Source organism: Scyliorhinus canicula, chromosome 9, assembly GCF_902713615.1.
Source record: "Scyliorhinus canicula chromosome 9, sScyCan1.1, whole genome shotgun sequence".
NCBI classification, from domain to species: Eukaryota; Metazoa; Chordata; class Chondrichthyes; order Carcharhiniformes; family Scyliorhinidae; genus Scyliorhinus; species Scyliorhinus canicula.
In genome coordinates, this window is record NC_052154.1 from 158,164,569 (window position 1) to 158,308,747 (window position 144,179).

Genomic DNA, 144,179 nt, shown 5'->3' on the forward strand with positions numbered 1-144,179 from the left:
GCTCTAGAGGGAGGCAGTGGTAATGGAAATTGTTTGGGTGAGGGACAGGGCAGGGAAGTTGGCGATGGCTCAGCATCTGATTAACAAGGTCTTTGAGGAATTTTATGAGAGGTTGTACAGGTCAGACCCACCTGGGGGAGACAGGGAGATGCAGGAATTTCTAGATGGGTTGGACTACCCAAGGTGATGGGAGGGGTACAGGGCTACATTAGAACGAGCGATAGTGGAGCAGGAGATAAAAGATGCAAATAAGAGGAAGCAATCGGGGAAGGTGGCAGGGCCAGATGGGTTTCAGGTGGAATATTATAAAAAATTCAAGAATAAGCTGGCACCCCTGATAGTGGGGATGTTTGAAGAGGCGATAGGGAAAGGGGTGTTGCCACAAACTTTGGGGCAGGCATTGATTTCCCTGTTGCTAAAAAAAGATAATGACCCGACGGAGTGTGGGTCATATATGCCCGTATAATTTTTGAATGTGGACGCAAAAGTATTGGCGAAGGTACTGGCGGGTAGGCTGGAGGAGTGCCTCCCGAAAGTGATAGGTGAAGATCAGACGGTGTTCGTGAGAAGGAGGCAGGCAGCTCTTTTCAAACACTAGGAGGGTATTGAACGTGGTTATGGCACTGGCGGAGAGGAAGGAAACAGAGGGGGTTGTGGCATTGGATGGTGAGAAAGCATTTGACCGGGTAGAATGGGGGTACTCGATGGCAGTTCTGGAGCGGTTTGGGATTGGACCAAGATTTGTGCACTGGGTAAAGCTACTATATAAGGAGCCGAGGGCGAGTGTCCGCACAAACAACATCAGCTTGAGATACCGTGGGACTAGGCAGAGATGCCCTATGTCCCCCCAGCTCTTTACACTCGAGATTGAGCCGTTGGCCATCGCAGTAAGAAGTTCGGGGGTATGGAAAGGAATAGTGCGGGGGGAATAGAGCATAGGGTGTCCTTATATGCCGATGACTTGCTTTTATACGTGTTGGAACCGAGTGTGTCGATAGGGGAATATTGGAGCTGCTTCGTGTTTGGGTCTTTCTTGGGGTACAAACTAAATCCAGACAAAAGTGAGTATTTTGTGGTGTCTCGGCAGGGGGTGGGGACAGGGGTGGAGGGGCTGCCATTCCATAGGGCAGGGACTCACTTTAGGTACCTGGGGGTGCAGGTTGCCCGGGAGTGGGGGGTGGGGGGGGGGGGGGGGGGGGGGCTCCGCAGGTACAATATTTCTAGTTTGGTGCGGAGAGTGAAAGCTGATCTGGCAAGGTGGGATGATCTCCCTCTGTCGCTGGCGGGTCGGGTACAGGCGGTTAAAATGAACGTGTTGCCGCGATTTCTGTTTATTTTCCAATGCCTGCAGATTTTCCGGCCAAAGACTTTTTTCAGAGAGATTGAGGGAATGATTACTTCGTTCATATGGGGAAGGAAAGTGGCCAGAGTTGGAAAGATGCTGCCACAGAGGGGAAGGCAGGCAGGGAGTTTGGTCTACCGAACCTGATGTATTACTACTGGGCGGCGAATGTGGAGAAGGTGCGGAGCTGGGTCAGAGGAGTTGATTTCCAGCGGGTCAGAATGGAGGAGAGTTTGTGTGTGGGGTCGGGATTGAAAGCACTGGCAACAGCGCCGCCCCCGATGGCCCCAGGGAAATACTCAGGGAGTCCGGTAATAATAGCTTCATTGAAGCCCGGGGGTGGCAAAGGGGGACCAGAAGGACTCTATCTGGCAGGTCAGGTTTCCGCGCGTCTGGTACCATGTTGTACGGCGCTACTGCTGCAGGTTGTTGCCGGGCGCATACGTGGCTACGGACCCAGCAATTCTCCGGCCATTTATTTCGTGAAGGCCGTGTGTTTTATGTGGCGTGGCTGCTACCCCCTGTTGTCAATTCGCACTGAAGACGCCAATAATGTTACTCTTTTAATAAGTGAAATACTCATTAATACTCATGTGGGGTCTGTTGAATTCCACGAGAAAGGGCTCGGAGTGCATATATCGGGGAGCGGGAGGCTCTCCTTTGCCATTTTCGAAGTCTAAGTGTCTGAACGACACCGCAGAGTATTGCAATTACCAATAGGGCTTCTACCGTGTATGAGAGGGAATACCATTTTGTGATGATTTCACACCATGTGGCGCTTTCAGTGTTTATTTTCCTGTGAGGTGTGGTGTCCGGGCTAGGGGTCTCATATTGTATGGTTATGTTTGGGGCCAGTGTGGTGTGGGTTACAAGGGTTGTCGATGCGTGCAACTGTAGTGATCCAACAATGATCATAATGGAGGTCATCAGTTCTGGCTTCATCTTGTCTTTTGATCTCAGTAGCAGAGCAGTCGCAGGCAGGCACTGTTCTAGTCGATTAAAGCCACAGTTTACTTCTACTCCTTGTTTTGCGTGAATTGATGGTCGCATCAAGTGGCTGCACTGGGTTCCATTAGGATACATTATTTTATATACCGAGGGGCTTACTTTATCTGAAATCGAGTAGGGTCCTGCAAATTTAGGGGAGAGGAATGAACTGGGATTATATAGGGAAACCATCACCTGCTAACCGACTGCATACTCTACGGGGTGTAATGTTTTATTAAAGCAGGCCTTACTCTGCTTTTTCCTAGCGCCTAGTCAGACAGCTGCAGCAAGCTGGGCTGCCTTAATATTTTCCATTACCTGTTGGACTGCTTTTCCGTGGGTTAGGGTGGTGATTGTGGGGCTGGCCAAATCAAGTCCTAATAAATATTCAGTTCCTTTCATGGGTCGTCCGGTCATAAGGGTGTGGGGGGTGAATCCTGTGGAACTTGATACTGGGTGTTCCAAATAAACATAAGTGCAAATGGGGGAACTGTGTCCCATGTAGTGTTGTGCTGTTGTATTATTTTCCTGATAGTCGCTTTTAGGGTTCTGTTCATATGTCCCACAATGCCGCTGGAGTGTGAGTGATAGGCAATATGGCATTTTTGTTTTATCCCAAAAATTGTCAAAACATTCTGCATCACACTTCCTGTAAAATACGACTCTTGGTCCGATTCAATGCTGCGGGGGAGTCCCCAGCGTGTAAATATTTGCTGTGTTAAAATCTTAGCTGTTGCCTCAGCCGTGTTTGGCCATTTTGTGAAGGTGTCGATCACTACCAACACATATTTAAAACAATTTATGTGTGGGGGGGGGGGGGGGAAGGGGACCAATATAATCTAGTTGTAAATTTGTCCATGAGCCATTAACAGGGCGGGTGTGTTTTAACTGACCCTTCCTGGAGTATCTTTCTGGATTATTTTGAGCGCACATTAAACAATTTTCAATATAATGTGTGACGTCTGCTTTTAAATCGGGCCACCAGCACATAGGTCTTAAGTGGGCAATGGTGGTTTCTATCCCCTGATGTCCGTGTCCGTCATGAAATTGACAAATAATCCGGTTCCTGTCCTGGGTGGGTCCACATAAATTCCATTCTTTAAACTTATTCCGTCCTGTACCATCAGTGTGTCCTTGAATTTGTCGAAGGGGACTGGGAAGTTACCGTTTAGAATTTGCTGAAGAGTGTCGTCTGCTTTTTGGGCCTGTGCTAAATCGCCGATATTCGTCTGTGAGACCTGGACTGTGTGTACTGGGGCACTCTCTGGGGGTTGCCAAAAGTGACCGTGTGGTGATCCTGCCTTTGCTAGAGCATCTGCTTTTACGTTACCGGGTGGAGACGAACATGGTGGCTTCTGACTTTTATTATGCCATATGTGCGGTCTTTAGCTGTTTCCATAAGACCATAAGACCATAAGACATAGGAGTGGAAGTAAGGCCATTCGGCCCATCGAGTCCACTCCGCCATTCAATCATGGCTGATGGGCATTTCAACTCCACCTACCAGCATTCTCCCCGTAGCCCTTAATTCCTCGCGACATCAAGAATTTATCTATCTCTGCCTTGAAGCCATTTAGCGTCCCGGCCTCCACTGCACTCCGCGGCAATGAATTCCACAGGCCCACCACTCTCTGGCTGAAGTAATGTCTCCGCATTTCTGTTCTGAATTTACCCCCTCTAATTCTAAGGCTGTGACCACGGGTCCTCGTCTCCTCGCCTAACGGAAACAGTTTCTTTGCGTCCACCCTTTCTAAGCCATGTATTATCTTGTAAGTTTCTATTAGATCTCCCCTTAACCTTCTAAACTCCAATGAATACAATCCCAGGATCCTCAGCCGTTCATCATATGTTGGACCCGCCATTCCAGGGATCATCCGTGTGAATCTCCGCTGGACACGCTCCAGTGCCAGTATGTCCTTCCTGAGATGTGGGGCCCAAAACTGGACACAGTACTCCAAATGGGGCCTAACCAGAGCCTTATAAAGGCTCAGTAGCACATCGCTGCTTTTATATTCCAACCCTCTTGAGATAAATGACAACATTGCATTTGCTTTCTTAATCACAGATTCAACCTGCATGTTTACCTTTAGGGAATCCTCGACTAGCACTCCCAGATCCCTTTGTACTTTGGCATTATGAATTTTCTCACCGTTTAGAAAGTAGTCTATGCTTGGATTCTTTTGTGCTTCGAATGTGCTTCAGTAATGGCGCTGAGGGTAGGGGTTTACCGTCGGCGGATTTGAATCCTCTAGATTCCCACAGGGGCAGGAATTCTGTCAAACTATTACAGACATAAACTGAATATATATATTCGAATTTTATATCTAATAAAATACCGAATATATGTCTGCGGGGGTCGGGAAAGAATCTAGGTGCTGCATTATATATGCAATTGCTGCTAAGTCGGCTGCCTGTGATCCTAAGTGACCTGGTAATTTTAGCAATATCTCCTCTAAAGCGCGTCCCTGCGCGTCTTCCACATATATACCACATCTTGTAATCCTTTTTCCATTATCAATGGTGGAGGAACCATCTACATAGATTTTTAAAGAGTTATCCGTGGTCTGGGTATTCTGTGCTTTACTACCTACACTTGGGTGTGGCAATTTTGGAATAAAGGGTCCTGTGTGGTGCCTGGCTGCAATGATTTGGCACTCATGTGGGGTTCCTTCATAGTGCAAGTTATCTGCTAAAAATGTGTGTGTCTTTGTCATTTTTACTGTGATGTCCCTTCCTTGTAAGAGTGGGGTCCAGCCCGCTGCTGTAATCTGGCTAACTGAACCGTCCTTTAACCTGCCATCTAATAGTAGTTACGTTGGGGTGTGCTCTGTTAAAATCATTACGTGGTTGAGGCCTGTGATGTATGCGAAGTACTGAACAGCCCAAAAAACTGTGAGCAAGTGCCTTTCACAGTCTGAAAATCCTTGCTGCACTGGGTCCAAAACTCATGAGGCATAGGCTACGGGTCCTAAACGATCGTGCCTTTCCTGGAGTAGTACGGCCGATAGGGTTTAGTCGGTGGTCGCTACTTCTATGGCGTATGGGGAGTGTGGGGCTGCCTTGATGGTGAAAACGTCTATATGGTTCCTACAGTAACCAACCAGTAATAAAAATGACCGGAGTGCAGAGACATTGTGGGGCAAGGGCAAATTAACAATCAAATCAATCCGTTTTTGCTCTCTCTCTTTTTCCGTGTGTGATGACTGTGCCTAAATAAAAGACCTTTTAAGAGTTGGCCCTTTTTCGGATTAACTTTACATCCAATTGAGTGTTGGAGACCTAATAATTCGGAAAGAAGCGTAATGTGCTCTTCCTTGATATCAGTTTGTAGGAGCAAGTCGTCCACATTCTAAATTAGGCATTCGGGTCGGGAAAATTTGGATAATCCATTTGCCAATTGTCGGTGAAAAATGGAGGGGTAGTTGTGGAAACCTTGCGGAAGGCATGTCCACGTATATTGCTGTCCTTGGAACGTGAAGGCGAATTTGTATTGGCAATTCTTATCTAATGGAATGGACCAGAAGCCATTGCTAATGTCCAGTACCGTAAAATACCGTGACTGCAGTACCTGCTTTAGCATCGTCTCGGGACTCGTGGCAACGGTCGGGGCTAATGGAGTTACTTTATTGAGTTCTCTGTAATCGATGGTCAGTCTCCATGAACTGCCTGGTTTCCTTTCGAGCCAAATTGGGGCATTGTTTGTTGAGGCTACGGGCCGAATTACACCTTGGTTTAGCAAACTTTGAATTACTTTTGCAATTTCTCCCTCGGCTTGCTGTGGGAAGCCGTATTGTTTCTGGGGCTTGAGATCGGGAACTGTAATGGTGACTGTTCCCAGAATTTTTCCACAATCGTGCTTGTGCTGGGCAAAGGATGCGTTGTGTTTTCTTAGGACCTCTCTAATCATCTTATCTGTACTAATGGCCTGTGGATCAAACCAATAGTCGCCTACTGAGCAGATTCTATGTTCGTAGTCTCCTACTGTGAGTGTGGCGGGGGCTCTCGCTGTTCTAGTCATTTTCCAAACACACTTATCCACGGGGTCAAAGGAAAGGTTGTGTGAACTCATGAAGTGGATCCCTAAAATGTGTTCAGCTGTTCGGGGCAAATCTACTAAAACAATGGGGTGCTTGGTATTAACGTTACCGATTTGAATATCTATGGGGGCCGTACTATATCCCTGCTGGATATGTCCTGTAAATCCGCTCAGAGTGATAATGTCTGTAGTGGGCCATTTATCTCACTGAAACATTGTGGAGGAGTTTAAAGTGGTGCGTGACCCTCCTGTGTCCCAAAGGAACTCTACGGGATGTCCCCGGACTGTGCCTGTGACTACTGGTCTACCTGACTTGTCCCAGAGTGTGTCGCAGACCCAAGTTGGGGAGTCCGAACACCATCAATCTGTGCTATTTATGGCAGAATTGTCTGGGCGGTCGCTAACACTGTGTATTGTTCCTATGTGGGGCGTTCGCTTGCTGATTCCTTGCTGGTTCAGGGAGGCATTGCATTCGTGGGCGTAATGTCCTTTTTGTCCACAATTATAGCATCCCTGTGCTCTGTGGTGCTGTCCGTCATGTCTACCGTTGTTTACCCATACGGGGTCCTGATGTGTCCTTACTGGATTCATATTTGCCTTCTCCTGCTCTGCCTTTTTATGTAGGGATTGTTCCCAAGCTCTAGAAAGTCTCTTCAGAACCCACACTTCATTATGTGTGGCGTCTGAGGGGTCATAATTCGCACGGGCTTTTTGACCTGTCTCTGTGGCATGGGAGACTAAAATACGGGTCCATTTGGTTGTGTTTTCGACATTTAAGTGTGCGCGGACTAAATCTCCAAATACCGCTTTAAAGTGTATCCAAAGGCGTCCTGCGAATGCAGTCGGATGCTCTCCCTTCTTTTGTCTGCAGCTATTTAGACCTTCTACAGGATCTCCTCTGTTATAACCAATTGCATCTAAAATAGCTGCCTTCATGTCCTGGAGGCTTCCTCCTCCTACATTCTGTGGATCGGGTAGTGCTGAACTAACGGATGGGTTAAGGCGCATTACTATAAGCTTCACTTCCTCCGGTTCGTCCAGACCGTACATAACTGTCTGTCGTCTTATTCGCTCAAAGAAATGATGCGGGTCTTCTGTGGGTTGGAATGGTTCAATTTTGGCGCAGGCATCTCTCTGTTGTGTGATGGTTAGTAGGGTGGTGTACACAAAATCGGGTTCGTCGTCAATCGGTGACTTGCGCTGCGTGGTGACTGGATTCATGGGGTTGTGTGCTGCCTGTGCAGTCGGTGGTGTGGGTGCTTTCCTTTTTTCGGGGACTGGGGGGCTCTATTCTGATTCTTAGTATCTTCTACATATCTATAGGCAATTTCATTGAGTTCATGCCAATCAGGGCCATTTTCCTGGTCTAAATTTGGTCCAAAGGTGTCTCTGAAACCATTTTACACTGAAAGCAGTGACTAACCTTGAAATTTGCTGTTTGCATGTGACGTGGTCCACTGAACTCTGCCTTTGTTCCATTGTGGAACTGTGGAGTGCTCGTGTAGCTGCCTTCAAATCTGTGCATTGCTTCTTTCACTGTTCTACCTGGTGTTCCGTCTCTTCTCTTACCAAGACTGCACGTTGTGTATCTTGGTAGGCCTTATTGTATTGTGTCTGAAAGCTGCTGAGGTGCACTAAACAAGATTGGTGTGCCCGTTTGACATCAGCTATCTCCTTGTCTTTAGCTGCTAGCTGCTCTCGGAGTTGCTCATTAACTTTTTCACACTTGCTAATGTTTCCCTCACCCTTCTCCTCCTTCTCTACAAGCTGTCTGTGGAGTGTCCTCATGACCTCCTCTGTGCCGCGCAATTGTGCCAGACAGGACACGATTGCCATCGGCTTATGAAGTTTTCCTAAATTCTTCTTGTGTATCTTGGTTAGGTTGTCCCACCAAGTTTGTCCTATACTACCAGGACCTGACTCTTCATTTGAACAAAACTCAGACCAAAGGGGTCATCCTTTCCCCTTTAAATATTTCCTTAGTTCCTCTTAGTTCCAATATGGGACACTGCTCTGCTCTACTGGTCGCTGCGACCTCGGGTTCCTGCAGGTTCATAAGGCGCTCCATTGCCTTTGCTGCCATTTCTACTAGTATCTCTTTTTTGTATCCTAAATTTGGGACGGGGGGAATAGGTTGGCGATGCAAACAGCGGGTATGGCCGAAGCTATTTTCCGGTTCACAAAACTCCCGATAGTTTTACGCAGCAAAATCAAACGAGTTTCCTTATATCCCTGTTAGTAGGCATGCAAATTACTACACACTTCCGAATCTTGGAGGTTTGACCGATACGGGTCTTACACTTGTGGTTTCTTTCACTTTTCCAATTGGGTTTCTAATTCAACATTTTGTGGGTTCTCTCGAAGTGACAAAATCACTTCTTGGTCGAATCCCACCAGAGTCGCCAATAATGTTGCCAATTCGCACTGGAGATGCCAATAATGTTGCTCTTTTAATGAGTGGAATACTATCCCACCAGTGTCACCAATAATGTTGCCAAGTCTGGGGAATCTACTTTAGTCAGATATTAGTCTGACCGTTATTAATGAAGATATGCTTTCAAAGTCGCCAGGTATCAAAAAAGGGCAGCACGGTAGCATGGTGGTTAGCATAAATGCTTCACAGCTCCAGGGTCCCAGGTTCGGTTCCCGGCTGGGTCACTGTCTGTGCGGAGTCTGCACGTCCTCCCCGTGTGTGTGTGGGTTTCCTCCGGGCGCTCCGGTTTCCTCCCACAGTCCAAAGATGTGCAGGTTAGGTGGATTGGCCATGCTAAATTGCCCGTAGTGTCCTTAAAAGTAAGGTTAAGGCGGGGGGGGGGTTGTTGGGTTACGGGTATAGGGTGGATACGTAGGTTTGAGTAGGGTGATCATTGCTCGGCACAACATCGAGGGCCGAAGGGCCTGTTCTGTGCTGTACTGTTCTATGTTCTATGACACCACCACAAGGTTCAGCCAGATATCGGTCAAAGACCCAACAACTGGTCAGTTAGTTCAAGTTCAATAATAGTTTATTTGTACACAAGATTAACTCACACATGCAACATAAAAACACTACAAGCTAAATTATACCTAACACGACAACAACCTGTACTTAACTTCAGGCACCCGGCTTTGGCAGAGGAACAAGGCCTTTGTCCGGATCTGGAGTGGCTGGGTCTGGAGAAATAACTTTGGTTCTACTGGGCTCATTCGTCTGGTAGCGATTGTTGATCTTGAACTTGCTTCTGGTCGTGATGCTGCAGTTGGCTTCAGGTGTAGGCCGGGCCGAAGAGTGCCGGTGTGCCAGGGCCAAAGAGATTGAACACATGGCAGTGTCCTTTGGGGGTTTTGCACTCTTTTGGGCGGGCCTTAGCTTTGGACCCAATAATTTGGCAGGCTTCGATTACTGCCTTCGATTTGAGCCAATAAAGGGGCGGGTGCCTTGATGACTGGGCGTGTCCTGAGCGGTCATTGACCTTGGCTGTTTGGGCTTCTTGGGTGAAGGGAGTGGCATCGATGTGTCTGGAATTGTATCTGATATCTGAGTACCAGTCCTTTGTCTTGGGGAAATGGGCCATTAGAATGCAAATCGGCTAGGGGTTTCGATACTGTCTGGTTCTCGGTTAGCAAATATACATTTAGGCTGAGTTTGCCTGAATCCTGTATTGCCCATATTTCCCTTGAGTCTTTGCAAGTGTCCATGTTTCCTTTGTAAGTGGCCATCCCAGATGGCTACACCCCTCACCAGTCAGAGGGTCGGTGCTCGAGCCTCGCCGATTTTTTCATAGTATAACTCGACACTTCCTCCGGACTTAGCCTCAAATCGGTGAATCCAGCCCACAATCTTTGAACGCAGAGGTGAAAGTGCTACCTACTGAGCTGAAGAACACTCCTTCAGTGAAGCAAGAACAGTTAATGGTGACAAGCAAAAGCCTTTATTGAAAACGTAGATTTAGTAATTTCACTGTAGTGTTACAAATCCCCAGTCCCAGAATAAATTACACCCATGAAGATGATTCACATTCAAATATTGCCACAGCTCTAAAATACCAATTAAGCCCCAAACATCTGCTGTCCCCGTTTATTGACGTGCTGGAAGTTACCTCCTGCGAGCCACCCCAAGTGTGGGCTCAGGCTAGAGGGCATCTCACTCCAAAACTTCACTCACCTCATGCAGACATTCTCACAAGGGATAACTGAGAACAATGAAGATTCCTTTGTTTCTCCCTGGTGTCTTGCGTAGCAGAATATTTTAATGTATGAACCACCTTAATCCCTACAAGTTAAAATAATATCACCACCTAATTTAAATTGCAACATTGAACTTTGAGCTGAAATGCAAACTGTGTAATCCTGAAGCGTTGTGCGTGTCCTGAACCCACTCTTGCCGATTGGCGCCATGCAGCTTCCAGAACCGAGTGCTCAGGGGTCGATTGTGCGATTGGTTGGGAGCAGGTCGACTCCAAGCTCCTTTGCAACAGAGTTCTAAATAAAAGAATGTTAGTACCAGGAAAAGAAGGGGATTAAAACAACGGAACCACAATACTGGACTTTGAAGGATGAAGTTGCGACAAACATCAATTGCACCAAAACTCAACAAGATAGTCTCTGATCTGTTGCAGTTAGTGCGACCCTGTCACATGCAGGCTCTGTCAATACAGACTCTGTCACACACAGGTTCTGTTATACACAGGCCCTGTCATATAAAGCCCGGTCACATGTGGGTCCTGTTACACGCAGGTCCTGTCACATGTGGGCCCTGTTCATAAAAAAAGAAAGAATAGAAAGAAAATTGCATATTGTCACAAGTAGGCTTCAAATGAAGTGACTGTGAAAAGCCCCTAGTCGCCACATTCCGGCGCCTGTTCGGGAGGCTGGTACGGGAATTGAACCGTGCTGCTGGCCTGTCTTGGTCTGCTTCAAAAGCCAGCGATTTAGCCCAGTGTGCTAAACCAGCCCCTTGACATACATGGTTTCTGTCACACACTAACACCATCAAACACTGTTCCCATCACACGCAGGCCCATGTTTAAAGGGCCTGTGGATGGTGTGTGATGGGGACCCTGTCACACATGGGTTCTGTCACATCAAGGAAGATCATACAAAGCCCTGTCACACATGGTTCATATCATATATGGGCAATGCACATGTGGACCCTGTCACAAACCTTCCTTGTCACACACTATCCCCATCACATGTGTGTTTGAACCAAACCTGTCCTGTCATAATTGGACCCTCTTACACATGTGTTCAGTCACACGTAGGCTTCATCACATGCGGGTGCTGTCACAAGGAAGCTCTATCATACATATGCCCCATTGCACATCTTTCCAATCACACACAGGCCCCATCACATACGGACCGTGTCACACCCAGTGCCCTGTCATAAACTTGTTCTTTTTCATGCAGATCATATCACACGGAGGGTCTCTCACAGGTGGGCCCTGTCACATGCTAACTTAGGTGGGCACTGTCACATGCTAATTTAGGTGGGCCCTGTCAAATGCTAACTTCGGTGGGCCCTGTCACATGCTAACTTAGGTGGGCCCTGTCACATGTTAACTTAGGTAGGCCCTGTCATATGCTAACTTAGGTAGGCCCTGTCACATGCTAACTTTGGTAGGCCCTGTCACATGCTAACTTACTCTATTATACCTGTAATTTCCTTCTTCAGCATTAGTTCTCTTGATTTATCCATGGCATTCTGGAACCTGCAGCTCGCACTTATTTTTACATTCATTGCTACAACTCAGCAATCTCTTTATTTTAGAGCCTCTCTTTGTTATTCCATAGTCCTGAGCCAATGTTCCTCCCCACCACCCTCCAGCCTCCCCCCCCCCCCCCCCAAAACACCCCTTGTCTTTCTAAATCCGGCGCTCCAGCTATTTACTGACTGAGCAACAGAGCGTCAGAATTGTGGCTGGACTCTCACCATGTGATCGACGACATTGACGTGATAGGGGATGGCACCGTGATGGTCACATTCTGCTTTATGAAGGGCCTCTGGGTCTCCAGGGATCAGCACAGGAAGGCTAGGGTCACTCTGTGTGGATTGAAGCACATTGTACTGGTGAGTTTTGTGGTAAATGTATAAATACTGTTAATTCACCAGTATACTGTGTTGCATTATACCATGCTATTAACCCTGTGGGCTCCATCTATGGGCCACTGTGTGGCTTCACACACGGGGAGATGTGGAACATGTACGGGCTCCGCCCATGGCTCCGCCCCTCATAGGAAGTATAAGAGCAGCAGACCTGCGGGACCGCCTTCAGTATTGTACTGGTCGCAGGCAGGCAAAGTTGTAAGCTGATTAAAACCACTGTTTACTCCGACTCGAGTCTCCGAGTGAATTGATGGTCGCATCAAGTTTAATGTAAACGGAAACATAATCACCAAAGTTCATACTCAACACACCACAGATCAGCTGGCTGGGACAGAGGCTGGGATCAATCAGCGAAATGATCAGGGTACACCAGCTGCTATCCCTCTGCCAGTAGACAGCCAAACTTTGACAAGAATATTACACTGGTAGATTTTGCTTCATCTGACAACATGATTGTAATGTTTTAATGTATCATTCCGTTGTTATTTCCTAGTTTATTGTAAATCCAGTAGCGACTAAGACAGAGTTTTACACAGATTGATTAACTGTAGTAGGAATAAAAAGGCTGCAATCCACCCTCAGGGCTGGTGAATGAGCATTTAAACATTCACATTCTGATAGAGTTAGCATGGACTGACATACGGCTGGCTATATCTGATTCATCTTGTTGAAGTCACTTTAATAAAGACATGGGAAATTGACACCAAATAAAATATAGAACTTTGATTTACTTAGAATTACGGGATGTACACTTCCGACCGGGTCTCTGGTCGGTGCCTTACTGGCCGATCTTTTATACGTTGCAAAATGGAATTCCCCCGCCCTTCAGCGGGGGAGCTCGTACTCCGCAAGAACCACAGAGAAGATAATCAATCCCGTCCCATCTGGGATATTATATTCCTCCCACCCTCCCCCAACCAAATTGCAAAGATCCCCTCGACGACTGATGAGAAGGAGAAGGAGCAGCAGGTAGTGGACGTCAGACTCGCTTTGGTTCCGGTAAATCGTCATGAACATTATGCGCTGGATCAGTCAGTGTATATCTGGCAGGGTAGCATCACCTGTGGCAGGAACACCATGGTGGACGGTCGGCAGGAGGCGGCTGAACTGTGGATTCAGCATCCGAGACTTCAGACGTCTCCACCTCCATTTCTGAATTCTAAGATACAACACTGGGCATGTCGGCGCTGACACAGACTGGAGGCTTCACAGCAAGTTGGCTCGGCAATGGAGTTGGAGGATCCAGGACAGGTTTCTTCTGAGGAACCTCACGAGGGACCAACCTCCATGAGCAAATGTGATACAAATGCCGTCGGATCAGTTGCTCCCAGACCTGAACTTGGTAAGAGAGTGGTCCCATTTGATGGACGCCAATCCCAGAGAGCCAGTGAACACCGTCGCTGAAGTTATGACCAAACACCGCAGTGTCAGGTGAGAAGCATAGGAGAGGTCGAGGTCGAACCGGGCAACGCCCTCGCAAATGCTGATTATGGCGCACTTTCGGCTGATGTCTGGGAGAATCAAACAAAGTCAGATACGAAGCTTACGACCCATGAGCATCTCAGCGGGGGCCATCCCAGTTACTGCGGTCCTGTACAAGAACATAAAACTTGCCAGCCTGGTGTCCATCACCACGTTACCGCCTGCGCGTCTGTTTCTGCCAAACCATTTTATGCCGGATGGTATGAGGTAGTGCGGACGCGCTGAATCACATTGCCTTTCATGGAAGTGCCAAGTTCTTCACTCGTGAAAGAGGCCCCATTACGAGCACCTCTGGGAATCCATGGGTGGAAATAGACAAGCTCTTTCAACGTGACATCTTGTTCCTTCGCCGAGACAACAACCCTCGTGCCCCACAGGAGGATACCGTCTTCTACAGTCAGTCCCTCAAACGTCGAGAAGTCTTCAACTTCCCTAGGTAGCCGTCGATGGCGGCCACCGAATAGCACCAGATGCTGCAACTTGGCAAGGACGGGGTCGGTTTGCGTCCAGCCACGAATACACAAGGGGCACTGCCAAACAGTTCAGCTACATCTCAGCCTCATGATAGCTGTGCCACTGTGGCATCTTCGGAACTCTCCTCCAAGGTTTTCTCCTTGGAGTCAGGAGAGGGGGCCATCCGGGATGGGCCAACTCCATCGGCTGGAAAACCTGCGGGAGAATGGACATGTGGTCAGTGGGAGGGATGGGTCAGTCAGTAAGGCAATCATTATTCACGCTTGACAGGTCCTCCGGGTGGAGCCCCGTTGTTCCTCACCTCTGCGGCATCCACCAGCATCCGCGTCGCTGACCATTCTGTCCTTGGCCACCCCCGTCACCTCCAGGGCACGGCCCTTGAAGGAGGTGAAGATTCTGATGTCCGGCACCCCTCCGCCAGTCTGGGCCCTCTCCCGCCGATTGTGGGAGAGTTTTTCCTGAGGAGACACAGAGAGGGCATCATTAACCACACGCGTGGTTCAGTGATGGGAGAGGGAGTGTGAAGACAGGTTTTGGGGGGTAGTGGGGAGGGAGGGCTGTGGGCCACTTGGAGAGATGGGGGGTGAATGCTCCCTTGGGGAGGAGGTGTGGGGGGGCGTTGGTGTCTACTCACTCGTGTTTCCCGGTGTAGGTCATTGATCTTATTCCTGCACTGCTGGTCAATCCTCTTTGCCATACTGTGTGGGACTAACGGCTGCCGCCACCTCATTCTCAGCAGCACTGGCTGCTTTTTGTCTGCATGGGTCTTACCCCCACAACCCAAAGATGTGCAGGTTAGGTGGATTGGCCACGCTGAATTGCCCCTTAATTTAAAAAATAGAATTGGATACTCTAAATTCTCATTTAAAAAAGTTATTAAAGTTATACTCACTGGTTCTAGTGTTCTGTGTATGTTAAGCAAGTCCGACAACCTTTTCTCAAAATCTGGAGCAAAGCAACCTGGATTAATGGCACAGAAACTTTGTCCCTGAAGGATAAGGAGAGTACAGGAGTTTGAGAATTAGTGACAGCAGCCGTTATTGAACACAGCAATAGCCATTCCTATTTTCTTTGCAGATACATAGTAGGGAATTGCATTAATATTTCAAAAAGTGGAAGTGTACTGGGCAGGTGATGGGATTAAAACATGATGTGCAGATGCCGGCGTTGGACTGGGGTGAGCACAGTCAGAAGTCTTACAACACCAGGTTAAAGTCCAACAGGTTTGTTTCAAACACGAGCTTTCGGAGCGCAGCTCCTTCTCCTGAGGAAGGAGCTGCGCTCCGAAAGCTCGTGTTTGAAACAAACCTGTTGGACTTTAACCTGGTGTTGTAAGACTTCTTACTGGGATTAAAACAGAGAGCACCAGGAGCCTCAAGCAGATATGTGCAGACAGACAGACACACACACACAAACATACACAGACATGTCGGCACACACACACACACTTCCTGGAAGAAGCTGATTAATGTTTTCAAAGGGAAACTGTATAGGCACTCGAGGGAAATAAACTTACAGGGTTTGATAGTGTGGGAGAAAGGATCTGACTATTGTTCTACAGAGAGTGAGTCTCGGCTTGTTGGACTGAATGGCCTCTTTGTGCTGTAATGATTCGATGACACACATTCACAGACAGACACAAACACTCACGCACAGATATACCGACGCATGCAGGGAGGTGATGGGGTAGTGGTATTGTTACTGGACTAGTGAACCAGAGGCCCAGGGCAATGGTCCAGGGACCCAGGTACAAATCCCACCATGGCAGATGGTGGAATCTGAATTCAGTAAAAATCTGGATTAATCTCTAATTATGACCATGAAAACATTATTGATTAGTGCAAACCTATTTGGTTCACTGATGTCCTTTAGGGAAGGAAATCTTCTGTCTTTACCTGGCCTGGCCGACATGTCACTCCAGATCCACAGCAATGTGGTTGACTCTCAAAATAGCCGAGCAAGCCACTCAGTTCAAGAGCAATCAGGGATGAGCAATAAATGCTGGCCCACCAGCGATGTCCACATCCCATGAATTAACTTTTAAAAACTCACAGACACAGACATATTTATGCAGAGCAGCCTGGGCTCTAATAGCGAAATGAATTCTGGAGTCAGAAATCTGTCCTGGCCAGTGTCATAATATACATCTATGTTTATAATGGAGTGCAGACAGGCAGTGATTGACACACAGGATGACCAGTAAGCACACAGAACAGAGCAGCCAATCACCAGACAGGACACGACCACTATAAAGCCAGAGGGCACCAGTTTCCCTGCTCTCTCGGGACCAAGCCTCTGAGACAGTCTGAGCCCGTGAGCATAGCCAGTGCAAACACCATGTGGTAGCTAGTAAGTCTGGTCAGGCTAGTATCAGGTCTCCAGTCAAGTCAGCATAGTGTCAACCCACAGTTGAACATGTATATTAGTTGACGTTAAATAAAATCGTGTTGCATCTTATTCAGTGTTAGAGGTCTGTCTCTCGCTACACTGCATCAAGCGCAGTCCACGTCGACCCAGCCTGCCTAACACCTCATAGTATCAGAGAGTGATACTGCAATTTGACGGACCTACCTTGAGTGAATCAGCGTTGACCAGCAAGCAGCCAGCCGGTGATATGGAAAACGTCCACCCTCCTCCGCAGCTCCGCATTGCTGGCAACCTCGGTGCAAATTGGAAGATCTTCAAACAAAAGTTCCTCCTATATATCGAAGCCACCGACCTCGAGGCTGCATGGGATGCCAGAAAGATCGCACTATTCCTCTCCACAGTGGGGGACCACGCCATCCACATCTACAACTCCCTTACATTCGCTGAAGGCGAAGACAAGACAAAATTTAAAACAGTCCTGCTGAAGTTCGACAGCCACTGCGACATTGAGGTGCGACAGCTGATTCCATGATCCGGGATCAGATCATTTTCGGGGTCCACTCCGATTCCCTTTGCCAGCAGCTCCTGAAAGTCAAGCAGCTCACCCTCACCATCGCCATCGAGACGAGCGTTGTCCACGAACATGTTAACAATCGGTACTCCCACATCAGGGCGGCAGAGAATGCAAAGCTAGCCTCCCATGAGGTGGAACGGGTGCAGGCTATTTCACAAATGCAGGGCCTAAGCATTGACGAGAGTGGCCATTTCGCGTGTTTTTCCCGGGCCCCTGCGCATGCGCGCCATGACCGAGGGGATGGCGAGACTGATGACCAGACTGCGCAGGTTCGACCGCACTGTGCATGCGCGATGGCGCACGGAACGTGCTGACGTTGGCGTCATGACGTGTCCGAATTGTGGCTCCACCCATTTAAAGTGGCAGTGTCCGGCAAAGGCACAACAGTGTCTACAGTGTGGCAAGCTTGGCCACTACGCAGCCCTTTGCAGATCTGCTCCACTGCCCAGCAGCCAGCGATCCCAGCCACGGCACAGAAGTGTCCATTCAATACAGCAAGGCATGCCAGACTCCGACCCCAACAGCCCAACAAATCCTGATGCTGAGTGCCTCAAATCCCCATACCAGGTGGGCTTCATTACGAACCATGCGCTGCCTTTCTCCAAGATAGTGAAGCACCTCTTGATCCTCAGCGTGGATCCCGACGACGACTGGTGTGCTGTCCTCACAGTTAAAAAGGCTCGCATCTGGTTCAAACTGGACACCGGCGCATCGGCAAACCTCATCTCGAAATCTGATCTCAACACCATCCGCGTCAGACCAAGTATTCTTCCACCGGCCTGCCAGCTCCTTGATTACAATGGCAATGCCATAGCTGCCAGTGGCTTGTGCCAACTCGGAGTGTCCAATAAGTCAATAAAAGCGACGCTGCGGTTTGAGATCGTCGGACCTGACAGAGCATCCCTGCTCGGTGCTCGGGCCTGCAAGCTCCTGAACCTGGTTCAGCGAGTCCACACCATGGCATCCTCACAGGCGACGGCCTCACCTGATGATAACTTCCAGGCTGATATTGATGACATCATCACGCAGTACCACAGCGTGTTTGAGCATCCTGCTCAAACCGAACGCCACCCCTGTAATTTATGTACCACGTCGGGTGCCGGCACCCCTCAAGGATCGCCTCAAGCAGCAATTACAGGACCTCCAGGACCAGGGCATCATATCAAAGGTCACAGAACCCATAGACTGGGTCAGCTCCATGGTCTGTGTCAAGAAGCCGTCTGGGGAGCTTCGGAACTGCATCGACCCCAAGGATCTAAACCGCAACATCATGCGGGAGCATTACCCGATATCAAAACGTGAAGAGTTGACCAGCGAGATGGCTCATGCCAAATTCTTTACGAAGCTGGACGCCTCCAAGGGATTCTGGCAAATACAGCTGGACGCATCCAGTCGCAAGCTGTGCACATTCAATATCCCGTTCGGTCACGACTGCTACACCCGGATGCCCTTTGGCATCATCTCCGCCTCAGAGGTATTTCACCGTATCATGGAACAGATGATGGAGGGTATCGAGGGGGTGCGAGTGTATGTTGACGATGTCATCATCTGGTCCAGCACTCCCCAAGAACACATCGTTTGCCTCAAACAGGTATTCCAGAGAATCCATGAGCATGGTCTCCAACTCAACAGGGCCAAGTGCTCGTTCGGTCAATCAGACATCAAATTCCTTGGTGACCACATCTCGCAGCAAGGCGTGCGGCCAGATGCTGACAAGGTTTCGGCGATCAACGCCATGAAGACCCCAGAGGACAAGAAGACGGTCCTCCGCTTTCTTGGAATGGTCAACTTCCAAGGGAAATTCATTCCCAATGTGGCGTCCCACACCACAGCCCTCCGCCATCTCGTCAAAAAGTCAACGGAATTCCAGTGGCTGCCCGCGCATGAGAAGGAATGGCGTGAGCTGAGGGCGAAGCTCACCACAGCCCCGGTTCTGGCGTTCTTCAACCCAACCAAGGAGACCAAGATACCCACTGACGCAAGCCAGGACGGCATTGGGGCGGTGCTCCTCCAATGGGATGACTCCTCGTCCTGGGCTCCAGTGGCGTATGCCTCCAGAGCCATGACGCCCACTGAGCAACAGTACGCTCAAATTGAGAAGGAATGTCTGGGCCTCCTAACGGGAATCGACAAGTTTCACGTCTATGTCTATAGCCTGCCAAAATTCACGGTAGAGACGGAACACAGGCCACTAGTCCACATCATCCAGAAGGATTTAAATGACATGACGCCTCGGTTACAGTGAATCCTTCTTACGCTATGCCGCTATGACTTTGAACTTGTCTACATGCCAGGCAAAGAGCTCATTGTTGCAGATGCCCTATCCAGGTCCATTACCACACCGTGTGAACAAACTGACTTCATCTGCCACATTGACGCGCAGGTGCAATTGTGTGCCACCAACCTTCTGGCCTCTGATGAGAGGGTGATCTAGATTCGTGAAGAAACGGCCAACGATCCTCTGCTACAGCGTGTGATGCAGCACCTTACAAATGGCTGGCAGAAGGGACAAAGTCCCCAGTTCTACAACGTCAAGGACGACCTGACCGTGGTGGACAGCATCCTCACGAAGCTCGACAAGATCGTGATTCTTCAGAGCATGCGAGCTATGGTGCTCGGCCAACTCCATGGGGATTACCTTGGAGTCGAGAAATACCGACACAGAGCTTGAGAGGCAGTCTATTGGCCGGGCATCAGCCAGGACGTTGCCAATACGGTCCTCAACTGCCCTACATGTCAGAAATTTCAGCCAGCTCAACCCAAAGAAACTTTGCAGCAACATGCGATAGTGACCTCTCCATGGTCCAAAGTCAGTGTCGACCTTTTCCACGCCAAGGGGCGTGACTACGTCCTCCTGGTTGACTACTTCTCCAGTTACCCAGAAGTGGTGAAACTGTCCGACCTCACGTCGAAGGCAGTGATCAAAGCATGCAAAGAAACGTTCGGCAGGCATGGGATACCGCTCACGGTGATGAGTGACAACGGTCCCTGTTTTTACAGCCAGGAACGGTCTGATTTTGCACAGTCCTACAACTTCCATCACGTCACCTCCAGCCCCCACTACCCGCAGTCAAACGGGAAGGCCGAAAAAGGGGTCCATATTGTTAAGAGGTTGCTATGCAAGGCTGCAGACTCAGGCTCCGACTTCAACCTGGCACTGCTGGTATACAGGGCAACCCCGCTGTCCACTGGGTTGTCTCCAGCGCAGATGCTCATGAATCGCACTCTGCGAACCATGGTTCCAGCCATCCATGTTCCAGACCTTGACCACCTCACGGTCATACAAAAGATGCAGCAGTCTCGGGCCCAACAGAAATCCGCATATGATGCTCATGCCACGGATCTACCCGAGCTGGTCCCAACTGATCGTGTTTGTGCACAGTTGCCTGACAGCGGCTGGTCAGCCACAGCTATGGTGGTCAAGCAAGTGGCCCCGAGATCTTTCCTTGTCGGCATGGCTGATGGCTCCGTTCTACGACGCAACAGACGGGCACCTGACCGAAATGCCCCGCCACCCACAATGCTTCCTCTGGACGTGCCCTACTACGAGGCCACCGATCTACCAGCAATCCTGCTGGCCCCTGCGACCACCGCATTGGCAGTGGTCCAGCCCATCAAGTGCAGGCGGCCCCTGATCCATCCCTGCGGCAATCAACAAGAAGTCGTCGCCCGCCACAAAGACTAAATTTATAGACTGAACTTTTGTACATCTTGTTACCTCATCGTTTTGACCTCTGTAAATATCGTTTTATCGTTTCATCTACCCTATATCTGCACTAGCGACACCTTCCTATGTATATAAGTTCATTTTAGCACATTCTGTATATATTCACGCACATATACATATCCACACGCACCTTAATATTTATTATCTAAAAAAAAGGGGGGGAGATGTCGTAATATACATCTATGTATATAATGGAGTGCAGACAGGCAGTGATTGACACACAGGATGACCAGTAAGCACACAGAATAGAGCAGCCAATCACCAGCCAGAACACTACCACTATAAAGCCAGAGGGCACTAGGTTTCCCGCTCTGTCTGGACCCAGCCACTGAGACAGTCAGAGTTCTTGAGCTCGTCAGTGCAAACACCATGCGTTAGCTAGTAAGTCTGGTCAGGCTAGTACTAGGTCTCCAGTCAAGTCAGTATAGTGTCAACCCACAGTTGAACATGTATATTAGTTAAGACGTTAAATAAAATTGTTTTGCATCTTATTCAGTGTTAGAGGTCTGTCTCTCGCTACACTGCATCGAGTGCAGTCCACGTCAACCCAGCCTGCCTAACACATCAGCCAGAAACTTTTGGTACCTCACAAAATTGGCCATTAGGGATAGGATGTTCAGACTATTCCACTTTGTTGGTACCAGCTTATAACAAAAGATTGCCCCAAATTCCTACAGCAGGATCCCTGACATTGGGAACTCTGAGATTTGACCACCATTTTCCATCCTCTCTGGACACTGGTGTGGTGTCGGAGGACTTGAGGACTGCCAATGTAGTACCATTGTTTAAAAGCAGAGGAAGGGAGAGCCCAAGCAGCTGCTGGCCAGTCAGCCTAAACTGGTGGTGGGCAAGTTATTGTAAAGAAATTGTGAGGGACACTTTAAATCATCATTTAGAGAGTCACAGATTAATCAAGGACCGTCAGCATGAAGATGTCTGAGTAACCTGATGATAGTTATTGAGGTAAAAAGGAACGTCGATGAGGGTAGATGTTTGATTTAGTCAACAGGGATTTTAGCAAGGCTTTTGACAAGGTTCCACATGAATGACAGATTGTTCAGTAATTAAATGCTCATGGAATCAAGGGAAAGTCTGAAATTGGATCCAAAATTAGCCCAGTGCCAGGAAACAATGTTTTGGTTCAAGGGTGTTTTTGCTATTGGAAGAGGTTTGGAAAGTGGATTGGTTAATGGACAGGAAGTAGAGGGTAGACATAAAGGCGGCAATTTCAAGTTGGTGAATGGTGGAGTCCTGTCAGGATCAGTGCTGGAACCTGAGCTATTTGCAATCTGTATTAATGACTCAGATGAAGAGACAGAGTAATGTATCTAAGTTTGCTGATGATACACAGTGTAATGACCTCCAATTAGCATTATTGGTTGGCCAATTGGAGTATGAGCTCCCTCAATAATAGCTCATTGAGGGGGCCCATATACGCACCTGTGTAGGCTTTGTGATCCAGTCTTAAGTTGACTGGAATGCTAGCAGCACTGTTTGGAGCTGCTCTTGTCTATAGTTATTGGCAATAAATATTGGAGTGGTGACGGGACTCCTGCCTCCTGTGGATTATTACAGTGGCGACGAGGTAAACAAAGAACTTTGGAGAGACCAGCTGCCGCACCCGGAGGGTAAGCCTTGCTATGCAAAAATGCAATTTTTTGGGAGGTTAGATGCATTCGACCCGACTATTGAGGACTGGTCCCAGTATGTGGAGAGAATGTGTTACTTCTTCCGGGCCAATGATATAACTACGGATGAAAGGAAACTGGTTATCCTGCTGTCAGCGTGCGTACCCTCAGCTTTCGCCATTATATGTAGTCTAACTTATCCCGATGCGCCGAACACGAAACCTTTCCAAGAATTAACGGAATTGGTGAAAGAGCACTACGACCCAAACCCACCCCTCATTTTGCGTAGGTACAGATTCTACACAGCGAAGCAGGAAGACAGGGAGTCAGTCACAAATTTCTTGACCCTGAGAAGGCTGGCGGAAAAATGTGAGTTCGGCCCGACGCTAAATGAAATGCTTCGGGACCGGTTAGTGTGTGGCATAAATGACCTCACAATACAGAAACACCTGTTGGCGGAAATGCAGCTAGACTTGCAGGCAGGCATTACAGCTCGCACTGTCCCTAGAAAAGGCAGCAAGTGGGGCGCAGGAACTACAGGGCACGCCAATGGAGGTAGATACCTGTGAGAGTGACTACCACAATGGGTCCGGCTACCAGATAGCCGCTCTCAGGAAAAGCCTGAGGAATAGAGGGCCAAAGGGAAACCCCAGAACTGCCCCCAAGTCTGCTAGGACTAACTGGAGACAGAGGGAAGTACCGGCTGAGGCTCCCCCAACAGAGAAGGACCGTTTCTGGCACCAGACAGAGTGGGGTAACAGCGACAGAAACCCTAGAAGGAGGTGGCAAAAGAAGAATAGCAGGTGGGGACGCAGGAAAGTACACAACCTAGACGCCCCATCCTCCTCGGAAGGGGAACAATTATATAATATCGCGATGAAGAAAGCAGAACCTATTAAGATTACCCCATGGGTGAACGGTCGGCCGACAATAATGGAAATAGACACGGGGGGACCCCTGGAAGTTCTAGGCATGACTCATGTACCCGTGGAATATGAGAAACAATTGCTCAGATTGCCGTTGACGATAGTAGAGGGCTCCGGACCAAGCTTAATTGGACGGAACTGGCTGAAAGACCTAAAATTAGATTGGATGAAAATTTTCCAGAGTGGAAGCGGGCAGTTGAGTGGAGTACTCCAAAAATACCCGGAGGTCTTCCAATAAGGTTTGGGGGAAATCATAGGCGCCAAAGTAACTTTGCACGTGGACCCAGAAGCCCTTCCGAAATTTTGTAAGGCCAGGGCGGTACCTTTTGCGTTAAGGAAGAAAGTAGAGGTCAAAATAAAAAGGTTAAGGTGCGACGGCATTATCATACCAGTGCAGTTCGCGGAATGGGCAGCGCCGGTGGTACCAATTTTGAAGCCAGACGGCTCGATACGTCTCTGTGGAGATTTCAAACAGACGGTAAACAAATACGCACTGCTGGACAAATACCCGATCCTGAAAATAGACGACCTATATGCCAAATTGGCAGGTGGGCTTTTGTTCACGAAACTGGACATGAGACACACCTACCTGCAGTTAAAACTGGACAAGGACTCCCAGATGTTCGCTACGATCAACACCCTGAAGGGCCTTTTTCGTTATACTAGGCTACCTTTTGGAGTGTCATCAGCCTGCGCTATATTCCAGCGTACGATGGAAAATATTCTGCAGGGACTACCGCAGGTGCCGATTTATTTGGACGATGTCTTAATCACGGGTAGGACAAACAGGGAACACTTAAGGAACCTGGAGGAAGTGCTCGGGCGTTTCGCAAAGGCAGGCGTACGGCTTAAAAGAGAAAAATGTGTTTTTCTGGCCCCACAAGTGACGTACCTGGGATATAAAGTAGACGAGTCGGGCTTACACCCATTGGAAGACAGAGTAAGGGCAATAAAAGAAGCTCCAGCTCCCACCACGGTCCACGAGCTACGATCATTTCTAGGGTTGGTAACCTATTATGGAAAATTTATTGAAAATAGGGCATCCATCCTAGAACCCCTCCACCAGCTACTAAAAAGGGGCAAGAATGGAAATGGTCCACCCACCAAAACCGAGCATTTAGGGACATTAAGGAACAGCTGTCATCCGAAAATGTCCTAGAGCATTATGACCCAAGGAAGGAGTTGGTGGTCACTTGTAACGCATCCCCTTGCGGGGTAGGAGCCGTCTTAGCCCAGAGAGGAAGGAATGGGGAAGAACGGCCAATAGCTTATGCTTCGAGGACCTTGGCGATGGCTGAGAGGAAGTACGCCCAAATCGAGAAGGAAGGACTGACGGTGATATTTGCAGTAAAAAAATTTCACCAGTATCTGTACGGGCGGAAATTCACCATAGTGACGGACCATAAGCCGTTATTAGGGTTATTAAAAGAAGAGAAGACAAGTCAATACCCCTGATCGCATCAACTAGAATCCAATGCTGGGCGTTGCTACCGGCGGCGTATAGATACGTTCTGAAGCACAGACCGGGAACGCGAGTAGCAAATGCAGATGCTTTGAGCAGACTTCCCCTCCCGGACACCCCGCCGCTAATACCGAAAGTAGAGGAGACAGTAATGACTCTAAATTTTTTGGACACCCTACCAGTGGACGCACAACATATTCGGTTGTGGACGCAAAAAGACCCAGTTTTAGCAAAGATGAAGCATTTACTGCTAACAGGGGAACTGGAAAGACCAGGGGAGCCCCAGAAGCACCCATACTGGAGCAGAAGGGACCAAATAACCGTTGAAGACGGTATCCTATTATGGGGAGCCCGGGTAATAGTCCCAGCTCAGGGCCGTCGGGCAATCTTAACCGAGTTACATCACGGACACCCAGGGGTGTCTAAAATGAAGATGCTAGCTTGAAGCTACGTTTGGTGGCCAGGATTGGACACAGACATAGCAGCCTTGGTACGTCGGTGCCAGGAGTGCCAACAGGGGCAAAGAGTGCCACCAGCTGCGCCATTGCACCCGTGGGAATGGCCAGGCAGACTGTAGGCCCCCCTGCATATTGACCATGCCGGCCCTTTCATGGGCTCAATGTTTTTGGTGATAGTGGACGCCCACTCCAAATGGTTGGACGTCCACCGGGTAAACACGGCAAGCACAGCATCGACAATCAAAAAGCTCAGAGCCTCGTTTGCAACACATGGACTTCCGGAGGTATTGGTGTCGGACAATGGAACGGGATTTGGAAAATTCCTAAAAGAAAACTGAGTCCGCCACATCAAAACGACCCCTTACCATCCAACGGCCTGGCAGAGAGAGCGGTCCAGACACTAAAAGCGGGACTCGAGAAGCAGCCGGCAGCGTCAATGGACACAAAGCTCTCCCGCTGGCTGTTTGATTACAGGACCACACCGCATTCCACAACGGGCATACCGCCATCTGAACTCTTAATGGGAAGGCGGCTGCAAACGAGGCTGAGTCTCCTTTTCCCAAATGTAACGGGGAAAGTGGAGAAACAACAGGAGGCCCAATGCAGGGGGCATGATAATAGTTGGCAGCAGAGACATTTCCAGGTGGGGGCACCGGTTTGATCAAGAATTATGGGAATGGACCAACGTGGGTCAAAGGCACGGTAGAGTCCTCCAATTAGCATTATTGGTTGGCCAATTGGAGTATGAGCTCCCTCAATGATAGCTCATTGAGGGGGCCCATATAAGCACCTGTGTAGGCTTTGTGATCCAGTCTTAAGTTGACTGGAATGCTAGCAGCACTGTTGGAGCTGCTCTTGTATATAGTTATTGGCAATAAATATTGGAGTGGTGACGGGACTCCTGCCTCCTGTGGATTATTACACACAGCTATGTGGAAAGGTAAGCTGTGGGGAGGACACAGGGCGGCTGCACGGAGGTATAGGCAGATTAAGCGACTAGACAACAAGATAGCAGATGGAATACAATGAAGGATAGCATGAAGTCATTTACTTTGGTCATAAGGATAGAAAAACAGAAGTATTTATGTTCAAAGAAACTTTGATGTGCATGTACAAAAAGTTAGTATGCAAGTATTGTAAGCAATTATGAAGGCACATGGCATATTGGCATTCATTGTAAGGGGATTGGAATACAGGAATAAATTCTGCTACACTGTATAGGGTTTTGGTGGGACCACATCTGGAAGTTTGGTCTCTACATTTAAGAATGGATATACTTACATTAGAGGCAGCGCAACAAAGATTTGCTCAATTGATCCTTGGGGTGAAGGGGTCGTGCTATGATGAGAGATTGAGTAAATTGGACTTATGTTCTCTGTGATTCATCAGAATGAAAGGCGACCTTATTGACACATACACAATTCTGAAGGGGCTTCATAGGAAGGATGAAGCAAGATTCAGAAAAAGGGGAAAGAGCAAGGGAGTGTGTGAGGGAATGGGAGAAACCAAGGCGGTGTGGAAAAAAAGGGAGGGAAAGACGGCGAAGGAGTAATCCAGGAAGAGGGGAGAGAAAAGGGGGGAGGGAGAAAATGAGGTGGAAGGAAGGCAAGAAAAGGGGGAGAGAGGAAAAAAAGAGTAGGAGAATGGAGGAGGAAGGAAAGTGAGAAAAAGAAATGAGGGAGATGACGATAGAATGGGAAAGTGAGGAAGAGAGAGTGAGAAAAACGGAATATAAAGCGAGTGAGGGAGAAGGAGTACGTGATGGAGAGAGTGAGGAGGAAAGAAATAAAATTAATAATGCTGAAAATAGAAGTGGTTAACTGAATCACATGCAGCTTCCTCCAGGCTCAGATGATGCCTGTCGAGGAAGAAGATTAAGGGAGGGAAGAGAGGGAGGAGAGAGTGAGTGAAGAAGGAGTATAATAGTGTTGATAACCCTCTCATATGATGAGCAGCACTTGGAGGATGGTTTAAGGAACAGAATCTACCCTGGATGGGAATGGCCCAGTAATTTTTTTAAATTCAGCAATGGTAATAAATAGAAACATAGAAAATAGAAGCAGGAGTAGGCCATTCGGCCCTTCATCTAGTTCACTACCCTGATCCCGCCTTACCCCTTGATCCCTTTAGCCCCAAGAGCTTTATCTAATTCCTTCTTGGAATTACACAATGTTTTCGACTCAACTACTTTTTTGTGGACAGTCCATAGATTCACCACTCTCTGCTTGAAGAAATGTCTCCTCACCTCAGTCCTAAAAGGTTTATCCCTGATCCTCAAACTATGACCCCGAGTCCTGGACTCTCCCACCATCGGGAACATTTTTTCTGATTCTATCCAGTCTAATCCTGCTAGAATTTTATAAGTTTCTATGTGATCGCTGCTCACTCTTCTAAACTCCAGTTAATATAATCCTAACTGACTTAGTCTCTCCTTGTATAACAGTCCCGCCATCCTGGGAATCAACCTGGTAAATCTTCGCTGCACTCTCCCCATAGCAAGAACATCCTTCATCAGATAAGGACACCAAAACTGCACACAACACTCCAATATTACTTCAGCCTTACCAATGCTCTATACAATCGCAGTAAAACATCCCTATTCCTATACTCAAATCCTCTCGCTATGAAGGCCAACATAACAGTTGCCTTCTTTACTGCCTGCTCTACCTGCACGCTTACTTTCAGCGACTGATGCTCGAGGACACCAAGGCCTCGCTGAGTATCCACCTCTCTCAATTTACACCCATCCAAATAATAATCTGCCTTCCTATTTTTGCTGCCAAAGTGGATAACCTCACATTTATCCACGTTATATTGTTTCTGCCATGCATGTGCCCATTGATTCAGTCTGCCCAAATCCCACTGAAGCATCTCTGCATCCTCCTCACAGTTCACCCTCCCACCCAACTTTGTATCATCTGCAAATTTGGAAATACTACATTTAGTTCCCTTGTCCAACCCATTAGTATATAATGTGAAGAGTTGGAGTCTGAGCACAGATCCACGCAGTACCCCACTAGTTACTGCCTGCCAATTAAAAAAAAGACCTATTTATTCCAACTTTTTGTTTCCTGTCTGCTAACCAGTTTTCTATCCATCTCAAGACACTACCCACAATCCCATGCACTTTAACTTTACGTAGTAATCTGCTATGTGAGACCTTCATAGAATTTACAGTGCAGAAGGAGGCCATTCGACCCATTGGGTCTGCACCGGCCCTTGGAAAAAGCGCCATATGCCTCCACCCTATTCCCGTAACCCAGCAACTCCCCCTAACCTTTTGGACACTAAGGGGCAATTTAGCACAGCCAATCCACTTAACCTGTGCCTGACCCCTAATATTTGGGTTGTGGGAGGAAACAGGAGCACCCGGAGGAAACCCACGCAGACATGGGCAGAAAGTGCAGACTTCACACAGACAGTCACCCGAGGCCGGAATAGAACCTGAGAACCTGGAGCTGTGAGCCAGCAGTGCTAACCACTGTGCCACTGTCAAAAGCCTTCTGAAATCAAAATTAACCATATCATCAGGTCTCCCTGGTCAACTCTAGTAGTTACACCTTCAAAGAATTCCAGTAGATTTGTCAAGCATAATTTCCCTTTCAGAAATCCATGCTAAGTTTGTCTGATTATACCAATGCTTTCCAAATACTGTGCAAAGAAATCCATGATAATGGACTCGAGCAACTTCCCTACTACTGGCTTTAAGCTTATTGGTCTGTAGTTCCCTGTTTTCTCTCTACCTGTTTGTGAATAGCAGTTATATTAGCGACCCTCCAATCTGTAGGAACCATTCCAGACTCCAAGGAATTTTAGAATATGACTGCAAATGGATCTAATATTTCTGGGGCTACTTCCTTAAGAACTCTGGGATGAAGATTATCAGATCCCTGGAGATTTAAATGTCTTCAACTCCATTAATTTCCCTAAAACTATTTTCCTACTAATTCTAATTTCCTTCAACTCCTCACTCAGAACTTCCAGTACATCATTCATGTCTTCCTTTTGTGAAGACAGAAGCAAATTTAGTTCCTCAGCCATTTCTTTGTTCCCGTTATGAATTTCCCCATTTCTGACTATAAGAGGCCTATATTCGTTTTTATAAATCTTTTTCTCTTTTTTTTTTTAAATTTAGAGTATCCAATTCTTTTTTTCCAATAAAGGGGCAATTTAGCGTGGTCAATCCACCTAGCCAGCACATCTTTTTGGGTTGTGGGGGTGAGACCCATGCAGACACTGGACAATGTGCAAATTTCACACGGATAGTGACCTCGGGCCGGGATCGAACCCGGGTCCACGGCGCTGTGAGGCAGCAGTGCTAACCACTGAGCCACTGTGCTGGCCTAATCTTTTTCTCTTTATATACCGATAAAATCCTTTATGGTCACCTTTTATGTTTCCCGCTGGCTTACTGTCATATTGTATATTCCCCTACTTAATCAATCCCTTGGTCTGCCTTTGCTGAATTTTAAACTGTTCCCAATCCTCTGGTCTATTATTTTTTCTTGCCAACTTGTCTGCCTCTTCTTTCAATCTAATACTATCTCAAACTTCCCTTGTAAGCCATGGTTTGGCCACAGTTCCCTTCCTATTCTTGTGCCAAATAGGAATTAACAACTTTTTGAGTTCACCCATTCATTCATTGAATGCCTGTCATTGCCTGTCCACTGTCCTTCCTTTCAGCAATGTTTCCCAGTCAGTCATAGACAACGTATGCCTCAAACCATTATAATTACCTTTATTAAGATTCAGGGCCCTAGTCTTAGAATCAACTACCTCACTATCCACCATGATAAAGAATTCTATCATATTATGGTCACTCATCCCCAAGGATTCTCTCACAACTAGGTTTCAAACTAAACCTTTCTCATTGCAGAACACCCAGTCCAAGATGGCCTGACCGTCAAAGTATTAATCCAGAAAACCATCCCCGTTTACACTCCAGAAATTTCTCCTTTATTGTACTGTGACTAATTTGACTCACCCAACTATATGCAGACTAAATTCACCCATAATTATCACAATGTTGCTTGAACACATGCATCACTGATTTCCTGTCTAATGCTGTTCCCAACATTACCGCTGCAGTTTGGTGGTCTGTATGCCATCCCTACAAATGTTTTTTGCCCCATGGTGTTTCTTAACTTGACCCATAGATTCCGCATCAGCTGTGCTAATCTGCGGGATTCTCTGTTGATGGGATCCTCCGCCTAGTCGGCAGCGCACCCACGTGCGCATGTTTCCTGGCGCTGTGGGGGCGAGGGGGGGGGGGGGTGGCTACAATAGTAAATCCCATTCCCGGCTGCAGGAATGAGGAACAGAGAATCCCTCCCAATATCTTTCTTCAATGCTGTCTGAATATTTTCTTTAATCAACAATGCAACTCCACCACCTTTTCCTTTTTGTCTGTCCTTCTTAAAAACGGAATACCCGCAATATTAAGTTCTCACCTTGGACCACATCTCCGTAATCCCAACTATATCATACCCCTTTACATCTACATAATGCCATTGCGTGTCAAGGGGCGATGGTTATATCCTCTCTCATAGATGGTCATTGCCTCGTGCGAAAACCTGTATGCCCGAGCCTGAATATTGTCCAGGTCTTGCTTCATTTGGACATGGACTGATGTCAAGGGCAGTCACTCTCACTTCACCTCTGGCATTCAGCTCTTTTGTCCATGTTTGTACCAAAGCTAGAATGAGATCAGGAGCTGAGTGACCCTGGAGAACCCAAACTCATTGTCTGTGAGCAGGTTATTGCTGAGTAAGTGCCACTTGTTAGCAATGTTGATGACTCCTTCCATCACTTTGCTGATGATGGAGAATATACTGATGGGGTGATAATTGGCTGGGTTGGATTTGTCCTGTTTCTTGTGTACGTGACACACCTGGACAATTTTCCACATTCCGGATAGATGAACGGCAACAATGGCTCATGTCCTGAATATTCCAGACTGAGATTACGGCAGGTGGTGGGAGAACAAAGGAAAAGAAGTAACCTTATGGCCACAAACTCATCCATCTATAATAGCTTTAGCAGAAGTGACCAATACACAGTGCTCGTGAAGCCCAAACCTCATCTCTGTCCTGAGTGAGCTGGAGTGGGAGATGGAGCAATGAGTCGAGTTTTGAGCAGGATGAAAGCATATTTGTTGTGCAGTCAGTCAACACAGCAATATTGAGTCCTCACCAGATTGGCCACCTTGTCTGTTTCCTTCCAACGACGGATGTTCTTACTGTAATTAGATCCTGTGAGCATGCCACAAAATACCTCCACCAGCATACTCAGTCCATAGCCCTTATAACCACCTGAAAATACAACAGAACATTCAGCTCAAACATCACTCGGCTTGTCAAAGCGCTCAGCTAATCACAATTTTCAGTTTAGACAACTCCCTTTCTTTTCCTCTGTCCCTCCCATCCTCTGTCCTTCTCTTTCCTCTCTTCTCTACCCACTCCTTTCTATCTTCAGCTTTCCTTCCCTCGCCTCCTTCCTTCCCACCCCTCCTGCTTTCAGCTCCTTGTCTCCTCTCCAATGGATTCGCTTCCTTCCTCATCTTCTTTCCTCTTTTTTTCATCTCCAACTATCCCATTCCTTCCATCCACTCCCTCTTTGGGCGGCACAGTGGTTAGCACTGTTGCTTCACAGCGCCAGGATCCCAGGTTCGATTCTCGGCTTGGGTCACTGTCTGTGCAGAATCTGCACATTCTACCCGTGTCTACGTGGGTTTCCTCCGGGTGCTCCGGTTTCCTCCCACAAGTTTGGAAACACGTGCTGTTATGTAATTTGGACATTCTGAATTCTACTTCATTGCAGTGCTAATGTAAGCCTGCTTGTGACAATAAAAATTATTATTATCACTGAAGTCGGTCACTCCCTCACTAGGGTTACCAGCAGAAGCTCACTCAACCTGTCATTTTTCACAGCCAAACCCTTGTGAATGGGGGTTGATGAATTGCCCGTAGGAGGGAAAATGCCCAATCTACAATAGGTCATTCTAAACAGACCTCAGTATCATGGAATATGGAAGAATAAATCAACCAGGCATCTCAATTTATCCTGCTGCAAGTATTTGTTTTAGATCAGTGGTAAATATTAGTTTGTATGTGCTGAATGACCACCCACATTCACTACCATAGGTATAATCTTCGAGTGATTGGTTACAGCTTGACATAATCGTGGCTCTAGTATCTGAGTGTCGTCCATCTCTGGGTGAGTTTTGCTCCGAGGCTGAGCCCTCTTATGTGAAAAGCTGGCTCTCCGCTATGATGAACAGAACTTGGAGGAAGGGTTAAGGGTTTAAAATCTACCCTGCGTGGGAATGGCTCAGCGATAACAACAACAAACCAAGTCCTGAATGATCCAGACTGAGATTGTGGCAGGTGACAAAAGAACGAACACAAGGAAGTAACCAAAACAGAAAATAGTGGAAGTACTCGGCAGGTCTGGCAGCATTTGTGGAGCGAGAAAATAAAATTCACGTTTCGGGTCTGTATGATTCTTCTGAACCACCTTATCATAAATTTATCTGTCTATGGCGGCTTTAGTAGAAATAAATGAAAATTGCATTGCTCATGAAGACAAAACCTTATCCCAATCCTTAGCACATTCTCCATCCAATAGGACTGACCCAGCTGCTCAAAATTGATTGATTGACTGCTATTTATTGTCACATGTACCGAAGTACAGTGAAAGGTATTTTTCTGCGGCCAAGGGAACGTACACAGTACGTACATAGTAGACAAAAGAATAATCAACAGAGAACAATGACCAATAGTACATCAACAAATAGTGTTTGGTTACAATGCGAAACAAGGGGCCAAACACTAGCAGCATAGGGCATTGTTAATAGTTTTCTTACAGGGAACAGATCAGTCCAAGAGAGAGTCGTTGAGGAGTCTAGTAGCTGTGGGGAAGAAGCTGTTCTTGGGGAAGAATATGCCGGTCTTCAGGCTTCTGTATCTTCTGCCTGATGGAAGGGTCTGGAAGAGGGCAAAGCCTGGGTGGGTCGGGTCTCTGATAATGCTGTCTGCCTTCCTGAGGCAGCGAGAGGTGCAGACAGAATCAATGGGAGGATGGCAAGCTTGTGTGGTGCATTGGGCTGAGTTCACCACACTCTGCAGTTTCTTGCGATCTTGGGCCAAGCAGTTGCCAAACCAAACTGTAATGCAGCCGGACAGGATGCTCTCTATGGCACATCTGTAGAAGTTTGTGAGAGTCGATGCAGGCATGCCAAATTTCTTTAGTTTCCTTCGGAAGTAGAGACCAGTTCTGGTCAGATAGACTTTGAGCATTGTCTCCAGTTCTGGTCAGATGCAACTTGAACATTGTCTCCAGGCCTGTGCAGATGTACCTGGAGCATTGTCTCCTGTTCTGATCAGATGTCCGTCAAGCACTATGTTCTGTTCTGGTCAGATGCACCTTGAGCATTGTCTCCAGTTATGGTCAGATGCAACTTGAGCATTGTCTCCAGTTCTTGTCAGATGCACATTGAACATTGTCCCAGTTCTGGTGAGATGCACCTTGAGCATCGTCTCCAGTTCAGGTGAAATGCACTTTGAGGGCTATGTCCAGTTCTGGCCAGATGCACCTTGAACATTGTATCCAGTTCTGGTCAGATGCATGTTGAGCACTACGTCCAGTTCTGGTCAGATGTACATTTAACACTGTGCTCCATTCTGGTCAGATGCACTTTGGGCACTATGTCCTTGAGTATTGTGTCCAGTTTTTGTCAGATGCATCTTGAGCATCGTGTCCAGTGCTGGTCAGATTCACCTTGAGCATTGTTTCCAGTTCTGGTCAGATGCATATTTTTAAAAATAAATTTAGAGTACCCAATTCATTTGTTCCAATTCAGGGGCAATTTAGTATGCTCAATCTACCGACCTTGCACATCTTTGGGTTGTGGGGGTGAAACCCATGCAAACATGGCTAGAGTGTGCAAGCTCCACATGGACAGTCACCCAGAGCCAGGATCAAACCTCGGACCTCAGCGCCGTGAGGCTGCAGTGTTACCACTGCGCCACCGTGCTGCCCCGTCAGATGTATCTTTGAGCATTGTGTCCAGTTCTGGTCAGATGCACCATGAGCATTGACTCCAGTTCTGGTCAGACGCACTTTGATCACTGTGTCAAGTTCTGGTCAGATGCATCGTGAGCATTGTCTCCACTTCTAGTAACATGTGCCTTGAATATTTTGTCCAGTTCTGCTCCGATAAACTTTGAGCATTGACACCACTTCTGGCAAGTTTCACATTGAACAATGGTTCCAGTTCTAGTAAGATGCACCTTGAACATTCGGTCCAGTTCTAGTCAGATGAACTTTGAGGATTGTCCCCAGTTTTGGTCAGATGCACCTTGAGCATTGTGTCCAATTTTGGTCAGATGCACCTTGAGCATTGTCTCCATTTCTGGTCAGATGCACTTTGAGGGCTATATCCAGTTCTGGTCAGATGCATCTTGAGCACCATGTCCAATTCTGGTGAGGTGCACCTTGTACACTATGTCCAGTTTTGGTCCGATGGAACTTGAGCATTGTCTCCAGTTCTGGTCGATGCACCTTGAGCACTGACTCCAGTTCTAGTAAGATGTGCCTTGAACATTTTGTCCAGTTCTGGTCAGACGCACCTTGAGCATTGACGCCAGTTCTGGTAAGATTCACCTTTAGCTATGGTTCCAGTTCTGGTAAGATGCATCTTGATCACTGTCTCCAGTTCTGGTCAGATGCAACTTGAGCATTGTCTCCAGTTCAGGTCAGATGGACCTTGAGTATTTTCTCCTGTTCTGGTCAGATGTCCCAAAAGCACGGCGTTCTGTTCTGGTCAGATGCAACTTGAGCTTTGTCTCCAGTTCTGGTCAGATGCAACTTGAGCATTGTCTCCAGTTCAGGTCAGATGGATCTTGAGTATTTTCTCATGTTCTGGTCAGATGCACCTAGATCACTGTCTCCAGTTCTGGTCAGATGCACCGTAAACATTGTCTCCAGTTCTGGCCAGAGGCACTTCGAGGGCTATGTCCAGTTGTGGTGAGATGCACCTTGAGCACTGTGCCCAGTTCTGGTCAGCTGCACCTTGAACATTGTGTCCAGTTCTGATCAGATGGAACTGGAGCATGGTCTCCAGTTCAGGTCAGATGGACCTTGAGTATTGTCTCCAGTTCTGGTCAGATGCATCTTTGAGCATTGTGTCCAGTTCTGGTCAGATGCACCTTGAGCATTGTCTCCATTTCTGTTCAGGTGCACATTGAGTATTGTGTCCTGTTCTGGTCAGATGTACATTGAGCATTGTCTCCAGTTCCGTTCAGATGCACCTTGAGCATTGACTCCAGTTCTAGTGAGATGTGCCTTGAACATTTTGTCCAGTTCTGGTCAGACGCACCTTGAGCATTGACACCAGGTCTGGTAAGATTCACCTTTAGCTATGGTTCCAGTTCTGGTAAGATGTACCTTGATCATTGTATCCAGTTCTGGTCAGATGTACCTTGATCACTGTCTCTAGTTTTGGTCAGATGCCCCTTGAGCACCATGCCCAGTTCTGATGAGCTGCACCTTGAACACTATGTCCAGTTCTGGTCAGATGGACATTGAGCATTGTGTCTTGTTCTGGTCCAAAGGAACTTAGAACATTGTCTCCAGTTCTGGTCAGATAGACCTTGAGCATTGTCTCCTGTTCTGGTCAGATGCAACTTGAACATTGTCTCTAGGCCTGTGCAGATGTACCTTGAGCATTGTCTCCTCTTCTGATCAGATGTCCCTCAAGCACTATGTTCTGTTCTGGTCAGATTCACCTTTAACACTGTGCTCAGTTCTTGTCAGATGCACTTTGGGCACTATGTCCTTGAGTATTGTGTCCAGTTTTTGTCAGATGCACCTTGAGCATCGTGTCCAGTGCTGGTCAGATTCACCTTGAGCACTGTCGCCAGTTCTGGTCAGATGCATATTTTAAAAAATAAATTTAGAGTACCCAATTCATTTGTTCCAATTCAGGGGAAATTTAATATGTTCAATCCACATACCTTGCACATCTTTGGGTTGTGGGGGTGAAACCCCTGCAAACAAGGCAAGAATGTGCAAGCTCCACATAGACAGTCACCCAGAGCCAGGATCGAACCTCTGACCTCGGCACCGTGTGGCTGCAGTGTTACCACTGCGTCACCGTGCTGCCCCGTCAGATATATCTTTTTTTTTAAAAATAATTTTTATTCAAATTTTCACAAAATATTAATAACAGAAAATACAACCCCCCCCCCCCCACTGTATACAAAAAAGAAGAAATAAATTAACGCCCGACATGAGCAAAAATCAAATATACACGTCCCTTCAGCCCAAAACAAAGGGACGCCCCCCCTCCCTCCCTCCCCTCCCCTACCCCCGGGTTGCTGTTGCTGCCGGCCTTATTTCTACCATTCTGCCAGGAAATCCAGGAATGGTTGCCACCTCCTGAAGAACCCCTGCACTGATCCCGTTAAGGCAAATTTCACCCTCTCCAGTTTAATAAACCCCGCCATATCGTTGATCCAGGCCTCCACGCTTGGGGGTCTCGCATCCTTCCACAGAAGAAGAATCCTCCGCCGGGCTACTAGGGACGCAAAGGCCAGAATGCCGGCCTCTTTCGCCTCCTGCACTCCCGGCTCCTCTGCAACCCCAAATATTGCGAGCCCCCAGCGGTTTGACCCTTGATCCTACTACCCTCGACACCATCCTTGCTACGCCCTTCCAAAATTCCCCCAGCGCTGCGCATGCCCAGAACATATGGGCATGGTTTGCTGGGCTCCCTGAGCACCTAATACACCTGTCCTCGCTCCCAAAGAACCGGCTCATCCTTGTCCCGGTCATGTGAGCCCGATGCAGCACCTTAAACTGTATGAGGCTAAGCCTCGCAGAAGAAGAGGAGGAGTTCACCCTTCCGAGGACGTCCGCCCACATCCCCTCCTCAATCGTCAGATGTATCTTTGAGCATTGTGTCCAGTTCTAGTCAGATGTACCTTGAGCATTGCCTCCACTTCTAGTAAGATGTGCCTTGAATATTTTGTCCAGTTCTGCTCCGATAAACTTTGAGCATTGACACCACTTCTGGTGAGATTCACCTTGAGCAATGGTTCCAGATCTGGTAAGGGGCACCTTGATCACTGTCTCCAGTTCTGGTAAGATGTACCTTGAGCATTAACTCCTGTTCTGGTCAGATGTCCCAAAAGCACAATGTTCTGTTCTGGTCAGATGCACCTTGAGGTTTGCCTCCAGCTCTGGTCAGATGCACCTTGAGGTTTGCCTCCAGTTATGGTCAGATGCACCTTGAGCATTGTGTCCAGTTATGGTCAGATGCACCTTGAGGTTTGCCTCCAGTTATGGTCAGATGCACCTTGAGCATTGTCTCCAGTTCTCGTCAATACCACCTTGAACATTGTGTCCAGTTCTGACAGCCCACCGAGGTCTGTGAGATCCCAGACAGATCATCATCGGCACCTGGAGGGACCCTGTGGTGTAAAGGTACAGGGCTGCCGGCATCTTGACGGACACCGAGAGAGGGTATCCACCCCATACCCCTGCAGTGCCATGTGTGTCAGATACGCCATTTGGTCCTCCTGTTCAGCAGGAGTCTTTGGCAGCATGCCTGGTCCTCGAAAGACAGGTGCTGCAGGTACACATGAGGCCTCATGTGGCGCCTCTTTATCACCTATTCCTCGGCCTGTTGGATGGCCGGCTCTCCATTCTCACTGGCGGGCTCTTGTTCCTCTGGGGGAGGCTCCATGGCTGCAGGGCCCCCTTGAGCAGCTCTTGCTTCATACACACCTCAGTGCATCTCCCAGGGCTGCGGCGACCAAGATGAGGGCCACTATTCCTGTTTGGATTCTTGTCGTTATACCTGCAGGGGCTGAAAGGCAGACATGTTGGCATGGTGCATACCCGTGCCCAACCAGGTCCAATGGGCTGCACGGTAGCCCGAGCCTGAACTGCAGCCCCTGTCCCCACATGTCCCCATCCCCTTGATCCTTCCCCATCCCCACGCCCACCAAGTGATACTCGCCATCAATAATTCCTCCAGCATCGAGAATGCCCTGGAGAATAATGGGTCTGGCCCGTTAATGATATACCCATGGCATTTACTATATGTCTGGAGTAGATTGCATTGATGCCGCTGTCGAGGCATTCGATGGCCAAGCTTTTCGCCTCGCGTGCAATTCTCCGCCCAATCAAATTTTGCGATTTCTGGCATCGCTACACAGAGAATTCTGCCCAATACTTTAGTGATGGGGTATAGAAGGTACATCTTATATATTCCGTATAGTAGGGCAAGTGGACAAGCAAATTCAGAACCAAAGTAGGAATCCTTCTTCAGACACAGTGGGCGCGATTCTCCGCCCCCCACGACGGGTCGGAGAATAGCGGGAGGGCCTTCCCGACATTTTTCCTGACCTCCCGTATTCTCCCACCCCCCACGGCAGCCCCACGACACGAATTGCTGCTCGCCATTTTTTACGGCGAGCAGCGATTCTCCCCCTAGCTGAGGGGCCGATTTCCAGCCTTTACAGCCTTTTTCACGAACTCCAACACACCTGCTCTCTCAGTTCGGAAAACGGCCCGCAAAGTGGCCGTTCTGGAGAACCATGCCACCGTTGGCACGGCCGCACCACGGCTGTGCCAATGGTGGCATGGGCCCGCGAGCGGCGGCCAGTTTAACGGCAGCCTTCACGACTCTCCGCATTTGCGGAGAATCGCGCCCAGTGACTTTGGACATGGAATGGATCAGGAGCACAGCTGTAGCTTGGGTTACGATGGTTCGGATTTCTCTGGATGTAAAGGAGAAAATGCTGGAAAATATCAGCAGGTCTGGCTGCATTTGTAGGGAGGAAAAGAGCTAACGTTTCGAGTCCAACGATTATTTGTCAAAGCTAACTAGTCAAGAGAATGTGGGGAATATTTATATGTGTGGGAGTGAGAATGAAAGATGAGTCCATAGCCACAGAAACCCAAGGAACGGGGTGCTATAGGCCACATAAAGCAAGGGGAAAAGATGTGCTAATGGCAGCCCCAGAGAGACAAAAGGTGTGAGATGCCAAACAGCAGAGACCTATCAGAGGGTGAACTGTGGGAACAGATGGAGCTCTGTCTGGGTTCATGGATTCAGGGTGGATTGCACAACCTCTGTTGGGGGTTGGAGGTCCTCACATATCCAACTATGGATGTGGAGATGCCGGCGTTGGACTGGGGTGAGCACAGGAAGAAGTCTTACGACACCAGGTTAAAGTCCAGCATGTTTGTTTCAAACACTAGCTTTCGGAGCACTGCTCCTTCCTCAGGTGAAGGAGCAGTGAGGAAGGAGCAGAGCTCCGAAAGCTAGTGTTTGAAACAAACATGCATGTTGGACTTTAACCTGGTGTTGTCAAACTTCTTACTGTCCAACTATGATATGGCTCATAGGCATATCACCACACCTCCCCCATTAATAGTGAAGGGGCAGCACGATAGCCTTGTGGATAGCACAATTGCTTCACAGCTCCAGGGTCCCAGGTTCGATTATGGTTTGGGTCACTGTCTGTGTGGAGTCTGCACATCCTCCCCGTGTGTGCGTGGGTTTCCTCCGGGTGCTCCGGTTTCCTCCCACAGTCCAAAGATGTGCGGGTTAGTTGGATTGGCCATGATAAATTGCCCTTAGTGTCCAAAATTGCCCTTAGTGTTGGGTGGGGTTACTGGGTTATGGGGTTAAGGTGGAGGTGTTGACCTTGGGTAGGGTGCTCTTTCCAAGAGCCGGTGCAGACTCGATGGGCCGAATGACCTCCTTCTGCACTGTAAATTCTATGATATTATGCAAAAGACAGATTGAATAGAATAGAACATTACAGCGCAGTACAGGCCCTTCGGCCCTCAATGTTGCGTCGACCTGTGAAACCAATCTAAAGCCCATCTACAGTATTCCATTATCATCCATATGTTTATTCAATGACCATTTAATGTTGGCGAGTCGACTACTGTTGCAGACAGGGCATTCCACACCCTTACTACTCTCTGAGTAAAGAACCTACCTCTGACATCTGTCCTAGATCTATTCCCCTCAATTTAGAGCTATGTCTCCTCATGCTAGCCAACACCATCAGAGGAAAAAGACTCTCACTGTCCACCCTATCTAATCCTCTGATCATCTTGTATGCCTCTATTAAGTCACCTCTTAACCTTCTTCTCTCTAACGAAAACAGCCTCAAGTCCCTCAGCCTTTCCTCATAAGATCTTCCCTCCATACCAAGCAACATTTTGGTAAATCTCCTCTGCACCCTTTCCAATGCTTCCACATCCTTCCTATAATGTGGCGACCAGAACTGCACGCAATACACCAAATGCGGCCGCAGCAGAGTTTTGTACAACTGCAACATGACCTCATGGCTCCGAGACTCAGTCCCTCTACCAATAAAAGCTAACACACTGTACATCTTCTTAACAACCCTGTCAACCTGGGTGGCAACTTTCAAGGATCTATGTACATGGACACTGAGATCTCTCTGCTCACCCACACCACCAATAATCTTACCACTAGCCCAGTACTCTGTCTTCCTGTTATCCCTTCCAAAATGAATCACCTCACACTTTTCTGCATTAAACTCCATTTGCCACTTCTCAGCCTAGCTCTGCATCTTATCTATGTCCCTCTGTAACCTGCAACATCCTTCCGCACTGTCCACAGTGTCTTTAGTGTCATCCGCAAATTTACTCACCCATCCTTCTACGCCCTCCTCCAGGTCATTTATAAAAATAACAAACAGCATCGGCCCCAAAACAGATCCTTGTGGTACCCCACTAGTACCTGAACTTCAGGCTGAACATTTCCCATCAACCACCACCCTTTGTCTTCTTACAGCGAGCAAATTTCTGATCCAAACTGCTAAATCACCCTGAATCCCATGCCTCCGTATTTGCTGCAATAGCCTACAGTTGGGAACCTTATCAAACACTTTACTGAAATCCATATACAACACATCAACTGCTTTACCCTTGTCCACCTGTTTGGTCGCCTTCTCAAAGAACTCAATAAGGTTTGTGAGGCAAGACCGACCCTTCACAAAACCGTGTTGACTATCCCTAATCAAATTATTCCTTTCTAGATGATTATAAATCCGATCTCTTATAATCCTTTCCAAGACTTTGGCCATAACAGAAGTAAGGCTCACAGGTCTATAATTACCAGGGTTGTCAATACACCCCTTCTTGAACAAGGGGACAACATTTGCTATCCTCCAGTCTTCTGGCACTATTCCTGTAGACAATGACGACATAAAGATCAAAGCCAAAGGCTCAGCAATCTCCTCCCTAGCGTCCCAGACAATCCTAGAATAAATCACATCCATCCCGGGGGATTTATCTATTTTCACACTTTCCAGAATTACTAACAACTCCTCCTTATGAACCTCAATCCCGTCTAGTCTAGTAGCCTGTATCTCAGTATTCTCCTCGACAGCATTGACTTTCCTGTGTGAATACTGGCGAACAATATTCATTTAGTGCCTCTCCAATCCCCTCGGACTCGACGCACAACTTCCCACAACTGTCCTTGACTGGCTCTACTCTTATCCTAGTAATTCTTTTATTCCCGACATACCTATAGAAGGCTTTAGTGTTTTCCTTGATCCTACCTGCCAAGGACTTCTCATGTTCCCTCCTGGCTCTTCTTAGCCCTCTCTTTAGGTCCTTCCTGGCTAACTTGTAACTCTCAAGCGCCCTAACTGAACCTTCACGTCTCATCCTGACATAAGCCTCCTTCTTCCTCTTGACAAGTGATTCAACTACTTCAGTAAACCACGGTTTCCTCGCTCGACCACTTCCTCCCTGCCTGACAGGTACATACTTATCAAGGACACGCAGTAGCTGTTCCTTGAACAAGCTCCACATTTCAATTGTGCACATCCCCTGCAGTTTTCTTCCCCATCCTGTGTATCCTAAGTCTTGCCTAATTGATCAGAATTGCTTTTCCCCCAGCTATAACTCTTGCCCTGCGGTGCATACCTATCCCTCTCCATCGCTCAAGTAAATGTAACCGAATTGTGGTCACTCTCACCAAAGTGCTCATGTACCTCCAAATCTAACACCTGGCCTGGTTCATTACCCAGTACCAAATCCAATGTGGCCTCGCCTCTTGTTGGCCTATCCGCATACTGTGTCAGGAAACCCTCCTGCACACATTGGAGAAAAAGTGACCCATCTAAAGTACTCGAACTATAGCGTTTCCAGTCAATATTTGGAAAGTTAAGTCCCCCATAACAATTATCCTGTTACTTTTGCTCCTATCCAGAATCATCTTTGCAACCCTTTCCTCCACATCTCTTGAACTTTTCGGAGGCCTATAGAAAACCCCTAACAGGGTGACCTCTCCTTTCCTGTTTCTAACCTCAGCCCATACTACCTCAGTAGACGAGTCCTCATCAAACGTCCTTTCTGCCACTGTAATACTGTCCTTGACTAACAATGCCACACCTCCCCCTCTTTTACCACCTTCCCTGAGCTTACTGAAACATCTAAACCCCGGAACCTGCAACAACCATTCCTGTCCCTGCTCTATCCATGTATCCGAAATGGATACAACATCAAAGTCCCAGGTACCAACCCATGCTGCAAGTTCACCCACCTTATTCCGGATGCTCCTGGCGTTGAAGTAGACACATTTCAAACCACCTCCCTGTCTGCTGGTACACTCCTGCGACCTTGAAACCTTACTCATGACCTCACTACTCTCAACCTCCTGTACCCTGGAGCTACAATTCAGGTTGGTTAAGGGATCACTTACTTGTAGCCTCACTTCCTCCCAGAGGCACTAGTCCTCCACCCGTTAAAATCAGTGTTGGGTTAGTGGTTGCTTTGCCATTGGAATCACACCCCCATCCTTCTGGAACTTCCTCGTTACGTCTTTGCTGTACTTCTATCTAAAAGACGGAGATGACATGGCTCAACAAGCAAGTTACTGCTGACCAAAGGCATGCAACAACATCAATAATTTGCATACATATAACAATTGATGCTTTAGAGCAGCAGAATCAAACAACATTTTACATCAAGCCACATAAAGGATATTAAGGCAGATAAGAAGCTTAGCTAAAGGGAAAGGTTTTAAGGAACATCTTGAAGGAGGAGAGGGAGGCAGGGAAACTTACACAGCTAAAAGCATGGCCACCATTGATGGAATGATTAAAATTGTGGATGTGCGAGAGGTCTGCAATGAAAGGAGTGCAGGGATTTCAGAAGGTTGTGAAGCTGTTAGATATCACAGCGACAGGGAAGGGCGAGGCCATGGGAGGATTTGAAAACAACAATGAGAATTTAAAAATTTAGGCTTTGCCAGACCAGGAGTTAATGTATGTCAGCTAGCACAAAGGTTGATGAACGAACAGGGATTGGTGCGAGTTAGGATACGGGCAGCCAAGTTGAAAATAGTCTGATGTTTCTGGAAGGTGGAAGGACATCCAAATGTGCGCTGGAATAGTCGATGCTGCTGTCAGCACAGGAATGGATCAGGGTTTCAGCAACAAACGAGCCTGAATGAGTAGTTTAATCTCTATCACCTGAACATAAAGAATGAAAAGCTGCTGTACCTTTCCCAGAGCCACCGCTGATGTGGCCATGTCCAGCACAAAGCTATCACCATCCAGGGCTGGAGCAGCAACACTGATAGGATTGGTCCCCAGAGTGCCCTGGAAAACAAGTAAGTAACAGATAAAATGTACAATTTTAAAGAGGATATAGGAGCAGAGACCTGGGACGATTACACACATATCTTTGAAGGTGGCAGAAGAAGCTAAAAAAGGAACATGATCCTGTGCTGAATACAGCCAATAGAGTAATAAAGCAGGGAGGTTGTGGTGAATCTTTGTTGCTCGTTTTAAGTAAGTGTGCTTAACACTCACTTGGCTCTGTTTCTCTCTCTATGCTCTGGCGTCGCCAGGTGCCGTAAAAGACACTGTCACAAGTATCAAGGTCAAGTTCAAAGCAATAAAGCTGTACACCAATTAGTAAGTCCAAAACAATTAGAGTTTATTATAAAACAAACATAATAACACTCATGCACACGCTAAAGACTAACTTATTTCTACCATTAAACGACTAATACTTATCTAAGAAGGAACAGGGAAGGTCAGGGAACAAGGCCTTTGTTCCGTTCTGGTCTGCAACTTCGAGTCACTATTGGTCGGCAAGGGTATAAGTAATGCCTGGGTCAAGTAGCGATCGTTGTTGGCACTTACTTATCGATGGCTGCTGCTCGACGGCTGGTGTAAAAAACAGGATTCTGGAGGTCGGAGGCCGGAGACAGGAGACTGAACCATGTGCGGAACCTCTCTTTTATAGGTCCCAGGGGGTCCGTGCCCCTTGGGGCGGGCTTCCTCACCTGCTGGGGATCGATTGGGCCTTTTCCCAATCAATATGATTTGAACCCCCCTATCCTAGGGCCGTTCCTTGATGGCTGGGGTGGTTCTTAGGACTCATTGTCCTGGCTTCGCTGGCTCCATCATGTCTGCTTCGCTATTGAAAGTATCGATTGATACTTGAGTGTATCTATTGTGCCCGGGACTGTCCCGGTATCACCTCATTAATATGTAAACTGTTTTCCCATTTACAGTGCTGCCTGAACTCTGCAGCTGTCGGGAAACTGGTTTTTGCAAGTGTCTCAATGCTGAAAGCTTCTGCAAGCTGTTTGCTTTTGACTATGTCCGTTTTTCCCTGCATTATTTGCAGTCTTCCATTTTGTGTTCACTGGTGTCCATCTTAGATGGCTACATCTTTATAAATCACTTTAGCCTCGGCTGGAATACTGTGTTCCGTTCTGAGCACCACACTTGACGAAGAATGTCAAGGTTGTCACAATAGGTGGATATTGTATAGTACATACAGGGTTAATGTAATGTTACTACTCCAGTCACTAGAGCAACTATATAAATATCACATGCCTCCTTGACTTCTGGGAGATAGATGGAGAGAGTGGAAGCAAGCAAGATAGAGTAGTTGTGAGATAGGTGAACTAATAGTATACTTAATAGTGAAAAGATTGGTGTGGTGTTGAGAGTGTAGATGCGTCTGTGTAATCTTTACTTCACTAATTTCTTAGCAATATGTTTGAATCTAATTCAGTGTAGTGCAATAAATTAGCTTTGTTTATTAAACACAACTTTCTGTTCTTTGTTAGCACTACAACCTTCACCATCCTGAAATAACTAAAACAAAGAACGTAACTGATAGAACCATCAATTCACCAGACACATGTTTCCGATATGAATATAGGCTTTAATCGACTTACTACAGAGTCAGCTTGTTACCCGTTGATGAACTCTCAGTGAACTGCAGGCTGACTCTGGACAAGGGTATTTATACAGCAGCACTAGGGGGAGGAGTCGTGGGCGGAGCCGAGGGTGGAGCCCTGTACAATCTCCTGAGCATTCCCAGAGCTACTCCCCCTAGTGGTCGGATTACGCTACTGCGCTTACAAAAACATAGTGTGAATTATCATATTACATTCACCACATTCACCCCCTGCAAAAAAAAAATCAAGTCCGGCGGGGGTGGTGGTCTACAACGTCAGTCTGTCCGGTGGTCGAATTGTCCGTTGTGATCTGCGGAGCACCGGGGGTGCAGCCTCTTGCGGTGGCTGGATGGGTGTTGTGTGCTGGGGTACGATGGCGGACTCCAGGGAGGGTTGTATCCGAGCTTCATACTCTCCTGGTTCAACTGGGGGCTGGCCGGCGCGGGTGCGCGGAACTGGTGGAGCACGCTCGCGGGCTCGGGTGCGCGAGGGGGCGGCAGCATGGGGTGTAGGGTGAGAGGTCCTTCTGTGGGGGTAGAGGGGGCGCTGGATCCGGTGGGTGCCAGATCCCGGAGGGATACCGTGTCCTGACGGCCGTCAGAGAACTCGACGAATGCGTACTGGGGGTTGGAGTGGAACAGGCCCACCTTTTCAACAAGGTGGTCGGTTTTATGCGCCCTGACGTGTTTCCTCAGAAGTACGGGGCCCGGTGTCCTCAGCCATTCCGGAACTGAGACCCCCGTGGTAGTGCCCCTGGAAAAAATGAAGAGCCTCTCGTGAGGGGTCTGATTGGTCGCTGTGCACAAAAGGGACCTAATAGCGTGAAGCGCGTCTGGGAGGACTTCCTGCCACTGGGAGACTTGGAGCTTTCTAGACCGGAGGGTCAGTAGGACGGTCTTTCAGACCGTCGCGTTCTCCCTCTCCACCTTTCCGTTCCCCCTGGGGTTGTAGCTGGTAGTCCTGCTCGAGGCAATGCCCTTATCGAGCAGGTACTGACTCAGCTCGTCGCTCATGAAGGACAAACCCCGGTCGCTGTGTACGTAGCTGGGGAAACCAAATAGGGTGAAGATGCTATGCAGGGCCCTAATGACTGTGTGGGAGGTCATGTCGGGGCACGGGATAGCGAATGGGAAACGGGAGAACTCGTCTACGACGTTTAAAAAGTAAACGTTCTTGTTAGTTGAGGGGAGTGGCGCTTTGAAATCAATCGCGAGGCGTTCAAAGGGCCTAGAAGCCTTGACCAGGTGGGCCTGTCTGGTCTATAGAAGTGCGGTTTGCACTCCGCACAGATTGGGCAGTCCCTGGTGACCGCTTTTACCTCCTCGTTGGAGAAAGGCAGGTTTCGGGCCCTGATGTAGTGGGCGAGCCGGGTGACCCCCGGGTGGCAGAGGTCATTGTGGATGACTTTCAATCGGTCAATCTGCGCGCTGGCGCATGTCCCGTGGGATAGGGCATCCGGAGGCTCGTTGAGCTTCCCGGGTCGATACTTAATGTCGTAATTGTAGGTTGAGAGTTCAATCCTCCACCTCAGAATTTTGGCGTTTTTAATTTTGCCCCTTTGCGAGTTGTCGAACATGAAGGCAACCGATCTTTGGTCGGTGATGAGGGTGAACCTCCTACCTGCGAGGTAGTGCCTCCAGTAACTGATAGCCTCCACAATGGCTTGTGCTTCTTTCTCGACTGAGGAGGGTCGGAGTTCTGAAGCGGAGAGGGTACGGGAGAAAAATGCGACAGGTCTCTCTGCCTGATTTAAAGTGGCTGCAAGAGCTACCTCTGAGGCGTCGCTCTCTACCTGAAATGGAGTGGATTCATCCACCGCCCGCATGACCGCTTTGGCTATGTCCTCCTTGATGCCGTCGAAGGCCGTGCCTCGGCTGACAGTGGAAATCATGTGGCCCTAAAGATTTGGTGGGCTTTGTCCACATATTGAGGGACCCACTGGGCGTAGTAGGAAAAGAAACCCAAGCGCCGTTTGAGGGCCTTGGGGCAATGGGGGAGGGGGAGTTCTAAGAGTGCCTCCAGTAACGGACCGCATACAGTCCGGGTCTGGGCCCAGGACTCTGTTTTCCACGACATAGCCGAGGATGGCTAGTCTGGTTGTGCGGAAAACGCATTTCTCCTTGTTATACGTGAGATTCAGTTTCTGTGCCGTCTGGAGAAAATGGTGGAGGTTGGCGTCGTGGTCCTGCTGGTCATAGCCGCAGATGGTGACATTGTCCAAGTACGGAAACGTGGCCCGCAGCCCGTACTGGTCCACCATTCGGTCCATTGCTCGTTGGAACACCGAGACCCCATTAGTGACGCCGAAAGGGACCCGGAGGAAATGGAAGAGGCGGCCATCGGCCTCGAATGCCGTGTAGTGGCGGTCCTCCGGGCGGATTGGGAGCTGCTGGTATGCAGACTTCATATCCACCGTGGAAAAGAGCCGGTACTGGGCAATCTGGTTTACCATGTCTGCAATCCTGGGGAGGGGATATGTGTCGAGGAGCGTAAATCTATTTATGGTCTGACTATAGTCGACAACCATGCGAAATTCTTCCCCGGTCTGACCGACCACCACCTGAGCTCTCCAGGGACTATTACTGGCCTCTATAATCCCCTCACTGAGAAGCCTTCGGACCTCTGCTCTGATAAATACCCTATCCTGCAGGCTATACCGCCTGCTACGAGTGGCTACGGGTTTACAGTCCTTTGTGAGATTGGCGAAGAGAGGAGGAGGTGGGATTCGCAGCATAGCGAGGCTGCAGATAGTGAGTGGGGGCAGGGGCCTGCCGAAGCTGAGAGTGAGGCTTTTGAGGTTACATTGGAAGTCTAGGCCTAATAAGAGTGGCGCGCAGAGTTCGGGCAAAACGTAGGGCGAAATTCTCCCAAAACGGGAGAAATCGTCAAACTGCCGTAAAACCCGGGCGGGTTTTACGGCATCGCGCCCCTTCCCGACGGGGGACCGATTCTGGTCCCCCGTCGGGGCTAGCAGCCCGACGTCGGAGGCTCCGACAAGTCGGGCTTAACGAAAATCGTTAAGCCCGCTTGTCGGACTTAGCGCCGGCTGACGCGTCATATGACGTCAGCCGCGCATGCGCAGGTGGGAAGACTCCACCCGCGCATGCGCGGGTGACGTCATCGCGTTTTTGCGCGAAACCCGCGCATGCGCGGTCCGGGTTGCCCCTCAGCCGCCCCGCGTATTGATACTGCGGGGCGGCGGAAGGACAAATAGTGCGCGGGCATCGATCCCGCTGCCCGCGATCGGTGGGCACCGATCGCGGGCCCATGGCACCCTTGGCACGGCCGTGGTACTGCCGTGCCAATCGGTGCCATGGTTATTTTTTTCCAGGTGGTCACGACGTTTTTACGAACGGCAGGACCAGGTGTGTTTGCCGTTCGTAAAAAGGTCGTAAAGGGCTGGGACTTCGGCCCTTCTAACAGCTGTGAATCGCTGCCGGCCGTAAAAAAACAGCGGCAGCGATTCGTGTCGGGATTTCCGCGGGGGGGGGGAGAATAGCGGGAGGGCGTCAAAAAAGTCGGGAAGGCCCTCCCGCTATTCTCCCACCTGTCGTGGGGGGGGAGAATTTCGCCCGTAGAGTTTGAATTTTGAGTAGCTAGCGCCTCGGATTGTGAGTGTCGCGGCGGTGCGCCCCTGGATTTGGACCGAATGGGAGCCTGAAGCGAGCGAGATAGTTTGCTGCACGGGGAAAACGGGGAGCGAACAGCGTCTTAACAAGTCTGGATGTATGAAGCTCTCAGTGCTCCCGGAGTCGAAGAGGCATGGCGTTTTGTACCCGTTGATTTGGACCTCTGCCATCGAATTTCACAGATGCTTCGGGCATGATTGGTCCAGAGTGACTGCGCTGAGTTGCGGGTAGTCGGCGGCTCGATCAGCTGTGCTGGAGTGGCCCCGTGATGACTGCCCTCTGAGTTCATAGTCGTATTCTTCCGATGAGTTGTCCGAGCGCGGAGATGCAGGTCGGGCCCGTGGATCGCACGTGACGGGCGGCGAGGAAGATGGTGTCCAAGATGGCGGCCCCCATGAGTCGCACGTGGCCGGCCGCGTGGTGGAGGTTTGCCAAGATGGCGTCCCCCATGGATCGCACGTGGCTGGAGGGGGCGGAGTCGGGGCATAGGCCGCAGCGTTTCGGGGCCCGCGGGCGCGGGGAGCGATTACTTCGTGCCGCTGGGGAGTTGGAAGCTGGGGCCCTTTTTGCGAGGCACACTCTTGCGTAATGGCCTTTCCTCCCGCAGGTCACGTTGCGGGCTGGGCATTGCTGCCGCGGGTGCTGGTTCTGGCCGCAGAAATGGCAGGCTGGAGCAGCATAGTGGCTGGCTGGGGCAGCATGGTGGCTGGGAGGCCGCGTAGCACAGGCCTGGGGGAGTCGCTGGTCGGGGGCCCATGATTGGGTCGTAGGGTCCGCGGGGAACGAGTTGAGGCTGCGGAAGGAGACCTCCATCGTGGTAGCAGCTTCCACAGTCGTTTCTAAGTCTTGGGCCCCCTTTTCCAGCAATCGTTGGCGCACATAATTAGACCCGAGGCCCGCTACAAAAACATTGCGTACAGCAAGTTCCCTGTGTTCAGCCGCAGTAACCGCTTGATAATTACAGTCATTGGACAAATTATTGAGTTCCCTTAGAAATTCGGCGACTGATTCTGTAGGCCGCTGGCGGCGAGTCGTGAACACATGGCGTGCGTAAACTTTGTTAATGGGCCTCACATATATCTTATCGAGTACTGCTAGCGCCGCAGTATATGAACCGGCCGAGTTTAGTTGTGTCGAGATTCTGTGGCTCACCCTCACGTGCAGTAGACTCAACTTCTGTCCCTCTGTCGTTTCGGCTGTGCTCGCTTCTGCCAGGTAGGCCTTGAAGCACCGCAGCCAGTGGGAGAAGATTTCTTTAGCCACTGCATCCTGCGGGTCGAGTTCCATGCGTCCAGGCTTGAGGGCTGATTCCATGATCGATCTTGCTGTTCTTAAGTCGATTAAATTGATGGAACCATCAATTCACCAGACACGTGTTTCCGATATGAATATAGGCTTTAATCGACTTAATACAGAGCCAGCCTGTTACCAGCGGAGCCAAGGGTGGAGCCCTGTACAATCTCCTGAGCATTCCCAGAGCTACTCCCCCTAGTGGTCGGATAACGCTGCTGCGCTTACAAAGACATCGTGTGAATTATCATATTACATTCACCACAGTAACGGAGGTTTTGAAGAAAGTGCAGAAGAGATTCATTAGAATGGCACCAGGGATGAGGAGCTTCAATTATGCAAACGATGAAGCTGGAATTGTTCTCTTTAAAGCAGAGGAAGTTATGTGAAGATTTTATTGAGGTATGTAAAAGAATAAAGAGCTTTGATAAAGTAAATAAGAAGAAACCGCTTTCACTCGTAGGAAGGTTGGTAACCAGATGACACAGGTTTAAGATAGTTAGCAAAATAAATAGAATGGGAGGTGAAGAGAATGTATTTACACAACTGGTGGATATGACTTGAAATGTTCTTGTGCTAAGGGAGTGGAAACAAATTCAACAATAACTTTCAAGAGAATTGGATAAATACAGTACTTGAAAAGGCAAAAATATGCAGGGCTATCGGGAAAGAGTGGGGAGTGGGACTTATTGTAAAAGAGCTAGCACAGGCAGGATGGGCTGAATGGCTGCCTTTTAAGCTGTAAGATTCTATGAACTGACCAGGACATGCCCAGTGCTGAAGTGACCAGGACATAGTTAAATACACAGTGTCAGCAAAAGCTCCAGATGTCTAGACTTGTATGTTGCTCTCTCCTGGTACTGACTCTTCCATACTGGCTGCCCTCCAGTTCCTGCCCAAGGGCATTTTTCAAGGGTGAATGAGGGTCAACATGGAAATACCCAGGCTGGTGGATGAGATTCTGTGGGTGGATAGGAGGTACTCGGAGGCCCCAGAGGCAGGGTTGTTGAAGAAGCGGCAGAAGCTCCAGTTGGAGTTCGGGTTAGTGTCTATGGAGGAGGCAATGGGGCAGTTACGGAGGGCCGGGGGGGGGGCAGTGTATGAATATGGGGAGAAGGTGAGTAGGATGCTGGCTCACCAACACAGGAAGGCAGGAGGTGGCGAAGGAGATCGAAAAAGTGAAGGATGGGAGAGAAAGAGTGGTTTTGGACCCGGTGGGGGTGAAGAGGGTTTGTAAGGAATTCTATCAGCGGTTATATGAATCGGAGCCCCCGCCGGGAGGAGGGAATACAGCGATTTTTGGATGGAAGAGGACCTGGTAGAGAGGCTGGGGGCACCCATTGGACTGGTGGGGGTGATGGTGGGTATGGGGGTGATACAAGCAAGGATGGCCCGGTACCAGATGGGTTCTCAGTAGAATTTTATAAAATGTTTTCGGGGGATCTGGGGCCTCTGCTGATAAGGGCATAAAATGAGGCAAGGGAGAAGGGGGGAGCATCCCCCGATGTTAATGTCGGCCCCAATTTCCTTAATTTTGAAGAAAGATAAGGACCTGGAGCAGCGTGGGTCCTATCGCCTGATATTGATACTAAATGTGGATCCAAACTCATGGATTGAGGACTGTGTGCCGGGGATGATAGGGGAGGACCAGACGGGGTTTGTTAAAGGGAGGCATCTGTTGGCTAATGTTCGGCGTCTATTGAATGTGATAATGATGCCCTCGGAGGGACACAATGTGGAGGTACTGGTTGCTATGGACATGGAGAAGGCCTTTGATCGGGTAGAATGGGAATATCTGTGGGAAGTATTGGCACGACTCGGGTTCGGGCAGGGGATTGTGGATTGGGATCGGTTGCTGTATCGGGGCGGCAGTGGCAAGTGTAAGGACGCATTGGGTGAATTTGCGGTATTTTGGACTACATCGTGGGACAAGGCAAGGCTGACCACTCTCCTCATTGCTTTTTGCCGTGGCGATAGAGCCACTGGCTATGGCGCTTCGAGCGTCAAGGAGCTGGAAAGGTATAGTGCGGGGATGGGGGGGGGGGGGGGGGGGTTGCTGGTGGAGTTCAGTGTCTCGCTATATGTAGACGAACTATTGCTTTATAATCAGATCCACTCGGAAGTAATTGGGGGGATCATGAACATTTTATAGGATTTCGACCAGTTTTCCGGATACAAGTTGAGCATGGGGAAGAGGGAGGTCTTTCTGATCCAGACAAGGGGACAGAGAGGAGGTTCGTGAGTTTCCATTTAAAGGCAGTGGTGGGCGAGCATTAGGTATTTGGGCATCCAGGTGGCGCGGAGATCGGAGCAACTACACAAATTGAATTTGGCACAGTTGGTGGAGTAGACGAAGGGAGATTTTAAGAGGTGGGATGTGCTCCCGTTATCACTAGTGGGGCAGGCCGTGAAAATGACAGTACGCCTGAGGTTTTATTTGTCTTCCAGAACATTCCGATTTTTATTCCAAGACCTTTTTCAGGCAGGAAAATTAATGCTTTGATTTTGGTGTTTGTCTGGGCGGGAAAATCCCCACGTGTAAAGAAGGTGCTGCTAGAATTGGGACGAGGGGATGGGGAGGGGGGCTGTCCTTGCCAAATATAATGAACTATTACTGGGTAGCATATATAGCCATGGTTAGGAAGTGGGAGGGGTTGGTGTGGGAGGGGTTGGCTGGAGGCAGCCTCTTGTAATGGCACAAGCTCAAGGGCACTGTTGACGGCGCCTCTGCTGTTCCTGCAGGCCAAGTACTCCATGAGCCCTGTGGTGATGATGGCCCTGAGATTGTGGGGATAGTGGCATCAGCATCTGAGGTTGGAGGGTGCCTCGGTTTGGGCACTGATCTGTGGGAATCCGAGATTTGCACCGGGGGGATTGGACACAGGGTTTTGGGGGTGCCCGTGGGCAGGGATCAAATGATTTGTGGGAATCAGTTTCCCAAGTCCAGAGGAATTGGTGGAGGAGTATGAGCTGTCCAGTGGGAATGGGCTCCGGTACTTACAGGTGCGGGTTTATGTTAGGAAGCATGTGCCTTTCCTGACCTACCACAGCCCCCCCCCTCCGCCCCACCCCCCCCCCCCCCTCCGCCCCCAGGCAGAAGACCAAGGTGGTGTTGTAATGACTTAGACCAGGGCTTTGAGATTGGCCAATTGGAGTACAGGTTCCCTGATTTGTGGGCAAAGCAGGGAACCTCTTCTTTGTACAGATCCTCTGCACTCCCAGTGTAAACAGCAAGCTGAATGCACCTGGTCGTACTGCTGTTGATTTTGTTAATAAAAGGAATTCTGGGGAAGGGACTTCTGGATCCGTGGACTTACTTCAGGTGTCGCAAGCAGGAGTTGGCAAAGATAGGGCGTCAGAGATTTATTAGGAGTTAATGGACTGGGAGGGAGCCCCAATTGAAGAAGTCCAGCGGAAGTGGGAGGAGGAGCTGGGCAGGGAAATGGAGGCTGGGCTGTGGGAGGAGGCTATGAGGAGAGTGAATCCTCTTTGTATGTTATGCTTAGCCTTATTCAATTCAATATAATCTATAGGGCGCATAAGATGGTGGCCAGGATGAGCAGGTTCTTTGAGGGGGTGGAGGACAGGAGTGGGCTTGGCATGGGAAGGGGCCTGTGAACCATGTCCACATGTTTCGGGCATGTCCGAAGTTGAAGGGTATTCCGGTAGGGTTTCACAGACGTAATGTCCGAGGTGCTGAAGGTGAAAGTTGCCCCGAGTCCAGAAGTGGCGATATTCAGAGAGTCGGAAGACCCGGGAGTCCAGGGGGTGAGAGAGACTGAAATTGTGGCCTTTGCCTCTCTGGTAGCCTGGAGATGGATTCTGTTGGAGTGGAGGGACTCGCGGCCGCCGAAGCCAGGGGTATGGGTATAAATCAAGTTGGCCTTGAGTGGGTCAGTGGAGGGGTTTGCCCGGAAATGGAAACCGTTTATCAACTTCTTCAAGGACAGTTAAGATGCCAGCAGTGGGGGGAAGGACAGCGGACACACATATGATTTAAAAATGGGGCAAGTAGGGTGGGTGGAGGAGAACAGCAGGGAGGGTGGGTGGTGGGGTGTTCTTTCTTTGTTATAAGATTTCCTGTTTGTTCCCGTTTTGGTTGTGTTTAATGTATACATAAAATGCCTCAATAAAAATCTATTTAAATCATGGAAAACCCCTGCCAATGGGACCTTCTGCTGCTGGAATCACTGGATATTCCATGCATGTGAGGCTTTGGCTGGTTTGTGGGTTAAACTAGCCAGAGTGTAACTAATTTTAGTTACTACAATTGAGGCAGACCAACTCCTCAGTGAGATCATACTTGGGACATCCTTGGTCTCTGAGATTCAGTGCTTATGCGGCGTCTGAATGTTGATGGTAGCACAGTGGTTAGCACAATTGCTTCACAGCGACAGGGACCCGCGTTCAATTCCCGGCTTGGGTCACTGTCTGTGCGGAGACTGCATGTTCTCCTCATGTCTGCGTGGGTTTTCTGCAGGCGCTCCAGTTTCCTCCCACAAGTCCCGAAAGACTTGCTTGTTAGGTAAATTGGACAGTCTAATTCTCTCTCAGTGTATCTGAACAGGCGCCGAAGTGTGGCGACTAGGGAATTTTCACAGTAACTTCATTGCAGTGTTAATGTAAGCCTCCTTGTTAGACTAATAAAGATTACTATTATTACATGAACCTTTCAGGGAGAGATGCTGCTACATCTACCCATGCTAGGCATTTGATTCCAGCCCCATGCTGAATGGTTGGCCCACAATGCTCACTGAATTGTCCAAATCAGCCTTTCTTGGTCAATAAGAGCAGCCTACCCAGTGACTGACCCCTACACCCAGACAATAAAAAGACAGGCTGATGCTTTCTCAAAATGAGACAGCAAACTGACTTTACTACTGTATAAAGCTGAACCAATTGTTTGTAACTAGAGCGTCCCATTATAACCAATTCTCTGTAACTTGAGCCTCCATCAGCAGATACTCTACCTCCTTTGCTCTGGTTGCCACTACGAGTGGGGAGGTGTTTGTGCAAGACATTCCCTGTTGAAAGTAAATGCAAAGATTGTAATAAACTGCTGGTCCAACGAGTGAAATTTCCAAATCATTTTGTCATGTAAAGATTATTCTACTTACAATGAAACCACTTTTTAGAGCTTGCATGGAATAAAATCCTGCAATACCGTAGTGATTAGACCCTGCAATTGCAATGAGACATAATAAAGAACAGCACAGTGTGAGGGATATTCCCAACTCTTTCTGTCATCCCAATAAACAAAGTTATCAGGCAATTTGCACACAAGATTCCACAGTTATGAGAAAGTAATTAGATATTTGTTTCAGTGATGTTGGTTGAAGGATAAATATTTGTCACAGGACACTGGAAGAACTCTCCTTCTATCAGGTCAAGGATCTTGCATGTTCAGGTAAGAAGGGCAGTAGGGCTTTAGTTTAAACATTCATTCAAAATATGGCATTTCTGACAGTGCTGCACTCCCAGTTATTAACCCCACCAGCATTTCAGCGCTCCCTCAGTACTGACACTTCAACAATGCAGTTCTCCCTCATTCCTGAACATCTAACAATGCAACATTCCCAGTATTGACCTCTGACAATACAATGCTCTTTTAGTAATGCCCACCCAATAATGCATTGCTACCTCAATAATGAACATGCAATAGTGCAGCAATCTCTCAGTATTGGATTTCTTACATTGCAGTGCTCCGTCAGTACTACCCCTCCAATGATTCAACGCTCCCTACTGTACTGATCCGAGTGCTTCTCAAAGTGTGGTACGCGTACCGGTGCCGGTACGCGAGCCGTCGTCTGCCGGTACGTGGAGTACTCCCAGAAAAGAAACACTTTCACACTTGGGCTGGGGCTGGGAGCTGGAGCTGGGGGGGCTGGGGGCTGGAGCTGGGCGCTGGAGCTGGGGGGGCTGTGGGAGCTGGGAGCTGGGAGCTGGGGGCTGGGGGGTGGAGCTGGAGCTGTTCCAAGGTTCCTTCCTCGTGCCGAGCGGGGGGCGGGTTGTGTCCTCGGGCCGTGCTGGGGGGGGGGGGGGTTTGCGTCCTCGGGCTGTGCGTCCTTGGGCCGTGCTGGGGGTGGGGGTTGCGTCCTCGGGCCGTGCTTGGGGGGGGGATTGTGTCTTCGGGCCGTGCTGGGGGGGGGGGGGGGGGTGGGGGTTAATGATACCTATTCTTTGTTTACAAAATCAATATAAAATAAAAACATATGTCAACTTACTTTTATTATATATCCCTTATATTTGCTCTAATATAATGTAATATAATTGCCGCTGCAATAAGATATATCTCAAAAAAAATTCTGGGGATTCACATCCCCACCCCCCGAACCCCCAGCTGGATTGGCTTGTTTCGCTCACCGGTCCCTGGCACATTGAAAACAAAAACTGCCGGTACGCCACATCAGATAGTTTGAGAAGCACTGCTGTAGAGTTCCCTCGGTACTGGTCCTCCGATAGTGCAGCACTCCGAGTACTGGGGCAGGATTCTCCGTTGGCTGACGCCGGAATCGTGAAAGGCGATTGGGTGGAGAATATGTTCCGACACCGAAAGCATGGCGCCGATTTGACACCAAACCACAATTCTCCGTTACCTCGACAGCGGCGTCAATGCAGTTCGGAACACACATACAGTAAACACCATTTGCATATCATTAGCAGGCCCGACCCGGTATTCTCTGGGGCCTCTGTGATTCACTGCCTCCGATGGGCCAAATATCCGACGGCGCGGTTCACTTGTGATTTTGAAAATCATGAAACAGGCATCGTGGCTGATGAGGGAGAGAGGAGAGGGAGAGGCAGGACTGTGGGCTGCTGGGCCGGTAACTGGCTGGGGGGGTGGGGGGCCTGCCAGGGCCGGAGGGGATGGTGATTGGGGAAAACTGTTCAGTCCCCCCCCCCCCCACACACACACACATAGGACTGGGCAGTATCCAGATGAGGACCGCCATTGTCGTGGGCAGCAAGCAGCCATCTTGCTGCACATCGTGATCACCCACCTTGGCCTCTGGTTCTCCAGAGTGACATTGGCGATATGGATGTCCCCACCCCTCCACCCTCGCACCCCACCCTCTGGTATACCCCCACCACCCGTCCACCACCCGGGCATCAGGCAGCAATGCCCAAAGTAGTCCCAACAGGAGCACTGGACGGGTGCCGCAGAGCGTACCGCTGGCATGGGAAGTGCCAGCCGGTGGTAACCCTGGCATCAGGGACGTGTCCACCAGATGGGGGGGGCGGGACATGCAGGGGCAGAACCCGCAGTGCCAACCGGGGCCACCATGTAGCCCGGTGGACCTGGTTGAGCACGGGGTATGTACATCCTATCATGTCGGCCTTTCACCCCCAGTAGACAATTGATATTGGAATTCAACCAGCAATGGTGGCCACCCTGCTGGTCGCAGCAGCCCTCGGGATGTCCTGCGGCTGTACGAACTGGACCTGCTCGAGGAGGAGGAAGTTGCAGCAGCGGAGCGTGCCGCAGAAGAACAGGAGGCAGTTGGCCAGGATGGCCAAGGAGGAGAAGGTGCCAAAAAGGGGCCGCATGAGGCCTCGTGTGTGCTGGGAGCGCCTCTCATTCGAGGACCTTCCAGATTGGGCATACCGTCAATGACTCTGGCTGAGCAGGGAGACAGTGCGGCATATCTGCCAGACCATGACACACCTGGCACCGCAGGGTATGGGGGAGGACATCCGCTCCGGGTGGCCATGAAGATGATGGGTGCCCTGAATCTTTACACAATGTGGTCCTTCCAGGTGCCAAGTGGGGAGCTGTCGGGGATCTCACAGACCCTGGTGCACAGATGCATCCGTGTCGTCACGGAAGCCCTATATGCCCAGTCGGCTCAATGCATCCACTCCAATGTGGACCGACCCCATCAGGATGCCCGGGCAGCGGGGTTCACCACCATCAACATGCCCAGGTCCAGGGGGTGATCGATGGATGCATATCTCCCTACGAGCACCTATAGATGACAGGCCGTTCTACACCAACCGAAAGGGATTCCACTTGATGAATGTGCAGCTGATATGTGACCATCAGATGCGCATCATGCACGTCTGCACCCGATACCCGGGCAGTGTGCATGACACCTTCATTGTGGCACACTCAACGATTCCTGACCTGTTTGTAATGCTCCCCTGGCTGGGGTGTTGGCTCCTGGGTGACAGGGGTTATCCGCTGTGGTCGCGGCTGATGACACCTATCCGGAGGCCACAGACTGACTCCGGGAACCGCTACAACAATGCCCATGCCTCAATCACAAGCATGACAGTGCAGTGCTTCGGCCTCCTGAAGGTGTGGTTCAGGTGCCTGGACCACTCTAGAGGGACCTCCAGTATAATAATGTTTATTGTCACAAGCAGGCTTACATTAACACTGCATTGAAGTTACTGTGAAAAGCCCGTAGTTGCCACATTCCGGCGCCCGTTCGGGTACACTGCGGGGAATTCAGAATGTCCAAAGTATCTAACAGCTTGTCTTTCGGGACTTGTGGGAGGAAACCGGAGCACCCGGAGGAAACCCACGGAGACACAGGGAGAACGTGCAGACTCCACACGGACAGAGACCCAAGCCAGGAATCGAACGTGGGACCTGGGGAGGTGAAGCAACAGTGCTATCCACTGTGATACTATGCCACCTACGGCTAGTATGATTCTGAGAGGGTCGCCGGCATCATGGCGGCCTGCTGCATCATCCACAACATCGCTCAGCAGAAGGGCAATGTGCTGGAGGAGGAGCAGGAGTATGAACGGCAGACCTCGTCCTACAAGGAGGATGCATGGGAGAGGAAGCATGGGCAGGACATTGGGCCCAGGCAGGCACAGAAGCCGCATGACAACACTCACAGGACACTCTGATCGCCTCCAGTTTCACCAACTGGGGCAGGGAAACTGACCAGCCACATGAACACCGTGCCCCAACCCCTCTGTCAGCAGTCCCCTCAATGATTCCTACCTGCCTCACTACAGGGTGGGGGCCCTGGTTTTGGCAGTAACACCGGTCCTGGTCCATGGGATGGAGGATGTTGACAAACTGCTCTGCAATGAGCTCTGGTGCTCCGCATCATTTAGCAACACCTGACCCCTGCCCACGGTAGCACTTTCCAATGTCTACCTGGGTGATCACTGCATGCGAACTGGCCATTCCATCACACGGTCCCATTGAATCCCTGGGGTGACGGTGGTGGGGACGGTCAGGGCAGGGAAGGGGACGGTGGGGAGCCCGGACCACCCACATTGCCCGCCCATTTCCCACCCTCTGCACCCCCTCTCTGGCTAGCCCAGTCCAGGGCCCTCTGCTCTGTGACGGCCAAACGCCGCAGGCTGGTGGTCCCATTCCAGTTTTCTCCCACTCCCGGTGGTTATGAGTGCCGACTCCTGGAGTGGATACAGGAAATGACAGTGTTAGACAGCCCGATGCATAGAGCCCAGGAGGTAGTTAACCGGTGGCCTCAGTGGCCAGGGCACCCGGCCATGGAGCCAGCATGGGTGCTGGCATGTAGTGGGTGTTCGGGTACCCTCTGGATGTGGTGTGGGGTTACGGGTGTGTGGGACGTGGGTTAGTGCTAGGGGCACAGTGCTGTCTCACTCACCACGACCCAGGAGGTTGTACAGTTTTTTTCAGCACTGCTGGCCGGTCTGGGCAGTGTTGCTGATGGCGTTCACCCCCAATCCTTCACCCCATCCAGGATGGCCTTCAGCTCGGCATCTGTGAATCTCCGGGTTGCTCTCCTTGCTGCCATCTTGTTGTCTGCAATGGTGTGTGTGGGGAATGCAGTGTGTATAAACAGCGGCAGCCTGTCAGCCTTCTAAGTGTCAATCTTGGAGCCAGCGAATCCTGTACCATTTCAAATTGGAATCAATTGTGTTCCACATGGTGCCGGTGCTAGCCCCTTAACAGTAGCTGAATTGGCCCAGGTGCGGTGCTGGTGCCAACACCTTGGGCTTGATTTTCCGATTTTGCAGCTAAGGGCCGATGCCGGCATGGAAACGGTGGCGTTTTACATCACCAGAATTGACGCCGAACCCTCACCGATTCCGGGAGCAGTGAGAGGCTAACAGCGGCGCCTGATAAAACTCTCGGCTCCCTGATGCGCCATCAATTGTACGAGAGACGAGTTGCTTTACAAAAGTTAGGCTTTAATAAACTAGAACTTTAGCCCTGCGGTCGTCTACAATAAAATGGACGACCGCCGGACGTTTGACTATTTATACCTCGGCAAGGAGGTAACTCAGCCTCTCGACCAATCGGTCGAGAGGCACATGACCGACCAGGGCCAATGGTAAGCCGGTGTTCTGCCCCAATGGCAGACAGGTATGCAAATCATATCACCACACTCCCGTGCCAAAAACGACCGGAGAATGGCTGGGTCGATGGCTGCGCAAGCGCACGACGACCTGCAGCGGTCGCACTGTGCAACACGGCGCCATCAGTGCACGGACCTGACTTGCCAGTTAGTGCCCCCATAAACCCCCCCTCCCGCCACTGCCAGACCACTCCGTACCAGTCCCCCCAGCCCTTGCCTAAGCACCCGCCTGGCCAGCGGCACAGCTCCCCCCTGACTGTGGCGGCGCTGGACATAGTCCACAGCTGCCATGCGAGTGTGACGAAAACTGAGAGCACAAGTGATCCGCGCTGTCGTGAACTTGGTCCATCGAGGGGGGGGGCATCGGGGGAGGGCCTTCAGGTGACGTCGTGTGGTCGTCCCAACAGCATGCGGTTTACTGCCCGATGACGCCGTTTTGGAGGGGGCAGAGCATCCAAAAACAGCGCCGCACCCGATTCGGTTGTAAAAAGGGATTCTCCGCCCAATCACCGACTACAATACTATGTGCTGTACAGCGGAGAATCCCGCTGCTGCTCTTTTGAAAGTACAGCACATGAAATTGGGATAAAATAAAAGGGGATAAAAGGACACTGATAAGTATAGCTGTCTGAAGGGGTACTTTGATGTGCAAATTGGCATACCAGTTTAAAAAAGCAAGTGACTGGGATAAAATAATGACGTAGAAAAGGTGACTTCAAAGTGCAGGGTTAAGGGAATTGGCATTTATATGCTAAAATCTGGGTTCACATGGTGTGTTAAATCAAAGGGAAAGAATTATAGATTCGTAGCATCATAATTGGAGAAAGGGATTTGGTAGAAGCAGCTACTATCATAGTCACCTCCAGCTGTAGAAAGCAGGCTCTCCCAAAAACAAGTTATTGTTCAAAGACTGTGTTTAAAATCCAAAACTCGAACAGAGAAGATTATTCCTTCACTGAAACTGAAGGTGGCTTTCCCAAATGTGGACAAATAATTTGTGGGTGGTAACTATCTGCTGGATTAGCTCATAGAATTGTATAGTATTGGATGTTGTCCAGGAGGTAGCACAACGGCACAGTGGTTAGCACTGCTGTCTCATAGCGCCAAGGTCCCAGGTTCGATCTGAGCTCTGGGTCACTGTCATAATAATAATCTTTATTGTCAAAAGTAGGCTTACATTAACACTGCAATGAAGTTACTGTGAAAAGCCCCCAGTCGCGACATTCCGGCACCTGTTCAGGTACACAGAGGGAGAATTTAGAATGTCCAAATTACCTAACAGCATGTCTTTCGGGACTTGGGAGAGGAAACCGGAGCACCTGGAGGAAACCCACCCAGACACGGGGAGAAAGTGCAAACTCCGCACAGACAGTGACCCAAGCCGGGAATCGAACCTGGGAAGTTCAAGGTGAAACACCACCTACAGTTGCGAGACGCAGTCAACAAATGGAGGAGTTCATCCAAATTCTGTCTGATGTTGCAGCCCCAACATGCAAACGCCTCAAGGTCGACAGGAGAAGGATGGTCTTGGGTACCTTGGTCCAGCAGGTTCTGCCAGATTTGTGCTTGGACCCTCACATCATCTCAACCTCCCTTCAGGTGCCCCTCCTCCTCAAGAAGTCAGGGAGGGCCCCTTGGGCACCCACATGGAGGAGGACCAGAGCTGGATACCCGGGGACCATCCACTCAGTTAACTCTGTGCGTATTCTGACAATCCTAATCTCCTCTGCCTGTGGCCTCTGCAGCTATACCGACCAAGGAGGATGCACCTGCCTCACAGCAGGAGACACAAAGCAGGCCAGCACCCTCTGGATCTCAACTCTTCAGAGGATGCCCGCCAAAGTCATTGAAGAGTGTAGCAGTGAGCAAGCTGTCTCCAACTCTGCTGTGGATGTCGCGGATCCAACAAGATGTAGGGTTAGAAAGATTAAGAAACCTTGATATCACTTTTGGGTTCCAGGTGTTCAACCACTGTATTTATCATGCATCTTCATAAATACATTTGAAACACAAGGTGAAGAAGCTGTAATTCACCAAAAATGTACATATGACTGACGGAATGTTCTGTTACATTTTCTTTATTTATAATGCCAAAGAGAAGAGAGAAGACATTTCACCTCATCTCTGTTTAAAATGAGCAAACCCTTATTTTTAAACAGTGACCTCTAGTTCTAGATTCTCCCACATGAGGAAACATCCTCTCCGCATCCACCCTGTCAAGACCCCTCAGGATCTTATACATGGGGGAGTTCAATAACCTCAGTTGCCTGGACGGCTGGTTCATGATGCAGTGCATCTTAACAGCGTGGGTTTAATTCCTGTAACAGCTGAGGTTATCCATGAAGCCCCACCTTCTCAATCTTGCCCCTCAGGTTAAGCCACTACCAGTCAGCTCTCTCTCAAAAGGGGAGCGCAGCCTAGGATCCTCGGGCACTATGCCGACTTTCGCTTGTTTCAATCAAGTCGCCACCAGAACCCCACATGTATATAGTTGGTGATATCCTTTACTTGCGGTAATCCAGGCAGAGAGGTGAATTTGAATGCTTGCTCATTCTATCCATTGTCATCACCAAGGAAGTTAACATAACTTTCACCCCTGGCAAACAATCCATCAGCCACCGGTATCATGCTTTTGTGGACCGTCAACAGGGAGATCCTGAGTCTATCACCAGTAGGACCCTGAAAGGATCTGGAGGTGAAGCTGTTGAGAGGAACGGTCACTTTAACCTCCACTAGTATGGCCTGGCCTGGCCTCTCGATCTAGCTTGGTCTTCCCCTAGGCGGCTGCAGATGTCTGTCACCACCTGACGTGACAAGCTCAGCCTGTGGAGGCACTGTTCTTCTGCGAGTTCAAGGAAGCTGAGCCCCTGTAAACCCTGTGACATTGAAAGAGCTTCATGAAATCTCGGGCCCTCTCGTGCATAAACGTCTATCTCTTGTGCACCTCTCCCTCATGCACTTCGGCTGAGAACCCTGCAGCATGTCATCGCTACCGTGGATGGTGACAGTCTCCTCTTCTGATGTTCTATCAAACCCATTGCTTCCCAACCTGATCACTTTGGAAACCGCAAGCTAGCAAATAGCTGCATCCACTCAAGCAATCTCTGTCTAATATATTGCTGTGGGAAATGTGGAGCCAAGTTAAATGCAATTTTCCAAGACCTCATTAATGTTACCTGAGAATGTCAATTGTGCAATGAAATACGCTCCCGCCTGAAATAATTAAATCCCTGAAATAGGTGACTAGGTTTCTAACTGATATCCAAACACAGCTTGATTAACCCCGGTAGTGGGCTTGTTGGGATCAGGATCTGCTCCTGCTCGTAAGATCTACATTTCTATCAGCCCTGTCCACTCCCAATGCCCATTTACTTCCAATATCCCATTCACTCCCAATATCCCATTCACTCGCGTGCACCTGTTCCTGGAAGTTAAAGTTCCTCCATAATCCTAACATAGAGACTGAGTTACATTGACCAACTTAATCCAGTGTCATCTAACCCTCAACCATATCCGAAGACTATGCTTGTTGTTGCATTCTATGCTAAATGTTCAGCTGGATGTTAAAATGAATCGATGGATTACGGTTCTAGAGCAGCTCCTTTGACTTTTCTTCCAAACAGTGAAGGTAAACATCTCTCCAATCATATGAAAACTCACAGGACAATGAAAAGTTAGGTACAGAGAAAGAAACTAAAAATGTTAAAATTAATGATCATACCTTGACAGCGAGATATTTCCTGTTTTGCCAATTTCTGATTTATTACATTATTGTACTGGACATCTGTTGGTTTAGTATGACAGTTTCATACAAAAGAAGTACAGATGTAAATATCATCCAGGTTAGGAAGGTGAGTGTGTTCCAGAGGAGGCTGATCACACTGGGTTCCAGTGCTAGGTGGATCTGCAGTGAAGTGTCTCACTTCTAGTTATTACAATGACCTGGGATAGTGGGGGAGGTCAATAACCTCAGTTGCCTGGAGGCTGGTTCATGATGCGGTGCATCTTCAACAGCGTGGGTTCAATTCCTGTAACAGCTGAGGTTATTCATCAAGCCCCCACCTTCTCAACCTTACTCCTCACGCACAGTCAATTCCAGCCCCACGTGACCCGGAATAACAACCCAAGTGAATTAACCAATAATTCTTATATAAATACCCAAAGTCTTTGGTCCTTAGCTGCCCGATAATTACAGTTGCCAGGTTTGTAAATGTAAACATAACTACTGTTTATTTATAACAAGAATGATCAGGAACTATGTAGTAAATACAACTGGTTAACTATCACCTAACCCCATACTCCCTCTTTACCGTCCCCACCATCTACTCATGCATACAAGACAGGCAAACACAGAGGAGGCAAAGGGGTGTAAAATAATAAGACTGAAAGTTAAAAGATAAGAGTATTTACTTCTGATGGTGCCTCTTTAGCACATTTTTTTCACAGCAAGCTTGCTGATTAAAGTCTCTGGTTTACAGCCTGCAATGATCTTCTTTGTAGGTTAATTAATTCAAGGAGGTCTCTGTAGTTTAGAAAATGCAGTACTCACAGACGACAGGCCTTCAGGTAAGACACCTTATTATTGTTCAGTTCGAGGTTTGTATTCAGGTCTCTCTCTTTCAGGAGAGAAAGTTGACCGGTTCTGGTCTCTGCCTGTACATAGGTTCACCCAGGTCTCTGCCAGTTCAGAAACACAGCCCTTCTGGAGAAATACAGACAGGACAGGATAGCAGACCTTTCTCGGGGCTGCCAGGAGACAAGCTGAAACCAAACCCAACCTTGAAGGTCTGAAAAACATTTGAGTAGGAGCAGATCCAATCACCACCTGTTATCAGACAAATCACAGTCTTTTGGGTCAATTCATTGGCCATCAGAAAATCAATCAAATCAATCAAACTGATGCCAGCCAGTCTGCAATCACCAGTTTAAACCAGCGCAGCCTTCCAGATTGTTCTATTTGAATTAAAGGTACAGGCTGTTTCCAGGCTCCTTGCTTTAAAGTCACAGGTCCATTAATCATCCATGGATCAAACGTGTAATGGTAAAAATAAAACAAAGGGAAAATAAGGGAATAAACAGGGAACAAACAGGAAGGAGCCTTACATTCCTACTCCCTAAAAGAATGAAATTTCAGTGCACAGATGTTTCATTATGAGATATGCAAGACATATATCACAAACATCGATCCATCCAAACCATTCCATGATACAAGTTCCCTTCCCAGTCTCTACATTAAACAAAGCATCCGCAATCATATTATCCTTCCCAGAGTATATAGCATGCAAGGAATGTTTGGGGAGCTGTTTCCCAGTACCTTCAGGGCTGTGGCAGGTGGGGGGGGGGGATTCTTTGGGGACTGTGTTCCTCCATTCCTCCGAATTTTGGGGGGGGAGGTTTTGGGGGGGGGGGGGGTGTTTTTTTGTGACTCCAGAGAGGGGGTGGGCAGTGATTGGGGGACCATGGACTGGATTCTCCATTTCAGCGGCTAAGTGCCAGCGCCAGTGGAGCATGTTTGGACTTATACAATCATAAAATTGGCGTGAAACCTTCACTGATTCGGGGACCAGTGAGGGGCTAGCACCGGCGCCAAGTGATATACCTGCGTCCTGTGCTGAAAACGGCTGGAGAATGGGTGGGTCTCGGGCAGCACATGCGCACGGCCAATGACCTGCCGCGATCGCGCCGTACAGCATGGCGCCAGCCGCTCGCGGACCCAACCCTCCATCCGCGGGACCTCATTCTCCGCCCGATCGCCGAACACAATTTTGCCCCCTGTTTCTCTGTTTCTCCAGGGCTGAAGGGGAGTCGCCCAATGTGCCAGGTGGATCTATCACTGTCGACCACTTTCAATGTTCATGTCATGAATGTCTCATGAATTCTGGAAAAGTCACTTTTCTTTTTTATCCCATTTCGCTAGCAACGTGTCTTAAGCAGCACTGAAATGTTTTTGTGAGATTTTGGCGAAATGACTTAACACCCGACAGGCTCAGCGTCTTCAATTCAAAAGTAAAGAGGGATTAACAGGTGGCATTACTCACTCCTCCTGATCCTGGTATTCTAACTCACCGTAAGCTGACACCCATCCGATTCCCACCTCTTTGGCCTTTTGAATAGCTAGATCCATGCAGAAATTGCCGACCACAGGTCCCATCAGGTTATTGCCATTTACCAATGCTGTAGCCACTGTTGACTTTTCAACAACAGGCTCTCCATCCTTGGCACAGATTCCAGATTTCATGTCTTTCAAATATACATCTGCAATATAGACACAGCGATTGTGAAAATAATATTCCTGACAATAACTCCTGACTCACACACGGTCCAAATCCTGATCCTAACTCGCGACCCGACCCAGTGAGAATCATTTCACTGGTCGTAACCTTGACCCTGATCCCTCCCAATGGTAACTCTAACCCCGACCCATAACTCTAAACCCAACGCTGACCCCGACAGGCTTCCAATAATGTGCTTGTGCGACACTTTTGATAAATGATGGTTTCTACATTGGAAATTTTGATTAACTGTTTGCGTTGCAGTGTTTGAAATTAAATTAAATGAAATGAAAATCGCTTATTGTCACAAGTAGGCTTCAAATGAAGTTACTGTGAAAAGCTCCTAGTCGCCACATTCGCCTGTTCGGGGAGGCCGGTACAGGAATTAAACCCGCGCTGCTGGCCTTGTTCTTCATTGCAAGCCAGCTGTGCAACCCACTGTGCTAAACCAGCCCCTCAGTGGGGCCATCACCCATCGCTGACTTCCCGGTTGATGCCACAAGCTGGGGGACGTCAAGCTGCCCTGTTCTTTAAACATTGTTCAGTAAGAAGTCTTACAACACCAGGTTAAAGTCCAACAGGTTTATTTCAAACACGAGCTTTCGGAGCGCAGCTCCTTCCTCATGTGAATGCCAATTAAAAATTGTTGGCAGGGAGAGGTGTGACAGATAAGGATAGAAACTCAAAGCAGCATCAAACCTTCCAACTGCCATTTCTATTTCAGAACAACACTGGCCAAGAAACAGAAGCAACTCTCCCAACACCCATTCTGATCCCCCATATTTCTCTTACTCAGTTGAAAGTAGTTGATTCAATAAGTGTTAATTACTGTAGCAGGAAGCCAAGCTAGTTGGGGATCATTAGAGGCTTTACATAAGCGAAGAGCCTTTTCAAACTGCACAGAATAATGGTGATAGTGTGCAGTTGGGATTTTGGTGCAGAGGGGAAAAAGATGATCCTTTTTCTACCTTTTCCAAACTTTAGTAGCCGTAGAAGGCACAAGTTGCTTCCCAGAAATCAAGGGTAACCTAGATACAGCGGTGTGAGTTTGAAGAGCTGGTGGGGTTGGATTGGATTGGATTTAGATTTTGTTTATTGTCAGGTGGGAGAGACAGGCCGAGTTTATTGAATCAGAGAATTCCAAAGAAAATTGAAGTGTGATCTAGCAGCAAAGAAGGTAAGTGATTAATTGGTTCATGAGCATTTTCTCTTATCTAAACTAAGGAATTTTAATTGTGGTGTATATTAATTGAAATAATAATAATAATAATCTTTATTGTCACAAGTAGGTCTACATTAACATTGCAATGAAAGCCCCTAGTCGTCACCACATTCCGGTGCCTGTTCAGGTACACGAAGGGAGAATTCAGAATGTCCAAATTACCTAACAGCGCATCTTTCGGGACTGGTGGGAGGAAACCAGAGCACCCAGAAGAAACCCACGCAGACACGTGGAGAACATGCAGACTCCGCACAGTGACCTAAGCTGGGAATCAAACCTGCGACCCTGGTGCTGTGAAGCAATGGTGCTAACCACTGTGCTGCCAAGTCACCCATTCGAATCTTCTGAAACTTGGGTTATTTAAGTAAGGTTTTACAATTAGTAACAAGTTTTATGAGTGACATTAACTTTACGAGCTGATTAGCAGCAGTGGGGTTTAATAGTTAGAAATTAACTAAGAAAAATAAATAAACTAACACACAATAAAGACAGTGCTGGTGATGTGTTGTGGATGTAATATCTGCGAGCTTCTGGACATCAGTGTGATCCATGGCAAACACACCTCAAGAGTGTTCTGGTTTGGACATTGCTCAGGGACAGAAGGGATGACTGTGAGTGGGGCAATATTGGGGATGGAGACGGTAGAAATTGAGGAGACTCAGCCCTTGAGTTGGGCAACAGGTTTTGGGGGCAGGAATATCTGTTGACAGACGCTGAAATCGCAAAACGTGATTTGGCAGAGAATTGGTTCCTTCGGCAAAACTGAGGCGGGCACCGATTTGAATCCAAATCGCAATTCTCCATCACCTCCCAGAATGCAGTCCGGAATGCACGTACAGTAAACATTGTTTGCTTGACATTAACGGGCCTGACCCGGTATTCTCCATGATTCGCCGCCTCCGATGGTCCGAGTTCCCGACGGCGCAGTTCACTTGTGCTTTTAAAAATCATGAAACCGGCCTCATGGATAATGAGGGCGGGAAAGGAGGTTGGACACAGAGAGGTATGACTGTGGGCTGCAGGGCCAGTCACTGGCCAGGCTGGCAGGGGTGGGGATGCCCGCCAGGGCGGGGGGAGTGACCCCCCACGGGACTGGGAAGGTGACCAGCCATGGACCACCATTGCTGCAACCTGCAATGCCGCCATCTTGTTGCACACACCATTGACCACCCACCTTGGTCCCTGGATCTGCAGAGTTACACCGGCCGTTTCGGTGCCCCCACCCCCATTCCCCGCATCCTACCCTCTGCCATATACCCCCCTTCAACCCGGCCGCCACCCGTTGGTGGGGCATCAGGCAGCTCACCCAAGGGCAATACCCAATATAGCCCCTCCGGGGATGCCAGGCGGGGGTCGTGTAGCATACCAGTGGCAAGGGCAGTGCCAACCGACGGTTCCGCTGGCAGCAGACACAGGTGCCGGGACCAGAGGCCCCCACCAGGGGGCCAACGATGGGGAGAGGGATGCAGAGTTTGGGGGGGTTGGGGACATGTGGAGGCGGACCCCGCATTGCCAACCGGAGCCACTATGTAGCCCCTTGGACCTGGTTGGGCACAGGGTTACGCACCATGCTAACACGTGGGCCCTTCACCACCTGCAGACAATGGGGGCTGGATTCTCCCAGCCCTGGGCCAGGCCGGAGAATACCCGTGACCGGACCACGCCACCCCGATGCCAGCACGCGATTCTCTGCTCGCCATTGGCGCCGTGCCTTTCGCGGGTCGTTCTACGTGGCCCCTCCGCGATTCTCCGGCCCGGATGGGACGAGCGGCCATAAAAAAATAAGTCCTGCCGGAGCAGTTCTCACCTGCTCTGAGCCGACGGGCCCTCGGCGTTGAAGGGTCGGGTGGCAGCCTGTGGGAGGGGGCCTTCGATGTGGCCTGGCCCGCGATCAGGGCCCACCGATCGGCGGGCCGGCCTCTCTGGCTGGGGGCCTCCTTTCCTACGCACCGGCCCCTGTAGCCCTGCGCCACGTTGTGTCGGGGCCAGCGCATTGAAGGAGGCCACTGCCCATGCGCGCGTTGGCGCCGGTGCCACTGCGTATGCGCGGATCCGGCGGCGCAGTTCCCGCCGGGATCGGCAGCTGGAGCGGTGCGAACCACTCCGGCGCCGTGCTGGCCCGCTGTTGGGGAATGGATTGGCCAGGGGCACGGATATCGCATCCCACCCTCGCACCCCCCCAACACCACCCGGCCATCTGAACCCGCCCTCCCCCACACCGCCTGCAACTCCCTCCGTGATACATACCTGCCGCACTACGGGGTATGGGCCCTAGGTTGACAGTGAAAGTGGGTCTAGTCCATGGGATGGAGGATGATGACAACCCGCACTGCGATGAGCTCTGGTGCTCCGCATCGTCTAACGAGGTAGCACTTTCCACCGTCCACTTGTTTAAATCCTGCATGCGAGCTGGCCATTCCCTAACACAGTTCATTCGGATCCCTGGTGTGAAGGTCGTCCGGATGGTCGGGGGGGGGGGGGCGGGGGCACCCACATCGCCCGCCCATTCCCCAGAAGTGGAGGCGGCCTGCTGTGATTCCCATCCTGCGACCTAGGCCTCTGTTGGCGAGCGTCTTCTGGGTCAACCGAGTCTGGATAGGCTCGCTGCTGCTTGAGCATTCCGGGTGGTGTGGTGCCACCCTGTTGTGCCCGCTGCCCACCGGATGAACCAGGGACTGGAGTGGGGGGCTAGTTCTAGGCGATGTGGTGTTCCGGGACCTCCCCTACGGTAGTCACCGGCACGGGCCCCATCACCTTCTCTTGGAGACCTGCTCTGGTCTCGACCAGGGTCCGCATACTCGCGGCCATCGAACACAACAAGTGGACCATCTCCATCTGGGACTGCGCCACATCACCCATTGACTGTGCCACCACCTACTGGCTCTGTGTCACATCAGCCAGGGATGGCGCCATCTCCCTCTGGGACTAAGCCACCACCCTCTGTGTCTGTGCCACATTGGCCAGCGCCTGGGCAATGCCACCGATGTTTGCAGCCATGGCCCGCTGTGACTGGGCCATGCTCAGGAGCACCGTTGCGATTTCCAGGTGGCTCTGGGACATGGTCGCCTGTCCTGGGCCTCGGCCAGCTCCTGCACAGAATGCCCCATGCCTTGGACATCCTGATCCATAGCCAACGCCCTCGCCCCTAATGCCTCCAACGCAGGAGCCATCCAAACGGTGTTAGCCTGGGTGGCAACCATGGTCCTGCTGCTGCATGCAGTTGAACTCCTCCAACTGCACCTCTTACGTAGTCCCCTCACGTAATGCCTGGCCCTGTGACTACATCTCCACAATCGATGGGCCTGTGCGTTCCAGAAGCCTGAAAACCGTCTGGACTGCAGCTAGTTCCTGGGATCGGCCTGTCCACTCCCTCGGAAATTTCTACCTCCACCTGCTGTGCCACGTCAGCTGTTGGTGAGCACCAGAGAATGTCCCTGGAGCCTCTTCACTAAAGTGCGCAATCGAGGTGAGTGTCTGGGACGGTGGAGGGTGTTGGAGACAGCTGTGACGGGAAGTCAGTGTCATCCTCCAACTCGAGCTCAAGGATCTCCTGAGTCTTGGGAGGAGGGCTGCCATCTGAGCTGCTATCCTTGTCACTGCTCGGTTCATGGGAGCTCTGGCTGGAGGAGGGGGGCACCGGATGCACCCGCCCCATCTCCAGCTGCTCCTGGAAGACAAGGCGCATGATTAGACTGTGGGCTTGGGGTGCTCGGGCTGAGCATGTGTCTGGGGATGGGGGTTGGTGAGGGTGGGGGTGGTGTAGGGGTGAGGGTGGTGTGGGGTGAGGGTGAGGGTAGTGTGGGGGTGAGGATAGTATGAGGGTGCTGTTGGCGGGGGACTGACACACACGTCACGGGGAACCACAACTAAGTGGGGTGTCACTTCTTTTCCTGCGACCGAACTCCAGCCCGGCTACCTTCCTTTCCCCCGTGCCACCAACCAGTCTCAGACCCTCTGCTCCTCCATGGTTAGGGGCCACAGATCCAGTGGTCCCGCTCCTGTCTTCTGCCGTTCCCAGCACTTGAGGGCGGCCTTTTCCTGTGGGGGGCGGGGGGGAGATAATAACAGTGTTAGACTGTCCGACGTATACAGCACATGGGGTGGGTAGCTGGTGGCCTCAATGGCCAGGGCACCTGACCATGGTGGCCGGTATGGGTGCTGACATGTGGTGCGAGGTTGGGGTTTGGCGGCCCTCCAGGTGGGGGGGAGGGGGGTGGGTGATGGGTGTGTGGGACATGGGTTATTGCCAGGGGTACAGTGCTGCCTACTCACAGCTGGCCCGTCCGGACGATGTTGCCCACGGCGCACACAGCATCGCCAAGGCATGGCGAATCGCAGGAGCTGGAAGCCTCCTTCCTAAGCTGGGGTACAGGGTCATCCGCCTCTCCTCCATGGCGTCCAGGTGGGTCTCAAGCTCTGAGTCTGTGAAACAAGGGGCTGCGCATCTTGCTGCCATCTTGTTGGCTGGGATTGTGTGTGTGTGCGGACTGCAGTGTGTATATGCGGCTGCAGCTTCTTTGGATGACAGAGCGGAGACTTTAAGGTGGATGAGCGAAGAGACCATGGCACCTGTGCTACAGGAAGCCATTCAAGTGGGAGGAGTAACTGGAAATATTTTGGCAGCAATGGACAGTGTAGTCAGGAGGATGAACACATTTCCATTGAGAAAGTGAGAGTTCAGAAGTTTGTGTTGCCTGCCTAATGCCAGGGTTTGGGAAATCTGCTCTGGGCTGGACAGGATTTTGTAGCAGAAGGGGTGGATTGAGTTATTATGCTTCATGTGGGTACCAACTATCAGGGAAGGACGTTTTGATTAGGGACTATGAGAAACAAGAGAAACTAAATTAACTCAAAGGTAATAATCTCTTGATTATGACCTGAACGATGAGCAAATTCAGTTAGGATAAATAAGACCAGAGAGATGAACGTGTGGCTCAACACTGCTGTGGGGGAAATGGGTTTTGATTGATTGACGCCAATACATGTGAAAGTGGGAGCTGTACCATTGGAATGGTCTGCACTTGAATCTTGCTGGGACCAGTGTTCCGGCGAGTGTATAACTAGGGTGGTAGGGAGGGTTTTAAACAATGGACGGAAGGCATCGTGTGAGGCGAGATGTGGTAATGGGAAACAACAAGGTAATAGAGATGGGTAATTAACGGTAGTAATGGGCAGTGATTACCAGAATATGGCAGGAAGGGACAGAGTGTACAAGTTTAAGAGCACAGAAGTAAAGAAGGCTAGATATTGCAAAAGATTGGAAAAAGACAGCGTCAACTTGGGTGGTAAAAGCAGTGTGTAGCCTGCTGGCTGCGATGTCGGTTTTTCCCACTGAATTTTTAAACGCTCTGAAAAAAAATCCTGGAGATGGGTTCCGTGACAGCAACCTCAACTCCTGACAGATTTGGGCATGGGAACATGGTTGCAAGGTGACCAAGCCTGGGATTTGAATATTGAAGGTATTTAACATTTTGGAAAGACAGGAAGTTAGGAAAAGATGGTGGGGTAGCTCTGTTGATTAATGATGACATTAGTATAATTGAGAAGTGATGATCTTAGATCAGAAGTGCAGGATGCAGAATAATTTTGAGTGGAGACAAAAATAAGAAAGGTAAGAGGTCACTTTTGGGTGTAGTTCATAGATCATAGAATTTACAGTGTAGAAGGAGGCCATTCGGCCCATCGAGTCTGCACCGGCTCCTGGAAAGAGTACCCTACCCAAGGTTAACACCTCCACCCTATCCCCATAACCCCACCCAACACTAAGGGCAATTTTGGACACTAAGGGCAATTTATCATGGCCAATCCACCTAACTTTGCACATCATTGGACTGTGGGAGGAAACCGGAGCACCCGGAGGAAACCCACGCACACACGGGGAGGATGTGCAGACTCCGCACAGACAGTGACCCAAGCCGGAATCGAACCTGGCACCCTGTCAGCTGTGAAGCGATTGTGCTATCCACAATGCTACCGTGCTGCCCTAATTAGGTTCCCTTACGGTAGTTACGCTGTAAAACAGATTATACAGGGTGTGTATTAAAGGTATCGCAATAATTATGGGTGACATTAATCTACCAATAGATCGGGCAAGTCAGATTGGCAAATGTAACCTGAAAAATTATTTAATTGCGTATTTGGAACAATTTCTTAGAACAGTACGTTATAGTGCCAACAAGGAAGCAGGCTATTCTTGACCTAGTAATGTGCAATGAGACAAGATTAATCAATGAACTCAAAGTAAAGGAGCCTTTAGGTGACAGCAATCATAGCATGATCACATCTCATGTTCAGTGTAGAGGAGTGAATGTAGATCTAAGACTCATGTTTAAACCTTCATAAAGGTAATTCCAAGACAGTAGCCATGCAGTGATAGACTTTTAAGAGGATACTTATTAACTTTCAGCAAAGATATATCCCACTGAGAAAGAAAGATCCTTTGAGAAGGACGCACCATCCACAGCTGAACAAGGAAGCTAAGGATAGTATCAAATTGAAAGAAACACTGTACAATCCCAGATTAGTGGCTGGTTAGAAGATTTCAGAGATTTTAAGAATCAGCAAAGAAAGTTTAAAAATAATAGAGTGATAAATAGAGTTTAGAGTGTAGACAATATGATAGAATTTACCCTGCAGTTTGAGATGGGAGAAGCTACAATCAGATGTAACGGTATTACAATAAGGGTAACTACAAAGACATGAGGGAGGAGCTGGCCAGAGTTGAATGGAAAAAGAGCCTAGCAGGGAAGACAGCGGAACAGCAATGGCAGGGGTTTTTGGGCTTATTAGGGAGGCACAACAGAAATTCATCCCAAGGAGGAGGAAACATGCCAAGGGGAGGACAAGGCATCCATGGCTGACGAGGGATGTCAAGGACAGCATAAAGACTAAAGAAAAAGCAGACAAAGTGGCGAGGATTAGTGGGAAACCAGAGGATTGGGAAGCCTTTAAAAGCGAGTAGAGGATAACTAAAAAAGCAATAAGGGGGGGAGAAGATGAAGTACGAGTGCAAGCTAGCTAGTAATATAAAGGAAAATAGGAAGAGATTTCTTTCAATATATAAAAGGTAAGAGAGAAGCAAAAATAGACATTGGACCACTAGAAAATGTGGCTGGAGAAGTAATAATAGAAAACAAAGAAATGGCAGACAAACTGAATAGTTACTTTGCATCAGTCTTCATGGTGGAAGACACCAGTGGGATGCCAGAGCTCCAGGAGAACCAGGGGGAAGAGGTGAGTGGAGTGACCATTACTAAGGATAAGGTTCTGGGCAAACTGAAAGGTCTGAAGGTGGATAAGTCACCTGGACCGGATGGACTACATCCCAAGGTCTTAAAAGAGATAGCTGAGGAAATTGTGGAGGCATTAGTGATGATTTTTCAGGAATCACTGGAGGCAGGAAGGGCCCCAGAGGACTGGAAGGTGGTTAATGCAACACCACTGTTTAAGAAGGGAGGGAGGCAGAAGACGGGAAATTATAGGCCGGTTAGCCTGACTTTGGTCATTGGTAAGATTTTAGAGTATGTTATTAAAGATGAGATCGCAAAGTACTTGGAAGTGCATGGTAAAACAGGATTGAGTCAGCACGGCTTTGTCAAAGGGAGGTCGTGTCTGACAAATGTGTTAGAGTTCTTTGAGGAGGTAACAAGCAAGTTAGACAAAGGAGAACCAGTGGATGTGATTTATTTAGATTTCCAGAAGGCCTTTGACAAGATGCCGCATAGGAGACTGTTAAATAAGTTGTTTTTTAATAAATTTACAGTACCCAATTCATTTTTTCCCAATTAAGGGGCAATTTAGCGTGGCCAATACACCTAGCCTGCACATCTTTTGGGTTGTGGGAGCGAAACCCACGCAAACACGGGGATAATGTGCAAGCTCCACATGAGACAGGATCGAACCTGAGACCTCAGCGCCGTGAGGCAGCAATGCTAACCACTGAGCCACCGTGCTGCCCGACTGTGAAATAAATTAAGAGCTCATGGTGTTCAGGGTAAGATCCTGGCATGGATAGAGTATTGGCTGGCTGGCAGAAGGCAAAGAGTGGGGATAAAGGGGTCTTTTTCAGGATGGCAGCCGGTGACTAGTGGTGTGCCTCAGGGGTCTGTGCTGGGACCACAACTTTTTACAATATACATTAATGATCTGGAAGAAGGTACTGAAGGCTCTGTTGCTAAGTTTACAGATGATACAAAGATCTGTAGTGGGACAGGTAGTATTGAGGAAGCAAGGGGGCTGCAGAAGGACTTGGACAAGCTAGGAGAGTGGGCAATGAAGTGGCAAATGAAATACAATGTGGAAAAGTGTGAGGTTATGCACTTTGGAAGGAGGAATCTCGGCATAGACTATTTTCTAAATGGGGAAATGCTTCGGAAAGCAGAAGCACACAGGAACTTGGGAGTCCTTGTTCATGATTCTCTTAAGGTTAATGTGCAGATTCAGTCGGCAGTTAAGAAGGCAAATGCAATGTTCGCATTCATGTCAAGAGGGCTAGAATACAAGACCAGGGATGTACTTCTGAGGCTGTATAAGGCTCTGGTCAGACCCCATTTGGAGTATTGTGGGCAGTTTTGATCCCCACATCTAAGGAAGGATGTGTTGGCCTTGGAACGGGTCCAGAGGAGGTTCACAAGAGGAACGTTTGAGACTCTGGGTCTGTACTCGTTGGAGTTCAGAAGGATGAGAGGGGATCTTATTGAAATGTACAAGATACTGCAAGGCCTGGTTAGAGTGGACGTGGAGAAGATGTTTCCACTTGGAGGGAAAACTAGAACCAGAGGACACCATCTCAGATTAAAGGGACGATCCTTTAAAACATAGATGAGGGGGAATTTCTTCAGCCAGAGGGTGGTGAATCTGTGGAACTCTTTGCCGCAGAAGGCTGTGGAGGCCAGTTCACTGAGTGCCTTTAAGACAGAGATAGATAGGTTCTTGATTAATAAGGGGATCAGGGGTTATGGGGAGAAGGCAGGAGAATGGGGATGAGAAAATATCAGCCATGATTGAATGGCGGAGCAGACTCGATGGGCCAAGTGGCCTAATTCTGCTCCTATGTCTGATGGTCTTATAGAATATAGAAATAGAGTATTAGAGAAAGCTAGCTATAAAAATAAAAACAGACAGTAAGAGTTTCTACAAATATTTATAAAGGAAAAGAGTAATTGAAGTGAATGTTGGTCCTCTTGAGAGAGTCTGGGGAATTGACAATGGAAAGCAAGGAAATGGCAGATGGATTGAACAGATATTCTGTGTCTGTTTTCACTGTAGAAAAGTTAGAAGACATTCTAAAAATCCTTGAAAATCGAGAGCTGATAGGCAGGGAGGAATTTAAAACCATCACAAAGGGAATAGATACTGGGGAAACTATTAGACCTAAAGGCTGACAAGGCCCCAGGGCCAGATGGCCTGCATCCTAGGGACTTAAAACAAGCAATAGTGAAGGCATTGGATATAATCTTCCAAAAGTCCTTTAAAATTCTTAATGTACTCAGACAGACTTGACTTGGTTTTGTTAAAGAAAAATCATGATTAATTAATTTATTTGAGTTCTTTGAATTAGTAATAAGCAAATGGATAACGGGGAACCTACAGACATCTTCACCCAAGAGAATGAGGAGGCAGATATGGAACTCGGGTAGAGAGACTGTGAGGTTATTGAGCAAGTTGTCATAGGGTGGGACAAGGTATTGGAGGTGTTGGCAAGCTTAAAGGTGGAGAAATCTCCAGGTTCGGATGAATTATACATAAATGATCTGGAGGAAGGTATAGGTGGTCTGATTAGCAAGTTTGCAGATGACACGAAGATTGGTGGAGTAGCAGATAGTGAAGGGGTCTGTCCGAGAATACAGCAGAATATAGATTGGAGAATTGGGCGGAGAAATGGCAGATGGAGTTCAATCCGGGCAAATGCGAGGTGATGTATTTTGGAAGATCCAATTCAAGAGCGAACTGTACGGTAAATGAAAAAGCCCTGGGGAAAATTGATGTACAGAGAGATCTGGGTGTTCAGGTCCATTGTACCCTGAAGGTGGCTGCACAGGTCGATAGAGTGGTCAAGAAGGCATATCGCATGCTTTCCTTCATCGGAAGGGGTATTGAGTACAAGAGTTGGCAGGTCAGGTTATAGTTGTATAAGACTTTGGTTCGGCCACATTTGGAATACTGCATACAGTTCTGGTCGCCACATTACCAAAAGGATGTGGATGCTTTGGAGAGGGTGCAGAGGAGGTTCAGCAGGATGTTGCCTGGTATGGAGGGCGCTAGCTATGAAGAGAGGTTAGGATTATTTTCATTAGAAAGACGGAGGTTGAGGGGGGACCACATTGATGTCTACAAAATCATGAGAGGTATAGACAGAGTGGATATCAAGAAGCTTTTTCCCAGAGTGGGGGACTCAATTACTAGGGGTCACGAGTTCAAGGTGAGAGGGGAAAATTTTAAGGGAGATATACGTGGAAAGTTCTTTACGCCGAGGGTGGTGGGTGCCTGGTGCTTTGCCGGCGGAGGTGGTAGAGGCGGGCATGATAGCGTAATTTAAGATGTATCTAGACAGATACATGAATGGGCAAGGAGCAGAGGGAAACAGGTCCTTAGAAAATAGGCGACAGTTTTAGATAGAGGATCTGGATCAGTGCAGGCTTGGAGGGCCGAAGGGCCTGTTCCTGTGCTGTAATTTTTCTTTGTTCTTTGAATTGTGGCCCAGGTTGCTGTGGGAGGCGAGGGAGGAGATTGCAGGGGCCCTGATCCAAATTTTTTATTCTTCTCTGGCCACAGGAGAGGTGTCAGAGGACTGGAGAACCGTGAATGTAGTCCCACCATTTCAGAAAGGCTGTAGAACTACAGGCCAGTGAGTCCCACATCAGTGGTGGGGAAACTAATCGGGAAAATTCTGAAAGAGAGAATCTATCTGCACTTGGAGAGGCAAGGTTTGACCAGGAATAGTCAGCATGGCTTTGTCAGAGGGAGGTCATGTCTAACAAATTTGATTGAATTTTTTGAGCAGATGACTAAGTGTGCAGATGAGAGTAGTGCAGGTGACGTAGTTGACATGGATTTCAGCAAAGCATTTGACAAGATCCTACATGGGAGATTTATAAAGAAGTCAAATGCTCATGGGATTACAGGGGAACTTGATAAGGTGGATAACGTGGTTGCGTTGTCAGAAACAGAGGGTGATGACAGATTGCTGCTTTGGTGACTGGAAGCCAGTGTCCAGTGGCATACCACAGCGATCTGTGCTTAGATGACTACGTGGGGGGTAGGATCAATAAGTTTGCGGATGACACAAAGTTAGGCCGGGTGGTTAACAGTGAGGCTGAGAGTTTTTGGTGACAGGAAGATATAGATGGGATGATCAAAATGGGCAGAAAAGTGGCAGATGGAATTTGATCCTGAAAAGTGTGAGGTGTTACACTTTGGACGGGGCAATTTGACAAGGAAATATTGAATGAATGGCACCACACTGGGAAGTCCTTAGGAACAAAGAGACCCTGGCGTGTTTGTAAATAGATCTCTGAAGGCAGAAGGGCAGGTTAATAGGGTGGTGAAAAAGGCATTGGGACACTTACCTTTATAAGTCGTGGCAGAGATTACAAAAGCAAGGAGGTCATGTTGAAGTTGTATAGAACATTGGTAAGGCCACAGCTGGAGTACTGTGTGCAGTTCTGGTCGCCACATTATGGGAAGGATCTAATTGCACTGGAGGGGGTGTGTTTTACCAGGATATTGCCTGGGATGAAACATTTAAATTATGAAGAAAGGTTGGATAGGCTTGGGTTGTTTTCGCTGGATTACAGAAGACTGAGGACCGACCTGATCGAGGTGTACAAGATTATGAGGGGCATGGGCATGGTGGATAGGGAAAAGCTGTTCTCCTTAGTTGAAGGGGCGGTTATGAGAGGACACAAGTTCAAGGTGAAGGGCGATAGGTTCAGGGGGGATTTGAGGAAAACATTTTTACCGAGAAGCTGGTGATGGTCTGGAATGCACTGCCTGGGAGGGTGGTAGAGGTGGGTTGCCTCACACCCGTTAAAAAGTACCTGGATGAGCAATTGGCACATCTTAACATTTGAGGCTATGGGCCAAGTGCTGTCCAATGGAATTAGGATTGGCAGAATTGATATTTTGCTGTGGCACTGCTGCCTCACGGCGCCAGGGACCCGGATTCAATTCTGGCCTTGGGTAACTGTTATGTGAAGTTTGCACATTCACTCCATGTCTGCGTGGTTTCCTCCGAGTGCTCTGGTTTCCTCCCACACTCCAAAGATGTACAGGTTAGATGGGGTTGCAGGATTCCGGGGATAGAGTGGGGGAATGGGCCTAGGCAGGCTGCTCTTTCAGAGGGTTGGTGCAGACTTGATGAGCCGAGTGGTCTCCTTCTGCACTGTAGGAATTCTATAACAGGAAGCAGAGAGTGGGGATAAATGGGTCTTTTTCGGCAACTCAGCAGAGGGCTCAGTGCTGAAGCCTTAACTGTTACAATCTATATCAACGATTGAATCAAGGGACCAAGTATATGGTTGCTAAATTTGCCAATCACACCAAGACAGGTGGAAAATAAGTTGTCAAGAAGAGCTAACAAGTTCACAAAGGGATATGGATAGATTAAGTGAATGGGCCAACATTTGTCAGATGGAGTAGAATGTCTGAAAATGTGAACTTGTCCACTTTGGCAAGAAGAATAGAAAAGCAGTACTAATAAAGTGGAGCGATTGCAGTACACGGTGGTACAGAGAGATCTGGATGTTCTGGTACATAGAACATAGAACATAGAACAGTACAGCACAGAACAGGCCCTTCGGCCCTCGATGTTATGCCGAGCAATGATCACCCTACTCAAACCCACGTATCCACCCGATACCCGTAACCCAACAACCCCCCCTTAACCTTATTTTTTTTAGGACACTACGGGCAATTTAGCATGGCCAATCCACCTAACCCGCACATCTTTGGACTGTGGGAGGAAACCGGAGCACCCGGAGGAAACCCACGCACACACGGGGAGGACGTGCAGACTCCGCACAGACAGTGACCCAGCCGGGAATCGAACCTGGGACCCTGGAGCTGTGAAGCATTTATGCTAACCACCATGCTACCCAAAATGGAATTAGGATTGGCAGAATTGATATTTTGCTGTGGCACTGCTGCCTCACTGTGCCAGGGACCCGGATTCAGGTACAGCAAGTGATTAGGAAGGCAGATGGAATGTTGGTGTTTATTGCAAGCATTCTGGAATATAAAAATAGAAAATTGTTACTTCTGCTGGAAAGGGTCTTGATGAGGCTACATCTGGAGTACTGTGTACAGTTTTGTCTCCTTATTTGAAAAAGGATATAGTGACATTAGAACAGTTCAGAAACGGTTCACTCGACTCATTTCTTGGATGAAGGACTTATCTTATGAAAAAAGGTTGAACAGGTTGGGCCTATACCATTGGAGTTCAGATCATCTTATTGAAACATGTAAGATCCTGATGGGACTTACTGGGGTGGGCACCGGGAAGATGGTTCCTCTTGTGGGAGGCACTCTAACTAGGAGATACAGTTAAAAATAAGGGCTCCCCCATTTAAGACAGAGACGAGGGGGGAAAAATTCTCTCAGAGTATCATTAATCTGTGGAAATTCCATTCTCCAAATAAGAGGTCCCCTCTTGAAGGCAGAGATTAGTGGGGGGGGGGGGGGGGGATTTCTCTCACAGGATCATTAATCTGTGGAAATCCCATTCCCCAGAAAACAGTGGCGGCTGGGCCATTTAATTTATTCATGGCTGAGTTGGATAGTATCAAGGATTATGGTAGTGATGGGGGAGGGGAGGTGCACAATAGGCAGGAAAGTGGAGTTGAGACCACAATCACATCATCCATGATCATATTGAATGGCAGAGACTCAGAGGGCCAAATGGGCTACTCCTATTCCTAAATCCTATCTAGATTCCTATGTGCCAATAATAAAGATTATATTATTAGTTTTATTCCTCATCCTTCAGATTCCTTGTCCTTCAGATTCCTTGTCCTTCAGATCCTTCAATCTGCATACCACTCATTCCCCAAACCCCCATCTCCATCCTCCAGAGCCTTCATTACCAAAACCCCCATTCCCCCAAACTCTCCACCTCCAGATCCTCCATTCCTCATATGCCCCATCCTTGAACACATATCTTTGGGACTCACTGGTCACCTCCTGACCAAGTGTTCAGTGAAGTTGAAACTGCTTCACAACACAAAATGTTTATAAACCTCGCGTTTCTTTGGGAAAGAGCTATTAAATGTTCCAACTCTTGACGCGATCAGAGACCTGAGGAGAGATGGCCTTATTCCCACTGTTCCATCACTGCAGGTGCACCCACCAAGCCTGTTGAGTCCGTGGCTGTAATGTCCTCGATAATCTCCTTCCACCAACACATCAGCCAGTGCCATGGCATGGCTACTGTTGGTTCCCACTGCTTTCATACAGCGCTCAATGAACTGGTGCATCTCCGAGCGACTCACCAAGTACCTGAAACACATATCGCATATTCAAATATTAAAGTGAAAACAACAATCACACACTGACCACATCATCAACTCAATCTGCTCAAAGTAACCAGGGCAGGAAACGGAGAGAGAGATAACCTCCGAGGGGGATAAAGGGACAGCCAAGACTGGGTTTCAGAGGGGTTGAGGGAGAGATTGAAAGGCAGAGACTGAGGGATTGAGGGACAGGGAGACAAACTGAGTGACAAAGGGGCTGAAACTGAGGGGCTCAGCCTGAGGAAGGGCTGACAGTGAGAGTCAGAGAGTGAGGGAGAGGGACTGAGGGAAAGGGACTGAGGGCACACACATGGAGGAACCGAGGAGTGGGGACTGAGGGGCGGGAGGCAGAGACTGAGGGACAAGGGACGGAGTGGCTGGGGACCGGGACAGATTGAAGATCAGTAACTGAGGGACAGCAGGGGCTGAGGGACGGAGGGTTGGGGGTGGGTGGGGGTCTCTCTCCACCTGGCCATGTCCCGCTGGGACCCCTCAACTCTCGGTAACCCCCCGGGTCCCGCGTCCGGTTGCTATGGAGATCCGCGGCCCGTGTGTTCACAGTGACAGCTCCGCCCTCAAGATCAGGTAATAACAATGTACACAATATGTACAACATATATATATAAATATAACATCCACTTTGTGTATGTAATGGTATAAAATGTATGCAATATATACGATATGTAATTAACGCATAGAAACAATGTACTGTATACACAATATATGATGTATGCCTATTGGCGATGCATTGGGCCTAAGATGATTTTTTTTGCAGATGGCGTGGTTTGAAAATGGCTACATGCACAATGTAGATTATAAACTACATATGTGCACACAAAATACATGATATATATTGTATATCTCGTATATAATGTATAAAATATATACAATGTATACAATATATACAATATACATGATACATAGATGTACATGTAAACAATGTACACTATATTTAAAGTATGTACAATATAAGCAATATATGCTATTCACTGTATATGTTGTATAAAATATACAATACACACCATATACAATATATAATGCGCACAGTATATAAAATACATCCATCATTAAGGAAGTAGCAGCTGGACATTAAGACAATCACAATACAATTAAGCAGAGTCAGCATGGTTTTATGAAGGGGAAATCATGGGCTGGGATTCTCCGGAAATGGGGCTATGTCCCCACGCCCGACGGAAAACGGGTGCGAATCACTCCAGAATTTTTTCAAAAAGCGGAGGCTCGAAGAATCCCGGCCATGTTTGACAAATTAACTAGTGTAACTGTAGTATAGTGAGTAGAGTAAATAAACCCAGTTGTTATCCTGCCTACTTGGTGTCATATGAAGTCCTGACCTTCGGTTATCACAGATTGAGATAGTTAAAAATTTGACAGATGGATTATGTGATGTTCACTTTGATGGGAAGAATATAAAGCAGAATATAATTTAAATTGAGAGAGACTACAGAATGCTGTGGTGCAGGGGATTTCGGTTTCCTACATAAATCACAAAAAGCTAGCATGTAGATAGAGCAAGTAATTTGGAAGGTAAATGAAATATTGCCCTCATTACAAAGGGGATGGAGTATAAAAGAAGGGAGGTCTTGCTCCAACTGTATTTGGAATAAACTACTGCGTACAGTTTTGGTTTCTTTATTTGAGAAGGTATACAATTCTATTCGGGACAATTCAGACAAGGTTCACTCAGTTGATTCAAAAGAAGAAGGGGTTGTTCAATGAGGAAATCATTGAACAGGTTGGGCCTACATTCACTGGGGTTCAGCAGAATGAGAGGTGATCTGATTTAAACATATAAGATTCTGAGGCGGGGTAAATTCTGAGGAGATTTGCCCTTGTGGGAATCTGGAAATGGGGAACATGGGTTCAGAATAAGGGACCTCCCATTTAAGATAGAGATAAGGAGGAATTACTTCTCTCAGAGGGCCATTAATCTTTGGAATTCTACCCTACAGAGCATTTGAGCTCGTGTTATTTGATATACCCAAGGCTGAGATCGATCGATGTTTGAACAATGAGATAGTGAAAGATTATGGAAGGCAGGCAGAAAAGTCGAGTTGCAGCCACACTCGGATCAGCCATGATCTTATTGAATGGCAGAGCAGCTCAAGGGGCCAACTGTCTGACGTCTCCTATTTTTTGTGTTATGTCCAATGCATTCCTGTTTTGCCACCCATGTTTTGCCTTCAGTAACCTTAAGTCCAGTTCGCCCATCACTGCCATGTTCATTCTTCTATACTGACCCCGAGTTAGGCAATGTCTTGATTTTAAGATTCTCAAATCTCTTTATTGTCTTTCCCTTCCCAATCTCTATAATCTCCACTCCTATAATCCTCCAAAAATTCTGTGCTCATCTAATTCTGGCCTCTTAGGCATTCCTGATTTTAATTACTATTGGTGGATGTGCCTTCAGCAGCCAAGGTCCAAAGCTGTGTAATTCTTTCACTAAACCTCTCTGCCTATCCTGGATTGTCCTTTAGCATATTCCTGAAAACCTGTTGCTTTGGTCAAACTTTTGGTCATCTTCCCTAATATCTCCTTATGTCGTCCAGTGATCAACTTTTTTTGATAATGCTCCTGTGAAGCGCTTTGGGATGTTTCACAATACCAAAAGTGGTATATAAATATAAGCCATTATTGTTGAGAGTTGAGTAATGAGTGATGAGTGAATTAGAGCAGTGTTTTTCAAACTTTTCTTTCCGGCGACCCATTTTTACAAAATGGCCGCCTCTTGCGATCCGCGCCATGTTCACAATAGGTTATCCATAGTTAGTGAGTTACTGACTGGGGTACTTGTGGATACATATTCCAGCTGGCAATCACTTGATTTTGGGTGGGGGATGCAGGCCTGGAAGAAAAAAGATGGCGAAGCATTGCTGGAAACTAATGTTGTGCAGAAGGAGTTTCTGCAGGAAATAAATTTAAAGATAATTGGTTTTTTTTCTTTGAAACACTTCAGTTGTCAGTGCAGGTGCCCCCCCCCCCCCCCCCCTTCACCAATACCCTGACTCCCTCCCTCCCTCCCCACCACCCTCCTTTCACCTCTCTCCCCACCACCCCACTTCCTTTCACTTCTGTTGGTACAGAGGTGAGGGTATCTGGTCTCTCCAGTGCAAAGTTATGTGCTGGTACCATTTGTCTTTTGTAGAAACGTGTTGTGAACTGTTTTAATAATAGAGTACGCACCCCCCCCCCCTCCCCCCCTCATCGTACATTGGTACTGAGGGGAGGATATCCTGTTTCTCCAACACAAAATGAGTGTTTGAACCGTTTGGCCTTGTATATATTTTTTACTGTTTTAATAACAAAAAAACATGGTCAGTGTAGGTGCTGACTAACCTGGCTGATCAGCTCCTGTAGACTCTGTGCTGAAGGCTGTATTGGTGACTGTGAGATGTGACCCAGGGAGGCAGAAAGACCACGGCACCGACCTCTACATCAGCCTCATGTGGCCACACACTGCACTGTAGCCAGAATTCACCCAGGGAGAAAATGGGGAAAACATGTCAAGCGATCCTCGGGGATCATTTTTGGAGACCTTTTGGCGATCCGTTTTACATCATGGGTCGCGACCCCCACTTTGAAAAACACTGAATTCGGGTATAAGGTACATTTAGAGTGAGAGGGTATGGAGTGAGGTGGTACAGTATTAGGGTGAGGAATATTATGTTGAAGTTATTGGGTGAAGGGTTTGAGGATTTGGAGAATGGGGTGAGAGGGTTGAGGTTTGGGTTGAGGGGGTGGGTAAGGCAAGTGGGATGAGAGGTTTGGGGTATTGAGGGAGCTTCTCTGTGGGATGTAGACTTGCAGAATACATAGCTGAAGGAGGAATGATTGCAAACAAATATGTTCATTGTCGTTTCCTGTTTACAAAAGAAGTCAGAATGTGAAGGTTTGTAATGTCAATAAACAATCATCAGAGGGCAGGAGCCCCCTGAGAATTGATTAACTCATACTAACATACTGTTACAAAGAAAACCAATTGGTATGGGGCAGCAGAGATAGTTTAATAAACGTGTTGAAGTTATCTCCACGTCTGAACCTTCCTTTGTCAAGTGCACCACAAGAAAGCCGCTTATGCTACGCCTATAGCATAACAAGACAGCATGTAGATAGAGCAAATAATTTGGAAGGTAAATGGAATATTACCCTCATTACAAAGGGGATGGAGTATAAAAGAAGGGAAGTCTTGCTACAACTGTATGTGGAGTAAACTACTGTGTACAGTTTTGGTTTCTTTATTTGGATAAAATCGAACATTAGTTGGGGCATGTGGGTGGGAGGGTTGGGGGGAGGGGGGCTGTGTGTGTTAATGATGACTATGGGTGATCCGTAACTCCTTTTTGTCATTTGTTTGTGTGAACATGTGGGCTAATGTTTTGAGTTTGGTGGGAGGATGGGATTGTTGTTATCGATATGGGGATTGACATATTTGTTACTGATTATTGTTTATTGTTGGTGGGTGCAAATTTGGTAGAAAATGTGAAAAAGGAGAATAAAAGTATATATTTTTTTAATTGTTCTATCCTTCTGAATGTGTCTGTCGGTAAGGATATAGCTGGAATGAAGGAATAGTGAATATTTAAGTCATTTTCATTTTCTAGTGTTTGGATTGAGATCATCCCAACCATTTTGTCTGCTGCAATAATCTTCACTTCTATAATTTAAATAAATGTTTTATTCTTTCTGTTAAAAGTTCATCAGGAAATTCATGTGAATAGTTCAGTAACTTTCAAGGCTGCGGGATTCTCCGTTGGCGGGATCCACCGCTTCACCGGCTGCATACCCGCGCATGCGGGTTTCCTGATGGCATGGTGCTGGCCACAATTGGAAACCCCATTGGCTAGCTGCGGGAATGAAGAATCCCGCTGCCGGCAGTGGCGCGCCGCATTGGAAAGCGGGGCTGAAGGGATGGAGAATCCCGCCCAGGATCTAGCAAGCCAGGAGTCTTACCAAAAAATGTCAAAGTGACTGTCCGTGTGGAGTTTGCACGTTCTCCCCGTGTTTGCGTGGGTTTCTCCCCCACAACCCAAAGATGTGCAGGGTAGGTGGATTGGCCACACTAAATTGTCCCTTAATTGGAAAAACAATGAACTGGGTACTCTAAATTTAAAAGAAAAAAAATGCCGAGATAAACAGAGTGAATCCATCGGCGGGATTTCTCAAAGAATCCTGAACCTCTGAGGAAACAAAAGAGTGGTGCTCTGGCGAGGCAAAGACTCTTAGAGCTGGGAACCGGCTTCGAACAGATCAGGGCGCCATCTTTAAAGGACGCCCCTACCCATGCTGCAGCCAAATGGCACGCAGGCCACATCTCATAGGTCTCAGGGCTCACTGCCCCTAACAGTCATCAGCCGGCAGATCTAACCCCCCCCCCCCCCCCCCCCCACTGTCCCCACCCCGTACAGTCATCGCACTGCCCCCTGACAAGAGCTCCAGAGACTCAAGACCCTCAGAGAAAAAATTCTCCTAATCTCGGACTGAAATGGGTAATAATTCAGGTAACAGTCCAGAAATCATTCCTTATGAGGTTCTGTGTCCTAATTTGGAGCCTAGCTCCTCATCCTGACTATGCAGTAACTCCTTCCTTGTGCTGCCTATCTGACACTGAGCAGGCCACACACTCGTCTGGACCTTGCCTCATAGAATAGTTTCCTCTGCGTCCCCTTACTTGCCTCAGCTGAAGTCCCATCTTCCTGTCCCTGAACACTTTTCAAAACAGAAGACGCTCTCCTAAGGGTCTGACTATCTCTTGAAATAAAATGTCCAGGAAACTCTTGTCCTTCCTGATGTGTTGCAGTGTTCGCAGCTCAGCTTCCAGCTCAATGACTTTGAGCCGAAGCTCCTCAAGTTGCAGACACTAACTGCAGGTGTGCTTGCCCTGGATGACATTGATAGCGAGCACTTTCCAGGAGACTCATCCGGAGTGAGACTCATACAGAGTGGGGGATTGAAACTTGGTAATTTGGTGCAGTGAGGTAATTCAATGCAGAGTGTGAGGAGGTGCTTTTTAACCCTGGTAAGTGACTGGTAAGTAGTCTCTCGTTTTCTTTTTATTGTCTAATTTATTTACTTTTATTTTGAAATTCTAGTTGTTTAAGTTTACCAAGGGTTTAAGACATGGCAGGAGATCCCAGACCCGTGTCATGCTCCTCGTGTGCGATGTGGGAGCTCAGGGACACGTCCACTGTCCCTGGCTCCTTCACGTGCAAGAAGTGTGTTCAGTTGCAGCTCTTGTTAGACCGCTTGACGGCTCTGGAGCTGCGGATGGACTCACTTTGGAGCATCCGCGATGCTGAGGAGGTCGTGGATAGCACGTTTAGCGAGTTGGTCACACCGCAGGTGAAGGTTACTGAGGGAGATAGAAAATGGGTGACCAAAAGAAAGAGCAAGAGTAGGAAGGCAGTGCAGGTGTCCCCTGCGGTCATCTCCCTGCAAAACAGATATACCGCTTTGGATACTGTTGAGGAAGATGGCTCACCAGGGGAAGGCAGCAGCAGCCAGGTTCATGGCACCGTGGCTGGCTCTGCTGCACAGCAGGGCAGGAAGAAAAATGGCAGGGCTATAGTGATAGGGGACTCGATCGTAAGGGGAATAGACAGGCGGTTCTGTGGACGCAATCGAGACTCCAGGATGGTATGTTGCCTCCCTGGTGCAAGGGTCAAGGATGTCTCGGAGCGGCTGCAGGACATTCTGGGGGGGGGAGGGTGAACAGCCAGCTGTCGTGGTGCACATAGGCACCAACGATATAGGTAAAAAAACGGGATGAGGTCCTACAAGCGGAATTCAGGGAGTTAGGAGTTAAACTAAAAAGTAGGACCTCAAAGGTAGTAATCTCAGGATTGCTACCAGTGCCACGAGCTAGTCAGAGTAGGAATGCCAGGATAGATAGGATGAATGCGTGGCTCGAGAGATGGTGCAAGAGGGAGGGATTCAAATTCCTGGGGCATTGGGACCGGTTCTGGGGGAGGTGGGACCAGTACAAACCGGACGGTCTGCACTTGGGCAGGACTGGCACTGATGTCCTAGGGGGGTGTTTTCTAGAGCTGTTGGGGAGGGTTTAAACTAATGTGGCAGGGGGATGGGAACCAATGCTGGAAGTTGGAAGGTAGTAAAACAGGGACAGAAACAAAAGGAAGTAAGGGGAAAAGTGCAAGGCAGAGAAGACATAGTCAGAAATCCATAAGGGCGACAGTACAAGGTACAGTGACTGAGGGGAGCACAGTGAATAGGTCCAGTAATAACAAAAGGAATAAAACTGGAGATGTTAAGATTCAAAACAGAGGTAAAAAAACCAACATAAGTGTACTTTACCTGAATGCTCGTAGTATTCGGAATAAAGTAAATGAGTTGGTGGCACAAATCATCGTAAATGACTATGATTTAGTGGCCATTACTGAACATGGTTAAAGGATGGTCACGACTGGGAGTTAAATATCCGAGGGTATCAAACTATTCGGAAGGACAGAGTGGATGGTAAGGGAGGTGGTGTTGCTCTGTTATTTAAGGATGACATCCGGGCAATAGTAAGGGATGACATCGGTGCTATGGAGGATAAGGTTGAATCCATTTGGGTGGAAATCAGGAATAGTAAGGCGAAAAAGTCACTGATAGGAGTAGTCTATCGGCCACCAAATAGTAACGAGATGGTGGGGCAGGCAATAAACAAAGAAATAACTGATGCATGTAGAAATGGTACAGCAGTTATCATGGGGGATTTTAATCTACATGTCGATTGGTTTAACCAGGTCGGTCAAGGCAACCGTGAGGAGGGGTTTATAGAATGTATCCGCGATAGTTTCCTAGAACAGTATGTAATGGAACCTACGAGGGAACAAGCGGTCCTAGATCTTGTCCTGTGTAATGAGACAGGATTGATTCATGATCTCATAGTTAGGGATCCTCTCGGAAGGAGCGATCACAATATGGTGGAATTTAAAATACAGATGGAGGGTGAGAAAGTAAAATCAAATACTAGTGTTTTGTGTTTAAACAAAGGAGATTACAAGGGGATGAGAGAAGAACTAGCTAAGGTAGACTGGGAGCTAAGACTTTATGGTGGAACAGTTGAGGAACAGTGGAGAACCTTCCAAGCGATTTTTCACAGTGCTCAGCAAAGGTTTATACCAACAAAAAGGAAGGACGGAAGAAAGAGGGAAAATCGACCGTGGATATCTAAGGAAATAAGGGAGAGTATCAAATTGAAGGAAAAAGCATATAAAGTGGCAAAGATTGCTGGGAGATTAGAGGACTGGGAAATCTTTAGGGGGCAACAGAAAGCTACTAAAAAAGCTATAAAGAAGAGTAAGATAGAGTATGAGAGTAAACTTGCTCAGAATATAAAAACAGACAGTAAAAGTTTTTACAAATATATAAGACAAAAAAGAGTGGCTAAGGTAAATATTGGTCCTTTAGAGGATGAGAAGGGAGTTTTAATAATGGGAAATGAGGAAATGGCTGAGGAACTGAACAGGTTTTTTGGGTCGGTCTTCACAGTGGAAGACACAAATAACATGCCAGCGACTGATAGAAATGAGGCTATGACAGGTGAGGACCTTGAGAGGATTGTTATCACTAAGGAGGGAGTGATGGGCAAGCTAATGGGGCTAAAGGTAGACAAGTCTCCTGGCCCTGATGGAATGCATCCCAGAGTGCTAAAAGAGATGGCTAGGGAAATTGCAGATGCACTAGTGATAATTTACCGAAATTCACTAGACTCTGGGGTGGTCCCGGTGGATTGGAAATTAGCAAACGTGACGCCACTGTTTAAAAAAGGAGGTAGGCAGAAAGCAGGAAATTATAGGCCAGTGAGTTTAACTTCGGTAATAGGGAAGATGCTGGAATCTATCATCAAGGAAAAAATTGCGAGGCATCTGGATAGAAATTGTCCCATTGGGCAGACGCAGCATGGGTTCGTAAAAGGCAGGTCATGCCTAACTAATTTAGTGGAATTTTTTGAGGACATTACCAGTGCAGTAGATAACGGGGAGCCGATGGATGTGGTATATCTGGATTTCCAGAAAGCCTTTGACAAGGTGCCACACAAAAGGTTGCTGCATAAGATAAAGATGCATGGCATTAAGGGTAAAGTAGTAGCATGGATAGAGGATTGGTTAATTAATAGAAAGCAAAGAGTTGGGATAATTGGGTGTTTCTCTGGTTGGCAATCAGTAGCTAGTGGTGTCCCTCAGGGATCCGTGTTGGGCCCACAATTGTTCACAATTTACATTGATGATTTGGAGTTGGGGACCAAGGGCAATGTGTCCAAGTTTGCAGATGACACTAAGATGAGTGGTAAAGCGAAAAGTGCAGAGGATACTGGAAGTCTGCAGAGGGATTTGGATAGGTTAAGTGAATGGGCTCGGGTCTGGCAGATGGAATACAATGTTGACAAATGTGAGGTTATCCATTTTGGTAGGAATAACAGCAAACGGGATTATTATTTAAACGATAAAATATTAAAGCATGCCGCTGTTCAGAGAGACTTGGGTGTGCTAGTGCATGAGTCACAGAAGGTTGGTTTACAAGTGCAACAGGTGATTAAGAAGGCAAATGGAATTTTGTCCTTCATTGCTAGAGGGATGGAGTTTAAGACTAGGGAGGTTATGTTGCAATTGTATAAGGTGTTAGTGCGGCCACACCTGGAGTATTGTGTTCAGTTTTGGTCTCCTTACTTGAGAAAGGACGTACTGGCGCTGGAGGGTGTGCAGAGGAGATTCACTAGGTTAATCCCAGAGCTGAAGGGGTTGGATTATGAGGAGAGGTTGAGTAGACTGGGACTGTACTTGTTGGAATTTAGAAGGATGAGGGGGGATCTTATAGAAACATTTAAAATAATGAAGGGAATAGATAGGATAGATGCGGGCAGGTTGTTTCCACTGGCGGGTGACAGCAGAACTAGGGGGCATAGCCTCAAAATAAGGGGAAGTAGATTTAGCACTGAGTTTAGGAGGAACTTCTTCATCCAAAGGGTTGTGAATCTATGGAATTCCTTGCCCAGTGAAGCAGTTGAGGCTCCTTCATTACATGTTTTTAAGGTAAAGATAGATAGTTTTTTGAAGAATAAAGGGATTAAGGGTTATGGTGTTCGGGCCGGAAAGTGGAGCTGAGTCCACAAAAGATCAGCCATGATCTAATTGAATGGCGGAGCAGGCTCGAGGGGCCAGATGGCCTACTCCTGCTCCTAGTTCTTATGTTCTTATATCCGTGAGCAGTCACATGCTGCAGCCTTTCTCCTGCCTAATCCCCATTTCTGTTCTCTCTGCTGGATGTTGTTGCATTGTCTCAGCAGCAGAGGGAACACTTGTCTGATGAAAACATTGCAAAATACACTGCACCCAGATTTGTAACATGATCACAGTGGCCATGAGCCAATCACTCGACAGTACACTTTCAATTATGTTGTTGGATTGAAACTGGGAAGGTCTGAAAGTCAGGGAAGGTTTGCTTCAAAGTATGTGTGAAGTTGCTGCTTTATAGAAGCATAAAATGGTCAGGAGTATAACAGTTTTTATTGGTAATGAACAAGGTCATGGTTCAAGACCGCACAAAGTTAGAAAAAATAGTTAGAAACAATGTAAATGGTCACATTATAGGAGTGGTTTACAAAGGTTGTAGATTGTGGCGTGAGGATTTTGTTTTCATGAGGGTGTGGATGCAAGGAAATCCAGGCTTTGTGAGCAACAGGTTAGGTTTTATTTGGCACTTGATCAGAAAATGTAGTGGTCCTAATTGGTGGTTAGGTTTGGTGGCTGCATTAATAGTTCGACATTTTTACCTCAACACTGTTTGTATTGTGATTTAGCACATGTAGCAACCTGAAAGTAATGTTTTTTTTACTGTGTTTTATTACAAACATATATCAAAACAGGTTACAGCAAATGAACACCCCGGGAAACATATTTCCCAGCAAATAACTATAGTCTGTACAGATTTTTTCCCTTTTTCACCCTCCCCCTCCTCCCCCTGCGACGAACAGCTCCTCAAACATGATCACAAACATCTCTCACCTTTTCTCGAACCCTCCCTGCAGAGCCCCTTAACTAATACTTCATCCTCTCCAACCGCAGGAAGTCGTACAAGTCACCCAACCAAACCGCTACCACCGGTGGCGATGCTGACCGCCACTCCAGTAAAATTCGCCGCCGTGCAATCAGAGAGGCGAAGGCCACAGCATCGGCCTTCCTCCTCTCCATGAAGTCTGGCTTCTCTGAAACCCCAAATATGGCCATCAAAGAGTCCGGGAGCACCTCCTCCTCCACTATCCACCACCTCCACTATCCAGCAACCTGAAAGTAATGACAGCCTACTGGTATGGTGGCAATGTCAGAACATTTTCACACCCCCTCCCCAAAGTAAATTGGTGAGTTTATTTGGCACTTGACCAGAAAATGTAGTGGTCCTAATTGATCTTAGTCTGCCATGTCTGGTGAAGCAAAGGTATGACACTGAGCTCAGGTCATGCACCCTCCCATTTATCAAAGCAGAACTCTCTTCATTCTTGGATTTCAGCCAGAGGGTGGTGAATCTGTGGAACACTTTGCCGCAGAAGGCTGTGGATGCCAAATCACTGAGTGTCTTTAAGACAGAGATAGATAGGTTCTAAATTAAATAAATAATCTTTTTATTGTCACAAGTAGGCTTACATTAACACTGCAATGAAGTTACTGTGACAAGCCCCCAGTCGCCACATTCCGGCGCCTGTTCGGGTACACAGAGGGAGAATTCAGAATTCTCAGCTGGTATGGGAATTGAACCCACACTGCTGGCCTTGTTCTGCATTACAAACCAGCTGTCTTGCCCACTGAACTTGATTAATAAGGGGATCAGGGTTTATGGGGAGAAGGCAGGAGAATGGGGATGAGAAAAATATCAGCCATGATTGAATGGTGGAGCAGACTCGATGGGCCAAGTAGCCTAATTCTGCTTCAATGTCTTATAGTCTTTTGGTCTTATGGATTCACTGTTAGATGAGGTTCACGAATCTGCTGGATGCCAAGGTGCTCCGCGTTGCTGTTTCCTCCTTCCAGGAGCACCAGACCATTTCACCGGTGCCTGTTCGGGTTCACTGAGGGAGAATTCAGAATGTCCAATTCACCTAACAAGCACGTCTTTCGGGACTTGTGGGAGGAAACCGGAGCGCCCGGAGGAAATCCACGCAGACACGGGGAGAACGTGCAGACTCCGCAGAGACAGTGACCCAAGCCGGGAATCGAACCCGGGTCCCTGGTACTGTGAAGCAACAGTGCTAACGACTGTGCTACCGTGCCGCCCTCTATCCCAAATTACTGAGGGAGGCAAGAGATTAAATCGCTGGGCCTCTAACAGAAATCTTTGTTTCCTCGTTGGCCACAATTGAGGTCTCAGCGGATTGGAGGATAGCCAATGTTGTTACGTTATTTAAGAAGGGTAACAAGGATAATCTGGGTAATTATAGGCCAGTGAGCTTGATGTCAGTGATAGTGAAATTGTTGGAAAAGATTCTCAGATATAGGATCTCTGCACTTTTGGAAGTGAATGGTCTTATTAGCGGCAGACAACATGGTTTTGTACAAGGGAGGTCATGTCTTACTAACTTAATTAAGCTTTTTGAGGGGGGTGACAAAAATGATTGACAAGGGAAGGGTTGTGGATGTTGTCTACATGGACTTCAGTAAAGCATTTGACAAGGTCCCTCATGGCAGGCTGGTGCAAAAGATTAAATCACAAGGGGTCAGCGGTGATCTAGCTGGATGGTTTCAGAACAGGCTTGGCCATAGAAGATGGAGGGTAGCAGTGGAAGGGTGTTTTTTCTGAATGGAGGTTTGTAACTAGTGGTGTTCCGCAGGGATCAGTATTGGGACCTCTGCTGTTTGTAATATATATAAATGACTTGGAAGAAAATGTAGCTGGTCTGATTAGCAAGCTTGCGAATTATACTAAGATTGCTGGAGTTGCGGATAGCGATGAAGATTGTCAGAGAATACAGCAGGACATAGACAGGCTGAAAATTTGGGCGGTGAAATAGCAGATGGAATTTAACTGGGACAAATGCGAGGTGATGTATTTTGGTAGATCCAATTAAGGTGGGAGCTATAAAATAAATGGCAGAACCAGAGAGATCTGGGTGTGCAGGTCCACAGATCCTTAAAAGTGGCACCCCAGGTGGAAATGGTGGTAAAGAAAGCATATGGCATGCTTTCATTCATCAGACGGGGTATTGAGTATAAAATTCGCAAATTATGTTAGTTATATAGAACGTTGGTTAGGCCACATTTGGAATACTGTGCCCAATTCTGGTCACCGCACTACCTGAAGGACGTGGAGGCTTTGGAGAGAGTGCAGAAAAGGTTTACCAGGATGTTGCCTGGTACGGAGGGTATTAGCTATGAGGAGAGATTGAATAAACTGGGATTGTTCTCCCTAGACAGACAGAGGCTGAGAGGTGACCTGATAGAAGTTTGTAACATAATGAGGGTCAACAGTTGGATGTTTTTTCCCAGGGGGCACAAGGGGGCACAAGTTCAAGGTGAGGGGGGGAAAGGTTTAGTGGAGATGTGTGGGGAAAGTTTATTTTACACAGAGGGTGGTGGTGGCTTGGAATGCACTGTCAAGTGAGGTGGTTGAGGCAGATACGTTAGCGACATTTAAGAGATATCTAGATAGACACATGAACAGAAGAGGTGTAGAAGGATACAGGTCGTTGGTCTAGATAGGACACATGATTGGTGCAGGCTTGGTGGGCCTTAGGGCCTGTTCCTGTGCTGTACTGTTCTTTGTTCTTTGTCTATTCCTGGTATTATTTTCGTAAATTTCCTCTGCACTCTCTCTAAGGCTGCCGGCACCTTCCTTAAATAAAGAATACAATATTCCAAATGTGGTCTGACCAATGATTTGTAGAGATGTAGCATCACTTCCTTGCTTTTATACTCTATGCTTCTACCTACAAGCCCAAGGATCCTATAAGCCTTCTTACCAACTGTTTCACATTGCCTGGCCATCTTCAGAGAATTATGCACTTGAACCCCGATGGCCCTCTGCTCCTGTATTCCTCTCAAAGTTGTACCATTGAGCCTGTATTGTCTCCCCATGTTTCTTCTCCCAAAATTCATTACCTCATATTTCTCTGCATTGACATTCATCTGCCAGGTGTCAGCCCATTTTGTCAATGTCCCTCTGAAGTCGCTCTGCGTCATCCTCATAATTCACTATTCTCCCTAGCTTAGTGTCATATGCAAATTTAGATATTTATCCCTCAACACCCATCTCTAGATTGTTTATATAAATCAGAAAAGCAAGGGTCCCAACACTGAGCCCTGGGGAACACCACTTTCAACTTGTCTCCAGTCTGAGAAATGCTCATCTATACCTACCCTTTGTTTCCTGTCTCTTAGCCAACTTCTAATCCAGGCTGCCAAGGACCCAAACTTTTCTAATTTGCTAACCAACCTGCCTTGTGGCACTCTATCAAATGCTTTCTGAAAGTCCAAATATACAACTTCCACAGCTCTACCCTCATTTACTGCCTGTGTCACCTCAATAAAGAACTCAATTAAATTTGTCAGACATGACCTGCTCTTGACAAAGCCATGTTGACTGTCTAGTATTAACTAAATTTTCTCTCAGTGCATATTTATTTAATCTGTATTATGGCCTCCATTAGATTTCCACTATTGTTGTCAAGCTGACAGGTCTGTAGTTTCCTCCATTAACTTTAGCCCCTTTCTTCAACTGCATCACATTTGCAATCCTCTAATCCCCTGGGACTAATCCTGTGTTCAGAAAGGTCTGGAAAATTTCTGTCACTGGCTCTGCAATTTTCTCCCTTACCTCCCCCAACAATCTTGGATGCATCCTTGCAATTTCTCTACCTGGAGTGTTGGCAACATTTTTGGCACCTCTTGATCAATTGCTATACTGCTCAGTTGCTCATCACCCACATTTTCTTTATTTTTCAAAAAACATTTTATTAAGGTATTTGTAATTTTATAATAATACACTAACATCAACAGAAGAAAGAAAAAAATGCAAATCCAAATATAAACATAGTGCATAAATCATCGCTATCCCGAGCAAGTCCCTCCTGCCCTTAACAGAAAATAGCCTAACTTCCCCCCCCGCTTTCGATTTTTGCCTCTGCTGACAGTTAATTTTCCCCGAAGAAGTCAACAAATGGCTGCCACCTCCCGTACGAACCATAACATTGATCCTCTTAGGGCGAACTTGATTTTCTCAAGACTGAGAAACCCAGCCATGTCACTAACCCAGGTCTCTGATTTTGGGGGCTTTGAGTCCCTCCATGTCAGCCATATCCATCTCCGGGCTACCAGGGAGGCAAAGGACAAAATATCAGCCTCTCTCACCCCCTGGACTGCCGGATCTTCTGACACTCCAAAAATCGCCACCTCTGGATTTGGCACCACCCGTGTTTTAAGTACCGTGGGCATGACCTCAGCGAAACCCTGCCAAAATCCCCTAAGCTTCGGGCATGCCCAAAACATATGGACATGATTTGCTGGTCCCCCCTCACACCTCGCACACCTGTCCTCTACCTGAAAAAATTGCTCATCCGGGCCACCATCTTGTGTGCCCAGTGAACTACCTTAAATTGTATCAGGCTGAGCCTGGCACACGATTTGGATGTGTTAACTCTGCTCAAAGCATCCGCCCACAGACCTGCCTCCATCTCTCCCCCTAGCTCATCTTCCTATTTGCCCTCTAGCTCCTCTACCTGAGTTTTCCCGACTCCATAAGCTCTTTGTAGATAAACACTCACATTTTCAACTGGGCCCTTGTCACCATCTTCTATTTCGGCAAAGACAGAAGCAAAGTACTCATTTAGTACCTCTGCCATGCCCCCGCTTCAGTGAGCAGCTTACCCTGCTTGCCCCTTATGGGCCCCACTCTATCCTTCACTAATCTTTTACTGTTTATATGTTTGAAGAACGTTTGGAGTGCAGCCTGTCACCCTGTCCCCATGCTTCCTTATTTCAGCCTTGGCCTCTCTCCTGCATTTGACATACTCTTCCTGATTTCTATTGCTCTTATTATTCCGGAATGTATTGTGTGCCTCTTTTTTCTTCCTTATTTTCTCCTCAATAACTTTAGTACTCTAGCTTTGGATACCTCACTTTTATTTCTCATGGGTATGTACCTAGCTTGCACCCTATTCATCTCTCCTTTCAAAGTCTCCCATTTTTCAGCCTCTATTTTATCCACACATGTTGCGGACGCCTTGACTCTACTCAACGCGCCCACCCATAGACCATCCTCTATCTCACCTCCCAGCTGCTCCTCCACTTGCGCTTCAGCTCCTCGGTCTGCATCTCCTCCGACCCCATAAGCTCCTCATAGATGTCCGAGACGCTCCCCTACCCTACCCACCCTCTGGAAATTACCCTGTCCTGATCCCCCCCAACGGCAGGAGTGGGAAGGTTGACACCTGTTTACGATCATGGAAGTCCCGCACCTGCAGATACCAAAATTTGTTTCCCCTCGCCAACCCAAACTTTTCCTCCAATGCCCTCGTACACGGAAAGCTCCCCTCTATGAACACATCCCCCATCCTCTCAATCCCCGCTCTCCGCCATATCCGGAACCCCCCATCCATACTTCCTGGGGCAAACCGGTGATTATCACAAATTGGGGACCAGACTGATGCTCCCTCTGCTTGCACATGCCGCCTTTACTGGCCCCAAACTCTCAGGGCTGCCACCACCATGGGGCTGGTGAAGTACCGCGCCGGCGGGAGCGGCAGAGCTGCAGTTACCAACGCCTCCAGACTGGTGCCCTTAAAAGAAGCCGCCTCCATCCGCTCCCATGCCGACCCCTCCCCCACCACCCACTTCCTGATCATGGCTATATTAGCCGCCCAGTAATAGTTGCTAAAATTTGGCAGCGCCAGCCCACCCTCTCCCCAACTCTGCTCAAGCATTACCTTCCTTACCCGCGGGGTCTTGCCCGCCCAGACGAAGCCCGTGATCACTCTGTTGACCCGCTTAAAAAAGGGCCGCGGAATAAAGATGGGGAGACATTGAAATACAAATAGGAACCTTGGGAGGACCGTCATTTTCACCTTTTGCACCCTCCCAGCCAGAGACAACGGAAGCACGACCCATCTCCGAAAATTGTCCTTCATTTGGTCCACCAAAGGGCCAGATTCAATTGATGCAGCCGGTCCCATTCCCGCACCACCTGGATGCCCAGATACCTCAAACTACCCCCTACTGACCTAAACGGCAGCTCCTCCAATCGCCCCTCCTGCCCCCTCGCCTGAACCACTCACTCTTTTCCATATTTAGCTTATACCCCGAAAACCGGCTGAATTCCCCTAAATCTTCATGATTTCTTCCATCCCCTCTACTGGGTCTGAAATGTACAGAAGCAGATCATCCGCACAGAGTGAAACCCTGTGCTCCCCCCCCCCCCCCCCCCCCCGCCCCCCCCGACCAGTCCCCTCCAGCCCTTCGAGGCTCTCAGAGCAATTGCCAATGGCTCTACAGCCTGCGCAAACAACAGTGGGGAGAGGGGGCATCCCTGTCTCGTCCCCCGGTGCAGTCTAAAATCATCCGAAGTTGTCCTGTTTGTCCGTACACTTGTCACAGGAGCCCGATACAGCAACCTGACCCAGTCAATAAAGCCCTGCCCAAATCTGAACCGTCCCACAGATAATTCCATTCTATCCGATCAAAAGCCTTTTCTGCATCCATTGCGATCACTATCTCAACCTCCCACCATCCGGGGGCATCATGATCACATTTAACAGCCTTCTTACATTGGCCACCAACTGCCTACCCTTAACAAACCCCGTCTGGTCCTCCCCAATAATGTCCGGAACACAATCCTCAATCCTGGAGGACAAGATTTTGGCCAGCAACTTGGCATCCACATTCAGCAGTAAGATCAGCCTGTAGGACCCACACAGCTCTTGGTTCTTGTCCCGCTTAAGAATCAGCGAAATTGTTGCCTGTGACATCGTCGGGGGCAGCACCCCTCTTTCTCTTGCCTCATTGAACATCCTCATCAACACCGGCCCCAATATCCCAGAGAACTTTTTATAAAACTCCACTGGCCAACCATCCGGACCCGGGGCCTTATTCACCTTCATAGCCTTCAAGCCCTCCACTATCTCTTCCAGCCCAATTAGGGCCCCCAGCCTCTCTACCCGCTCCCCGTCCACCATTGGGAAATTCAGCCCCTCCAAGAAGCGCCACATCCTGTCCGGCCCTGTACGGGGTTCCGACCTGTACAGCCTGCTGTAGAAATCCCTAAACGCCTTATTCACCCCTACCAAATCACCAACCAGTTTCCCCTCACCGTCCTTTACTTTCCCTATCTCCCTAGATGCCGCCCTCTTCCTAAGCTGCTGTGCAAGCATTCTGCTGGCCTTCTTTCCATGTTCATTAATCGTCCCCCTCGCCTTTCTCAGTTGCTCCACTGCCCTCCCTGTGGTCAGTAAGCTAATCTCTGCCTGCAATCTTCACCGTTCCCTCAGAAGCCCTGCCTCTGGGGTCTCCGCATACCTCCTATCGAACTGTAATATCTCCTTTACCAGTCGGTCCATCTCTGCCCTGTCCACCTTCTCCCTATGGGCCCGCATCGAGATCAGATCCCCCCTTACCACCGCCTTCAGTGTTTTCCAAACCACCGCTGCTGAAATTTACCCCATGTCATTGACCTGCAGATAGCTCTGAATACATTTCTTCAGCCACTCGCACACCCCTTCATCCGCCAAGAGTCTCACATCGAACCTCCAGTGCGGGCACTGGTTAACGTCTTTGCTAACCTGCAGGTCAACCCAGTGCGGTGTATGGTCTGAGATTGTGATCACCGAGTACCCTGTGTCCACCACCCCTGCCAGTCAGGCCATGCTCAAAATAAAGAGATGAAACCGGAAGTACACTTTATGCATGTGTGAGTAGAAGGACAACTCCTTCGCCCTCGGCTGCCCAAACCTCCATTGATCCACCTCCCCCATCAACTCCATGAACCCTCTTAGTTCTTTGCCATTGCTGGCACGCTGCACATTTTCGAGCTTGACCGGTCTAAGCCAGTGCCCATAACTGTATTGAAGTCCCCTCCCATTGCGGTATTGTGTGAAGCAAATAATGGCATGATGGGAAAACTAGTCAAGTCTTCTTGGTACAATTGAATTTAACCTAAGACACAGATACAAAATACAAAATGTTCGTCATCAACCGAGAAGCAGTCTTAATACATAACAAGCTGAACAACTGTCTCCTTCTGTATGTAAACAACTTCTTCCCTTTCTTAAAACAAAGACAAGATAATGATATGCGACTCCAGTCCCCTAAAGGTCAGAAGGTGACGCCATTGTAACGATTATTACTTATGTTTTACTTTCAATCAAATTCCTGACCAAGCTGTATTCATGTTATCTTGATCCTATAATGTATAAGAATCGCCTTATTCGTCTGTACTATCGCAGACTTGGGACGGACTCCGCAGTTTGTAATTGACTGCTTTCCGACTCCAAGTATCAGCCATATACTGCTAGCAGTCAGTTCAAATTCGGAAATAAAGTTCAGTTTTGCTTTTCTAATGAATGCTGTTTGAATTTCTCTATCACAGTCAAGACGCGGGGAAAATATAAAATACAACATTTGGCGCTGCGAGAAAAAATCCAATATCCTGAAGTGAGCTTCCATGAGGGACTGAGAAAAAGTGATCAAAGCCACGACCGGAGTAAAGAGACGGACGCCGGCACAAGGTAAGATTGACCTTGGTCTCTCTCTCTCTCGGATCTGTGCTGCGACCCCTCATCCCTGACGGAAGTAACTAAACAGGTGACGGTTCTCGAATCTAAATTTGACTGTGAGTACATTTTTTTTGTGTAATTAGCCGCAGGTCAGGGACCTTGTTGATCTCGTTTTTCATTCGCATCAGATTTATACAGGCTGTCAATAAATTTGGGTCAGGGACCCTTTGATTAAGTTTTGGGGTCAGGGACCCTGTCAATAAGTTTTGGGGTCAGGGACCCTCTCAGTAATGTTTTCGGGTCAGGGACCCTGTCAGTAATTTTTTCGGGTCGGGGACCCTCCAATTTGATTTGGTACCAGAAATTTTGTTTGAGCGTTTTTTTTGCCTGGGGCACATTTTACTGACATTATGCGCCAAACTTTAGACAAAACTAGCGGCAACTCCCCTCTATTTTTCATGTGTTTAGAAAGCCCATCTCAAGAACGTAATATTCGAAGATTGGCTGCAGCGCTGCTTTAAACAATAAATTAGGTAACGATATCTGGCCACTAGGTAACACAGGGATCTTGGAACTTTGACAATAGCATTGATGCAGAAAAAAAGCAATCTGGAGAAAAAAATGCCGGTTTCAAATTGTTTAATTTTACAGTGGAAAAAAACAGTCCACTTAACGCAATGAACAATCACAATGAGTTGGAGAGATAAAGCCCGCAAAAGCGATATTAATGAGTGTGTGAACGGTAAAGCGAAAAATTGGGAGACTTTAAAATTGTAATGTGAACTTTGGGATAAAGACAATCAAAATGATAAAAAGCAATTCGGCAATAACAAATCTCCTGTCGGCAGAAAAGTAGGACTGGCCAATAAGATTATAGGAAAGGAGGATCCTCCCAGTTGCTCTGGCATGCCGATGTTCCCATATTCAAGCGATACGGAAGACGAGGAGAATTTGAACCCTGGACCCCACCCTCATTTTGCGCTCCCCGATTCCACTTTCCCAAGTCCTGACTCCCACTTCTGATCCCATTACCAATGAAACTCCTGCTAACGTATCCCCCTTAGCGACACGCACTCGGTCACAGACGCAAGCCGTAAATATCGAACAACCCTTCTCTACGGAAAACATGATAATTGACTAAAAGGTGTTGATTAAAAGACCCACAATAAGGAAATTTTAGAAGTGAAGTTAATAAGTTACCGATTTAGAAGCATGCTGGGAATAATGACTGGATTTTAACATTGCTTTTGAATGAAATTTAGTAGATAAGATGATGTTAACTAACTGCTGCTTGGAATGTTGTACTGGCCTTATTATGATAACAAGTGGTTCTTATGAAGGACAACAAAATGCGTACTCGAATTGTTTTTAAACTATTGGCAAAACATTCATATTTCCTCTTGCAAATGTTCCCAAGCTTCCCAAAATGTTCCAAAGTTGTTCAGTTCACACTATATCAGTTTAAAAGAAAGTAACTTTACGAATAAGAGTAATTGAAATATGAATACGTTTTTTGATTGCGTGAAAAGACGTAAATGGCATCACGCCAAGTTCTCCGCCTCTTAGATTCTGCAGGAAACATTAACCATTTCAGCAGACAGTTGGTCTTTTCTGAATTGACAAACAAAGAAATACTTCTCAGAGAACAGCTAATGCCTCTAAAATTAATCAGTGCAAATTGACTTAAATGGAATAACACAGATAAAGTTTTCAAAAGAGAATGAAAAATTTTTGTTCAAAATTTGTCCGCAAGGACAAGGGCTGAATCCAAGAGAGAGAAAGAGAGACAGAGGAAGAGATTGAAGAAGAGAGAGAGAGAGCCAGCGACAGAGACAGGAACTGTTAGAGATAGCGAAAGAGAGCGAGCCCGGGAGAGGCAGAGATAGAGAGGTAGGCAGATAAAGAGAAAGAGCAACAAGAGTTCCAAAGACAGACAGAGTTATGTAGAGAGGGAGAGAGATAGATAAGAGAGAGAGGGAAAGAATTCATATTTCATTTTTCAGACTTTGACTTTAAAAATTATGTTTCAAGCTGTGATGATTTGAAAGAAGTAAAGAGATATCGATGCCAACATGGTCCTTGTTATTACTTGAAACCTTCGCGATAAAAGGTTCCCGTTAACTTTGTAAGGCGGGTGGCATAGAATCTTTACAGTGTCACCTTCGAGCTGTTAATTGGTTTGCATGGAGCGCGATTACTCCGTGATTTAAATTATAATCTCCTGCAGATGCGGATAACTCTGCTTAATAACACATAAACAGGGCAAAAAGCGTGCGGACCCTGACATAAAACATCACACACGTAATTTCCTTAATCAATTGTTAAAATTGTTATCGGAAGGACCATCTGGCATCAGACAAAGTGTGCAATGGGTAAAACTTTAGATATAACTTTTAAAATGGCAGCGTACTGCAAACGCTGTGTGAACAACTAAAGGCCTATCAACAGTAATAGAAGCTCAACAAGTGATTTAGGAAAATAATAGGGCGTCAACTGCTAAAAAGTTAGTTTCTCTATAGAGGGAATATTGTCCAAAATTGAAGGATGCTTCCTTGTTAGCCAGCTGACAGGATAAAGAATAAAAATTGAGTATAGAATTGACAGGTCTTGAAAACGGAATGCGCATATGGAAAAGAACCAAGTTAGGCTATCCACCTTGATTAGAAAGTTGCTGATTAGACACTGCAAATTCGGAGCGGTAATACATGCATTGATAATGGTATGTTTATAGAACTGTCTCAAATACGAGGTCACCAGCTGCAGAATTTAATAACTTCTGAGCCTGCGCCTGATTGCTCTGTGTTCTATGCTGGCAGCTAATGTTAACCCTGAGTACCACTGTTTAAAACACCCGATAGAGTCCAGATGAGAGAATATAGTGACCCAAGCCTTGATAACCGCATTACCATATCACCTATCCCGCAGGCCCAGCTTCGAAACTTTCCCCTATTCACTATTCCACAGTGGTGGACGATTGATTTTGATCCCTCACACTTTTCACCTCCCTTAGATATTCCCAATCCACATGTCACTCTTTGCTACGATCATACAGTAACCTCGCCCAATTTGGAGAGCATTTACCAAGACAAAAGAAGGGTCTGCCTTTCTTGTCAATTTACCCCACAGCCTATGGCATCAGTCGAGACTTGTATCACCCCACGTGACCCTTTCTGTCAACGAAGGCTACAATGCCAAGTCCTTGGGATTTCTGGCAGCTGCACTACGAGGACAAGCTGATCCTTTCCTTAATGATAGTCAAACCCTACCCGCAGGCACTTTAGAATATTTTAAACGCCCATTTGTCCACATTGGCACACTGCACCATCATCATTCAACCCAATCTACGACTCCTGAACTACCCGCAGATTTATGGGCAGCCTCCAAGCACGAAGTTGGTCTCACTAATGTCCCTCCTGTTGTTATTAGAATCAAACCTGATATGCCCTTGCCCTCTATTTCACAGTACCCTTTGCGTCCCGAGGCTGAAGAAGGAGTCTCGGTCATGATTCAATCGTTCCTTCAACAGGGAATTCTGATACCATGCCAATCCCCCTGTAATACCCCGATTCTTCCAGTTCCTAAGATAGGAAGACCATCCGAATAGCGTTTAGTCCAAGACCTCCGGCTTATTAATCAGATAGTTGAACCCTTACATCCTATTGTCCCAAATCCAGCGACAATCCTTAGCAATGTCCCACCGGAAGCGACTATTTTTACCCTTCTTGATTTGCAACATGCCTTTTTTGCGATACCCCTCGCCCCTGAATCACAGTATTTGTTTGCCTTTACATTTAAGAAGACGCAATACACTTGGACTCGACTTCCACACGGTTTCATTCATTCTCCAACCCTTTTCTCACAGGCATTGCACTCCCAGTTAGCGACATTAGCACCTCCTGGTGGCTCCACCATCATTCAATATGTTGATGACTTACTCCTTGCCAGCCCTGATTTCATCGCTAACCAACGTGACACTTTTTACCTGCTCATCCATCTCCATTCATGGGGATATGTGATCCCGCCCGCTAAAGTTCATAAAGGCCAACGACAAGTCAAATTTTTGGGTGTCCTAATTAGTGCTACTGATCGCTCCATTACTCAGGAACGCATTACTCCTATACTGCAGACCCCATTTCCTACATTGCCCAAGCAGGCGCGAGCCTTTTTATGATTAGTGAACTTTTGCAGACAATGGATTCCTAATGTTACTGTACATACTAAAGAATTAACTCCGTATTCTTCTCAAAATGCTCCTCTTAAGTTTGAACTACCTGATTCAGCAAAGCTATCTTTTATTACCCTGAAAAACGCCCTGACTATCGCCCCAGCACACGACCTATGTATGACAGACCTTTTCACCCAAATTCTTACTGCTGTCCATTTGTTAATCCAGGCAGCCTCTAATCTAACCCTTCACCAACCAGTACAAGTGCATACTTCACACTATCGTGGCTCTCCTAACGTCTCAGCAAACCCAGCATCTGACTCAAGCGCGATTGAGCCGCTATGAGGTTTCACTATTGTAAAACCCCTACCTCTCTTTTCATTATTGTTCAACCTTAAATCCTGCTGTGTTCCTCGAACAGCCCCCCGATAACCTTGAGGACCCACCACACGATTGTTTACTTCGGAATCACTTCCTTTCCACACCTCGCCCGGATTTAACAGACAGGCCTATTGATAATCCAGATCTAATTTTTTATGTTGATGGCAGTTCTTCCATTTCCCCATTTCCCGTCCCACAGTCGAAATATGCCGTGGTAACCGACACCAACGTGCAGGAAGCAGCAGCCTTCCAGACCCCTGTCTCTGCACAAAAAGCCGAGCTATTCGCCCTTACTCGAGCATGTATTTTGGCCACAGACAAAAGTACTAATGTTTACACTGATTCTAGATATGCCTTTGGCGTGACCCCATGATTTTGGCCGCCTCTGGCAACAGCGAGGTTTTCTCACCTCTGTGGGAATTCCCATTCAAAATGCACTTTGGGTTAAAAATCTCCTCGATGCTATTCAGCTTCCCCATCAATTGGCAGTTATTAAATGCGTTGCGCACACGAAGGGTGACACTCCTGTTCAATTAGGAAATGCCCGTGCTGATTCAGCTGCTACAACTGCAGCTTCATCAACCTCTTTAATTGTTCCCAGTGGGGCTAATCAGGCTCTAAACCAGGTACCTGCATTACGGACGAAGGGCATGCCAGAGATAGCTGAAGTTCAAAATTTGCAGAGGGACGCCTCTGATTCTGAGTGAACACTATGGAAGTCAATGAGGTGTTCGCACTCCTTGACACGAGACCTCTGGCTGACTCCAGTTGGTCAAGTTTGTATTCCGAATTCTTTATTGCTGTTACTTGTTGATTATTTGCATTCTTGTACCCATCTTGGTAAGGAGGGAGTGGTACATCTACTCCTAAAAATTTGGTGGTACCCAGATTTGAATACAGCAGCGCACACGCCGCTGGATCGATGCGTCATTTGCATGAAACATAATAAGGGTAAAGGTATTAAATGCCCTCAGGAACCACCCCCTTGCCAGATGATCCTTTTGCTTGTATACAGCTTGATTTTATTGAATTGTCAAAAGCACAGTGCTATAAATATTGTTTAGTAATAATTGATGTGTTTAGTAAATGGATTGAAGCCTTCCCCACTACTAATTGTATGGCACATACAGTAGTGAAGTTGTTGTTAACGGAAGTCATTCCTCGTTTTGGGGTACCCAAAATGGTGAGCTCAGACAATGGACCACATTTTGTAACTCGGATCAATACTGAATTGTGCAAAGCACTTGTAAATAAACAGCAACTGCACTGCGCGTATCACCCGCAGGCAGCAGGAATTCTGGAAAGAGCCAACGGGACTTGAAAAGAAAAATTATCCAAATTAACTGAAGAAACTGGATTAAATTGGCTAAAAGTATTACCCTTGGCACTGTTTCACATGCAAGTGACTCCCCATTCGCGGACCGGACTGTCAGCTGCAGAGATAGTCTATGGTCGGCCAATGAGGACTCCCTGGGATGCCCATGAAAAACCCCTAGAGGGAGTAGACCTCCATGTGATGGGGGAACAAATGCAGAACTATTTGAATCAATTAACACTTTCTTTGAAGTTTCTTCACTCACAGGTAAAACAGGTACATCTACCAGTAATGACAGGGACAGCCGTCCCTTGATATCCAGTGGTCAAACCCGGAGACCTCGTGTTGGTAAAAAAACTGGGACAGAAAGAAACTAGGACAACGCTGGAGCGGACCATTTCTCGTACTACTGACGACACCAACTTCGGTCAAACTTGAAGGACGTTCAAGTTGGATACATCTATCCGATTGCAAGAAGATAGTCTCCAACCCAGACGAGAACACAGGATGAAGATCTTCAGTATAATTTTTGGACTTTCGGGACTACTTAGCCTTAATGGCCACTCGGTAGCAAAAATAACGAACTAAACGAGACCTGCCTTCCAATACCTATTTACATATGTCATATCTTTACGCCGAAAAATTGAATATTAGCAAGTGTTGGGTTTGCACCCATATCCCTGTCCATTCAAGGGAAGGAATACCTCTCCAATCTCTCCCCCTTCATACCACAGAAACAGTTGAATGGATTTTACGACAAAACCAAACAGGAATCAGGGGAGATAGGGGGAATATGAAAATATGGAGATCTGTTGGCTATGACATGACTAAATTTTCAGCTTCATATCAACCTACCTATAATCATGCCTTAACTCCACCCTCCCTCACTGTCCACTCATATAATGTTCAAGGTTCCGTATGTTTTAATAAATCAGGGAAAGGAAAGTTAATGGGGCAAAGTAGGTGCAACCTACCAATATGATCCCCTGGATGACATCAGCTGATGAGTGTACAGCCTACAATGGAACCTATTTCATAGGCGGCACTAAAGCATATCCGTGGCTCCCCATTAATTGGACAGGGTCCTGCTTTTTGGGATATGTCATACCCCAAATGCATCACCGACCCATCCTTAAGCACTCCCCCTCGCGAGCAAAAAGAACAATTTCTAAAACGGAACGGGCAAGGCATGAACGAACTGATCTACATGGCCTCAGCATTGGAAAATCTGGCAAACGTAACGGCAACAGAAGCCAGGGACACTGGACAGGCAATGGCCGAGGTCTCAGCTGAGCTAGTGGCTGACCGGACCGTGGCATTACAAAATCGACTGGCTTTGGATTATCTGTTAGCCTCGCAGGGAGGAACGTGCGCTATCATAGGCCAAGAGTGCTGTACTTACATTCCAGATGGCTCTGAAAATATCACTAACCTGGCCGACCATATTAAGAGACAGGCTGCTCAAATTCAAGAAATTGGCAGTGAATTTCATGACTATAACCCGCCGGGTTGGCTAGGGTGATTGGGTCATGGATTATTTGATTGGATCTTTAAGGCCTTTTTTCTACTTCTACTAATGCTATTAGGGATAGGATTGCTTTCCTGCTTGTGTAAATGCATTTTCAAACGAATCATGGATATACCTATTTAGCTAGTTGTCATGATATGACAAAAGGGGGGAGTGCGGTATTGTGTGAAGCAAATAATGGCATGATGGGAAAACTAGTCAAGTCTTCTTGGTACAATTGAATTTAACCTAAGACACAGATACAAAATACAAAATGTTCGTCATCAACCGAGAAGCAGTCTTAATACATAACAAGCTGAACAACTGTCTCCTTCTGTATGTAAACAACTTCTTCCCTTTCTTAAAACAAAGACAAGATAATGATATGCGACTCCAGTCCCCTAAAGGTCAGAAGGTGACGCCATTGTAACGATTATTACTTATGTTTTACTTTCAATCAAATTCCTGACCAAGCTGTATTCATGTTATCTTGATCCTATAATGTATAAGAATCGCCTTATTCGTCTGTACTATCGCAGACTTGGGACGGACTCCGCAGTTTGTAATTGACTGCTTTCCGACTCCAAGTATCAGCCATATACTGCTAGCAGTCAGTTCAAATTCGGAAATAAAGTTCAGTTTTGCTTTTCTAATGAATGCTGTTTGAATTTCTCTATCACAGTCAAGACGCGGGGAAAATATAAAATACAACACCATGACCAACCTGTGCGAGTCCAGGTCCGGTATCTTCCCCAGAATCCTCTTTATAAACTCTACATCATCCCAATTTGGCGCATACATATTTATTAATACCACCTGCACCTCTTCCAGTTTCCCACTGACCATAATGTACTGACCTCCCACGTCCGAGACTGTTCTACCCGCCTCAAACACCACACGCTTATTACACCACCCGCTTATTGATCAGGATCGCGACCCCTCTAGTCTTTGAATCTGGTCCCGAGTGAAACACCTGGCTGACCCAGCCTTTCCTCAGTCTAACCTGGTCCGTTACCTTAAGGTGTGTCTCCTGCAGCATTACCACGTTGGCCTTCAATCCCCTAAGATGCGCGCACACACGTGCCCTTTTGACCAGCCCATTTAACCCTTGAACATTCCAGGTGATCAGCCCAGCTGGGGGGTTCATTGCCCCTCCCCCCCGCTGATCAGTCATCCCCTTTTTTAGGCCCGCCTCCAGCCCGTGATCCGCTCCTCCACCGGTCCATCACCAGGCAACCCCCGCCCCCGACCTCCTCTCTGTCCCTCAGCCCAAGTCCCTCCCTTGTCAGCAGAACATTCACCCCTCCCCCGGCAACAACACCCAGTCCCTTTCCTAAATCAAACATATGCACACCCCCCACTGTGCTTCCGAGAGCTAGCTCACCCAGCTAGCGTGGTGGCCCCCGTCCCTGGTGCCAGATAGTCTCCCACCTATTGTTCCCTCCCCCCCCCCGCTCAAATAAAAGTACTCCAATATCAAACAATCTCCACACAATTGTCCAATAGAAAAACACCAAGATCAAGACAAGCACACCTCCATCCCCCAACAGTGCAAGTGAAAACCTTAACTCACTCAGCTCTACTGCTGGTTCCAAATCAATGCAAACGGCCCACAAACATCTTCCATAAAACGCAAAATGAGAAACGTTTTACAAAAACAGAGAGAGAAAACAGAGAAAAGAAAAACATGAACGTTGCAGCCAAGTTCAAAAGTTCTCAGTCCTTCGCCAGCCCTTTCTTTCTTGCAAAGTCCAACGAGTCCTCAGGTGACTCGAAGTAAAAGTGCTGATCCTCATGCGTGACCCAGAGACAGGCTGGGTATAACAGTCCAAACGTCACCTTTTTCTTGAAAAGGATCACCCTGATCTGATTGAAGCCTGGCCTCCTCCTGGCCATCTCCACACTCAGGTCTTGGTAAACCCGCAGGATGCTATTGTCCCACGTACAGCTCCGTGTCTGCTTGGCCCACTGCAGAATATGCTCCTTATCCGAGAATCTGTGGAATCTCACCACCATAGGCCTCGGGGGGCTCCCCCATTCGCGGCTTCTTCGCAAGTATTCTGTGAGCCCTATCCACCTCCAAGAGGCGGGAGAATGCCCAATCCCCTAGCAGCTTCTCAAACAGCAACGTATGCCCCAGCGTCCGTTCCTTCGGACCCTTCCGGGAGCCCGACAATTCTTAGGTTCTGTCGGCGGGATCTATTCTCTAGGTCCTTCACCTTCTACAGAAGCTTCTTTTGCTGGTCCCTCAGCATCCCCACCTCCAGCTCTACTGCAGTCTGATGCTCCTCCTGCCGACAGACTGGACTGGCTTTCTCAAAGAATTTTTTGTTTCTTATGTTTATGATGTTGCCTTTTGGTGACATATTTTCAATTGTAAGTGTATTTTGGTGCAAGGACATTCACACGTGTATTCATCCCAGTCCAGTGATGTGCGGATTGGGTGGATTGGTCATGCAAAATTGCCCATAGTGTCCAAAGGTTAAGTGGGTTTATGGGTTACAAGCATAGGGTGGGGGAGTGGGCCTAGTTAGGGTGTTCTTTCAGAGGTACAGTGTAGACTCGATGGACCGAATAGCCTCATTCTACACCGTAGGGATTCTATAAATCTATGATTTCTGGGCATGTTAGCACAAACTGTGATGTTCAGGTGAAAGAGAGAGAAAGATCACACTACTTTAGGTTATTGCCCTCTGGCGGTTGGGAGCAGAACTGGGGCAGGGGAAAGGTGTGCTTGTGCAGAAGGTACCAGACACTACTACCTGGGGTTTAGGAAGGATCCAGGCTCGAAGTTTTAGACAGATTTGCTCATGTCATTCACACTGAGCAGCCAGAGCGGCAAACCTGAAAGTGGGTGTGGGGCTGTTTGTGGGGGAGAGGTAGTTGGTGGGGAGGTGGGGGGGGGGGTTGGTGGGGGGGGGGGGGGGCTGGTTGGAGGGACTTTGGAGAGGAGGTTGGCTGTAGCGTTGAATTGTTTTGTAAATGGTCTGATTTCTTTGTAGCCACTTCCCTAAAATTAGTTGATTGCTCTTAGATTAATTATCCTGAGGGAACCAACATTGGGCCTCCAGATTCACCCTTGCCACAGTCACTCTGCCAATTACATGCAGGTTTAATGAAGGAAAAACAAAACCTACATGTATATAGCACATTTCACAACACCCCAAATCTCTTCACAGCTAACTAAATACTTTTGGGTTGTAGTTACTGGTATAATGTTGGCATTGTTAATAAATTGCAGAGCAGGCTCAAGGGGTGAATGGCCTACTCTTTCTCCTAATACATATGTTTGTATGTCATTCTGGGATGGATGAAGTGAACTGGGCTAGATGGTATTTGTCATCCATAATTATCTTACGAAGAGAGAATGGAATCACAGCTGGAGTTGTGCTTATTTTGTTGTTAATGGAGGTTTACAGTGAACAGGTTCTATGGGTTGAGTTTGCCAGGACAGGATTGCATAATGGACTCACTGATTTACACTGAATGAAATGAAAATGAAAATCGCTTATTGTCACGAGTAGGCTTCAATGAAGTTACTGTGAAAAGCCCCTAGTCGCCACATTCCGGCACCTGTTGGGCGAGGCTGGTACGGGAATTGAATCGTGCTACTCGCCTGCCTTGGTCTGCTGTAAAAGCCAGCGATTTAGCCCAGTGTGCTAAACCTAAGTGTGCTAAACCAGCCCCTGACCAGACACTGTACATGATTCTCAAGATTCTTTTCCAATGACATCAGCCATATCTTTTTGTCTACTTACTTATTATCTCACTCAATCTTGGTGGTTCTTATGCAATTTTGAAGGTATTGAAATATTGTGATAAAGTTGTGTTGCATAATAGAGATCGAAAATATGTTGTAGTGAGAAGAAGCAATCAGCAGAGTCTTCAGACTTAATCAAGAAACACAGATATAATTGTGTGCCAATCAGACATTGTCCTCTGGTCTCTTAAAGGTTGTGCCTCAAAGAGACCCGACGGCTCAAATGCTTCTCACTGACAGTGAAGGTTTATGTTGTTCAATCATTCCACTTTGTTGCTCAGGAGTCATTTGACCTTTCTGCCCTGTGAGATTACTGAGAAAATCAAATCCAATTACACCCCTTGCACAAAATAATTATATTGAATAATGTCAGTCAGAAGAAAGTATTTTACCTCTACAGAATGGAAAAGATCCTGTGCAGTTCTTCCCCAAATATGTACTTACTGTCACCATTTAAGTATTGTGCAATATGCAGTCCATGTTAATGAGGGTTGAGGCACTTGCCGAAATCAGTGTTACCATCTCCATGGTGTCATAAGTAATTAATGGGATGTTTTCCTGTCAAATTAATAATAATGCACTGTGGTATTAAAGTAAAATTTCTATTTTCTGGTTTGCTTGATGCTTGTGGTGGGATCACCTATAGGTTGCACAAAAACTAACACTGCATTATATTGTTGCTGCTCTTAACAACAATGGCCGATGCTGCATTTATACCAGACATTGAACCAGATGCCAGGAAAGGGTGCTTAACTAGGACCTTTGTGATTTTTTTGGATGAATCTTGAAAGGGTAAAAATGATCATGCATATTATGATTAAAAGGGAGGGTTAAAGTGGGTGTGGTGGGGGGGGGGGGGGGGGGAAGAGGGTTCTGGGGCTTGGAAACGGGATACGCCATGGCTCATGATTTCTCTCCCTGCTCCTGTTTGGGATCCCAGGTTCCCTTGTGAGCAGGGCACCTTATCTCGTTGTATTGTACTGTTGTTTGGTGGCTGCATTTAAAAGTTCAACGTTTTTACCTCAATGCTGTTTGCATTGTGATTCAGTGTTTGCAGCAGCCGGAGGTTAGGGCTTACTGGCATTTGGCAGGGAAAGAAAAACAAGTCACAAGTTTCAGTATCAATAAACCAGAGAAATATCAACCAAAATATCCATAACAGTTACTGCTCAACAATGAATACATTATGTTCAACACTCTTTGATTTGTATATTGAAAACACTGTGCAAGTCAGTGAATGATACAGCACAGGAGACCATTTGGCCCATCCTGCCTGTGCCAGCTCTCTGAAAGACTTTACAAAGTAATCCTACTCCCCTGTCCTTTCCCCAAAGCCTTACAAATTTCTCATTTTCAATTACTTATCCAACTCACATTTTGAAAGTTTGTGGGTGGGATTCTCCGCCCCGCCACACCGGCAGGATTCTCCGTTACGCCAGCCGGTCAATGGGGTTTCCCATTGTGGGGCAGCCCCACGCCCTTGGTGAAACCTCCGGGCGCCGGCAAAATGGAGAATCCCGCCTGTTAAATCTGTTTCCAATACCCTTTCGGGCAGTGCATCCAGATCATAACATGTTGTTTAAAACAAATTCTCAACTCCCCTCTTTTTTTTGTCACCTTAAATCTGTGTCCTCTGGTTACCTCCTGCCACTGGGAAACAGTTCCTCATTATTTGCTCCAACAAAACCATCCATGGTTTTGAACATCGTGATCAAACCTGGTTGTGACTGGATGAGTGATGTCTTAACTTTTCCCTGTATGATTTAATTACTTAAAGGAATAGGAGAACATGTACCAAGTTCCCACAAACAGCAATGGGATAATGACCAAATAATCCATTTTCTGTGACATTTTATTGAAGGATTGGCTGTGATGCCAGAGGAAAATACCCTGCTTTTATGGCACAGAATGGAGGCCATTTAAATAAATAAATAACCTTTTGTCAGAGGTAGGCTTCCATTAACGCTGCAATGAAGTTACTGTCGCCACATTCCGGCACCTGTTCGGGTACACAGAGAATTCAGAATTCTCAGCTGGTAGGGGAATTGAACCTGCGCTGCAGGCCTTGTTCTGCATCACAAACCAGCTGTCTAGCCCATTGAGGTATGGTCTTTGGAGTCTGTGCTAGGTCTCTGTATAACAATAGTCACTCCCATTCCCCTCTTCTTTTCCATCGACCTGCAAGTTTGTTTCCCTAAAGTGACCAATCAATTAATTTTTGAAATCACCAGGTTTCCATTCTTCTTATAGGCAGCAAGTTAGAGGTCATTATCACTTGCTATGCAAGTTCTTCTTTGGTCCCCAGTATTTTGCTCAAAACTTTCAATCTGTGTCCGCTACCCACTGTGCAATCAACTAATGGTAACAGATTTTCTTTATCTACCTGATCTAAACCAGTCATAAATCTCTTATCAAATCTTCTTTGCTAGAAGGAGAACGGCTTCAACTTTTCCAATGCAACCTGGCAGCTAAATTGTTCCATTTGTGGAACTTTTGATAAATCCCTTGTGCACCTGCGAGGACCCGCAAATCCTTCCTCAACACTCCAGCTGGCCTAACCATAGTTTTATGAATATTCAGCATTCTGTACTCTACACCTCAATTGATAATTAAAAGCCCATGTTGCAAAAGTGTTTGATTTTTAAATACATTGGGGACTGAAATTTTAAATGAGAAGCACCGGAGTTTGAGAAACTGGTAAACCAAAGTATGTTCCTGATTTATTTAAAAGGGGACAGAGTTAGAGGAGTGAAACAGTAAACTACAGATGGGGATCCTCTTAAGTTTAGGAATGGATTCAGCAAGTCTGGTAAAATCAAATTAACAGAGATACAAATTACATGTATTTCCTCAGATCAAAGAAAGGTTGCAAAGACAAGATGAAGCCTGGACTGCCATGGGAGGGCCAACTTGGATTGATGCATTTCTCACAGAACGTAGCAGTTTGCATCTGCGCAGCTTAGAAACAGGCAGGGAAATCGGGAAAGAGTTGTAGACCACCGGGCAAGAAAGCAGTGAAACCTATGCTCGAGCTGGGCTCGAACTGAGAGTCACTTGGCTGCGTGCTAGTGGAAGAACCCAAATAAATCTCAGACCTCCAAGAAAATAGAGAGTACATGAAGCAAGAGAATTCCTAAACATTACCATACACCTTGGTTTGGTCCGAGAACCAAAGCAACCAACATCCTGGAAATCATAGAATTTAAAAGATTGCAAAAGATCACCAGCTCTTGGAAAGAGCAACTTAGACCCCCACCTCATCTCCCAGTAACCCCACCTAACCCTTTGTTCATCAAGGGGCAAAATTGCATGGCCAATCCACCTAACCTGCACATCTTTGGACTGAGGGAGGAAACCCACCTCACACAGGCAGTCACCCAAGGTCCAGAATTGAACTTGGGACCCTGGAGCTGTGAGGCAGCAGTGCTAACCACTGTGCCACCATGCTGCCCTTGATTGTAGCTGCAACTCAATTTCCATCAGCCACTTTCTGCTAGCCCATGTCCTGTTGAATCAACTGGTATAAATCTTGTTCTTCACAGGTAATGTCCTCCTGAGCTCCCCCCCCCCCCCCCCCTCCCTTTCCCCCCTTCAAACTGACTGGCCCTCAAAATTCCAATGGCCCACATCCACACATGCCATTCACTTTCTCTAATATTTGTGTTCATCAAGCAAGATACAAATTTGTGCTGCTACTTTACATAGCCCACTCCACCACTATACCAGGGAAACTTGCCAATCTTACCTTCCCCGCACCCCAGTACTGGGGAAATTAGTAATCTCCTCAGGTTATGATATTTGTGATTTCATTTGGAAGCATTCACCTGATCTGCAACTCTAGGAACCCTGCCTCCCATTCTCTATTTCATCACATGCACCTCAAAAGAATCCTGGCTCTTGTGCCAGAAATGTGTTGAACAGATTACCCACCGATTCCATTGTACCCTGGTAAGATCCCATCTCATGAAGTAAGCCTTTAATTAACTCTCTCCCTACCAACAAGAGGTCAACTTTATTCTGCAGCAGATCCCACAATGCTTTCTCCTCCCCTCACTGGTTAAGGAATATGTCAGAAATTCCTTTCCCTTAGTCCTGTACCGATCAATACCAGGTTTCCATCCTGGTCACTGTTCATGCAGTTTCCCTGCATATTTATTCCTCTATTATTTAGAGGGCATGAGCATACCAGTTAATACTACCACTGTTTCCCATCTTTCCTGAGCACTAAATCCACAATTAAGCAGTCCTCACCATTTTAAGCCAAATTTCCATCACATCTTCCATCTGGCTTGTGGCTCTAATAAACTCACCTGTAAATGTCTTTGCATACCCAAAGTCTTTTTTGCACAGGACATTCCCCTCACTCTAGCTGGAATCAATAATCTCTTACCCTTTGTTTCTATGGAGTAAAGATGCACTACAGAACAGTCCATGACACCGAGCAGGGTGCTGAGTAACTTCTCCCAGTTCTTTAAAAAATAATCTTAGATGAAGGAAACGTTGCCACTATTGTATTTTATTCAGAAACTGTTATGAAGTATTCATTACAGAAATTGTAGATACAAGAGAAAGAAATCAAACAGAAAGTTTCACATGTTATTTGGACATTTGTAGCCTAATTCTTACAGTATTCAAACATCGCAACGACAGACAGACAAAAGGTCAGTGATTGATTTCTTATGCGTAAAGTTGAATCATGGTCTTCCATCTTAAACTGGAGCGGTCCTCAATGAGGGCGAATGCTGATCACCCCAGCAACTAACAGCCCAAAGATGATGACAAACACAAGGATAGACAGAAATGTTGCAGCTATATTCAAGGTTTTTGATGTAGAGCTGTAATTTTCAGCCCCATAAATATCTCCCAGAACTTTACGATCTCTAGACTGTAAAAGAAAAAAATGATGAATGGGTGAGTGATTGGCTTAAACAGATACCTGGTACAAAAACACCCAACCCCCCTCCCCTCCTCCAATATTTAAAACAAGCCTCCTTCAATAAGACTTTCCAACCCCATTACCAGCAAGTGGAAGAGCAGCAGATATATGCAAGAATGTAGGTGTGGTAGCAGCATTGCCATTTGGAACTAATGTCTCCTTCTTCACAGTCATTGGAACTCCTTCCTTGACACCCATGGGTATGCCTATATCTTATAAACTCAGTAGCTCACCACCAGATGACAGTAAGAAGTCTTACAACACCAGGTTAAAGTCCAACAGGTTTGTTTCAAACACGAGCTTTCGGAGCACGGCTCCTTCTTCACCTGAAGAAGGAGCCGTGCTCCGAAAGCTCGTGTTTGAAACAAACCTGTTGGACTTTAACCTGGTGTTGTAAGACTTCTTACTGTGCTCACCCCAGTCCAACGCCGGCATCTCCACATCATGGCTACCAGATGACAAACACTGGTCTTGCCAGCAACAGAATCAGAAGGGCATATTTGCATGTGATGGTGCTGCAGGCACTCCCATGACTCAATTAGATCATCCCTCAATTCAGGACTGTCACTTGTAGTGGATTGGCCATCTCACCCAGCAGAATCAATATCTATACAGATCTTGCAGCAAAAGTAGACCTGCCCATCAAGGTGATATTTACAAGCAAGCATTTGAACATCTTCTGACATGCCACATCGCTTGCAGAGTAATATTCAGATGGCTAGGTGGAGATTACCAATCCAAGTTGAGAACCACTGTTTCAGTACACCAAAAATCTGCCAATCAGCTGGAATATAACATTGGAAAATTAGAACCCTCAGGCATAGAGAATACTAACATTAATAACCATCTAAAGCAATTTCACCTCAGGTCTTAAATGGCCAACTCCACCCAAATACCTCAGCCAGGGGAAAACACTATACAACCACCAAGATTTTTAATGACTCAAAAGCAAAACTATTTTCTGTATTAGAAAGTCTGTCCAATGCTTCCAGGGAAGCTATACACTGTCCAAGTGTAACAACCCCTCTACTGCAGGCTCCTCCTTCACTATGGTCAGTTCTGGGGGCCTTCTCAAATCTGAACAGAGATTTGAGATCACAGTCATTTCTCAGATCTCAATAAAGGGAGGCTCCAAGCAGAAAGAAGTCTCACAATATGAGCTTAACATACTTGGTGCTAAGAGGCAAGGAGAATTTCAATAACAAATGAGAATAAGTAACACTTTTTTTTCCCTGGAAAAGAGCCAGATAAACCAAGTATAGAATGCCATTCAACCCATCATGACTATGCTGGCTCTGCGAAAGCTATCCAATTCAGTCCACTCTCCCCCACAATGCTTATTTTATAAAACTGGCCAGGTTCCAGCTAGAATACGGTCCAATTCTGGGCACTACAGTCCAGGAAGAGAGAGAAAGAAAAAAAAAAGACTGGAGAATCTGGTATCATTTTTGGAGCAAGATAAATTCTTAATTGCTCGGCTAGTGAAAGTACTTACATTAGTAAGTGGATCAATAAACAGAGCGAAAAGACTCAAGTGGTTAAAAAGTGAATTATAATTTTCCAGCATTTTTAATTTGGAGCGAATAGCAACTCCCTCAAAAACGATGCTTAAAAAGTAGTTAGTCCGCGCGATGGAAAAGTTCAGGAGCCTCGCTGGAGAGATTGGCGACCTCCTGTTGATTCTCTGGGTTGTTTGCATGGACTTCGGTCAAGGGCAATAGATAGTGGATTCCAGCGGAACCTGGGTTCCAGTCTAAACGCTAATATTGCCCCACTCTCACTAACATGCACCCAGTCAGCGTTTACACGTTCTCAGAACCTCTCCGGCACAGAAAAGCTCACTGAAGCGATTTGCGGATTAGACCCCCATAGTGTTTTTTAAATTCACACTCACCTTAACTGAAAATATCAAAGCCAGGAATCCAAGGCAACAAAAGTTACAGTAAACGAAGTTGAAAATAGACCAGAGGATGTGGTCTTTAACCGGCAGAGTACGGACTCCCATCGTCACCGTGCTGGTGGGCACCTCCACGGTGTGGTGCGGCCCCTGGAAAGCATGGACCCCGCTGTCGAACATAGGCTGGTTCATTTTGTTCTCCATTATCACCGGGCAGACTGTGAACAAAAGCAACGACACTACTTCTGTAAGCTGGCGAACCCAGACAGCCGCACCCTACGTGACTACTGATCATTCAGTCTTTTATATCAAAGCGAGTTAAATCATTCTGGGCGGGTCCAAATGAGTTCCTTTCCGCTCCAATTGTTTCTCGAGCGCCACTTCTGCCCAAAACAAAGGTTAAACAGGCAAATGAATCCAGTCCAATAGGAATACCGCACAGTTAATTGTCTTATTATCCCAGACCTATCCCAACCACAAATCCCACCAAATCTCTTTATTCAGGGTCAACTCACTCCGTTACCAAGTCCCGTGAACCTAAAAGATCGCATGGGAGAACTAAACTTTTACCCAGATATCAAATCCAGGAACCAGCGGGAATGATAGTTAGTGAGTCTGACCTGTTTGAACACGCTACCTTCAGACCTGGCTTTAGATGCACTGAGGTTGTGCCACAGGTCCAGCCCAGTGAAGTAAACTCCATCCCTGCCCTGCAGGGACTCTTCCCTTTATCAACAAGACTCCAGCTGCCCCCATAATCAACCCATTACTACACCTGGAGTATTGTGTTCAGTTTTGGTCTCCTTACTTGAGAAAGGACGTACTGGCACTGGAGGGTGTGCAGAGGAGATTCACTAGGTTAATCCCAGAGCTGAAGGGGTTGGATTATGAGGAGAGGTTGAGTAGACTGGGACTGTACTCGTTGGAATTTAGAAGGATGAGGGGGGATCTTATAGAAACATTTAAAATTATGAAGGGAATAGATAGGATAGATGCGGGCAGGTTGTTTCCACTGGCGGGTGACAGCAGAACTAGGGGGCATAGCCTCAAAATAAGGGGAAGTAGATTTAGGACTGAGTTTAGGAGGAACTTCTTCACCCAAAGGGTTGTGAATCTATGGAACTCCTTGCCCAGTGAAGCAGTTGAGGCTCCTTCATTACATGTTTTTAAGGTAAAGATAGATAGTTTTTTGAAGAATAAAGGGATTAAGGGTTATGGTGTTTGGGCCGGAAAGTGGAGCTGAGTCCACAAAAGATCAGCCATGATCTAATTGAATGGCGGAGCAGGCTCGAGGGGCCAGATGGCCTACTCCTGCTCCTAGTTCTTATGTTTCTTATGTTTCTTATTTCCAGTGTTTTTCAAACATTTTTGCCAGGGACTCATTTTTACCAAACGTCACCCTTCGGGACCCACGCCCGCTAATCTTCGTGACCCACGCTGGCCGAACTTTACGATCTATGCCAGCCGACTTTTGTGACCCACGCTGGCCGACCTTTTCGATCTATACCAGCCGACCTTTGTGACCCACGCCGGCCGACCTTTTTGATCTATACCAGCCGACTTTTGTGACCCATGTTGGCCAACCTTTGCAATCTATGCCAGCTGACCTTTGTGACCCACGCCGGCCGACCTTCATGAGCCCCATTTTCACTTACCTTTAATGTGACAGGTGAGCCTGCTTGGTCCTCACAATCTCACTTGCTTTGTTATTCACGGTGACATTTCTGATAATGACTTCAGCTGATGATTTAAGATGTCACTGCGTCTGTTGAAAAAAATGAAGAGGTTTGTCCTTGAACTCACCATGTTTATTCTTCAAATATCTTTGAAGATTTAAGGGTTTTAAACTTTCATTTGCTGGTGCTTCCCTGCACATAACGCACATGAACTTTGCATCCTGATTTGCAGTGGCACAATTAATAACCCACACCTCAAGTTATCATCTTTATGCTGCTTTGTTCCTGTTTTCAGCTTCTTCTTCATGGGTTGTTTACCAGAGGCCCTGGAGTTCACACCAGCCCTGCTGGCAGCTGTAAAATGGAGGAATCTCTCTGGCGCCCAGAACATATGATATCATCGTACCTGCGTGTGACCTGCTTCTGCTGCCACTTCTGGTGGGAGGACCCCGCCGTTTGCTGAAAACAAAACTGGCTCTGGACAGCGCACTGATGTCAGGAGGAGGCGGTCCACGCTGCTGGACTCAGGGCCTGCACACTGCTTGATCCGGCATGCATGCATGGGATGGCCGGCAATCTCAAAAGTCCGTTGCGGCCGTTGGCCATTCCTCCCATGATTGGGAACGCCACGATTGATTGTGCCGTGACCCTCCGGAAACCTGCCCATGACCCACCCGAGGGTCACGACCCTGAGTTTGATACCTCTTGCGGTAGACAGAGACTGGCAGACATCTGCACTGCCATTCAGTGGCTGATCTGTGCCTCCACAAACTCACCTTTGCCTCATACCACTTAGATCAATGGAAACTGCACTGAATGATCAGCCAGAAGAGGGATTGGATCCCTCTGCAGAGGGCCAACATGGTGCCAGTGGACCAAATGAACATCTTCTGTGGAGTGACTCTGGCGTAGAGGTAACGTTACTGGGTGAGTGAGTTCAAATCTCACCATGGCAACTGGTAAATTCAAATTTATGGTGATCATGGAATGACTGGACTGTCCATAAAAACACCCAGCTGGTTCACTTGTGGAAGGAAGCCTGTGTCTACACATGATTTTAGACCCACAGCAATATGGCTGACCCTTAACTGCCCTCTGAAATGGCCTAGCAAGCCACTCAGTTGTACCGAAACACTACAGAAAACACAAAAATTGATACCACTGGTCATACCTAGCATGAACTGCGGTACCTGAAGTGACATTGGCACACTCTGCCCAGTCAATAAAGCAGAGGCCGTTTACTCTCGATCAATTTGGGCAGCACGGTAGCATAGTGGTTAGCATCCATGCTTCACAGCTCCAGGGTCCCAGGTTCAGTTCCCGGCTGGGTCACTATCTGTGCGGAGTCTGCACGTCCTCCCCGTGTGTGCGTGGGTTTCCTCCGGGTGCTCCGGTTTCCTCCCACAGTCCAAAGATGTGCGGATTAGGTGGATTGGCCATGCTAAATTGCCCGTAGTGTCCTAAAATGTAAGGTTAAGGGGGAGTTGTTGGGTTACGGGTATAGGGTGGATACGTGAGTTTGAGTAGGGTGATCATTGCTCGGCACAACATCGAGGGCCGAAGGGCCTGTTCTGTGCTGTACTGTTCTAAAGTTCTAAAGTCTAAATAGACAAGTGATGGAAGGTGTCATCAGCAGTGCATTCAGGAAACACCGACACACCAATAATATTCTCACTCATGTTCAGTTTCAATTCCGCCAGGGCTACTCAGCTCCTGATCTCACTACCGTCTTGGTTGAAACATGGACAAAAGAGCTGAACTTCGACATCAAGGCAGTATTCGACAGAGCATGCCATCACATGCTCCAGCAAAATTCAAGCCAGGGGGAGTCAGGGAGAAAATTCTTCACTGGTTGGACTTATACCTCACACAAAGAAAGATGGTGTGGCTGTTGAAGGTCAATCATTCCAGGACATCACTCCTCAGATCATAGATCATAGAATTTACAGTGCAGAAGGAGGCCATTCGGCCCATCAATTCTGCACCAGCTCCTGAGCACCCTACCAAAGGTTAACACCTCCACCCTATCCCCATAACCCAGTAACCCCACCCAACACTAAGGGCAATTTTGGACACTAAGGGCAATTTATTATGTCCAATCCACCTAACTTGCACATCTTTGGACTGTGGGAGGAAACCGGAGCACCCGGAGGAAACCCATGCACACACGGGGAGGATGTGCAGACTCCGCACAGACAGTGACCCAAGCCGGAATCGAACCTGGGACCCTGGAGCTGTGAAGCGATTGTGCTATCCACAATGCTACCGTGCTGCAGGGTAGAGTTCAGCTGGTAAATGGCAAGTAGCATTGATGTCACCCCATCACTGAATGCTCCACTATCAGCTTCCTGGGATTACCATTGACTAGAAACTTAACTGAGCAGCCAAATAAATACTGTGTCTACAAGAGCAGGTCAGAGGTTGGAATTTCAAGGTTCATTAAAAAAAATTTTTTTTTAGTATACCCAATTTATTTTTTCCAAGTTAGGAGCAATTTAGTGTGGCCAATCCACCTACCCTGCACATCTTTGGGGCGAAACTCAAGCAAACACGGGAAGAATGAGCAAACTCCACACGGACAGTGACCCAGAGCCGGGATCGAACTTGGGACCTCGGCGCCGTGAGGCTGCAGGGCTAACCCACTGTGCCACCGTGCTGCCCTGAATTTCAAGATTCATAACATCCCTGCAGTACAGAAGGAAATCTTTGGCCCATTGGGTCTGCTCTGAAAGAGCACCTCTTCTAGGCCCACTCCACCACCCTTTCCCCGTAACTCCACCTAACCTGTATATCCCTGGACACTAAGGGGCAATTTTTTTAGCATGCCCAATTCACCTAAACTGCACGTCTTTGGACTGTGGGAGGAAACCGGAGTCACCCGAACAAACCCACAGGGCGAACGTGCAAACTCCACACGGTAACCCAAGGCTGGAATTGAGCACAAGTCTCTGGGATCCAGGAATTTATGTGGTGAGTAACTAACCTAACCCCCTGACACCCCAAAGTCTGTCCAGCATCTGGCTGCGTATAGTTCCAGTTACACTGAATAAGTTTGTCATCATCCAAGGCAAAGGAGCCTGCTTGACAGGCACCCTGTCTTTCCAAGTTTTATGTGATCTGCAAAGTTTGAGATTTTGCTCTGTGCAACCGTGTTGAAGTAATTAAAATACATCAAGAAAAGCAGTAGCCCTGGTACCGACCCATGGGGAACCTGCTGTGTACTTCCTGCAGTTGAGAAACAACTGTTCACCACATTCTGCTTCCTGTCACATGGCCAACTTTTCTTCATGCAGCCACTATCGCTCTTTTTCCAGGGATTATCATTTTGCTGACAACCCTGTTATGCCGCACTTTATCAAATCCCTTTTGGAATTCATAATACACCATAAGAACCAGATTACTTTGATAAACTCAAATAAGTTTGTTAAGTATGATTTGATTGTACCAAAACTTTCATAGAATTATAGACTTATTATTGCACAGAAGGTGGCCATTTGATCCATCTAGTCCATGCCGGCCCACTGGAGAGAGTTGCTGTAACAGAGGAAAGACCAGAGTCTTGCATATGTTTGGGGTCAGTTGTTGCTGTAGCACTTAATCTGTAACATGAGGAAGATGCGGAGAAGATGAGACAGAGGAGGGAGGAAAAAAGGCTATCCATAGCAGGCCCTCCCACAAAGGATATTCTGGGAGCGTCGCTCCCACTTAGGAGCAATGACGGAGGAGGCTACCATTCACAAAGGAAGTCATCTCACAGTTGTGCCGCCTCCCTCAGACTGACCTGGCTACCAGCTTACTCTGCCACCCCTCTGAGGATGCAGCACACTCCCTGAAACATCTAGGTGCCCATTTACACAGCTCCCAATATACTCCCCAGTGACATTGCAGCAGAAAAAGTTCCAAAATTTAACTTGCCTACAATCAGAACAGAACAATGCCAGCAGCGTGGGTTCAATTTCCGTACCAGCCTCCCCGAACAGGCACCGGAATATGGCGACTAGGGGCTTTTGACAGTAACTTAATTGAAGCCTACTCGTGACAAAAAGCGATTATTATTACCATTATCATTATCAGGTTGCCCGACTGCACGGTTCCTCGTGCCGTTTCACACTTGTATCAGGAGTGGCAGGTTCGCTCCACATTTATTGCCCAAATTTGGTATCCTAGCATCAGATCAAGTGGTTGGACTTTGTGACATCAGGATAATGCCAATTCAATGTGTTCTGGTGCACCGAGGAACACATCTATACGTGCCTTTTACTGTGCGGGCCATGCAGAAATCAGTGCAGCCTCCTCTCAGGGAGTCAGGTAACGCCACTGCAACTGGAGCGGCACAAATGAATTTTGCACCCTAAGCGATTGCTACTCTTTATGTAGAAGTGGGTGCAGAGCACAGTGAAATGGAGAAACTGAATGAAAAATGCAAGGTGAAACTCGCAAACTTGCAAAGATCAGAAGAAGAGTCACATTGGCCTCAAAATGTTTCACTTGGCCATGCTGCCAGACCTGTTGAGTTTTTCCAGCATATTCTGTTTTTATTTCAGATCCCCAGCATCTGCAGTATTTTGCTTTTATTAAATCTATAACCTTCTGGTCTCTCAGGAATCACAAATACATTTGAGCTCTTACATTTGTTAATTCAAACAAAAAATGTGATTAAATAAAACCACTGCTGGTAAGACATCTTTGGCCTAGGCTAAATATTTAAAATTTTACAGAACTCACATTGAAACAATACCTATAAACTGCACACCTCCTCAGTAAGAATGTTGAAGCTAAACTACTGCTCTCCGTCCCATCTAGGATATCTCAATGACCGTTCATCAGACATCTCCCGTAGAACCAAACAACAGCAAAACATTGCGAATAGTGTCAATTTGAAATGAAAACGAAAAGGATGGGAAGTATTCAACAGGGAAGGCGGCATTTGTGAAAACAAATGGAGTTAATGTTTCAAGTCGATTATCTTTCATCAAAACCGAATTCAGTGAAAGGTGGCGGGAAAAACTTTGGTGTGAATGTTCTGATGAATGCAGAGTGGGCAGCACGGTAGCACAAGTGGATAGCACTGTGGCTTCACAGCGCCAGGGTCCCAGATTCGATTCCCGGCTTGGGTCACTGTCTGTAAGGAGTCTGCACGTTCTCCCCATGTCTGCATGGGTTTCCTCCGAGTGCTCCGGTTTCCTCCCACAGTCCAAAGACATGCAGGTTAGGTGGATTGGACATGATAAATTGCCCTTCATGACCAAAAAGGTTAGGCGGGGTTATTGGGTTATGGGGTTAGGGTGGAAGTGATGGTTTAAGTGGGTCGGTGCAGACTCGATGGGCCGAATGGCCTCCTTCTGCACTGTATTTTCTATGTAATCTATGTAATGCGCTGAAAGTGTCGCCCCCATTTACTGCAATTTACTGATGTGAGAGTTAAGGTTTTCGGCAATAATATTTAAAATGACGCTCAATCCGGGGTGAATATTGACCAAGGTATGCATGTGTGACTGTCAAAAATAAATTTACACCTCAACAGAATTGTCGTCAGGACCAACAGCAGGTTTTGGAATAAGTAAATAAGAAACAATAATAAATCTGTGTTATAATTAATGCCCTATTCCTATAACCCTTTAACCTAACCTACACATCCCTGGATACGAAGGGACAATGTATCATGGCCAATCCACCTAGCCTGCATATCTTTGGACTGTGAGAGGAAACCAGAGCAGCCGGAGAAACCCACGCAGACACAGAGAGAAAGTGCAAACTCCACACAGTCACCCAATGATGGAATTGAACCCGGGTCCCTAGCGCTGTGAGACACAGTACTAACCATTGTGCCATCGTGTCTATAAACCTCCTTCGCCAGTTTAGAACATAGAGCAGTCCAGCATAGAACAGGCCCTTCGGCCCTCGATGTTGTGCCGAGCATTGTCCGAAACCAAGATCAAGCTATCCCACTCCCTGTCATTCTGGTGTGCTCCATGTGCCTATCCAATAACCGCTTGAAAGTTCCTAAAGTGTCCGACTCCACTATCACATCAGGCAGTCCATTCCAAACCCTAACCACTCTCTGAGTAAAGAACCTACCTCAGATATCCCTCCTATATCTCCCATCCTGAATCTTAGAGTTATGCCCCCTTGTAACAGCTACATCCACCCGAGGAAATAGTCTCTGAACGTCCACTCTATCCCCCTCATCATCTTATAAAGCTCTATTAAGTTGCATCTCATCCTCCTCCGCTCCAAAGAGTAAAGCCCTAGCTCCCTCAACCTTTCCTCATAAGACCTATCCTGCAAACCAGGCAGCATCCTGGTAAATCTCCTTTGCACCCTTTCCAATGCTTCCACATTCCTCCTATAATGAGGTGACCACAACTGCACACAATACTCCAAATGTGGTCTCACCAGGGTCATGTATGCAGCATAACCCCGCGGCTCTTAAACTTAAGCCCCCTGTTAATAAACGCTAACACACTATAAGCCTTCTTCACGGCTCTATCCACTTGAGTGGCAACCTTCAGAGATCTGTGGACATGAACCCCAAGATCTCTCTGTTCCTCTACCTTCCTCAGAACCCTGCCGTTGACCCTGTAATCCACATTCAAATTTTTTCGACCAAAATGAATCACCTCGCACTTATCAGGGTTAAACTCCATCTGCCATTTTTCGGCCCAGCTCTGCATCCTATCAATGTCTCTTTGCAGCCTACAACAGCCCTCCACCTCATCCACTACTCCGCCAATCTTGGTGTCATCAGCAAATTTACTGACCCACCCTTCAGCCCCCTCCTCCAAGTCATTGATAAAAATCACAAATAGCAGAGGACCCAGCACTGATCCCTGTGGTACACCGCTGGTAACTGGTCTCCAATCTGAAAATTTTCCATCCACCACCACCCTCTGTCTTCTATGTGATAGCCAGTTACTTATCCAATTGGCCAAATCTCCCTCTATCCCACACCTCCTTACTTTCTTCAGAAGCCGACCATGGGGAACCTTATCAAACGCCTTACTAAAATCCATGTATATGACATCAACTGCTCTACCTTCATCTACACATTTAGTTACCTCCTCAAAGAATTCAATCAAATTTGTGAGGCAAGACTTACCCTTCACAAATCCATGTTGACTATCCCGGATTAAGCTGCATCTTTCCAAATGGTCATAAATCCTATCTTTCAGGACCTTTTCCATTAACTTACCGACCACCGAAGTAAGACTAACTGGCCTATAATTACCAGGGTCATTCCTATTCCCTTTCTTGAACAGAGGAACAACATTCACCACTCTCCAGTCCTCTGGCACTATTCCCGTGGACAGTGAGGACCCAAAGATCAAAGCCAAAGGCTCTGCAATTTCATCCCTTGCCTCCCAAAGAATCCTTGGATATATCCCATCTGGCCCAGGGGACTTGTCGACCCTCAGGTTTTTCAAAATTGCTAATATATCCTTCCTCAGAACATCTACCTCCTCCAGCCTACCCGCCTGTATCACACTCTCATCCTCAAAAACATGACCTTGGTGAACACTGAAGAAAAGTATTCATTCAACGCCTCTCTTATCTCTTCTGACTCCATGCACAAGTTCCCACTACTGTCCTTGACCGGCCCTACCCTCACCCTGGTCATTATTTTATTTCTCACATAAGAGTAAAAAGCCTTGGGTTTTCCTTGATCCGACCCGCCAAGGACTTCTCATGCCCCCTTCCTAGCTCTCCTAAGCCCTTTTTTTTTAGCTCATTCCTTCCTACCTTGTAACCCTCAAGCGACAACTGAACCTTGTTTTCTCATCCTTACATACTCTTCCTTTTTCCTCTTGACAAGACATTCAACCTCTTTTGTGAACCATGGTTCCCGCACACGGCCATTTCCTCCCTGCCTGACAGAGATGACAACATACCTATCAAGGACACGCAGTATTTGTTCCTTGAACAAGCTCCACTTTTCATTTGTGCCTTTCCCTGACAGTTTCTGTTCCCATCTTATGCTCCCTAATTCTTGCCTAATCGCATCATAATTACCCCTCACCCAATTATAAACCTTGCCCTGCCGTATGGCCCTATCCCTCTCCATTGCAATAGTGAAAGACACCGAATTGTGGTCACTATCTCCAAAGTGCTCTCCCACAAACAAATCTAACACTTGGCCCCATTCATTACCCAGTACCAAATCCAATGTGGCCCCCCTCTTGTCGGCCTATCCACATATTGCGTCAGGAAACCCTCCTGCACACACTGTACAAAAACTGCCCCATCCGAACTGTTCGACCTATAGAGGTTCCAATCAATATTTGGAAAGTTAAAGTCACCCATGAAACTACCCTGAGACCTCCACACCTATCCATAATCTGTTTTGCAATTTCTTCCTCCACATCTCTATTACTATTTGGGGGCCTATAGAAAACTCCTAACAATGTGACCGCTCCTTTCCTATTTCTACCTTCGGCCCATATTACCTCAGTAGGCAGATCCCCTTCGAACTGCCTTTCTGCAGCCGTTAAACTATCCTTGATTAACAATGCTACTCCTCCACCTCTTTTCCCACCTTCCCTACTCTTACTGAAACATCTATACCCCGGAACTTCCAACAACCATTCCTGTCCCTGTTCTAACCATATCTCCGTAATGGCCACCACATCATAGTCCCAATTCGCGCTCCAAGTTCACCTATCTTATTCTGGATGCTCCTTGCATTGAAATAGACACACTTCAACCCACCTTTCTGTCTGCCGGTACACTCCTGCGACCTTGATACCCTCCTCAGTACCTCACTATTCTCAACACTGGCCTCTGGACTACAGCTCGTTTTCCCAGCCCCCTGACAAATTAGTTTAAACCTCCCCGAAGAGCCGTAGCAAATTTCCCTCCCAGGATATTGGTGCTCCTCTGGTTCAGGTGCAAACCGTCCTGTCTGTACAGGTCCCACCTTCCCCAGAATGTGCTCCAATTATCCATGTACCTGAAACCCTCCCTTCTACACCATCCCTGCAGCCACGTGTTTATCTGCACTCTCTCCCTGTTCCCCACCTCACTAGCATGTGGCACTGGCGACAAACCAGAGATGACAACATGATTTGTCCTGGTTCTCAGCTTCCCACCCTAGCTCCCTAAATTCCTGTTTTAAATCCCCATCCCTTCTCTCACCTATGTCGTTGGTACCGATGTGTACCACGACTTGTGACTGTTCCCCCTCCCTCTTAAGGATTCTGTAAACACGGTCCGAGACGTCACGGACCCGGGAGGCAACATACCACCATGAGTCTCTTTTGCTGCCACAGAACCGTCTATCTGTCCCTCTTAACTATCGAGTCCCCAATAACTATTGCTTTCCTGCTCTCCCTCCTTCCCTTCTGAGCCACAGGGACGGACTGAGTGCTGGAGATCCGTTTACCGTTTCATTTTAATAATTATATATTTAGTCATCCAGGGAGCTCTAGCTTAGGAATTAAAAGTACCTGGACTATCTCCTTCCATTTTTCATATAATATTTTGTGGTGGTGATGTTGTAGCTCACTCATTCAGGGTGCCCAAGTTGGTGTGGCAACATGCATGTTGTAGTCTGGAACTATGTATAAAGCTGGTTGAGATTCCAATGTTATTTCCGCTGGTTTAGCTCACCAGGCTAAATCGCTGGCTTTTAAAGCAGACCAAGCAGGCCAGCAGCACGGTTCGATTCCCGTACCAGCCTCCCCGGACAAGCGCCGGAATGTGGCGACTAGGGGCTTTTCACAGTAACTTCATTGAAGCCTACTTGTGACAATAAGCGATTTTCATTTTTCATTTTCATTACATGGCTGACGAGAAATCTCTCCCACTCTTGCCGCCTGCCATTGGCATGTGTTGGAAGGAGTAGCAGATTGATACTCAACCTGATTGTCCTAGTTCTGAGCACACCTTCCTTGCCCATCAAGTCATGTTGTGGAACGTGAACCCTGAACAAGGCGGCAACCTTAACAGCAGCCGCTTAATTGAGCCCCACCTGTAAAATTGAGTGGATGTCCCCTCGGCTGCCCTTATGTGCTGGCGACCCACTTTTCCGGCAAATTTTTCTGCCAATTGACAAAATCCTGCCTCATGTTCCAGAAAACTGCTTTGAATGGATTTGAGAAATTTACCACCTTTGCTTCAAGCCCTTGAATTAATCTCTGATTTAATATATTTTGCTACTTCATTGTAGCTATTAGCAGGCTTGTAAACAACTCCAATTAATAGTTAAAATATATATACTTTTATTCAGAAAAGCTTTTCATCATAAAAGGGTAAAACAAAACAATAACATATAACAAACACCTTTGTCAAATACATCCTCCCACAACCACATCCCCCATCAACAAACAAAACTTAACAAAAACCAGAACCTCTCCCTAGCAACTGACGGTGACTAATTCCCATGAAAAAGAAGATGAAAGGTCGAGGCACTGGGCGGTACTGAGAACCTTCATCCGAGTGGAACTTGCCTCGAGGCTATTAACGAGGTGAAGGCGAGGGTGTCCACCTTCACCCCTGTCTGTAGCACCGGCAAATCTGCTACACCAAAAATAGCCATAATGGGCTGGGCTCCAGCTGAATTCCCAGAATCCCCGACATGGTGCTGAAAAAGGTCACCTAGAAGCCTACAAGTTTAGGGCAGGATTAAAACATGTGCGTATGTTTCGCCGCTCCCATACCCCTGAGAAGAAACCATTCATCCGCACCCTGGTCAAGTGCGCCCTGTGCAACACCTTGAACTGGAACAAGCTGAGTCTAGCATGAGAGGAGATGGAGTTGATCCTGTGAAGGTCCTCTTTTCTCACACACACCCCCATCAAAAAATGGACCCAGTTCACTCTCCAACTTTCTCTTTACTTCCTCCAACAAAGCCTGCTCCGTCGACAGGATTTGGCCATAAATATCTGAAATCCTCCCCTACCCAACTCGGCCGGAGACAGGACCAATCCAAGAGTGAGGGCGACGGTGCCAGGGGAAATGAAGGAATCTCCTTAGACAAAAAGTCACGAATCTGCAAGTACCCAAATACATTAGTTCTTGGGGAACTGGAACTTCTCCAACAGCTCCTCCATACCGGCGAACCTCCCTTCAATCAACGTGTCCCTGAACCTCACCAACCCCGCCCTATCCGAAACCCTGAACGATGCCACAAAGAAATGGTTCCTGCAAATCGGGGCCAACATTGACATGGAGCCCAGTCTAAAATGCTGCCTGAACTGTCTCCAAATCCTCAAAATGGCTACCGCTACCGGGCTCATGGTGACGGGGAGGGGAAAACGGAAGCAGGGCAGTGACCAGGGACCTAAGACCCGAACCTCTATACGAGCCCACCTTCACCTGCCCCCATATAGAATCTGGATCCCTAAACTACCCCCGCATCTTCTCAATATTTGCAGCCCAACAGTAAAATAGCAATTTAGGTAGTGCCAAACCTGCCCAGCTGCCTCTCTCTCTCTGCAGAAATGTTCTCCGAATCTGTGGGGTCTTGCCTGCCCAAGTAAAGGAAGATATCATTTTATTGACCCTACAAAATAAAGATTTGGGGATAAAGACTGGGAGACACTGAAACAAGAGCAAGAACCTTGGGAGAACGTTCATTTTCAGTCTGCACCCTGCCTGCCAAGGACAGAGGGAGAACATCCCATCTTTTCAAGTCGGAATTGACCATTCACCGGAATTAGCAAAGTTAAGTTTGTGGAGTGAGACCCAATGGTGGGCCACCCGGATTCACAGATAACAGAAGCTTGTCCTGGCCAGGCCAAACAGCAACTTCCCCAGATCCGCTCTCCTTCCTGGGGGATTCACCGGAAATTATACACTTATGTCCAAATTCAGCTTATAACCCGAAAAGGAGCCAAAACTCCTAAGTAGCTTCATTATCTCCTCCACATTGGAGAGTGGGTTCATCAAAAACAGAAGCAGATCATCCGCATGTATGGTCCGTCCCCACTGCACTCTACCCCACTCCACCCAGTGGACAACCTCAATGCCATGGCCAGAGGCTCCATTGCCAAGGCAAACAAAAGAGGAGAAAATAGACAACCCTGCCTTGTACCCTTGTTCAATTGAAAGCAACCCAAGCTCAGTGCATTACTATGCACACTCGTAGTGGGAGCCCTGTACAGGAGCCAAATATATATTTGATATATATTTGGCCCAAAGCCAAACCTACCAAGAATTTCCAATAGGTACCCCCACTCAACCCTATTGGACGCTTTTTCAGCGTGCGGTGCAATAATCACCTCTGACCCGGGCACTGGGGAGGGGAAACAGAACAACATTTAACAATCGGCGTTTATTGGCCGATAACTGCCGGCCGGCCCTTTACAAATCCAGTCTGCCCCTCTGATATCACCCCTAGAAGGCAGGGCTCCAAACACATCGGCAACACCTTCGCCAACAATCTAGTGTCAGCGTTCAACAATTTAATGGGTATGACCCACACTCCCTAGGATCCTTCTTAACGGCCAGGAAAATCAATGCCTGCACTAATCTGGCCAGCAACACTCCCCCAAGCCAAGGAATCATTGAACATATCCTGTTTTTTTTCTAAATATTTTTATTGAAGGCATTTTTCATATATACAAAAATACAAAAGCCAAACCTCGGCAACAGGTAACAAAACTAACAACCAGGAGCGTGATCGAGTGGTTCTTCGCCATCCTGAAGATGCGGTATGGGAGGCCGCACAATGTGCGCCAGGGCCAACATGCATGGGATGCTCTGGTCACCTCCAGATTCACCGACTAGGAGGGGGAGGGTGGTGACTGGCCAGGGACAAGGATACCACATCCCAACCCCACACCCCCTCACTCAGTTTTAATTGGCGTACCAATTTCCGAGGCCCACAAAAGTCTCCGACCTCTCCCCAAACCCGAACGCGACCCACTGTACCCCGGAGTGGGAATGAGGCAGCCAGCCATAACCGGCTGCCGTGCCTGAACGGAGGTGGCAGAGGTTGTGAGTACCCTGGTCAATACTATTGGGACTGGCCAGCAATGTTGTAAAACACTGCACAATCTCCTCACGGCAGCCAGGATGATTAGGCAGAACTGTGCCCCAAGGAACAACCTCCCCTTTGAACCCCCATCGCCCCCCCCCCCCCCAACCAGAAGACGGACTTACCCCCACCCTGCACAACACGCCGGCATCCATTCCGGCCGCTATGGCTGGGTTTTCTGGCCACTGAAGCCAGCTACCCACCCCCTGGACTACATGCGTCGGATTGTCTAATGCTGTGCGTTTTCTGTGTCTCCCCGCCCCCTCCCCCCCCTCCCCCCCCTGGAGGAGGCCACTCATAATCGCCGTGGGAGAAGACTAGAGGGGGACCACCAGATCTGCGGCCCCTCACCTCAGCGGAACAGAGGGCCCTGGACGTGGTTTGTCGACCCGGAGAGAGGGCTGTTGGCATTGGGTGAAGAAGTGAGACCGCATTGAGTTGCGGTTTCCCATGGCATGTGTGTCATCCCCCACCATCCCCACACCTCCCCGCAAGTCCCCTCTCCACCACTATCATCACCCCACACCCCGCCACCACCTGGAACTCAAGTCTGGGGAAGACACTGACTTTCCGTCACAGCTGCCTCCAACACCCTCGAATATCCCATAGGCACTCACCTCAGTTGGGCAATTTAATGAAGAGGCTCCTGGGGTACTATCTGGTGCATACCATACACATGCTGTGGTATATCAGGGGGAAGTAGGAACCCCCGAGGGGCGGACAGTAGAAGGCGGGCCGAGGGACTAGCTGCTGTCCAGACTGGTTTCGGGCTTCTGGAATTCGGGAGCCTCAGGAGTTAGCTCCGCCCACCCTCCGGCACCACGCGCCCCCCCCCCCCAGTCACCACCTGCCCCCTCCCCCCCCGCCACAAGGCCTGGCGGCCCACGGTTACACCTCTTCAGGTCCTATCCCCTCCCTCTTCCTCACCAGCCAGTGCGCCTGTTTCCCGATTTTTAAAAGCACAAGTGAACCTCACCATCGGAACATTCCCATGGCGGAGGTGGAGGAACATGGAGGTCCGCTAATGCAATACAAACGCCGTTTACTGTACCTGCAGAGTAGAACGCATTGATGCTGCTGTCGAGGCACTGGAGAATTGCGATTTGACGTGAATCCAGAGCTGATCACGATTTCGACGTCAAGACCGACACTTCGCCTTTCCTGATTTCAGCGTCGGCCGATGGTGAATCACGCCCAATGTCCCAGTGTGAGTGAGTTTCACTGGGGCAGCACGGTAGCATGGTGGTTAGCATAAATGCTTCACAGCTCCAGGGTCCCAGGTTCGATTCCCGGCTGGGTCACTGTCTGTGCGGAGTCTGCACGTCCTCCCCGTGTGTGCGTGGGTTTACTCCGGGTGCTCCGGTTTCCTCCCACAGTCCAAAGATGTGCGGGTTAGGTGGATTGGTCACGCTAAATTGCCCGTAGTGTCCTAAAAAGTAAGGTTAAGGGGGGGGTTGTTGGGTTACGGGTATAGGGTGGATACGTGGGTTTGAGTAGGGTGATCATGGCTCGGCACAACATTGAGGGCCGAAGGGCCTGTTCTGTGCTGTACTGTTCTATCTTCTCTATGAATGTCTCACTGTCCCAGTGTGAGTGAGTCTCACTGTCCCAGTGTGAGTGCCTCACTGTCCCAGTGTGAGTGTCTCTCACTGTCCCAGTGTGAGTGTCTCACTGGCCTAGTGTGAGTCTCACTGTCCCAGTGTGAGTGAATCTCACTGTCCCAGTGTGAGTGACTCTCACTGTCCCTGTGTGAGTGAGTCTCACTGTCCCATTGTGAGTGAATCTCACTGTCCCAGTGTGAGTGACTCTCACTGTCCCTGTGTGAGTGAGTCTCACTGTCCCAGTGTCAGTGAGTCTCACTGTCCCAGTGTGAGTCTCACTGTCCCAGTGTGAGTGTCTCACTGTCCCAATGTGAGTGAGTCTCACTGTCCCAGTGTGAGTGAGTCTCTCTGTCCCAGTGTGAGTGAGTCTCACTGTCCCAGTGTGAGTGAGTCTCACTGTCCCAGTGTGAGTCTCACTGTTCCAGTGTGAATGTCTCACTGTCCCAGTGTGAGTGTGTCTCACTGTCCCAGTGTGAGTGTCTCACTGTCCCAGAGTGAGTGCGCCTCACTGTCCCAGTGTGAGTGAGTCTCACTGTCCCAGTGTGAGTGAGTATCACTGTCCCAGTGTGAGTCTCATTGTCCCAGTGTGAGTGTCTCACTGTCCCAGTGTGAGTGCCTCACTGTCCCAGTGTGAGTGAGTCTCACTGTCCCAGTGTGAGTGCCTCTCTGTCCCAGTGTGAGTGAGTCTCACTGTCCCAGTGTGAGTGCCTCTCGGTCCCAGTGTGAGTGAGTCGCACTGTCCCAGTGAGTGTGAGTCTCACTGTCACAGTGTGAGTGAGTCTCACTGTCCCAGTGAGTGTGAGTCTCACTGTCACAGTGAGTGTGAGTCTCACTGTCACAGTGTGAGTGAGACCACTGTCCCAGTGTGAGTGAGTCTCACTGTCCCAGTGTGAGTCTCACTGTCCCAATGTGAGTGTCTCACTGTCCCAGTATGTGTGAGACTCACTGTCCCAGTGTGAGTGAGTCTCACTGTCCCAGTGTGAGTGAGTCTCACTGTCCCAGTGGAGTGAGTCTCACTGTCCCAGTGTGAGTGAGTCTCACTGTCCCAGTGTGAGTGAGTCTCACTGTCCCAGTGTGTGTGTCTTTCACTGTCCCAGTGTGAGTGTCTCACTGTCCTAGTGTGAGTCTCACTGTCCCAGTGTGAGTCTCACTGTCCCAGTGTGAGTAAGTCTCACTGTCCTAGTGTGAGTCTCACTGTCCCAGTGTGAGTGAGTCTCACTGTCCCAGTGTGAGTGAGTCTCACTGTCCCAGTGTGAGTGTCTCACTGTCCCAGTGTGAATGTCTCACTGTCCCAGTGTGTGTCTCACTGTCCCAGTGTGAGTGCCTCACTGTCCCAGTGTGAGTGAGTCTCACTGTCCCAGTGTAAGTGAGTCTCACTGTCCCAGTGTGAGTGAGTCTCACTGTCCCAGTGTGAGTGAGTCTCACTCTCCCAGTGTGTGTCTCACTGTTCCATTGTGAGTGAGTCTCACTGTCCCAGTGTAAGTGTGTCTCACTGTCCCAGTGTGAGTGAGTCTCACTGTCCCAGTGTAAGTGAGTCTCACTATCCCAGTGTGAATGTCTCACTGTCCCAATGTGAGTCTGTCTCACTGTCCCAGTGTGAGTGAGTCTCACTCTCCCAGTGTGTGTCTCACTGTTCCATTGTGAGTGAGTCTCACTGTCCCAGTGTGAGTGAGTCTCGCTGTCCCAGTGTGAGTGAGTCTCACTGTCCCAGTGTGAGTGTCTCACTGTCCCAGTGTGAATGTCTCACTGTCCCAGTGTGAGTGTCTCACTGTCCCAGTGTGTGTGCCTCACTGTCCCAGTGTGAGTGAGTCTCACTGTCCCAGTGTGAGTGAGTCTCACTGTCCCAGTGTGAGTCTCACTGTTCCAGTGTGAATGTCTCACTGTCCCAGTGTGAGTGAGTCTCACTCTCCCAGTGTGAGTGTCTCACTGTTCCATTGTGAGTGAGTCTCACTGTCCCAGTGTAAGTGAGTCTCACTATCCCAGTGTGAATGTCTCACTGTCCCAGTGTGTGTGCCTCACTGTCCCAGTGTGAGTGAGTCTCACTGTCCCAGTGTGAGTGTCTCACTGTCCCAGTGTGAGTGCCTCACTGTCCCAGTGTGAGTCTCACTGTCCCAGTGTGAGTGAGTCTCACTCTCCCAGTGTGAGTGTCTCACTGTTCCATTGTGAGTGAGTCTCACTGTCCCAGTGTAAGTGTGTCTCACTATCCCAGTGTGAGTGAGTCTCACTGTCCCAGTGTAAGTGAGTCTCACTATCCCAGTGTGAATGTCTCACTGTCCCAATGTGAGTCAGTCTCACTGTCCCAGTGTGAGTGAGTCTCACTTTCCCAGTGTGAGTGTCTCACTGTCCCAGTGTGAGTGAGTCTCACTGTCCCAGTGTGAGTCTCACTGTCCCGGTGTAAGTGAGTCTCACTGTCCCAGTGTGAGTGTCTCACTGTCCCAGTGCAAGTGAGTCTCACTGTCCCAGTGTGAGTATCTCACTGTCCCAGTGTGAGTGAGTCTCACTTCCCAGTGTGAGTATCTCACTGTCCCAGTGTGGGCGAGTCTCACTGTTCCAGTGTGAGTTTCTCACTGTCCCAGTATGAGTGATTCTCACTGTCCAAGTGTGAGTGAGTCTCACTGTCCCAGTGTGAGTGAGTCGCACTGTCCAAGTGTGAGTGAATCTCACTGTCCCAGTATGAGTGAGTCTCACTGTCCAAGTGTGAGTGAGTCTCACTGTCCCAGTGTGAGTGAGTCGCACTGTCCAAGTGTGAGTGAGTCTCACTGTCCCAGTGTGAGTGAGTCTCACTGTCCCAGTGTGAGTGGGTCTCACTGTCCCAGTGTGAGTGTGTCTCACTGTCCCAGTGTGAGTGAGTCTCACTATCCCAGTGTGAATGTCTCACTGTCCCAATGTGAGTCTGTCTCACTGTCCCAGTGTGTGAGTCTCACTGTCCCAGTGTGAGTGAGTCTCACTGTCCCAGTGTGAGTGAGTCTCATTTTCCCAGTGTGAGTGTCTCACTGTCCCAGTGTCAGTGTGTCTCACTGTCCCAGTGTAAGGGAGTCTCACTGTCCCAGTGTGAGTGAGTCTCACTGTCCCAGTGTGAGTGAGTCTCACTGTCCCAGTGTGAGTCTCACTGTCCCAGTGTGAGTGAGTCTCACTCTCCCAGTGTGTGTCTCACTGTTCCAGTGTGAGTGAGTCTCACTGTCCCAGTGTAAGTGTGTCTCACTGTCCCAGTGCTAGTGAGTCTCACTGTCCCAGTGTGAGTGAGTCTCACTGTCCCAGTGTGACTGAGTCTCACTGTCCTATTGTGAGTCTCACTGTCCCAGTGTGAGTGAGTCTCACTGTCCCAGTGTGAGTGTCTCACTGTCCCAGTGTGAGTGTCTCACTGTCCCAGTGTGATTGTCTCACTGTCCCAGTGTAAGTGCCTCACTCTCCCAGTGTGAGTGTCTCACTGTTCCAGTGTGAGTGAGTCTCTCTGTCCCAGTGTGTGAGTCTCACTGTCCCAGTGTGAGTGAGTCTCACTTTCCCAGTGTGAGTGTCTCACTGTCCCAGTGTCAGTGTGTCTCACTGTCCCAGTTTAAGTGAGTCTCACTGTCCCAGTGTGAGAGAGTCTCACTGTCCCAGTGTAAGTGACTCTCACTGTCCAAGTGTGAGTGAGTCTCACTGTCCCAGTGTGAGTGAGTCTCACTGTCCCAGTGTGAGTCTCTCTGTCCCAGTGTGAGTGAGTCTCACTCTCCCAGTGAGTGTCTCACTGTTCCAGTGTGAGTGAGTCTCTCTGTCCCAGTGCTAGTGAGTCTCACTGTCCCAGTGTGAGTGAGTCTCACTGTCCCAGTGTGAGTGAGTCTCACTGTCCTAGTGTGAGTCTCACTGTCCCAGTGTGAGTGTCTCACTGTCCCAGTGTGTGTCTCACTGTCCCAGTGTGAGTGCCTCACTGTCCCAGTGTGAGTGAGTCTCACTGTCCCAGTGTAAGTGAGTCTCACTGTCCCAGTGTGAGTGAGTCTCACTGTCCCAGTGTGAGTGTCTCACTGTCCCAGTGTGAGTGAGTCTCACTCTCCCAGTGTGTGTCTCACTGTTCCATTGTGAGTGAGTCTCACTGTCCCAGTGTAAGTGTGTCTCACTGTCCCAGTGTGAGTGAGTCTCACTGTCCCAGTGTAAGTGAGTCTCACTATCCCAGTGTGAATGTCTCACTGTCCCAATGTGAGTCTGTCTCACTGTCCCAGTGTGAGTGAGTCTCACTCTCCCAGTGTGTGTCTCACTGTTCCATTGTGAGTGAGTCTCGCTGTCCCAGTGTGAGTGAGTCTCACTGTCCGAGTGTGAGTGTCTCACTGTCCCAGTGTGAGTGAGTCTCGCTGTCCCAGTGTGAGTGAGTCTGACTCTCCCAGTGTGAGTGCCTCACTGTCCCAGTGTGAGTCTCACTGTCCCAGTGTGAGTCTCACTGTCCCAGTGTGAGTGAGTCTCACTCTCCCAGTGTGTGTCTCACTGTCCCAGTGTGAGTGAGTCTCACTGTTCCAGTGTAACTGTGTCTCACTGTCCCAGTGTGAGTCTCACTGTCCCAGTGTGAGTCTCACTGTCCCAGTGTGAGTGAGTCTCACTCTCCCAGTGTGTGTCTCACTGTCCCAGTGTGAGTGAGTCTCACTGTCCCAGTGTAAGTGAGTCTCACTATCCCAGTGTGAATGTCTCACTGTCCCAATGTGAGTCAGTCTCACTGTCCCAGTGTGAGTGAGTCTCACTTCCCAGTGTGAGTATCTCACTGTCCCAGTGTGAGTGTCTCACTGTCCCAGTATGAATGATTCTCACTGTCCCGTGTGAGTGTCTCACTGTTCCAGTGTGAGTGTCTCACTGTCCCAGTGTGAGTGTCTCACTGTCCCATTGTGAGTAAGTCTCACTGTTCCAGTGTGAGTGTCTCACTGTCCCAGTGTGAGTGAGTCTCACTGCCCAGTGTGAGTGCAATAAGAAGTCTTACAACACCAGGTTATAGTTCAACAGGTTTGTTTCGAATCACTAGCTTTCGGAGTGCAGCTCCTTCCTCAAGTGAATGAAGAGGTGAGTTCCATAACCACATATATAGACAAATTCAATGATGCAAGATGACACTTTGAATGTGAGTCTTTGCAGGGAATTAAGCCTTTACAGGTCCAGACGGTGCGACTGGAGAGAGAGATAATCACAGGTTAAAGAGGTGCAAATTGTCTCAAGCCAGGACAGTTGGTAGGATTTTGCAAGCCCAGGCCAGATGGTGGGGGTGGTGAATGTAATACGAGATGAATCCAAGGTCCCGGTTGAGGCCGTACTCATGCGTGCAGAACACGATCTGAATATTCTGCCTTCTGGAACAATTCTCCAAATAATCTACTTTGGTCTTTCAGTGCTTTATTCACACCGGCCATCAGAGATATCTCAGTTTCCAGAGAGACAGTCTGGTCGCTGTGCCGAGAGAGAGACGTCCGCACACTTTATCATAGCTTTTTAGTTTAGCTAGTTTAGCACAGGGTTGGGCTAGTTTAGCACAGGGCTAAATCGCTGGCTTTGAAGCAGACCAAGGCAGGCCAGCAACACGGTTCAATTCCCGTACCAGCCTCCCTGAACAGGCGCCGGAATGTGGCGACTAGGGGCTTTTCGCAGTAACTTCATTTGAAGCCTACTTGTGACAATAAGCGATTTTCATTTCATTTTCATTTCATTTCATTTCATTAGTGCCAAGTGCTTTTAAAGCCTTCTCCAACTCAGACTGAATAGGAGCCAGGGCATCTTCCATCGACTTACCGAGGTCCTCGGACACACCCGCCTTTGCTTCTCGAATTTCGCCACCGAGTTGCCGATATGCCCCTCGGCCGCTAGTGAAGTGGCCAGAGTCCCAGCAACAGACTCAGCCGTTTTCTCCGCTGAAGAATCCCGAGAAGGCTTCGATTCCGTCGACAAACTTCTGTCTTCAAGTTTCTTTGCCCTGGTCCATCTGGAAATATCTACTATGTGGGCACCTTATACCATCAATCAAGTACGATTTTATGCAAAAATACCCCAGGAATTGGGCGAAAATGGCTAAAAATACAATACCCTAGTGTGAGCCACCTTTGTTACGACTTCCCCCTACATACCGCCACTGGAAATCTTGGGAACATAGTGAACTTTGACCTGTCTGCTATAGTTGCCTAATCCATAATCTCTGGAGACAGATGTGATCCTCATCTTCGTCCTCGACAGCTAGTGGACACCATCTTTATCTTTGATTCTGGGGTAATTGAACAGAGAGTTGAGAGCAATGGAAACTCCATGAGAGAAGCTGTCTCTCTCTCTGTTGGCAAGGTTAGAGTCTCTATTGGGTCAGGCGGAAGTTCTGATTACACCAGGCCCCTCACAGCCTGACCACAGATTCTCACATCGCACCCAGGCCCCTCAGATTGACAACAGATTCTCTGCCGGATGGATTTGCAATATGTGCCACCAGATGGCAGTCTTCTCCCATGAACCAGCCTCAATGTAAACCGGATGAAGGCACACAGCACTTTCATCACTTTCCTTTTTCAGATCCTCAGCGTTCCCGAATGTTTATTTCAGATCCTTAACAGTCATGTTTTATTTTTATTATTTAACTATTTTTTATAAAATGAGGTTTAAAATCCTGCATTTGTGCATAAAGAAAATAAAATCCCAAAGTGACATAAAAAGAGCTGCCCAAGTTGTGCGTGCGAGTGAATAACACTGATCCAACTTGAGTCTTACTGCACTCACACTGGGACAGTGAAGGTCACATACTCAGTACTCCACTGTGAGTCTCACACACTCGGTGCGAGTGAGTCTCACTGTTCCAGTGTGAGTGAAGCTGCCCCCCCCACCCCCGGTGTATAAGTCTTACTGTCGCATTGCAAGTGAGTCTCTCACCTAGTGCGAGTGAGCCTCACTGTACCAGTGTGAGCAAGCCTCATTGTCCCATGGTGAGTTTCACTGTACCAGTGTGAGCAAGCCTCATTGTCCCATGGTGAGTTTCACTGTACCAGTGTGAGCAAGCCTCATTGTCCCATGGTGAGTTTCACTGTACCAGTGTGAGCAAGCCTCATTGTCCCATGGTGGGTTTCACTGTACCAGTGTGAGCAAGCCTCATTGTCCCATGGTGAGTTTCACTGTACCAGTGTGAGCAAGCCTCATTGTCCCATGGTGAGTTTCACTGTACCAGTGTGAGCAAGCCTCATTGTCCCATGGTGAGTTTCACTGTACCAGTGTGAGCAAGCCTCATTGT

General features: G+C 47.9%; 2 protein-coding genes across 2 annotated transcripts; both read right to left on the bottom strand.

Moving 5' to 3' along the window:
* Positions 1 to 10,272: 10,272 nt before the first annotated feature.
* Positions 10,273 to 83,604, bottom strand: LOC119971831 (uncharacterized oxidoreductase YjmC-like). Its single transcript, XM_038808038.1, has 11 exons — positions 83,513 to 83,604; positions 82,882 to 83,030; positions 67,110 to 67,298; positions 55,851 to 55,912; positions 55,704 to 55,757; positions 44,115 to 44,213; positions 43,313 to 43,448; positions 31,738 to 31,856; positions 15,296 to 15,391; positions 12,274 to 12,384; positions 10,273 to 10,826 (listed from the first exon to the last, which is right to left on the bottom strand). The coding sequence occupies exons 1-11, from the start codon at positions 83,518 to 83,520 to the stop codon at positions 10,764 to 10,766; spliced, it is 1,086 nt and encodes a 361-aa protein (XP_038663966.1). The 5' UTR covers positions 83,521 to 83,604; the 3' UTR covers positions 10,273 to 10,763.
* Positions 83,605 to 118,379: 34,775 nt separating this feature from the next.
* LOC119971832 (dispanin subfamily A member 2b-like) lies at positions 118,380 to 121,028 on the bottom strand. Its single transcript, XM_038808039.1, has 2 exons — positions 120,714 to 121,028; positions 118,380 to 118,768 (listed from the first exon to the last, which is right to left on the bottom strand). The coding sequence occupies exons 1-2, from the start codon at positions 120,918 to 120,920 to the stop codon at positions 118,610 to 118,612; spliced, it is 366 nt and encodes a 121-aa protein (XP_038663967.1). The 5' UTR covers positions 120,921 to 121,028; the 3' UTR covers positions 118,380 to 118,609.
* Positions 121,029 to 144,179: the final 23,151 nt, after the last annotated feature.

Coding starts and splice junctions, on each gene's coding strand:
- LOC119971831 (XM_038808038.1), bottom strand. Junction 55,758..55,850: donor CTCTAAAAAGTGGTTTCATT/GTAAGTAGAATA, acceptor TACTTTCAACAG/GGAATGTCTTGCACAAACAC. Junction 31,857..43,312: donor GGGAGGAAGTGAGGCTACAA/GTAAGTGATCCC, acceptor TTGTATTTTCAG/GTGGTTATAAGGGCTATGGA.
- LOC119971832 (XM_038808039.1), bottom strand. CDS start 120,920: ATGGAGAACAAAATGAACCAGCCTATGTTCGACAGCGGGGTCCATGCT. Junction 118,769..120,713: donor CTTTGATATTTTCAGTTAAG/GTGAGTGTGAAT, acceptor TTTCTTTTACAG/TCTAGAGATCGTAAAGTTCT.